The sequence below is a fragment of the Puntigrus tetrazona genome, chromosome 8, assembly GCF_018831695.1.
Source record: "Puntigrus tetrazona isolate hp1 chromosome 8, ASM1883169v1, whole genome shotgun sequence".
NCBI lineage: Eukaryota > Metazoa > Chordata > Actinopteri > Cypriniformes > Cyprinidae > Puntigrus > Puntigrus tetrazona.
Genome location: NC_056706.1, coordinates 21033441 through 21177619, shown reverse-complemented (window position 1 = coordinate 21177619; position 144179 = coordinate 21033441). Strand labels below are relative to the sequence as shown.

General features: G+C 37.7%; 5 protein-coding genes across 11 annotated transcripts in view; 1 reads left to right on the top strand and 4 right to left on the bottom strand.

Moving 5' to 3' along the window:
• Positions 1–2084: 2084 nt before the first annotated feature.
• Positions 2085–18663, bottom strand: npy8br (neuropeptide Y receptor Y8b). Of its 2 annotated transcripts, none has more exons than XM_043246137.1 (2): positions 18579–18663; positions 2085–6968 (listed from the first exon to the last, which is right to left on the bottom strand). In XM_043246137.1, the coding sequence occupies exon 2, from the start codon at positions 6773–6775 to the stop codon at positions 5642–5644; it is 1134 nt and encodes a 377-aa protein (XP_043102072.1). In that variant the 5' UTR covers positions 6776–6968; positions 18579–18663; the 3' UTR covers positions 2085–5641. The 2 variants fall into 2 exon arrangements, with proteins under 2 accessions (XP_043102072.1, XP_043102073.1); XM_043246138.1 differs by lacking the exon at positions 18579–18663 and adding an exon at positions 18426–18562.
• A 29182-nt stretch (positions 18664–47845) lies between these two features.
• On the top strand, positions 47846–70760 carry klhl22 (kelch-like family member 22). 5 transcript variants are annotated; one of them, XM_043246871.1, is made up of 9 exons: positions 47846–48015; positions 48371–48397; positions 48552–48832; positions 49567–50044; positions 51147–51556; positions 54093–54285; positions 54935–55168; positions 56062–56422; positions 70121–70760. In XM_043246871.1, exons 3-8 carry the CDS (start codon positions 48615–48617, stop codon positions 56401–56403), a joined length of 1875 nt encoding a protein of 624 aa, XP_043102806.1. In that variant the 5' UTR covers positions 47846–48015; positions 48371–48397; positions 48552–48614; the 3' UTR covers positions 56404–56422; positions 70121–70760. The 5 variants fall into 5 exon arrangements, with proteins under 5 accessions (XP_043102806.1, XP_043102805.1, XP_043102804.1 ...); XM_043246870.1 differs by lacking the exon at positions 70121–70760 and having other exon boundaries at positions 47847–48015; positions 48555–48832; positions 56062–57031; XM_043246869.1 differs by lacking the exon at positions 70121–70760 and having other exon boundaries at positions 47847–48015; positions 56062–57031.
• Positions 60088–69895, bottom strand: tbx16 (T-box transcription factor 16). Of its 2 annotated transcripts, XM_043246876.1 has the most exons (9): positions 63631–69894; positions 63368–63524; positions 63158–63260; positions 62616–62780; positions 62388–62534; positions 62070–62140; positions 61796–61881; positions 61118–61331; positions 60088–61030 (listed from the first exon to the last, which is right to left on the bottom strand). In XM_043246876.1, exons 1-9 carry the CDS (start codon positions 63644–63646, stop codon positions 60574–60576), a joined length of 1416 nt encoding a protein of 471 aa, XP_043102811.1. In that variant the 5' UTR covers positions 63647–69894; the 3' UTR covers positions 60088–60573. The 2 variants fall into 2 exon arrangements, with proteins under 2 accessions (XP_043102811.1, XP_043102810.1); XM_043246875.1 differs by having other exon boundaries at positions 63368–69895.
• Positions 70761–71677: 917 nt separating the features above from the next.
• On the bottom strand, positions 71678–140805 carry cabin1 (calcineurin binding protein 1). Its single transcript, XM_043246756.1, is given in 39 exon segments — positions 71678–74115; positions 74230–74414; positions 75177–75332; positions 77257–77536; positions 84368–84442; positions 92076–92810; positions 93743–93839; positions 94110–94273; positions 104103–104216; positions 109504–109922; positions 110516–110692; positions 113389–113400; positions 119703–119968; positions 121177–121361; positions 121870–121959; positions 122578–122742; positions 122929–123190; positions 123264–123409; positions 123493–123699; positions 126784–126936; positions 128019–128131; positions 128227–128380; positions 128515–128757; positions 130081–130278; positions 130811–130942; positions 131105–131292; positions 131378–131450; positions 132724–132941; positions 133031–133161; positions 133861–134032; positions 135115–135347; positions 135349–135528; positions 136590–136739; positions 136816–136945; positions 138002–138182; positions 139390–139524; positions 139678–139791; positions 140542–140637; positions 140755–140805. Coding segments are annotated over 39 exon segments (6876 nt in total). The 5' UTR covers positions 140758–140805; the 3' UTR covers positions 71678–73971.
• A 1644-nt stretch (positions 140806–142449) lies between these two features.
• Positions 142450–144179, bottom strand: part of cep78 (centrosomal protein 78) — a 7377-nt gene continuing 5647 nt past the window's right edge. The window contains exons 14-16 of the mRNA XM_043246088.1: positions 144126–144179; positions 143840–143978; positions 142450–143114 (exon numbers count right to left, since the gene is read on the bottom strand). The exon at positions 144126–144179 is cut by the window's right edge and continues 101 nt beyond it. Of these exons, the coding sequence (XP_043102023.1) occupies positions 142731–143114; positions 143840–143978; positions 144126–144179 (577 nt within the window). The 3' untranslated portion in view covers positions 142450–142730. The remainder of the gene's footprint in view (positions 143115–143839; positions 143979–144125) is intronic.

Sequence of the window (144179 nt, the reverse complement as noted above, 5' to 3'; positions counted from 1 at the left end):
GAAAGATATGTGACCCTCTCTGTGAAAGGCCGGCTAAAGTCGCAAATAGAAAAATGGGTCATTTGTGTTTATTGCTGTAAATGATAGATTATGTCAATGCGTTCGAAATACACTTCTCTAATTTCTCTAATTTATAACATGATGAATGCCGAGGTTTGCTTTCTTGAATATGGATTTCAGTGGTCTGTGAGTTTGCCACTCGACCTCATGAATGTGCGTGCAAATAGTATGATAAATAAAAACGAAAACTTGATGTACATTTACAAATTTTTACATATATTGCCGATTTCTTTGTGGATTTCTTTGTGGCATCACTGAAATTTTGGCCTATATTAGGCAGCTATGTTATTGCACATGAGTGCCGTTTTTCTCTAAATATTGACATATTACAAATGCGACAATTTTTTTTTTCACAATAGTTCAATAAAGAAGAATTGAATTAAGAGTTTTTAAAAATCACATTTCGACTACAAAACATTATTCCAAACACAGGCTTGGTTTTACATCTCTTTTCGTTTCATTCCTGAACGAATCGACAGCTCAAATGATTCGGTTCAATCGCAGTGAATCACTTGTTGTTGAAGTCACTTGTTGCAACCTTCTGGCGTTTTAATTTCACATTCAAATAATTTTTTATTATTTTAAACAACTCAGATATAACATTTTATGTTTAATATGTAAAACATGATTAAAGGATTTGCAATTGCAAGATAAACGTATTCACGTCTTAAGTGTGTGTGTATCACATTTTTAGACCTATTCCAAATAAGTAGCCAAAAGACAAAATACAAGAATTTGATTATTTATTTAAATTCTACATTTCATTCTACATATCAATGACATTTCCTACTTTTCCTATTTTATTTTACTAATAACCTTATATAAATAATTTTATTGGATGAGCTTGTAATTACTGCTACACTCAAGTCTCATATTTATTAGTTTTCATATCTAGTACTCATATTTATTAGTTTTAAAACTTAAATGGTTTAAGGCAATCGTTTTCCTCAAACGGTTTGAGTTAACGTAGCTTGTCGGGTTTTACAGTGTAAAGACGCCTATTTCTAGCGATTGTCGTTGATTTGATTACTCAGACTGTCTCTGCATTTAATAAAAGTGTTTAATCATGCCATTATACATATATGCATTCGCATACATTTTGGGGGGGTGGGGGTGGGGGGATAAAATGTTGTATATTATTATATATGAATAAATCCTCTGTAAAAATCCTTTAGGATATAAGTGTGCACTTACTACTGAAGGAGAGATTCATGGCTTAGTGGAGGAGAAAAACTCATTTTGAGAAAATGGCCTTCTAATTTAAATCTATTTATACAAATACAGAAATCACCAAAACACTTAACAGTGTCTTCTGGATGTTTTCTTTCTGCTAGTCTGAATTTTTTTTGTGTGTGAAATTACCATATGCAGATACTTATTGACATAATTGTATATTTTACTTTATAATATACAAGTAAAATTTAAGAACATTCTCACTTATACTCTTCAGCAAGTCAGTGTTCTCTCCATTTAATCAAATTTTTATTAACACCTGCATTATTATTATTATTTTAAAAAACATTAAAAGCCCTTATTCGTCTAGCCTACTGCAGTTGGGTTGATTCAGTCTAATTAAACTATTTCCTCGACTTCAATGAAACCAGTGAATTGAAATGGTGCTACCTGAAAAACATGCCTCAGACCGACAAAACCTTTAACATTGTGCATTCAGTCCCAATGAGAAAGAAGTTCAATACTATCTCTGGACTATAATCTCTGGACTCTGCCCAGAGTTTCAGTCATCCAATTTATTGGGTGTGATAAAAGTAAATTTGGCTTAACATCAGTTAACACGACCTCCGTTAATAACAGCATGGAGGAAAACAAAAAGGATCAAAAGGAAAGTGAGCGTTTGATTCATTCTTTCTCTCAGCTGACTGCAAGTATTCTCCAGTTACCGTAACATTGCACAAAACAACCTTAACTGCACACATTTAAGTTTATTTAGGCATCGTCTATTCCTTAAAACTCTCAGAAGTGTCTCAAAATGAGCAACAAGCACTAAGACAGTGAAGTGCAACAGATGGAGGTTAAAAGTTTTAATATACATGAAAGTACATTCATGAATTGAGGAAAAACATCAACTTAAATTCAATATAAACTTTGGTCCACTTCATATGTACATCATTCTACCAAATATCCAATGACATGATGATTAATGTACAAATGACTGCACTTATTATGGTATTTATGATGGCCATCTGAATTCTTCACCAAAAAAATAAGCATTTAAAGCAGCATTTGAATTCAATTTTATTAGGGTGATATTCATCATTCTTGGTGCTGAGTCTTTCATCGATCCTGGGCAGTGTAGAAACTACTAAGACAAAAAAATCGAATATGTTTAATAGCTCTGAAACATAAATAAATCATGACACTAATTTCTGTATGGCACATTCATTTGTCCAGAACAGCAAAATATAAAGATTTATGTGAATGCTCAATAACATAACAAAAAAAAAAAAAAAAAAAAAAAAACTGGTACAGTTGTACATTTATACAGTGCTGCAGTGTGTCCAGGAGATTTTCAAATACTTCACTGGGTTTGTAAACAGCGGTTTCATGCTGCATATTTCAACCTCATGAATGGAAATTTGCCATATGTGACTTATTTATGGCAGGTCTATTGTAAATGCTTTATTGCGAGCAGTCCAGATATCAGCTTTATGCTAAACAGCCGGCTGACCTCAGGCACACTCGCTGTGGCCACCGAAAGAAAAAGAAAATGAGAAAAAAAAATATTGATTCACATAAATACCTCAGAGCAATTTTCTAAAGGTGTATTGCGGGAATATAGCTTTTCCACATCGCAGGCTGTCCAGTCAATAACCTGGCCTCCAATATGTGAAAAACAGAGAGAGGAAAACTACTGACGCTCCTGAAATACGCTGCATCACACAGTAAATATCTTTGTAAATGGTGTCTGAATGTTTAACTTGTCCAGGTGAATGGCTACAATGTTTTTTATGGCAACGCATTAATGCCTTTCACTCTCAAAGCATTGGGAAACTCAAGCTAGTATAGTTAAAACGTGCATTTCCCCACTCAGTCAGGCCTTAAAACCTCCGTGGACCGTTTTAGCAAAACACAATCAATTCAATCAATAACTATAAACTTACAGCTATTCACTATGTGTCAGAAGTGGACAAACACTATATAGTCAATGTGCTATCAGTGATACGTTTTGATGAGTGCTTTGTTAATAAATCAGAAGAGCCAGCGTGTCTCTTAGGACTCAACTGTAAAAGAACTAAGCGGTGAGGAAAAAAGCAATTAATATCAAGCCATCGGCGAGAACTGAGGCCCTGTTTTAAATGATGCCTGTGATTTCATAGCCTTCACTGTATGGGTTTTTGCCATGGGGTGCTATGTGCGTCATGTATTTTTTGCGTCTTCTGTGTCCCCTTTCCGTAAGCTTCACAGCCAACTACCTATTTGGAGCTTATGTGGCATTATGTCACTAAAATATAGATTACGGGGAGAAATGCAAAAATGAGGTTGTCGGGGTAATAGCAGCATGTTATGATTGGCTGTACATTGCCACGAGAAAAAAAGGTAAGCAAGATATTTATGTGTATAACGATCGACGTCGAAGTATAACCTTGTTAAAAAGAAGTACACTTTAGAATAATATTTTGAAAACAATATACTTTGAATTGAATGTGTAGTGAAATTAACTGCATGGTCATTGCAATTAAATACAAAAATTAATAAAATACGTATTTACGTTTGTATCAAATGCAATTATTTACAAAAGTCATTTTAAGTAGGATTAAAACATCTTTATATGTAATTTCGTACTCCTGTTGTAATTAAAATGTACTGCTAAATTAAACTTTAATGCCACCTCTATTGAAAAATATTTGTAAATATATATTTGTAACGGTGAACTAGCATTTTAGAACTTGAAATATAATAATTAATAACACTACCTTTGAAATTCTAGACAAGTATGTGTTTTATTATGTTAGGGAGCACATTAAAATTAAAATGTTCACTTAAAGCATGGCAAATAAGAACAATAAAACAACATTTAAAAAAAACGAATTAAGTGCGTCCTGAAAGTGAACTCTATGTAAGTACACTTAAGTGGCTTTTTATTTCATCAGTAATATATTATCTGCAGGTACAAAAGCATATTTTGAATACTTCTTTTTCACAAGGGTATACTAAACTAAGTGGCAACATAACCTCTGTACTAAATCAGTGATGGGAATACTAGATCAGAAACTTCAAATAAAGTCGATTGATCATTTCATACAATTAATAAACATTTGCAAATTATTTCAAATTGATGTTATTCTAATAACTATGTTTTGGCCACATAGACATGTGTGTGTATATATATATATTTTACAAATGCTACTTACAACATGCACATAGTTTAGTTTAGATCCACAGCCCAGTGAAAGTGCAAATGAAGAACCGAATCTATAACTCACTTGGATAGCTTTGGCAAATAAAACCATTGGCGAAAGGACGCAGTGCGTTTATATTGACTGACACTTAGATCAGTAAAACAAATGACAACTTTCACACGGAGCAACAAAGTGTGTAAATTATTGAACAAAGCAGTTCGAAATAGCAGACATTCTACTCCTATTTAATGACAGAATGTGCTTATATTGCCCTAACGCTGTATAATAACTAGTACATATAATCGTTACATGTGTTTTTAGATGTACACATTTTACACATATTGCTATTTCTGTAACTTCCCTTTAAAGAAATAGTTAACAGTAATATACTCACCTTCATGTCGTTCCGAATTGGTATGACTTTCTTTTCTTGGTGAAACACAAAAGGATGGTCTTTTCATCAAATAGTAAACGAAGCTTTCGGATGATAAAAACACTACAAGTAGTCCATATGAGTCATGTGCTTTATTTTTATGCTAAGCCATACTGTGTTCATACCAAGTTATTAAAAGCTCACAGCAGGAAGATTTTCGGTTAAATTTCAATTTCATAATTTCAATTGAATGAAGCACACGAGTCATATGCACTAGTTTTTTTGATAACTTATGGCGCTTTCGCGTTCCACAGCAGAAAGAAAGTCACATGAGTGATGATGACAGCTTATTTTTAGGCGAACTACTCCTAAGTAGTCAGTTTCCTTTTTTGTTACCCAGTCACGTATCCCCCCCATAGGCATAACTTAAAGACTATGACAAGAAAAGGCCTCCTCCGCTCAGTATTTCATTATAATGTCTCTCAGAGAGAACCAGGCTCTAATTAGCAAAAATGGCTTTCTGTGGCTTTGAGAACTCACCATATAATGGCCACAAAACTAGCATGTTTAATTGGCCATAGTCATTTCAGCAGTGGTTAAAACAGCAATGCTATTTCTCATTACACAGTTCTCCTCTACAGAGCCCAGCTACGATAAGCATTTCCTTAATATGTTTCAGTCCATTTCTGTGTACAAAGAAGACGAATGGACAACTTTTAGAACGAGAACTGTTGGACAGATTTTCTCCGTCCAAACCTGTCTCGAATCTTGTACAGATTGAGCTGTCAAGCCACCTCTGAATGCTTGAAATGTAGGTAGACGCATTGCTTTATAGTACAACCGGGCACATTTAAATGGTCTCTTTCTGTTCCAAGCTGTGTTTCTTGTGTGGTTGATAGGTGCTAGCAGAGCCGTTGCTCAGGATAGACCCCTTAGTGATGCCTGTACTGACGGTGGACAAAGGAAAGCTCTCGTAACTCTCGGGCGGCCCCCAGCAGCGGCACCTGGAAAGCAACGACTTCAGCTCCTTCTGGAAGTTATTGTTCAGGAAGCCGTAGATCACCGGGTTCACGCAGGTCGACGCCATGGCGGTGAGGTGACAAGCTGAGAAAATGGCGTCGTGCTGGCAGACGGGGATCGCTTCGTGGTTCCAGTCAAAAATGGTGTTGAAAACGTTCAGTGGCAACCAGCAGAGGGCGAACGCCGCTACGATCGAGGCTAGCATGGCGTTGACCCGCTTAGAGCCTTTGGTCTTCTTCTGCCGCCCGCCTCGAGCCCTGTCGACGATGTCTTTACGGCGGCTCAGGCGCAAAAATATGCGGAAATAACAGACGAGAATGAGCGCCAGCGGTAAGCAGTACTGGCACAGCAGCAGCGTTGTGGTGTAAGTTAGCCGATTGCCTTCAGACGGCCACTGTTCGATGCAGATGAAGTGATCGCTGAAGGGGTTGAAGGGAAGGCTGAGGTTGTGAAAGGGCGAGTTTGTGAGGATGTTGAACGAAAGGAAGGGAAGGGAGATAAAACACGCTATGATCCAGATGACCGCCACAGCCAGGTAGGAGTGTCTGACGACCGGTTTCCAGCCGGTGGGATGGATGATGAGCTGGTGCCTTTCCAAGGCGATGAGAACCATGGAGAATATCGAAACCGTTACGGACATACACTGAATGAACGGCGTCACTTTACACAAAGCCTCGCCCAAAATCCATCGATCCATAAGGGTGTAGATAATGGTGACCGGTAAACACACCAAGCAAACCAGGATATCGGAGCACGAGAGGTTGACGATGAAGATGTTGGTCACGTTGCGCATCTCCTTTTGTCGCGTGATGACTAAAACCAGGCAAGTGTTGCCCACCAGGCCCACCGCTAGCATAGTGCTGTACGCTACGATGAGGAAAGTGGTGCTGCTGAGGGAGGTCGGACAGACCGGATCCTCTAATAACCAAGAGCCGGAGCTGTTGTTCAGATGAGGCCGCTCCATTGCCGTCACTCGCTGTGGTATCTCTTGAAATGAACGATGGCCGCTCTTTCTGGCTTATTCTCCCGGGAGGCGAGGAAATGAAGCGGAATTGTCCGGGCGAAAGGCTGCTCCTTCCCAACACCAATTTTCTTTTAGTTCCCAAGTTGTCTCATCTTGTTTTCTTGCATAGCGCAGGACTGTTGATCTGGGAGACCTGAGGACAGAACAATGAAAAATAGCTATCAAGATCAGAAATAGGAACCCCCCCCCACACACACACACACACACAAACACACACACACACACCCCACTCAGAAACATCATGCCCATTCAAACTGGGACACATGCTCCCTCGAGATATTTTGAATGCAGCTTCCACAAAATATAATGATTGTCGCAAGTTAAAAACACACTCGCACATAAATAATGGTAACACTTTACAGTAAGGTTCATTAGTTCACAACATTAGTTAACATGAACTAAGAAAGAACAATAGCATTTATCTATAATTTCAGCATTTAGTAAGCTGTGTGTGTTAGTTAATGCACTGTGAGCTAACAAAGGAGGATTTTATGTTTATGAACTAAAGTTAACAAAGATGAATACATACTTGTTACAAAACGCATAAAGGTGTAATAGTCACTATGTAATGGTGAGCCAAGAAACAAATGAAAGGCGGCGTAAGAATACAAAAACTCATGGAAATTAGTATTTATTCAAACCTGAAAAACACAAATAATCTGACAGTCGCGAATATGACATTAATGAAAGAAATAGACAAGAGAAAGGAAAAAAAATCTCATCCAAAAACATCAAAAATATGTGGAAATGATCTCAAAAAGACAAAAAACAACCAACTCATTAAACAAAGATAGCCGACCAGCACCACTACCCTACAGGGAGGAACAAATACAACGTTTAACTTTTTCACATAAACATCAAACGTAGAAGAAACTTAAGATCATATCATTGAGAATTATCCATCTACTCTCTTATGCAGTAAAAAGAATAATTTACAAAGCAATGAACAGGAAAATACAACAGGAGCAACTCTGCGGCATTAATCTCACTGGTACATTCTCAAAGAATTCCCGCCACAGTTTTTCAGGCTGTGGGACCGACCACACCGCACGAAGAACTTCATACTAAACAAACTGAAACCTCAAACTCTCGTCGACAAATTTTGTAACTATACTATATGGAAGCCAATTTAGACCACTGGAAAAAATGTAGAGGATAATTGCAGCCTTTCATCTTTTTTTCAGAACTTCATGATACAAACTGTCGCAAGCTACAAAATCAAAATGGCTTGATCCATGTCTCACGACTCAATGACATCAAAGCTGTTAGATACAAACTCACAGCCGTAAGAAGAATAGTTTCTATAGTTTATATCTCACATATATGACTTTTGAGAATAAACGAGAATTGTGAGATGTGGCTAAAAATCCGGGTTTGCTTTATTTTAAGTAGTCCTTTCTTTAGAAACAAGAACAAAATGTAGACCTTTTCAAAAGTGATCCACGTTAAATATAAAGAAATCTCGTTGCTCACAAAAACTCCCTTATTAGAAAAACAGCACAGCGACAGACTGAAGCGCCTTGCTCCCTTCTTTAATATGTCTTTTGTTCTGCTCTTTTCGACTTTAGTCATTTCATTACTAGAACACATTTTCTTCATCCCCCTCTTTGTATTCGGCACATCCAACACCAAAGAAGTGTATAATGAAACATTCTGTAATAAATCTCTTTTTTGGACAAGCTAACCAACACCCCAAAAAAGGCAAATACATCACAGAGGCAACAAATGCATCGTACATTTTAAGTCTGATTGCAGCTTGAGTCATTCATTTTTAATGCATCGGCAGTGTATTGTATATTTATCAGAAAAACATTGAAATTGTGATAATAGCAGCGTGCATCTCTAACAGGGTTCAGACGACGCAATTCAAATAACAACATGGTTACGCTCGTACGAGTACGCTTGTGCTAGCAATGCTTGACTTCACAAATGACGTAACCTGCCCACTTAGCTGCCGCTGTTACATGTTTTTGGAAGTATTTACGACAAGATCTCAAGGGGAATGTTACAGTGGACGTGCGACAGTGTTAACGGTAAACATGTTATGGCAGGAATCCAGATGGCACGATGTATTTTTCATTTTCATTTTGCACGACTGCCATCAAGACAGCAGGAGTAAAATGAGCATAGCGTCCATGAATTTTATCTAAAAGACCTATTGGCGATACTAGAAAAAGTCATTTTAGTTATCATTAATGTCTCAGCAGCTTAAATATGTCTAATTAGTTGTAATTTTAGATTTTTTTTAAATTTGCCACTACCCATTTATCATTTTGGCTCATTAAAAGCACAATAAAATGCGATATGCTTTCTTATTATTTTATATATTTTAACATATATATGTATAATCAGAATAAGCACGTTTTTACATAAATATCGTGTTACACTGAACAAAAATGTAACATTATTTTAACCTTAAAAGTAGACACTAAATGTAAAGTGTTGTCTATGGACAGGTAATCACTTTAGTGAATTTGACCCACATATATTCTTATTTGTATGTGTATTCATTTTCTCAAATTATATATATATATATATATTTCTATATAATATATATATATATATTTTTTTTTTTTTTTTTTTTTTATTATTAATCAAAAATAGCCTATTTGCTTCCCAAAGAGGTGAATAATATGTATACAGATAATAGAAATAACCAACTGAATGATTAAAATAACTGTTTTTGTACAAAAGATCTTAACCCAGTAGCTGACACAGAACTGGAGCAGACTCACATGACGTTATACAACGTTGTTATGAAACTGTTATGGACTAAAGGTGCTGGTACCTTTAAGGTTTCTGGTTTGAACCGCACAAAATGGTTTTGCAGCTCAGCAACACACTTGTTGCACCGAAGCCACGAGCACATATATATTTCCAACAGTAGGAAACTCATGCTTGTCTGTAAAACAATTTGAGCACAGAACCTGATAATTAAAGCAGCACTTACTCGCCCTCCTTCTCTCCATCTGTCTCACAGATTTTCTCCATCCACCGATGCTTCTTGATTTCTTAAAGCGCTCTGGCTTTGCAGTAATAGCCACTGAGCCCGCATGTAAGCACGCTGGCAGGTGATGAATAAGGCGGTAAGGTTTAACAACGGGTGAGAATCTAATTACCAGCAGAATCCTTCTGCTTTAAACCAGCCTCCTTTCCTCAAACCCACGTGAGACTTACAGTTAAATACATTCAGACACGACATATAAGGCCGCTTTTACTTAAGAAAATAATGAGCCAATCATAAATACATAGCGGTTATTAATTCCCTAAAGGGTCAGTTCACCCCGAAATGAAAATTCTGTAATTAACCCGTTCATCTTGGGAGCGCAAATTAAGATATTTTTGATGAAATCTGAGCGCCATTAAGCTTTAAGCAATATGAGTAATCGAACCAATTAATGACCTGAAAGTAAAGTGTGCAACTTCAGCGGAAAACGAAAATTGCGGCTCTGTCTCCCGGTCCTCCTCCGAATCTACTCTACGCTGCAAGGGCTGCTGGAAAAAAGGTCACACTCATTAAACAGTCTTTAAAACCTGAAATTACGAATCAGACTCCTCGCTGGAGAAAGTGCCTTAATCAGGAAAACATCCAGGGTGAGCCTCGGCAAACTTTTATTCGGCAGGAAAGGAATGAGGAACGCAGGGTGTAATTCTTCATTTAAGCAGCCAAATGACATTTAACGGCAGACGCCAGATGCAATTATTGCATAAAGCCTGAGAGATTATATAATCATCATGACAATAACGACTGTGATTGCCATTAATGAATAAATCATTAGATTATGTGCATTTAAATTTATTTATGATTGTAAGCTCATTTTGAAAATATTGCGATTTTTTTATCCGTTTAATTTAATCCATTTGAGTAAGATTCCTCTCCCTCTGTCGAGCCGAATTGCCCTCACCAACAGGGTTGCCAGGTTTTCACAGCAAAACCCGCCTAATTGCAGCTAAAACTAGCCCCAAAGTAGCCCAACTGCTTTTCAGGGGGAAAAAAAATGTATTCCAGGGGGTAAAATACACTTTTTTGGAGGGGTCTCATTGGTAAATGACGCATTGCAGAGGCTAAATATCACATTATTAACGTTGCTTAAAAAACATGAAAAACATCCCGCGGAAAGCGTGTTAAAGCAGTCCAATTACAAATACTTGGCAACGCTGCACCGATGCAACTTTTGTTGTGTCCTCTATTCAGTGTCTGATTAGAAATCATGCAAAATCACTTTTTGACATTATATGTCACAAAATAATACACTGGAAGTGGAACTGTAACACTTTATGTTTTGAATTATTAGGTAAGCATTAGTAAATAGTGCAATCTCTATAAAGCATTATCTCAACGTTAATATTCATTAGTAAGCAGTTTATAAATATAAATGCTATTTTTTATATTGTTTATTGTTAGTCTTTACATCTGCTTTATGCTTTATGTATAAATATTCCTCACTGTAAATGAACTCACAAAAAAACAGATGTCTGACTGCTACTAAATGTTTTATAACTACCTGACCTATTGATGAATTACAGCAGGAATAGGAACATTTATAGATATATTTATCTATTTACTAATGCTTAACTAATCACCCACACTGTGCAGTTATTACAAAGTGCTACCATTCGGACATTTCCCTTTCTTTGTGTTTTTAGTCTTTGTTTCCCTTGAAACTAAAAAAAAAATCACTTCAGCACACATTTAAAAAGAGTACTTATAATGGAAATAATATACATTAAAAAGACGAGACTTAAGTGCAGACTGAATGTCATATTTCCGTATATTTGATTAAACGTTATTTAAAATCAAAGTGCATTATGGTTTACATTTAAATTAAATTTAAATGATTATTATCTTAAATAGGATTTAAGTAGCCTGCGGTTTAGGTGTGATTTCATAATTACTTCTATTGGCTTGAAAATATGGTTAAAATCTAAGTTGTATTTACTGCCAGGCATTTATTATAAGTATATAAACTTAAATGTGTAATATAGCATGTAATATAATAAATATCAAATTATAATCAATAATTCCACATGTGCTTTACTATATTATTAAGCTCAGAAGGTCAAAATGTGTACTCCTTTAAAAAATGGCAAAAGCTTATCAAGCATAATGAAAAGCATTTCTTTTGATATTATTATTATTGATATTATTTGACGTATTAATATATTATTCGAACAGCTATGCCTAATATCTGTTTAAGGAGAACTTAAACTAGGCAGAACAATGCACTACGTTTCATTTGTATTGAGAAACTAGCATACATGAAGCAACATAACACAAACGAAATGGGTATACCTTTGTACTAAAACGCAAGAAAACATTGCTATTGTTAATCAGGGAACATGATGGACCTAAAAAGCACCTTTTGAGTTACCAGGAAAATAGGTTTGAAACAACATAAGGGTGAATAAATGGTTAAATTATCATCGTTGCCTTTAAAAAGAACACCATCAGCCCCTTTATGGAGACATTCATCTAAATAGAAATAACTAGCTCAAGTGTAATTAATATAGATCCCGAGGGTTATTGCGGTTAACTTACAAGTGACAGTAAATCAATCACAGAGTCTCAGCCCAGATGTGCCTCACAAACAGCAGATAAGTGATAATAAAGCTCATTATTGCCTTCTAAATCCCACATCTCTGACCGGCCCTCTCTAAAGGACACTGATTGTTTTCAATTAGGAGGCTTGGCTCTGCCAATGAATCTCCTCCTGGGCGAGAGTGCGTTGCAATGGAGCAGAGATGCTCCGTTCAATATCAGAAAACAAAGAGTGCATGATGCACCGCTGGTTGAACACAAAGGTTGCAATCTCAACAACATCTTCCCCGCAGAGCTCTCGGTTCGGCCTCCGTGACTCCTCCATTCTCAAATAGACAACATGGCGGGACAGACGTGCCGATGACTTCGTTCAAGCACCTGTAACATGGAAGTAACGCGAGCATAAAATGTCGGCTTCTAGACCTAGCAGGTTATTTGCTCTAGCTATCGGTTTAGCGCTTGTCAGTAGACGCTGCGACAAAGACCGGAATAATCTGATAATAAAAAGCTAAACAAAAGAAGGAAAAAAAGAGCAATTAATAATCATAAAAGACGCCAAAATAGGACTTGACAAATAAAAAATGGACTTTGTGATTGGACTATGATTTATACTTGGAGTTACAAATAGCCTGAGAGAGGTTTATTTTCAATGTTAGTTTTTTTTTTTATGTCGCACCATACATCAGATCAGATATATATATATATATATATATATATATATATATATATATATATATATATATATATATATATATATATATATATATATATATATGAAAAGATGCATTGCTTTTAAAGCCTACAGTAAATACTTGCTTAAAAAAAAGAAATGCAATGATGCTAAACATAGTTAATCATAAACAGTATAAAAAACTGCTCTTTTGAGTAAATTAATATGAAATGATTGTCAGAGAAAACACAGACATAAAAAGGTAGAAATATTGAAAATTAAAGGTTTGTTCTGACATTATTCCTCAGAATATTTCTTCTTTTGTTCCTGAAAGTGTATGGATGTTAAAGTCTTCTTGCAGACATTCATTTTAAGTCCCTTTTAGTCAACTAGGTGTCTCCTTCGCATGGAAAATATATATAACTGGAAAGTAGTGAGCTGTTTGAAAATAGAAGTGCAAGTCCATTATGGCTTCTGCAAAAATATTAAGCATGACTGTTTAAAATATTGATGATAATAATGATCATTCTTGAGCGGCAGATCAGCATGATTTCTGAAGTATCATGTGACACTGGTGTAATGACGCTGAACGTTCAGCTTTGCCTCACATGAATAAATTATATTAACATATTCAAAAAGAAAACAGTTCATTTAAATTGCAACAACGTTTTAGAATATTGTTGTTTTCTGTATTTTTGATCAAATGAATGTAGCCTCGTGGGGTTTCTGAAAAAGATGGCTTCGATTTCTTCGCTCATACCGTGCCATTGAAATGAATGGGAATGCCAACGGATCTCTCCAGGTATTATAGAGCTGATTGTTAGAAGCTAGCTGCCACGCTCCAAAAATCTTTTTTCCAGCACGGCTCTGAGCTCATTTGGACTTTGCTGGCGCAGTAGCTGAGACCAGCTGAAACTGCAGGTCCCCGTTGACCAAAGGCTCCTGTTTTGCCAGAAGTGCAGGTATGAATTTTTAAGAGGTTCATTGTGAGTTTGCTGTGAAAGCAAAACCAAGTAATGCTGAAACTCAACGTACTTGTAAGTTACCGCGAGCAACTGCTTTTTTTTGGGTAACGTGATAGTATAGTAGCCGGTGTGCGTTTGGAGAGAAAGTGACAGCCTGTTATTTCAGCATTCGAAAACATGCCACAACGTGCAGGATTTGCCATTGCTCTGTGACACTTGAGCTTGGGAAACCTGTGCATTAGCATGCAAAACGCAAAGAGCGCCTATATTTATAACAGAGCTCGCCACGGGGGAACACACCCTGTGATGGCGGGGGGGGGGGTGTTTCAAGACGAGCTTTTGCTTTGATAGCTGTCAGATGTGGCACATCCAGCAGTGCCACGGTCAGACGAAGGCATCCCATAAACATGCATGTTTTATTAAACTTAATGAACAGTGTCGTGGTGTGAAGTGCGGACAGACATTCATTAGCGGTTTCATAATCTAAAGGGGAAGGAAATCACGATTTGCATTCAAATACAGCGCGTTTTAAACGTGTCTCCGTGCCTGCTGAGCATTTATTGAGGAGAAAAACAGCATGAGCTTTGCTAAACAGTGGGGTTCAAAAATCTGACACCGCTTTGAACATCTGGGGATGTTTTGTCCTTTAGATCCGAGGTTTGAGACCAATTCAAAACAAGGAAAAGTTCGAAATGAAGTGTTAAAATGATGATATAATGAAAGGTATAATGAAAATAAAATAATTCCAGTAAATGATGCAATGAATACTTAAAATAATTCAAGTAAAACAAATAACAAATCGATAGAACATAATAAATTATATATATATATATATACATTGCATCATATATATATATATATATATATATATATATATATATATATATATATATATATATATATATATATATATATATATATATATAATAGATAAACTATTAAAGATTCAGCACCACTTACATCACTAGTGTATTAGCATAAACACTAGGCCATTAAATGACCTAGAAATATTTATTATTTCTAGGTCATTTAATCATTCAAACGGTCAACTTTTTAGAGAGTCAGATGAATCGCAACGCACTCACAAATATGACTATCCTAATAATATTGCAAAAATGGGATGTGGCAAAAACTGAGAGATGCTGAAATTTATGTCACTTTTCTAATGCAACCTCTGTTAGTTCACCTGCGATTCTGGTAACATTGTTTGCGACGAAAAGCACTGGATCAAATTAGAAGCAGATAAAGGTTATATAAGTGACACGTCTCAACATCTCACTTCAGTTTCTCCTTAAAGACGCTTGATCTCCCAGAGGAGCTCCATCTGAAAAGTTGATGCTGCACTCCCTCTTCTCAGATCTCGCTTCACCGCTATAGCGAGAGAAACAAACTAGTTTTAGATCAGAGAGGCAGCCATCAACCGAATGTGTCAGAGATGAAAGGTGGCTCATGCCGCACCTGCACTCTATCAGACATCTCGCTTTCAGACATCTACACCATCTTTTACAGGTTTTAACAGAGAGTAGTAGCATGAAGCCTAGGAGTGAAACCATATATGTGACAGCTAATACTGCCTCTCCGCGCGAGCAATACTTATCTTGTCAGTCTTCAAGCAGTTAAGTTCAATTTGAGCGGTATCTCGCCAAGTCAGATTAGCTGTTTGGTAGTAATAAAATCAGGGAACAAAGACTCGAGTTAAAGGCGCTGTATGTAGGTTCTTGACTTTACTAAAGCGTTAAAATACTATAACGTGTTTTCAGATATTTAAGTAACATGCTTAACAAGTTAACACACCTTTTTATCGGAAAAACAATGCTACGGTCAATTATTCACGACACGTTCCGGCCCGGAATGTCAGCCTCTGTTTTGGTTTTTCAACCCCGCCTACTAACAGTTTACCCAATCGTGTTTCAGAGCCCTGGGTTGCCAGTTGCAGATTATATTTCAATCATGGAAGCTGGCGAATGAAAGGGGTCTGAGCAGGAATCTGGCAACCTGCGTGCGCGTCGAGTAGGAGGTGAAAAAAAAACGTCTACCGTCTACTTCAACCAGTCGGGGTACAAGCAACACTCAAATAATCTTTAAATACAGCTTTTTAGATGAGTTACAGAGTCAAAAGGAAAGTCTGGCATCAAACGCAGAAATCGAAAAAGAATAGGGCAAAGTAGGCAATCAAGGACTAATACTAATGCTTATTCTTAAGATGCTAGAAGATCACATAGAATGAGAAAATATATCACAGCATCTGTTTTACTGAAACATCTCGTTTGTGAATGCCTGCAAAATTTTTACCAAAATCCCTAGAAATAAGCTGTTCACTGTCAAACCTTGCAGAAATTGATCTGATCTGCATTTAAAACATCAAAGGACATATATAGCTTACATTTGTTCTTTTTTTTGCGCACTTGTGGTACTCGTGCACTATTTATAATTGCATGCCTCTTATGTAACAGGTATCTTTAGTTTTCATGTCTTAGGCGGGTGATAATGAGTAGAGTTGAGTGAGAAAAAGCAGCACTTGCCCATTTCTCCAACGAGTGTGAAGACAGTGCACGAGAATCAAAGCTTTTGATGCCTCAGTGTTTGTGTCTGTCTTTGATACCTTGGCTTGTTAGGGATTTATGAAGTTAGAAACAGCTCTGAAGGGAAATACAGCCCAAATATAATGAGGACAGAAAACTGGGTATGAATATCTTGCACTCATAATATTCACATGGTGGAAATGACTTTGAGTATTCACTCGTTGAGGTGGGGTTTTTTTTTTCCACAGCAGAGCACTTGTGTTAAGAGGCTGGCTCTTACTGAAAGAGCCATTAGCTTGAGATGAAAAGATATTTACATATTTCCATCGTAATAAACGTGAAAGCATGAATAATGGCGATGTGACTGTTGCTAATCCTGTTGTGCGGAGATTCAAATTTTCTTTGCTGTCTTGAATGAGAATGAGGTGATGTGGTAATTAAGCAAATCATATTTATTTATTCAGCATACTTTGTTTATATCCCTAATAAGCATATCTGAACTGATGAGCAAGCATGCACAGATAAATGTTGTTTATTTCTAATTAAATGTGCCGGTAGCCCTAAAAACAGCTTCATCTGTCTTGCAACGCACTTACACACATTCACTAAGAGATGTCTTTAAGAGGAACAAAACAGAAGAGAAAAACAAAAGAACAAGACGACAACGTAACATACTAGCATTTACCAGCATGGACAAAACGAGAATAAACCAGCACAGAAGAATAGAATAGAATAGAATAGAATAGAATAGAATAGAATAGAATAGAATAGAATAGAATACCAACAGCAAAACATAGCATTATTCAATATTGTAAATAACAGAATAGACCAACACAGAAGAATAGAATAGAATAGAATAAAATACCAACAGCAAAACATAGCATTAGTCAATATAAAAAATAATAGAATAGACCAACACAGAAGAATAGAATAGAATAGAATAAAAGGCCAACAGCATAACATAACATTAGTCAATATAGAATAGACCAACACAGAAGAAAAGAATAGAATAGAATAGAGAAGAATGGCAACAAAAAGAACATGATACCTAATACAACAGCAAAACATAATATGATTTGTCAATATAGAAAATAACAGAATAAACTAACACAGAAGAATAGAATAGAATAGAATAGAATACCAACAGCAAAACATAGCATTAGTCAATATAGAAAATAACAGAATAGACCAACACAGAAGAATAGAATAGAATAGAATAGAATAGAATAGAATAGAAGGCCAACAACATAACATAACATTAGTCAATATAGAATAGACCAACACAGAAGAAAAGAAAAGAATAGAATAAAATAGAATAGAATAGAGAAGAATGGCTACAAAAAGAACATGATACCTAATACAACAGCGAAACATAATAGGATTTGTCAATATAGAAAAGAACAGAATAAACTAACAATGAAGAATAGAATAGAATAGAATAGAATAGAATAGCAAGCCAACAGCATAACATAACATTGATCAATATAGAAAATAACCGAATAAAACAACACAGAATAGAATAGAATAGAATAGAACAGAACAGAATATGTAATATTATATGTAATATGGAAACACAAGAACAGAACAATAGCCTAACATAATAGAATTTGTCTATGTAGAAATGAACAGAATAAGCCAACAGAATAGAATAGAATAGAATGGCAACAAAAGAACATGATACCTAATAGAACAGCATAACATAATAGGATTTGTCAATATAGAAAAGAAATAAATAATTTAACACTTAAGAATAGAATAGAATAGAATAGAATAGAATAGAATAGAATAGAATAGAATAGAATAGAATGCAGCAGCGATTATTTTAACCGTAAGATCACCGACAGGATGATCGTAGTCTCCAGCGTCATATAGGACTTGGAAAAGTACGCATCACCTTTCAGAGTCTCCGCATCCAGGAATGAGCGCGGCTCACTTCATAACGCCAGAATACCAAGATCATTTTTAACATGAAACGAGGACGCTAAATGTTTCGGGAAGTTCCTTTCGTTAACACGCCTCTGTGAAACTCTGCCCCGGCGCATCTTACCGTGTGTGTGACAGGCGCAAACCCCGCGTCCGCGGCTGGAGCTCAGGCGCGCTGTTCTCTCCGTGGACGAGTAACTGGTGGTTTGACGAGCTGAGCTTTATCAACCAAACCTGAGGCGCGAGGAGGAGGAGCGCTCGACGTCTGTTCACTTCCTTAATGTTTGGGCTTCCAGAGAGAGATCTGCTAGAAATAATCATCATCATCATCATTGAAAAATTACCCAATTAAATACCCTTCAATGTCTTATTTTTTAATTAACATTCCTTACATGCTAAAGTGGATATCTATTTTTTATATTTTTTCACAAAATTAAGAAATACTGGGAAACGTGAAAAATGTATAATTTGAATAGTGGTGGTAACCAACCAGTCTGGTTCCCATTCACTTCCACTGTACAAAATAGAAGTCAAAACTGAAGCTGTCGTGGTTTAATATATCTCCAGTTGTGTTCCAGAGATCAAAGACAGTCATGCTGGTTTTGAACAACGTAAGATTGTATAAATCTACATTTTGGGATGAAATATCCTTTCAACGGGGGCTGAGATGTCACTGGATAATAAAAATCCTCACAGCTCAAATTAATGTTGCTTGAAAAAACATATTCCTCTCCAAATGTCTGTGTGTGTATGTATATATGTACACATACAAGTAATATGTTTTGAAATACGGTCAATACTATATATATGTTTTGATAGATGTTGTTTGTGAGGAATAATCAAGCTGACGGTTATGTAACATATCAGTAATAATGGGTTCAGTGAACTGTACACTTTAAAAGCACTCTGTTCAAACATTTTTTTTTTAAAAGGTTGGCTTTAATGGTTGATTTTATGGCAGCTAGTCATTTATACCCAGAATAATGGATGGATTCATAACTGGCAAAGTTACGCATTTTTCCCATCTCCGACTTGGTCTTTTACAAATTAAAAACAACAATCTGAGAGCAGGCGCATAATGTATAGCAGACGCCATTTTGGCAGGTCCTATAAACAACCACATTAAGACACAATTAATCTTTAGGCATCGAGGAAATGAAACGCTTATGGAGCCAGTGGCACACTACCATTAAAGCAGTGTCATTAAACACACACTGTGTCTCCTGGAACAATCCATATGACTCTTATAGAGACTCTTCTTGTTCAAATGTTTAATCTGTTCGGCAGGTTTTATCTGGACTTCCTGGTAATTGACATTTCCCACTGATGTTGTCTTTCCAGACCACTACTCAGAACGCTCTCTTCAAATCTTCTGATGACCGGCCTACAAATGTGAGAGACAGCGACGTCGGTTTCAATGCGTTTGAGGCTGCAGAGTGGATTCATAACTTGTTGTTGTATGTTCATAAGTTGTTACGTGGTGTTAATGTTCCTCTAAACCGCAGGGCTTGGGTTTATTGGTCGATTTTGGTAAGCCTCGGATGCTCAAAATTCTGATATCAGGAATACTCATCAGAAGTTGCTGTCAAATGAACAAAATATAAGACACAGTAGCAATCAATGATGCACAGCTCAAAAACAAGACGGCTTTAAATGGCATTATCTTGTAAAATAAACTCCAATAACCTTCGCTTTATTAACAACATTAATTGCTGACATTTAAGTGTTCACTCAGCAAAAATCGAAGTATTTACATGGGAGCAATTCTCACGTATAAATTGCTAGTAAATTTCACAAATAATTGCCAAGAAATGACAATCAAGACTAAAATAAAAGTACAATTTTAAAAGTAAAAAAACTGAGACCATATTTTCTTGTAAAGCATACTGTTTCATTTATGGTATTGAAAGCATGTTTTACAGTGTATCAAAATGACTTTGAGCATAAAAATGTACCGAACGATGAGTAAATGACTGTGTTTTAAGGCAATGCAAATCAGAAGATCCTATACCATTGTAGAGAAGCTGATAGGTAATCTTCAGAAAGACGTGAATAACCTCATCAGTGTGGAATGAATTCTTTCTGCCGTAATATCAGTCAAGGACACTGCAGCTTGCCGTTCAGAAGGTGAGCAATTAATGAACTATTTCATTATGCACGTTAACCTTGACGCGTGTCACATTTGTCAAAAATAGCTCCTTTAAAGCACTCCATGCAGAAACACTGCAAAATAACTTCCGCGTCTCTTCCTCAGGCTATTTGTTGCTTCCCAAATTGGCCGCTGTGTATGAAGCGAGGCTTATCCAGAGCGGTCCGTGCGGCGCTGTGGGGGAGTCTTCACGTGGTCTCCACATTCATCCCACGGGAACGGGATGTTAAGGTAGTGCAACACCTCTCTGTGAGTCAGGCTGGAGCGATACCAAAAGCTAGAATCTACCTCTCAGTCTAAGGCCAAAACCCCCACAGAGAAGCACACGTCACTCTGTAATTATGACTGACATTTGATTTTTAGTCTCTCTTTATATTATGCAGCCTTGAACACCAAGTAAAATGCACTTACATGTTAATATTGTGTTGCAAAACACTTTTGCTGCTATTGAGGTGGGGTACAGGTTTGGTGGTATGGGTAGGTTTAAGGGTGGGTTAGGTTCAAGTGTGAGGGATGGATCAACAATGGGAATAATTACAAGTGCATTGTATCAGATTCTGATACAGATACTGTATTCAGCTTTAAATGTGGCTGCATGGTAATTAAAGCCATTTAAAGCTAAGCATACTTTTAAAAAGAGTACTTATACTGAAAATGACATACATTTAATGTTTCCATATACACTTACTTAAAGTTATTTACTTTTGACCCAATAAAATAGGACTTAAATCCAACCACATTTAATTACATCAAAAAAAGTGCACTGCCAAACATTTATGGCAAATAAATATACTTCAAAACATAAAAAAACAAAATGTAAATTTATTTAAAATGCAGATGGATCGGTGTACGGCATTGGTTCCTTATGTTTTCAAAATGCTCTCGAGGGACTTTGAATCAAAGCAATACAGCAATGTATCGCAAGGACGCCTCCAGGAAAAATTACATACATGGTCACCCTATTTTAAGTAGTTTGCATCATGTAAGTGTGTTATTTTGCCTTTATTAAAATTAATATTATCTGTAAGGATATGTTTAAACTGACTGCAGTTAGTGCACATTCGATAGAGTTAAGCATGTTTTTTTTCTCAAAGCTATATTGGCCTGCAAACATTTCCATTTGAGAAAATTTGGCCAGAACTCGTTGCCTGTAAAAATAAAATGTCAAGCAACTACTCCGAACATCCTGGCAACCACACAATAATACCCTGGCAACACCATGGCAACAGTTTTTGCACAGGCGCCACTCGCATTTTCCTCCGAAAAGCATCCAGAGGACAACACAGAAGTATAAACTGTGACTGCATTTTTAGTTATATAGTCATATGCATCATTATCTGTCTCTGCTTCTGTCAATTCCAAAGCTGAAATGAGAGTTGTATCGGATTATTGGATGAGTTATGTCACCGTACAGCCATAATTGCAAGCTTCAGTTCAATCTGCTCATTCTGCACATAATCAGACAGAGCGAAATGAGAAGAAGAGAGTGTGAGAATGTGTTTCACAGTATGTGTGTGAGTGTGAGTGTGTCTGTGTGTGTACACACGAGTGCAAGCGTGTGATGCTGCGAGGTTTCTTGAAGGTGAGAGGCGTGATAGACAGTTTTGCGGAGGGTGCTGAGGCTGGATTAGATCTCATCAGAACATCAGAGGAAGGAACAAGTAAAATGTCTTTTCAGTGTGCGTGTATGTGTGTGTGGTTCAGGTAAGTCCTACCTGAACTGATGGGAACAAAATGTCCCCAAAAAGACGGCAATATCCAAAGCCCTTGCCTTAGAGGGGACAGACACAGGGACAACAAAAGGCTAAAAAATAGATTGTTCTAGCAACTAAATAAGAATATCTAGAATATCTAGCAACTAAATACGGTAAACAACTTAGGGCTAACAGTAGCTCCTCATCAATTTAGGAGAAGATCTCAAAAAATAGTCTCTGTTCCTTAATAAACGTTTGTCTTGGCCACTTTTTCCAATAGGTTCAAGAGGAAACTCTTAGATAAAACCTATTACTGCCATTTAAAAAATAGAAAACGTCTTCTAAATAGGTCTTTAACGTAATTAGCTATAAAAGGGATGCCAGAGAGGCAGAGTCTCTAAGAAGTAAAGATGGGCAGAGGCTTTTCAATCTGTGAAAGAGTGTGCAAAAAGATAGTGAAATACTTAAAAAAAATGATGTTCTTCAACGTCAAAATGCAAAGGCTTTGCAAATCTCATCATAGATGTAGCATAACATTATCAAAAGATTCAGAGAAACTGGAGAAATCTCCGTGAGTAAGGGACAAGGCTGAAGACCTTTGTTGACCTGTGATCTTTGTCCCTCTGACGACACTTCATCACTCATCGGCCTGATTCGGTTATTGATATTACTAAATGGGCCCAGGAATATGTCCAGAAACCACTGTCAGGAAACAATCCAGCATCTCTGACGGTATGGGGGTGTAAGAGTGGGCATCTTGAATATTTTGGAAGACAATATGAATGCTGAAAGGTAAACAAAGGTTTTAGAGCAACATATGCTCCCCTCCGGTTGACGTCTATTTCAGGTATGCCTTGTATATCAGAGCAGGATAACGCAAAACCACATACTGCAGATATTACAACAGCATGGCTTTTTAGTAGAAGAGTCTGGTGATAAACTGAACAGTCCAGATCTTTCACCCATGGAGAACATTTGGGGCACCATTAAATACACCAAGGATGACCACAAACTCTTCAGGAGCTTGAAACATATATCAGAGAAGAATGGAACCAAATTCCAACACCAAAACTCCAGAAACTCAAACTATTTTGAAAAGGAGATGCTACAACATGTTTTTTGAGAACTGTAGCAGGCATCAGATTTTAATTGAGCTCATTTTGTGCATAAAATAGTAAATTTTATGTTATCTATCTTCTATTGTAAATAAAATATTGGCTTGTGTGATTTGAAATGATTTTTTTTGGTCTTTTTTTTAAATTAGCAGTTAAGCAGTTAAGTTGAATTAAAGTCAGTTCAAACTGACTAAACCATTGGAGAAGTCTGGCATGCATCATCACAGAGAATAAATTAAATAAATAAAAGTCATGTACTCCTACAATAATTATGAGATATTGTTGCTTTGAGAATGACAGTGGTTTTCAAAAGAAGGTTTTGATATATAAAGTCCTAATTACCGAATTGTATAAATGTGTAACATATACTTAATTTACATATTTATCAAATCCACCTAATTTATTATAAAGTTTATATAGTGGCTGCAAAGTACAGTGAATACAAATTTGTAAACAAGCACTGGATGAATAAACATTTTCGGATAGATCAGAAAGTGTTTCAGCACATAAAGACACTAGGCCTGCATATTTAATCCTATATCACAATATCATAGCTTCTACAGCATTGATCAGCGATGTCATAGACAGATATTAAACCATAAAATGCACAAAGTTAATATCAAACAACAGAATTGAATTCACCTTACTGAACATTCATTAAATGATCTCCTTGTGCTCAACAGATGAACGTAATATAGCTTTGAAATTAAGTATTGGTGAGGTAGCAAACTTCCAAGCAAGATAAAACAACTCAATATTTAAGCAAATTATTGTTCAATCATAGCAGATGCCATTGCTCTCCTGTGTGATGTCCAGCGCTGTACACTCCAGTCCACTAGGAGGCAGAAATGTTCACTTGTTTTTCAATGTATCAACATAAAAGCTTCATTTGCGGCGCTACCATAACGGACTGTGAAGCACTGGATGGCAGCCACCATGGTTTAAAATGGTTTTTAGTTTCAAACAGGAAAAATAGCAACACGAGGGTGAGTAAATAATGGCAGAAATTAATTCATTTTTGAGGGGCGGCTATCCCTTTAAGACATTAAAAATGGGCCTACAAAAGTTGCAAGAGAATTAAGCTTCAAGTGCAACTCATGTCTTTTTTAAATAGGGAAACATCAAATACTTCAAAGCTATTCACTAAGCTTACATTTAAATTTCATATTTCAAATCACCAATGAAATAAGTGTCTCATTAATTTTGTTTCTTATGCTCAAAATAGCATTTAAAGCTTATTTTGAGGGTAGGTGCACATGAAAACTGTTGCTACAGCAACTGGAGCTTCTAACAATTAGCGATTGGCTTATATTTAGAAGGCGGGACTACTTCACTATAGGCCTCTAACTCTAATTTAGCGTTTGATGCAATCGACACTTTTTCACATTTTCTCAGGCAGTCAAAAACAGTAATAGGATATTGGTAAAGATTTGGTCATTTCTACTACTTGCATTTGTGTTTGAGCTCTGGTAAGCATCAAAAGTTTCTATTTTCCATTTTAAACCAATCACAGAAATACCTGTTGATTTTTTTTAATGCATTTGGCCACTTTAAGTTAGAGTCAGAATTTACTCCCCTCTCGCAGCTTCACTGATTATAATGGAAAACTTTTTGATACTGTAATAAAGTGAGCTTTTTAGTGATATGGAAGTACTATTTGTTTGCTTTCTAGGCTACATAATCCACCTCGAATTTGCTAAAAAATTTCTTTGTACAACTAAATTCTTTGTGTTGAAGTGTCGATGTGATTGGTGCAGTTCATTTATAGTATACATTTAACTTATTACTTACTCGTTTATTATCTGCAATAATGTGATGCTTAATTTATGGGCTGGGCAGTACAAAATACATAATCTCAGTAGCTCGATATAGCTAAATAACTAGAAGAATAATGGTAAAACTAGTACTTCAAACCTGTGTTTTTAGTTAAAAGAATTCCAGGTTGCTGTATAGCATAGCAAGTCTAAAATAAAGACAGTAAAAGCCTTCACATTCAGTGCATTGTCGCATCCGCACTTACGTCACAAATGAGGTGGATAAAGCGAAGCATTTTAACAAAGACTTGTTTCGCATCTAACCAGACAACAATCTCTCTAAACCTCTTTTTGGAATTAGGCCATTTAAAAGGGATCTGAACTGAAACTGAGCAAATAGCCAATATAGCGAAATAATTAAAAACTGAAAGAGGGGGCTTCGCGATATGTGACTCAATTCTCTGTATCTTGATTCTACCGAATCAATCCCATCCCTGCAAGTCCAACTCATTGTGGTGGGAATTAGAATGTCACATTGGGTCATGAACCAGAAGAAGAAGCGGCATGTGTGAGAAAGAGTGCAGAAAAAAAGACAAGTGCTAATCCGTTAACCCCACTTTAAACAAGGATCAATACAGGCCGAATAAAAAGCTAAGGAAATAATTTCACACCTACCTTCCACACCCACTTAATGGCACACATTCACCTCGCTCCGTGTTATTAGCAATGCAGCGGTTTTGAAGAAAGCTGATAATCTACAGAGCAATATTCCAGTCAGGCCAAAAAAAAATCAAATGCATAAAAATATATAGAAGGATTGCAAACTGAAGCTTTTTTTCAGTACATGACGGGAATGTCACTTTATGTGTACCCGCGATTAATGAAATTAATATTGTACTTGTAGCAATCCAGTAAGCCTAGTTTAAATCATTATACCTCAAAGACCTCTGATCCCGGCATTCAGACTACTGAACCCGTTCCCTGTCAGCGAATTAATTTTGACAAGAGCAAGCTGGCTAGTTTCAAAGCCTTTAGGTCACGACATTTCGAGATGTCACACAGAACAGAAGGCTTTATTAAGATTTGTCACTGTGCCACAGCAGAGGCGGGTTGGGGTAATAATATGGAAAGTGCAGCAACTAGCTTTCAAACCATGATTTCATGCACATTGATGAGACGTACGTCGCACTTTACAAGAATGATATGCCAGCTTGACGTTGGTGGCACCGACTGCCATAAATTAACACAGCAGCTCTGGTTCAAATCTGCACTATTGCCCACACAGCTACCTTTGATTCTAAGGCAAAAATACTATGGTAATAAATGAAGAGTTCAGAGGCGAAAACCTCTAAAAGCCATCTTGGTCAAAAATAGTATATGTTCCTCAAGTACGTTCAATGCGTTAAATGCCAGCCTAAAGCCACTACGAAGTACCAGTACTTACATAAAAACATATTCAAAGTAGCCAGAAAGAAATGCTAACGCTAAAGAAAGACATCAGACGTACTTAGCGGCTTTAGCATCTGAACATGCTAACTGAAATACCTCTGGTTATACAATAGAACATTATGGCTCACGGTTAAATATGATAGTTTGACATAAGCATGTTGCTAAGCTTAGCACTTAACCCTATACCATGTGTTATTTACAGTTAAATAAAAATGTATATAACTTATTAATGTTTATTTTATATAGCGCCTTATGCTGCAAATTCAAGGTCGCTTTACAATATCACAACAGATAAACATGACAGTAGACAGAAAAGCAATACAGATAAACGTGACATGAGGCAGATCATACAGTCAGAGATCAAAGAAAGGAAAAAATTAAAATGTGTGATTTGAAATCGAGAGAACACAAATGGGTTGGGAAAAGATTTCTAGAAGTGTGGGGGCAGAGAAACTAAATGCCCGTCCACCAAACTGCCATGCCGTGGGATTAACAGCAGACCAGTATCAGAAAATCCTAGTGCGCGAACAGAGAAGTGGGTTTAAATGAGATCAGAAAGGGGTGATAGATCATGAAGTGCTTCTAGGGTGATGTGGAGTATCTTGCATTGAATTTGAAAATGGGTAGCCAATGAAGTCTGTGTAGAATGGGAGAAACGTGAGAATTTCTTTGAAAAAGAGAGAACCTTAGCTGTATAGTTCTGGATACAATGAAGCTTATTTGCTGTTGTGTTTGGTATAGAATAGAGAAACAGTAGTCGAGCAGAGAAGTAATGAAGGCATGTCAGATATGGAGTGTTGTGTTGAGAACGGGTGAAGAGCTGGGTGACATCTGCACAGCAATAAAAAGAGTTGAAGCCATGATGATGGATAATGTGACCTAATGGGAGCATGTTATATGGTGAAGAGTAATAGCCCAAGACCAGAACCCTGAGGAACACCGTGAGAGACAGGGGTAAGAGTGAACGGTCAAATAGGTAGGAAATGAACCAGGATTGGGCAGTTCCTGGAATATCATGAACAGAGCCATGAGATGGGAAGACTGAATATTAAATGTGTTTAACTGAACATATGTGTGCCCGTTTACTCACATATATTTAATTTAACAATTACTACAATTACTAATAATGCACTACTAAATGTACAGACAAGCATTTATAATTACCCCATTTCTCTTACAACTTGTCGTGAGTTTCAGTATATTTGTAATTCATTTGTAATGATAAAGATGATGATAAATGATAAAAATGTTTGCTTACCTTACATCTATACACAGGCTAGGACAATGAGATCAGCAGAAACTGATACTGGCAGTTCATCATTCAGAAAATGTCTAACAGGTGATTCCCAAATTGTTAAATAAGGTGGAAAGGCGTATTATTAAATAAAATATACTTGAAATTCAAGTAATAATACATTTGTATTCCCAACATGCTTATTTGAAATGCACTGAAAATATATCAAGTTGCAATTTAATATACTTCTAAAAAGTATATTAGAAGTATTTTTGTATTAAATATTGCTTAGTTATATTTTTAAAAAATACGCTATGCTTAATTACACTATTAAGGGATATGCTTAACACAAGCATATTTTTAATACATTCCTAAAAAGTATAGTAAAAATACTATGGTAATAAATGAAGGGTTCAGATGCAAAAACCTCTAAAAGCCATCTTGGTCAAAAATAGTATATGTTCATCAAGTACGTTCACTTCAAATGCGTTAAATGCCAGCCTCAAGCCACTAAGAAGTACCAGTACTTACATAAAAACCTATTCAAAGTAGCCAGAAAGAAATGCTAACGCTAAAGAAAGACATCAGACGTACTTAGCGGCTTTAGCATCTGAACTCTTCAAATCTATTCTTAGTTACACTTTTAACAAATATACTAAACTTAAGCATACTTTAGTGACGTTTTAGTGTAATTAAAGAAAACACAGATATGTCACATTTTTTGTTTACTTTGTGTAACAACACCCAAAAAAACAAGTACACTTTCATAATGTAATTAAAGTGCTATATTTCCGCGCACTAATTTTGTACTTAACATACAAAAAATTATTCTTTAGTACTTCTTAATATAAACTAAAGATCATCTAAGTGTACTAAACTGTGCTATTTTGAGACACCATGAATATAAACCAAAATGCACTTTTAACATACTACCTTTGTATTTAAAAATGTATTTAGTTAGCACTTATATTACACTTGAGTGTACTATTGTATAAAAGATGGTTTTAAGTGTGCTACAAGTGGTAACTAAATACATTTTTAAAAACAAAGATAGTATTTTTAAAAGTGCATTTTAGTTCATATTCATGGTGCCTCAAAATAGTACAGTTGAGTACACTTAGATGATACAATAGGGCACTTTAATTACATTATGGAAGTATATTTGTTTTTTATCCTGTGTAGAGCAGAAGCAGAGAAAGGTGTGCGCTTTTTTAGAAAAGTTGGTAAGAGGGTAGCACACTTAAATCTAATCGCTAAATCGCTAGAGGACTCAGTGTGTCTTCCTTCCCTGTATGTGTCTTTGCAGGCAGTTTTCCAGTTTGGATGCAGAGATCATTTCCGAGTGGATTCTGTAGCAGTCGTATTGAGAACATGCTTGTTCTTAAGTTGTAGCCATTGGGAACAGACTTGTTCCCCAACTACCTGGTCGTCATCAAGTACATGTGGGTTGATAACATACTGTTTTGCTGTTGAAGTGCCCCTATTGTGGATTTTGAGGATTGCCTTTCATGCAGTATGTGGCAGCTCAGGCAAGTGGACATTCTGCTGTTTTGAATCTGGGTGCTCTGTCTGGGTTGTTGTCTTTCAGAGAAGAGTGATTCTCCACCACTGGCAAGGGCATCATTCTGTGCTGAAGCTCGTGAAATGCTTTCAGCTTGTGTTGAGGGTGTCAGCATATGGTTTGTTTTGGGGCGGTTATTGCTAAGCTGCATGGATGCGCAGAGAGACCGTGCCCAGAACAGAACCATACCGCCAATCCAAACTGTACGCTAATTGTCATTCATCTTTGACAATAGTGGTCCTGATAGAATTATGTTCATTATAACTCAGAGTGCTGTACAGTAACAACAGTGATGCTCATCGCTGCAGCTGTGCCTGTCTCTCTGGAACCCGTGATGACACTCGCCTCCATCAGTCACCCGTCTGTGCATTCGGATCCATCAGCTCTATCTCCATCTCTTGGCCCCCAGATGTCAGCAGCCACACCATCTACATCTTGGCTCCTCCTCCTCCCTCGAATCTGCCCTGGGTTATCAGTACAGGGATGCTTTGGGTCTATGCCATGTACCAAACACATCTAAGCATCTAAGCCTGCAGGGATGATGTTGCCCATTACCATTTCTATATCAAAAGATACCAAAGTGTGTACTTGTATGTGTATATAATTAAAAAAAAAATCTCTATCTATCTATCTATCTATCTATCTATCTATCTATCTATCTATCTATCTATCTATCTATCTATCTATCTATCTATCTATCTATCTATCTATCTATCTATCTATATACTAGTTGTTTAATGCTAATACAATTGAAATGCATTGGCAGTACATTAAAACAATTTCAGATATACTCTTAATACATCATGAACTACATTTACAGTACATTTTAAAGTACCTATATATAATGAGGTGTGGATCATTGGTGAGAGTTCAACAGAATGAATACTTCTTATTTTAAACCCTATTCAGTGTCCTGAAAACTACACAGTATTCCAGTGTCGCTCGCAGACAAAAGTGATGAACCAGTGAGATAATTACAAGTCTAGCCATGACTCTTAACTATAGCCCAGCTAATGATCCTCTAAGTTTAGTTTTTGTGTTGAGTTAAATAGATAGCATGGTTGACATTGATTTTATTGTGACATAGTTAAAGCCAGAAGCCTAGCAACCATTATTTTAAAAAATGTATTAGCCTACTATTTTAATTCAGTTTGTGCTACAGATATTAAAAAATGCAAGCTTGATCGGAAGATGTGCACAATTATTTTTCTGTGTGATTGGACATTCAGGTTTCTGTCAATGAAAATATTTTTGAAACAATGTCAAAGCAAAAAAAACTGCATAAAAATCTATTGCATATATCGTGGCAGTTTCAAAGCGAAATGCCCAGTGATAAGCACTAAAACTTGTGACCAAAAAACCATGACCAAAGCTTATATTATATTTCTTCAGGCATGTGTTGCAGAGGTTCAAAATTCAAATGGCCAGGGAATGTGGCTAAAAGTAACATTCCTCCTACACCAAACCCAACGCCTAACCGAAAGTGTTAAAGAAAGCTACATTTCTATAAAAAAAATGTATTTACTGATGCTATTTTAACTTCTTTATATGCGGGTTTAGGTTGTTTGGTCAAACCGAAGTTCCACACCAATTTACACCATGCAAACCTCCTGGGTTAACCTCCTGAATATGTGAGGCAAACGTTCAAATGTATCAATATTGTACAAAGAACTGTGCAAAAATTAGATTTTCTTAATCAAACTCTGGTCCTTTTAATACAAAATGTTTGTGAAAAGAAATAAAAGTTGCTGGAGTGTTAATTTCAATTGGAAACTGCAACAGTTCATATATATATATAAGTAGGTTTTTGAAGTTTGCTCAAACATAAGAGGCATGTATTTCCCGAAAGGCCTGAGTAGGAATCTTCTGCTATTTCTAAAGAGTCATGTAACGGTAATTTGTTCCTGAATAAATCAATGTTAAACCAGGTGCACAACTAAATGATTTTGGCCATCTCAGTCCAATTCCGCAAATCCTAAACGACTGTGCCAAAATCTGTAGTCTTTTAATAAACACGCTCATTGACTGCCAATTAATTTGTTTTCCGAAGATGAACAAAAGTCTTAGGGGTTTGGATTTTCATTTTGGGATGAGCTAACCCTCTGACTGTCCTACAGCGAGATCCCACAGTGGCTAATAGCTGAGATCATGTTCATACAGTCAGCAACAAGCACTATTAAACTATTAAATCATACACTGTGGCTGTGCACCCAACTTCATTGAAGTTGAGTGAATGATTCAATAAGTCACTCATAAAATCACCGGCAATTTGGAATACTTTCATTAAAGTAACCCTAACCATAACCCTAATAAAAATTAGTAACATACAATTTTAAAATGAACCAATCCACATCACATCCACAGACAATATGCATTGCAGTCAGGCTTTGCATATTGACAAAGGTTAGCAGCTTTTATGTTCAAAGCCCAAGTTATTCAAATAAATATCCTTTTAAAAAAAAGGAATTTGAACAACACATTTCATGCCATCTTTGCAAAATAATCAGAAATACGGTTGAGCGGCAGACATTCCTATGAGCACAGATAACCCCATTCTGTGAGCTGAGAACAGTCCTGCTAAAATATTTCATGTGAAGGTTGAGATAATAAAAACACGCTGGCTTTTGCAGAGAATCTCACGCTGGTTCACAGTTATCGTTAGATATGCAAAGGAGACTCCTCATACATAAACAACGTTCTGTTCTGTGCGGCGCCGAGACTTGTGTTTGTGGAAATCAAAGGGAATCTCTGGCTCATAACCTGCACGGACCCCTGTACGAGGGCCCCGGGACGCCCATCACTCGCTCTGCCCTCTGGGGAACTGTAAATCAAGTGCTAATGTGAACGTACCGTGTCAGTTTCCACAGAATGTATTTTTCTCCTAACAAGCCCAGCTGGGAAGAATTACACTTCTTTTCCGCTTGTTTTCGTTCCTGCTCTTTCCCTCATTGTTCTTGCATTCTCATCTGACATTTCTTCCGTCCCTAATACTTAAGACTTTTTGGTGTGTTGTTTTTAGTTATGTTTGAAATTGACTTACTGTGAATAATATTTCAGGACGTACAGAGATGGATGGGCTTCTTAATGACACTTATTTTTGACCAAAAAAACCCATAATAATAATTTTAAGACAAAAACAGTCATACAAGGGAAAATAACTGTTTTTGTTATAAAGATATGCCATATTTAATGTTCAATGTTTTCTAAACATAAACCAAAATGTCTGAAGGACCGAAGGAATGTGTCACGTATTCAGACTCCTTTGTTGTTGTTTTCACCTCCCATGTGCTCCGTGTGACCCACTTAGTTAATTGTCTCCATCATGTTCAGGTGTGTCTTGTTAATTTGTCAATTCCTTTGTGTTTAAAAGCCCTGTCTGTTTCAGTTCAGTTTGTCTGGTCTTCGTCCTTAGATGCGTGTGGTTTTTGTTGACCCTCATGCACGTTATTGGTTCTTTGTTGAAGATTAAAAGTTATATATATTATTTTTTTGTCAAGCGCTCGTTTGTCCTAAACCATAGCATGACAGAATGTTGGTGAAGAGCATTTCATTTTATCGTAATTTGTTAATTAAGAGAAAAATACCTACTATTAAGTTAAGCAACGTTCAACTTTTTTACAAAATTCCATATTTCTGAGTCAGTGTAGTGTAAGTTGATGTTTTTAAGCAGCAACTTCAATGCACTTTAAATAAATTGCATGTTTTATATCAATTATTGTTTCAGTGCAGTGACTACCCTGATCATGCAGCAATGACTTAACCTCCTTTCAATCACATATCACTAAGAACTGCTCAGAAAACCTTTTCAACCTCATTTTGGGTGATCTATTTCTTTAAAAAGAAGTTTTTTCATTTTTAGGTAGTCTGTTTTTTTTTTTTATTCCATCTGTAAAGCCTACTTGCAGCATCTGCGCATAATCAATCAAGTCATCAATGAATGCATCATACACAGGTGTTTGAGGTTGTGTGTGTCCTGCACTACTGTTCAGATGAGTGAAAGAGACATGTGCCTGAGTCTGATTGGCGTCTGCCTGGGGCAGCAGATGTTGAGTGGATGCCGATGCAGAAAACTCATTAAACCAGCAGGGAAGGGAGAATATTGTCATTTCCTAACATTCAACCATCTGCATTTGCTTACCACACGACTTGTGAGTTTTCTGACTTTTAAATGACACGCTGTCAAGCCAATGCGTCTTCTCAAATATTGTCATTTTGAGTGGCCAAGCGTAAAGTTCGTGTAATTGCCATCAGTGTTGGGTTTGTATCTGGTTAGAAGTAAGCGGAAAGCCTAATGCAATTTAAATAAGGGCCGTTTCCCAATTAAACACGAACGCCATAAACCAGGCCAGAGCGGTTTCTGTCACGGAAAATCAATGCTCATTCTAATAGCGAGCTACCAGCTGCAGAAAAGGTGAAGTGAGATGAGTACATCTATGCTTGTTTCGGTCGGAATGAGAGGTCAGGACAGAGGTGAACTATTTTCTGTTGTCAGCATCATTCGAGTCTGTTTTTTGGTTTTTAGAAGTCCTCTAATGACTTGAGCATGGAGTGAGGAGAGAACAGGCCTGAATCACTGCAGGACATAAAGGCCATGGCACATTCAGACGTGATGGATTCGCTCTCATCGGAGTGACAAATGATTCCACAGAGAATTACATAAAAAGCAATACTATTTTGTAAGACATACAAAAATATACATGGTCGGGCTTTTTGTTTTCTTTGTCCACTTATCAGCTGCTAAACTACTAACCTAAATGATACAAGGTATATAAAGTCCGTTTTGAAACTAAAAAACAGAAAACTTTTTACGTGCTGAGAGATAAGCAGGCGTATGATAGAAAACATCATATATTAATGTTTTAAAAAATAAATGGTGCAGTGGATGATAAGCTATTCTCTACTATTCTGTTTTCATTTAAGCTCCATTAGATGAGAGGTATGTTTGGAATATTCTCTTGCGTTTTTTTTAGAGTGCATTTTCATTTCAATGCTGTAAAATTAATTTGCCTATTATGCTCATGACACATAACTGTTTAATATTATAAATGTTTCATATTAGCATTGATATTTAATATATAAAATACAACATCTCGTGTGTGTGTGTGTGTGTGTGTGTCATTTTTCAAAGTGTGTACTGACATAACAAGCTACATAAACTTCTGTCCAAAAGCACCATCCTCAGTCCCTCTGCTTCCACTCTGATGAATGGATATGCTTATGATATCAAAAACCACGAGAGCAAGACCTGCACGGGCTAAGAGAGAATAATGCTTTATCAAAATTACATTTCATTAGGATAGTGAAAAGTAAAGGCAACTCAAATGAAAATCCCGTCACTGATTAGCATTAGTCAACCTCATGTTATTACAAACATATACTGGTATTGTATGAAAAAGCAGCGTGAACATTCTGCTAAATTTCTTCTTTTGTGTTCAGCTAAAGAAAAGAAGCCATGCGGTTTTGTGACCGCACGAATGTGAGTAAATGACAGACGGACAGTCTTTTTCTTTGTTCGGCATCTTGCAGACGTATCTGGACTGAGAAGGCGCTCGCTCTGGTAACGACAGGCATGAGAGCACAGATTAGGGTGAATGAGGCCATCGTGAATCACTTAGCTCTTCTGTTATCAGCCCTGCTTTGTGCTTAATATTTATCTCCTGTGGTGTGCGTGTTGTGTGTAATTGATCAATATACTTTGTTACCTAGAAATCGGACTGTGGACCTTTTAAGCAGGCACAACAAAATGTCCAGTATGGATCTTTTTTAAAAAAAAAAGCACAATCATCTCATTAAAGCATACTTTAATAACTGATATCCTCTGGAGTACATTTAAAAGAAATCATTTCGAAATACGTCTCAATATCTTGACAAGTTATTTTGCCCCCAAACTAGTTTAATCAGTAATTTGAAATAAAAAACTAAATGCACTCTATAAAAATATAAAATATTATTACCCTGTAAAATAAAATTGACAGATGCTGTCTAACAGAATGAAAATATAGAACTAAACTCAATAAGAAGCTGACAGACATATATGTATGTGTGTATATATATGTATATATAATATATTTGATTATTTATTATGCAATGTAATTTAATGTCATTTTTTAGAAAATTATGTCATTAAAGGAACTTGCTTCTGTTTTTAAAAGCATATAAAAAAGACCAATAGAACAATTAGCAAAAAGTAAGCTGATAAGTTATTTATCTCTATCTTTAATATGCCTCGGGCCATGGAGCTTTTTGGCTGAAAATTGAGGCTTTTTAATTATGTCGTTTGTTGTTTTTTCCACCAACTGGCAACCCGGGGTGTTGAAATACCGTGTAAACTGGCAAGACCAAAACAGTTATTTTTCAGAGAAACAAGTAAGAAAAAATGTTTGCTAAACATATGCAATTGTATTATGGTATTTACGCTTTAGTACAGTTAAAGAAATGAAATACATCTCCTTTAAGCAACCTATGCCTTAGTGGACCATTAACATCAGAGAAATGTCCACTGAACAGCTAAAACTAAGGTTCAATACGTGAACCCTGGTACATTTTTATTACATTGATATAAGTATGTATTGCAGCAGTTAATGAGAACGCTATATCATGCTGGAAATATGGCCTACACCAAAACCAACCCTAAACCTTCCAGTTAACAAATGCAAAGCTGATTTTTACACAGTTTTGTTGAACCATAGTTACACAGGATCAAACCGGAACTTGTCGCCTTTAAGATGCGTCTCATAGCGTCTATGAAAACCCATAGATATGAAGCTATATGTGTGTGATGCTAACAAGAAAAGATAGCTGATTGACAGGACAGTAGAAGCATCTAACTCTGATCATAAGCCTAAAAATGACATTTCCAGAAAAGTATCCCTCAAATCTGATTGGTTAATTGGAACGTTGTTCCAGGATCAACAAGAATGTCGATCCACGAACATCTTGTTCTTGGTGAAACCGCGTTCACCAATGGACGCATGTGTACAGCATAGTAAGAAAGACCCACAGAATCATTTCAGCTCACCTTCCCATCTCCAATTCAGCTGAGGCAAAGCCATTAGTCCCTGACCTCAGTGTTGAACGGGTCACCCCTGCACTCCATTACCGCTTCACAGAAAGGCCTCCAACAACTCACACAATCACAAAGAGCTCATCAAGGGCATCGGGCGTATGGGAAAAGGACACAACAGCCACAACAAGACGCAGTAAACAAGCAAGAGCAACACTGGCCTGAGAAGCAGCTGAGGCAGCTATTGACCACATCTTTCCACCAACAAAAAAAACATAACTCAAATATTGAACAACTCTTGAGTCTTTAGGAAAAGTCTCTGCTCACGCGCCAGATACACAGTCGAGAAACGGATGCTTTCTTTGCTCTGAGCCAAATTAACAACGACTGGTATTTACCCCTGCCCTTCTGCCTACCCATGTCTTTCCTAATATAGTTTCTGATATGCCCTGGCCTTTCTGGGAAAGGACCACAAAACGTTCCACCTACCCTCAAGTCTAAACTTTCAGCTGGTGTGGGATAGATCGAGAGAGACTGAAAAGACCTTGGGTGACGTGACCTGACCCACAAAACAAAGCCAAAACCGCCAGTGCTGGAAGACTGTGTTGCATAAACATGACAGGTGGATGCTCATGTCTTATTCAGAAGATCCCACATACTCACACTCAATTCACAAAGATAAATTGGATGGTTGAATACAGGTCACATGTACTTTATATTTCAATGTGTCTTTTTATCTACTCCTCTACTACATCATGGTTTGGATGCTGGTGTCCAGGCTACTTATCTAAGTAAACATGAAAATCAAAATGAACTGTAGGCTATATTGATTTTGTTTCATCAGCAAGGTAAGAAGATTAATTTTCTTCTAGACCAGATTTGCATACATTTCAGCACATTTACTGTATGACTATGGTCTTATTAATCTTGTCATATTTTGTCATAATTTTTCGTATTATCAGATGTTTAAAAGTGCTCGTGTATAATTATAAATGGGACATTCTGACAATCATTTGCATGGTAAAAAATGATTTTTTTTAATGCAACAAATATCTAATTTAGTAAGTTTAATATAAATGTATTATATAGTTAATTCATCATATTCTGTACTATTAATGGAATAGTCTGAATTCATAGTTTATTGAATGATTAAAATCCATATATTGACATAAAATATTTGATTTAGTATTTTACATTTACATATTAAAAGCAGTAAAAAGTTACAAATATTACGGCAAAGTCAACCTTCGACAACTCATGACACAGTTCACTTTGTCATGAGTAGTCAAAAAATATCTCTTTATGTCTCTTTAAATACATTGTTTTTCATGACTTGTGTCCTTATTTTAATGTGCCCTACATATGTTACATGTAATTACTATTATACATACGTTACTATAGTACATATAGTATGTACTATAGTACTATAGTACATACGTGTAATTAATTATTATTACTCAGTGCTTAAATTACATTGTAACAAGGACACCTTAAAATAAAGTGTAACCTTAATCATTATATTATGAGCAAGTACAGTTTTTAACACACTTTTAAGTGCACTACAAGTTCACATGCGATACAATTTTTTTTTCACAAGGCCAGTGTCAAACCAAAGGAAGTTCTTGTCCTTTTTGGCATGTCTTGAAGAATGCAGGTTGAGGATCAGGGTCAGATATAGGTTAGCTGTAGAACTGATTAAATCATTTGATAGCGTTGCAAATTTAATCAGGAGATTTTCCCGATGCCCTATCAAACCTCGATCATGAAAGACGAAAAGACTTGGTTCGGATGTAGCTCTTCAAGAGGAGACAAGTGGAAAATGGCAATCCAGCCCTGTAATATACACAGCCAGTGACTTTGACAAAAATAATTTATCACAGCAGTTTTTGTGGTCGGTACAACTGTCTCTTCACGACAGATTCAGAAGGTCGGGGGGGGAGGGAGGAGAAAAGAGCATAACGTCTTCAATTTATTATTGTGAAGGGGCGAGAGTTATGCGTCTCTATGAAAGTGCCCGAGGAGACAGAGCGTTGAGATCTGACAAGCGTCTGAGATCTGTAGCCTTATAGGATTTTTCTCTGTGGCTGAGAATTGATCACGAGGCAGCGCTCGGTGAGAGGCCAACACAAAATTGCTCTTGTCAGGGTCAGCCAGCTGTCAAGACACCATCCAGACCTGATTAATAGAGTCCAGCGCTAAGCCGGCCCGCAGGAGTACTCAGAGAAGCGGGACTGAGCGCTGCGCTGCTACAGCTAAATTCGATAACGTCTGAGCCACAGGTAAATTGGATCTGCCAACATTTCTGAGCAGTTACAACATGCTAAATTAGATGCTTTTCTGTGAGAACACAATCCATAGCTCCCAGTGAAGTATTTGATCAGTCGAGCTACTGTAGGGCACAGGCTAATTCAGTTCAGAGGTGCATACTCCAGCAGATCAATGGAAACGTTAACGATTTTGAACACACTAGCTGAAGATAAGGTTATGATGGCACACTATGACATAATAGCCTCTGGTGGACTAGAAGAGATTGGGGATGTTTAAAAAGCTGAATACTTTATGCTGAAAGGCATGATTTAATAATAATTAAAACATTAAATAGTGGCATTTTCAAACATTTACATTTACAATTGCTAGACAGTAGTGAGAAGCCAATGTGATTGACTGTGATTTAAAATGAAGTGTAAAGTTCACATTTTGATTTCAAGTTTGAAATGGATGGCCGTGTTGCTGTGGTTTCAAATATCTTTAAAGCTTTCTAACAGAATATATGGTGATATGTTTCTGTGCTTGCTTGACGCCTCTTGATTGATGTATAGGAACCAATGAGGTTTTGTTTTTTTTTTTGCTATGAATGTCACACAGATACATCTGAAATGGGCTTTTTGATTAGTTTTATTTCTACCTGGTCTAATGGCATAAACGTACCTGGGGACAATTTTAGACACGAAATATGTACCAATAAGTACATATCGCTGCAGTTTCCAAAAGCAATGAACACTAGAGACAGTAAAACTCGCTTCATTCCTTTTCACAGAGTTTTGATTAATAAAACGTAATATTTGCACAAAGAATGTTATGTTATGACTTATTATATTAATGTGCTGGTAGACTTGAAAACTGATGCTTTTTAAAACTTTAGCTTCACATCTATGGGTTTTCATAGTACAGAGCTATACTTGAGAGGCGACAAGCTCCAGTTCGAATCCTGTGTAACTGCAGTTCAACAAAAGAGTTCAAATCTGTGTAAAAGGAAGTTGAAGTGACAAGGTTGTTGCAACAAATACATATTTATATCAGTTTTGCACTTGTTAGGTTTGGTGTAGGGCATAGGCTATATTCAACACTCTTTCCTAGTTCTCCTCAGCATCATACTCGCACTTCTTCATACAAACAGTACTTTGTAATGCAACAAAATTGGTCAAAATCGCTTAAAAAATGGCTTTTAAGCTTAAGATTAAGATTTGCAGCTGTGTTTTAGGGTGGGTTTGTAGCTTGCAGCGAGCAGAGATAATGTTGTTGAGATGTTGTCATTTTATTGGCATACTTTCTCACATTAATGAAAGATAGGATAGGGCCAAAAACATTTATTAAGGGAGTAGTTCAACCAAAATGAAAAGTGTGATGAACATTACTCACACTCAGGTCATCCAAGATGTATATGAGTTCTCCAGCTGGAGTGCCCATTAACTTCCCTAGAATAAACTCCATCCCATAGCTTTGCCACTCATTCTGGACTCAATTTACCAGATATCCTCTGTCTAGAAACCAATTACCTGCTGTTTCCTATAGCAATTCCTATTATTAGTTCCTGTGTTCTCCAGTGTGTTTCCATGTTTCACTAGTTTTGCCTTACCTGTGTTTTGATCCTTGGATCGTTTACTTGTTTTTGATTGATTGCTGAGTGCCCGGACCATTGCCCGTCTTGTGGATTCCACCAGCATTTGATTAGAACTGTTTTGGACTGTGTTTAAGCAGGAAGCAACGGTTTAAAGTTTAAATTTAGTCATTAATCATTCCTCCCCACGTTGTTCCAAAACCAACACCATGTTGTTCCTTCCATGCAAAAAGTATTCTTATAGCTTATTAATGTTACAGTTGAACCACTGATGGCAGATGGACTATTCTGATGATGGCTATTATACCTTTCAGGACCTGGACAGTGTTATTTATTTAGCTTCCCGGTTTGTATTCAAAATATCTTAAATTGTGTTCTGAGGACGCTTTTATGGGTTTGGAACGACACAGGGGTGATTAAAGTGATTAATGACAAAATGTTGATCTTAGGGGATGGAGTAACCCTTTAATGAATCAGTTTCTTACAAACATGCATCTTCTCACTTTGTCGTGTGGATTACTGTGAGGTTTTTCTCAGCTGTTTGGACCCTCATTCCGATGGCACCCATTCACTGCAGAGGATTTTTTTTTTTTGTGAGCAAATGATGCAATGCCACATTTCTCCAAATCTGTTCCCGAGAAGAAACAAACTCATCTACTCCTTGAATGGCCTGGTTAGTAAATTTTCATCTCAAATTAATTTTTGGATGAACTATTCCTTTAAAGGTGCATTAGGTTTAGTACACGTTTTGACCACTTCACAGCATTTGCGGCATGCTGGTGTTTACCAGAAAAAATCATTTAGATTTCACACTAGACAGGTTACTTAGTGTATTAAGCCATAGTGAAAAAGAAGTGCACCTAATTCTACCAAATGCACTGTTTGCTTTGCTGCTGATTTGTTATTTTGCAACACATACATGAGTTTTAAGTACACACATTTACTGATTCACGCACAAATGAATAATTCAGGAGAGAAAAATGCACAAAAAGTACGTCATCCTATAGCATAACGCACTCTGATATGGGACGGATTAATCAGCGCGGATAGCATGTGAATTAGGATGCAACCAGAGAAAACACATTATCTGATTCCTTCCTGAGTGGAGCTCAGACCGACCTCTACCAGACCAACCAGTCGGCATGGAAACCAACCACCTCAGCTGTGCGCTAATTAGAGTCATCGTGTGCAGATCAGCCACTCCCTTCCACAAGCTTCCGCTCCGGAGAACACTGCATGACACCGCTCACACACCTGCCGCACTTATTAGCAAAAGCACAATATTTACCGAGTGAATATCTCAAACTCATGTTCACAGCAATAAAACGCCAAACACCCCGGAGAGCGAGACCGAGAGACTCGGTGGCTCTGTGAATGCAGCCACTGGATGTGTGCGCAAAGTCAAATAGTTTTTTCTCTCCAGAGCAAAGACCGAGCTTTCCATATATGTCCAATTAAAGAGTCGTTCGAACGCTGTTCCGGGATTTTGGAACAATGCTTTATGTCGTGGACCGGCTCCATCAAAAACAAATTACTCCTCACTATGTGATGTATTACTCTGCCGGGTGGCTCAAGGGACAGAGAGCAATGAACCGCCAACAATCTGGTAAAGACATTTATCACACAATGGGTGACGGGGAACTATTCTTTAGTTGGCTTTTCCAGGGATGCATCCCAAGTCACACACTTCTACAAATTTATAAGCGGTGGTGGGAAAGCACATACTTAAGTTGGCGTCTGTATAGTAGCATTGTTGGGGCATTTATTTCCTATCTGTTGTGGTTTTTGAAATATCACAAACATGTGTTGTGGGTAATATTAAGCATACTATTGCGAAAAAAGTTATAGAGCGTATTTATTATGGAAAAATGTACATTATAGAATATAACGATGCAATGTAACACTTAATTGCATGTAAATTGCATTTAAATGAAAATGTATTGTAGTTTAAATTGATATTAAATGTAATTAGTTGAACCTATTGATTTTTTTATATAATAGAACATCTTTATATTTTTTATATTTAAAAACTCCTGTTTTTGAAATATGATTAGTGTACTGTTGAATGAACTGATAAGCGTTTGTGGTCAACAAAAACACGCTTTAATGTCATTTCTTTTAAACTGGTATATCACGTATTTAAATATATTTATAACCATACATTTGTAATGATGAAGTTGCAATTTAGTACATTTAAATATTGAATAACACACAACAGTGTTTTCATGTCCAGATCAGCACTGATTCAAAATTTAATTAATGCTGAATCGTTGAAATTTTAACCTTGATTTTTCATCATGTTTGCACTCTGAAATGCATTTCAACGATGAAAAGTAAATCAAGATGGACATAAAATGTAACACTTATTTTTCACAAGGAAAGAGGGTCTACACAGATGTCCACTTTCAGAAACAGCACGCCATCTGGCCACTTTTGACTTTTTTTAAAGCGTTACGACATCAACAATTATGTCGATTACCCCAAAGCACAGGATTTTTGACTTCCACGATGAGATTTTATTTTATGTGGGGAAAAATGTGTCCAAATGTAAAGTCTGGCAGGCACACTGATGTATGTAATTGCTGTGAAAATCTATTAGTGCACCTGCCGTTATGTAACATGTTTGTCCCTTAATCACTTCCTATAAAGTGGCCTTGGTTAAATCCTGTGAAAGCCAGAAGCAGGCATGGTGTTAATAGAAATGTCTTGAGCAAATCTGTATCGAGACGACATCGATCCAGTGCCAGTCAGTATAATTGAATATTCCGCTGGAGACGGCCGCCATGGCGCTCATATCAAGTATGTACTACAGCCGCTTTCTGACATGTCCTATAGTTCACGTCACGGCAAGGGGAGAATCGGTTTTGACGTTTGCAACCTCCATGATCTGGCTAAATGAAAACCTATTTATCATTCAGAAAGTAAATTGACAAATTAGATGATTTCAATATCTCAGCTGTTTCCCAGACAGCCATGAGATTAAATACAGAGACCCAATAATTTCATAAAGACGTCAACAACGTCTCAAACCGTCTCAACGTAAATAAACAGCTACCGGATTTCCGCATCTAGTGTTAAAATTCTGAAAAGCATTTTGCATTTAGTACATTTTTGAATGGATAAGCGATGCTCTCTCTTAAGGAACAGCGAAACAGAACTGCATCTCGATCTCTTCCTGCCCTATACCAGACAGTGACGTAACTACATCTTATCTGCATCACTGCCCCGGCCAAGAGGTCCTGAGACACTAACTGAAGGAGACAGGATGCTCCTCCACGCAAGTCTCACTCCACAGAACTGCACGAGTGCACAAACAAGAGACTGAAAAACAGTTGTTCAGCAAAAAAAATGATTTCGATCAGTACTGTGACAGGAATTAGTCAATGCCAGTAAGCATAAAAAACAGCGCAGATTAAATGTCTGGGATATTTCACTGCGAGATACGCTAAATGGCATTTCTGACTTTTAATTAATTTAAAAAGCATGCTTTTTTCAGAAATGATTAACGGGTTTTGGTGAAGAAGGAAAAAGAAGAATTGTGGTGTGAAATCTTAACGAAGAAAACATATTAAAATATATAAATCCTTAACAAAAGATAATACAACCCTGCTTATTAATATTTAATTAGTTTTCTATGCAAAAACAACAACTATATATTTAAACTTTCATGCATTTTAAAACGGTGAACATATTACATTTTTAATTCAAGGGAGCGATCTTGGAGCGCTACTTGCTGAAAGGACCGCTGTTTAATGATCCAGAAGGTGCTCTCTGGTTGGGTTAAAATTATGTAATAGAAAAAAACGAATCCAAGGCACTTCCAGTTCCCAAAAGTTACAAAGCCTTTATTTAAACATAGCTCACTGTAGAAACATTAACAAAATGCGCACTAATGCTTTTCGGCTAGCCTTCCTCAAAGTGTGTCAGATACAAAATGAATCACAGGTGTATATAATCAGCTTCTCAGTAAAAAAGAAGATACTAAAATAATCATTACAGGGGAGCACTAATACTATATATATATATATATATATATATATATATATATATATATATATATATATATATATATATATATATAATTATAACAACAATAATCATCATGATTAATATGGAGTAAAATCTAACCTCATTCAAAGCAGCAAAGATGATGGCTTTTAGATAAAAATATTACATCTTTAATTTAAATAACTATTTACTTTAGACTATATTCTTTTGTCATAGGCCCATTTTTAATGAAATTTAATACAATAAAAACATTTTTTGTTACCTAAAAGAGATTAAGTGTCTCATTTAGTTTAACCTGATGCACTAAAACAAAATCTAAAATTAAAATAAATAAAAACCTATATAGACAAATCTTTACAAAATACAAGAACGGCAAACACACAAAAACAAAAAGACTGAACCTAACACAAAAATAAAAATATGAACTGTCGTATTTTACTAAAAACTAGTCTCTCAATGACACTAAAATTGTCGTCATAACCAGGCTGCATAACGAGTATTACCAATTAAAACTTTCTTAACCAACCAGCTTCGCAAGAGTTCAGTGATAAACAAAATGATATGACGGTCCACCATCTAGGCCCACATAAACAAACCTGGACAATGAAATCAGTCTAAACCGATCAACAGAAAAGTAAAGCGTCTATTTTTATTACCTAAAAGTGCCCAAAAGGACCATTTAAAGATAAACACCACTTTAAAACAAGCATCGTTCATACTAACCGAGCTGATATGAGGGCCAGGAGCGACAAAACAACTTTTGCATATTCAAATCATACGCCGCCGCGATTATCCATGAATAATTAGCATGTGAAAACTGTTTAGCATATTGAACCAGAGTGACATGCTCTACGTGCTCGAGTCTCCTGGTACAGCTGAAGCCGCTCGCAAGATGCATCGTCGTTTGTTTTTATGAACCTCGCTCGTACGGTCTCCACGGGCAAAGCTAATTCAATGAACCAGCAGGTCATTAGCGCAGAGCAGAATAGCACGCTTATCTTAGTAAAAACTCATTACAGAACGCACCATCGTCTCTTTGCAATATGTTGACATCGTTTCCATTTAAAAGGGTAATCTGACAGATAGAGATGTATGAAATGATTGCATCGTGCAGGTGCTTTGCAATTGTTTGCTGTCATTGGTAATGAAAACAATAGTTTCATGCTCCACTTGCTAATCTGTGTCCCCCCGGTAAACGCCTGGTATATTACACCGCACTGATACCGGCGCAGGTTTATGAAATGCAGATAAGCTTTTTGTAAAAGTGGGGATGTTTAACGATGATTAACGGCCTAATTAATCATGTGTGGACAAGACGTCCTACACGCTCGCTCAATATTGTGCCAGTTCAACACTTGCGTTTGACAGGCTAGTGTGAAGGCTCTGAATATTTTAAGGGTTTTTTTTGTATATGAGCACATTGAACAGAAGCCACTTCCAAGATGTGTGTGTGTGTGTGTGTGTGTGTGTGTGTGTGTGTGTGTGATTTTTAGCTCAGAGACCTCCTGAGAATATAAGAAGCTGAATTAAGCTCACACAGGAATAAAAAAAAGAGTCAGATTGTCAGCGTGAACAAATGACACGAATGCGTTCGCGGGCGTAAAGGAAGCTAGAGCGATTACAGATTTCACCGGCCTCGCGTTTGCCCTCCGCGTTTGACTCGTATTGATTTCAGACCCACGACAAGTTGACACATGCCATTACAAATTAGCCGGCTAGGGGTTTGGGTGATATGAGCAACATGCTCCATTAGGAATGACACGGCAAAAGGAGCGAGAGAAAGCAAGTCAGTGAACGATAACATCGGCTGCTTGGAAAGGGTTGTCAAAACGATGCAAAAACACAGTAAAAAAAATGTATAAGTAAAGACGACTGGAGTGTGTTTTACTGTAAATTGCTAGTTCAGGCTTTCCAAAATATTGTATTGGATTCAGCGTTGGATCATTGCTCGTGAAATCCATCAGCGGTTTCTGAAGTAAAGCGGTTTCAAAGAAAATCTCACGTCGTTTTTTTTCTCAGTGTACGATACGAGAAAGCAGAACAAGATTTCACTTGATGACTTCCCTTTTTCTGTTATTTGACCAGACGGCCATTCCAGGAGAACAGAAGCGTCTGAAAAGCCTGCTTGGCTGTTCATTGGAAGGTCAAAATAATTTTTTGTATACAGGATTTGTATATCACTGGCCTTACCTTTTTGAAAGTATTACCTTTTAAGCACAAATTTGTACCGATAATGGGCTAAAATGCTCCATTTTGAGGAGTCCCTTTGGAGGCGCAGCCTTTTTCTGACAGTGTACCTATACAGTGCGTTTAGTATTTCATTAAAATATTGTAATATTAATCTAAAGAGTGGTGAGGGTAGCTTTAGGTTTTCGATTGTTTCTTTATAATCCAATACAACCTCTATAAACCTGAATGCATGTGCTGGTTAGGTATGTTTTGAAGCTGTGATGCTGGTTTGAGCTGGTCATTTGCTGGTTTAAGATTGTCCTCAACTGGTTATGTGCTGGTCCGTGCAAACCTGGTTATGTGCAAACCAGCATCCCAACAAACCAAATCAGCATATGCTGGTTTTTTTTTTCATCAGGGGTAAGTGTGTTTGTTCAATATTATCGATAAGTTAAATGCAGAATATGAGGTTTTCATGTTTAGATGGAGTACTTGCTGCAGCTGGGGTGCAGACATAAGAGGCTAAAAAACATCTTTCTTGTCCTGCCGAGATGAAGAAACAGAGCTCTGGCGTCCTCTGCTGGTCTTGAGAGGTGAAAACACCATTTCTGATAGGATGACCTCTGTGAGAGCTTTTCCGTTTACATTGCAAAACTTCAAATATAACACCATTTTTCATTGGCACAATACGCTATAAGAATAGAATGGCGCAGTAAACATTAAAACTAACTGTGCTATAACTTTAGAATTAGTTTAGAATTAATATGATAATATATAGTATGCTTGTAATCAGAGCTGGCAAATAAATGATTATGCGTGATCTGTATTACATAATCAGATGAAGTACTTTATTTTAGAGTGTATGTGTGTGTGTGTGTGTGTGTGTGTATATATATATATATATATATATATATATATATATATATATATATATATATATATATATATATATATATATATATTCATACATACATAAATTTATATTTTTGTGTGTGTATTTTTTTATGTTCATAATCAGATTATAATTACTTAAATTACATTTACATTTCATTATAGATTACATTTTGCACATTTTTTATTTTAAATTATTCGTAATGTACTGGTTTACCCTCTTTACTTTTTACATTAATACATTATTTTAAATGGTAAATTGAAAACAAGTTCAAAGAAAAATCTAAACGCATTCTAAAAAGTACTTTGAATACGTTACTTAAAATGAGCAACATTACTAATAACAGATTGCATTACTAAATACAATTTTAATCGAAGTAATTTGTAACTAATCTACCTTCTGCCTATAACATAACATAACATAACATAACATATAACAGAACATTCTATAGAGTTTAGCACCGATCATCACGTGACTGTTTGATGGCGAGCCGCAGTGAAGTCGGGCGCTTCTCATTTGACCGCGGCTGCTGATGTCATTTGTTTTGCTCTGCACCGGAAGCGCTGCTGTGACATCACGGGGAAACTCAGCTGGGCGATGAGAAAACAAACATACTAAAACATCTCGCATCCACACGGTCGCCGTCCTTATCGCACGAGTGCCCGTTGTCGTCCGACGGCACCGGGTCATTTCCGGTAAGCGCGGGAGTATCACGCAGCCTCGTGCACAAACTCACAACATCTACTGTAACCTACTGTAAGTTTATATAACCACCCCACGCTGCCGTGAGCGGAAGAAATCACACGAGTGTTTATCGTAGTGTTCATTTGCACTTTTTTTGCTAACATCATTTATTTTTATTGGAGGAATAAACACAGGCCACTACAGCTAAATGTTATTGTGCACAATTGTACAATATACAGTCATGGAGGCAGTCTGTTTACTTTGAGGACAGCTAGCCTTTCACTTAAAAACTGTGTTGTTATATATTTGTTCTCATTTATAGTAATTAACATGTCATTTTGACTTAGTTTTGTTTCTCTGTGACAGACAGGACGCTGTTTCCTGTAAATCAAGGTGAGCCTGTTGTCGTTCTCTGTGGTGTGATCTGTGCTTGTCTTTTACTTTCTGTGATGATTTAATAACAGTTGATGACTCGCTCGGGCCGGGGAAAGCTCTCTGGTTTAGTGTGCACTTACTAATTTCTCTCTCGTTTCTTTCATCGGGCAAGAAGCGTGGAGCTCCCCACAAAAATGTGAGCAGGTCCACTATCTGTTTGCATTTTGAACTCAAGATGGCTGATGATCTGGTCCCCTGCGCGGCTGGAGCCGTCCACTCCGCTCAGCCCTGCGCCAAGCAGAAATACCGCAGCAATGCCCACTCGCAGGGGCTGTTAGACGGGCTCCTGATGCTGAGACAAGGAGGGATTCTGTTTGATGTGGTGCTCCTGGTAGAAGGAAAGGCCATTCAGGCTCACCGCATTCTCCTGGCGGCGTCATGTGACTACTTCAGGTATGTCTGGCACTCCTGAAATGTTTAGGGATGATACGATTTTTTAAAAGTCTCACCGAGGCTGCAAATATTTTTTTGAAAATTAGAACAGTGTGTGTGTGTGTGTGTGTGTGTGTGTGTGTATATATATATATATATATATATATATATATATATATATATATATATATATATATTCATCTGTGTTAACATTATTTAATAAATAATACAATCATTCATTGTTAGTTCATGTTAGTTCACAGTGCATTAACTAATGTTAACAAACACAACTTTGGGTTTTAATAATGCATTAGTAAATTAAGCATTTACTAAGGTTAATAAATTCTGTAGAAGTAACTAATGTTGTTATTATGAAGTGTTATTATGTTATTTAAATATATTTATGTGGGTGTAAATTCACATTTATTATTTATAAGATACATTTTATTTTATTTTTTTATATATATATATATATATATATATATATATATATATATATATATATATATATATATATATATATATACTAAAATGTTTCAGATTTTAAAACAAATCTGTTTGTTATAGAAGAAATGCATTCAAGTCATTGTATGTGTGAATTGCATTTGTGGATAAAATAAATGAATATTTAATGTATCGCCAGTGGTTACTGTGAAGAGTATATTTGTAGAATATTGCAAAACTAAATCTGACGTGGATTTCCAAAGATTGAGCTCCATGACTGATGTTCATGACCTTGTTTTCTCCGTGTTTAGGGGTATGTTTGCCGGCGGTTTGCGGGAGATGCAGCAAACCGAGATCCCCGTCCACGGAGTCACATACACGGCGATGACCAAACTGCTGGACTTCATCTACACCTCAGAGCTGGAGCTGGACCTGGACACGGTGCAGGAAGTGCTGTGCGCGGCCACTCTGCTGCAGGTCCAGGATGTGATCGGCTTCTGCTGCGACTTCCTGTTCTCCTGGCTGGATGACGACAACATCCTGGAGGTGGAAAAGCTAGCCGACATCTACGGCCTCAACCAGCTCGGGGAAAAAATCCGCTCGTATCTGCTCAAGAACATCCAGACCTTCTCGCGTACGCCGGTGTATCGAAAGCTTCCTCCGGAAAAGATCCTGAGTGTCCTTTCCAGCAACGATCTGGAGGTGAACTCCGAGAACGAGGTGTTCGAAGCAGCCCTGCACTACCATTACACTCCTGAACAGGTGGAGAAGGACGATGTGTGCTTACAGGTGATAACCACGAGTTCAACAGTAAAAACCACATTTCACTTTTTCACAAAAAAGAATGAAGATTTTTCTAGTTCTAAATACTACTGTATGTATCATTGTTGAGATACTTTTTTTTTTTTTATTGATATTTTAAATTCAGTTTTTATGTTATTATATCCATATTTAATGTTTTTGTCATTCTTGGCTAAATGCATAGTTTTTAATTTTTGTGTTTTTAATATGTCAAATCAAACTAAATCGAAATAAGAAGCAAGTCAAATTTCTAAACACAAACAGGAGAGATCAATAACCATCATTTGTGACATAATCTATATATTTATTTGTGAGATTTTCAAAATTAAGATTTTTATAATTATGCTACTGTATGTATCATTGAGATACTGTAAAAGTTTTTGATAACACTTTGTAGTAAGGTGTTTTGTTAACATTAGCTAATATGTCAACTAATTAATTTATTTTATTGAATAATTAATCATCATTTTATTTAATTTTAACATTTTTGTTTTTATTTTTGATAGTTGTTTAACATAACAACATATTTTTTGTTTTATTTTTTATTATATCAATTAAAAAAATTAAATTAAACTAAATTAAATGCCTTTTAACTAAATTAAAACCTAATTTCTAAACGTAAACATGAGAGATCAACAACCATAACTTCATTTTTATATATGTATTTATGTGAGTCAATGATACATACAGGTGTCCGTGGTAAAGCAGAATTGTTTTATGAATATTAAGTCAATCCAAAATTAGATTTATATGTGTTGTGGATTTTTGAATTATAGTTTTTTTTACTTTTTTAGTATATCATTGTAAAAGCATGTTAAAATGATCCATTTAATGTCCAGAAAGTTTTTTTTTCTGTCGCGACCACAAATGCAGCAGAAAGCGTCTTGCTTATGTTTGCATTTTTTTTCTCTCACCGCCAGTAACCTTGAAATCAGGATGAGGCATAAAATTATGTCAAACGTGTGAGAATCAGCTGAGAATTGAACATATTGTTGTACCCTCAGAAGAAGATGTAAACCGTGTCTGTGCTCGAGCGAAACGGTGTTGTAAAATAACCGGTGATCTCTCTGCCAAACAACTTGTGGTTCAGGATCCGTTGCGGATGCTGGAGGCGGTGCGGTTCTGTCTGATGGAGAAGCAGGTGTTGCAGCGCTTGCACAGCCGGTTAAAGCAGTGTCCCCTGCGGGACTCGGTGGCCGTGGCTCTGCGCTATCACAGTCAGGAGCTGTGGCAGCCGGTGATGCAGACCCCGCTCACTCAGCCCCGCTGCAGCTCCCAGTGCATTGTGGGGTTCGGCGGCATGTACTCCTCCAGCGCTCTGGTGGACAATGAAGAGCGCTTCCAGGTGTTCCACCCGTCCTGGGGAGAGTGGCGCAGTCTGGCGGCAGATCGCGCTCCTCGCATGTCCAACATGGGCATCGCTGTCCTCAATAACTTTGTGTACTTGATCGGCGGAGACAAAAACACCAGCGGCTTCCGTGCTGAAGCTCGATGCTGGAGGTAAGTGATGCTGAATATTTATTTGCATTATGTTTTTATGAATCTAGAACAATTGCTTGCATAAACATTTTTTTTATACATCTTACATTGTAAAATGTTGGCCTAGCTTTGCTTTTACCAAATTTCTAATCCTACTGAATTATAGTTCCCAGTTTCCAAAATTATTCCATACTTTTATTTTATTGTTAATACATTTAATGAATTTTTCTTTGTTTAATTATAAATTGGTAACACTATTTTAAGATGCCCTTGTTACATGTTACATGTACTTACTATTATAAAAACAATAAATTCTGCATATTAATTGCATGCACGTAAACCTAATCCTAACCATATAGTACGTACATGTAGTTTATTAATATTACTCAGTGCTTTAATGTATAATTATACAGTAACAATGACACCTTAAAATAAAATGTAACCGATAAATTTCCATATATATATATATATATATATATATATATATATATATATATATATATATATATATATTATTTTTTTAAGTAATTTATTTGAACAAATACTATTAAAACAAAATTGTGATAATTTATATAAAAATAATAAATATAATTTTATATCATATTTTAAATTAATATATTTAAAAAAATAATTTATTGCTCATTTACTACATATATATGACTTCTTACATGATCCACTTAAGCGGGAGATTTTACTTTTTATGAGAGCGGAGCCATTACTTGGCCATTTCAGGACTTTACATCCTTCCCATATGGCCTTGTGTTTAGGATTATTGGATTTGCATTATACCCAAATCAATATAATCCAATAAGTGCTGATTGGATTATTGGACTTGTTTATCCAAATCTTAAATCAGTATAATTGCAAGAGCACTCAGAGTTTGAATGCATTTGAAAGTTTGGTAACTAAAATAAAACTCAAATATTTAGCATTCACCAAAACAACAATAAAAAGCTTATGAATCCATTAAAAAAGGAATTAAGATGCACATAACTAATACTACAAATGATGGACTAAAGGCTAAAAAACTATTAAAATTTCTCTTGTTTGCATTTGTATGCTCTTGTTTGCATATGGCATTCTAAACTACATATATATATATATATATATATATATATATATATATATATATATATATATATTAAATGTTTTACTTTAGTCATTTAACAGCTGCTAAAAAGTAGATTTGTCACTCAAGATCAGAAAATAGCCACAGTATTGCAGTTTAAAGATCCAAAATAGTAGATGAAGGAAGTGAAAGAGAGAACAGGAAAATATTTTCTGTATGAAGTCCCTTTGACTGTTGTTGTGGTTTTGTATACATCGTAGTAAGAGCTGCTGACTGAACAGATGTGCTGTACTTTTTTCTCACATTACCACAAAATATTTGCTCATCCCATTCTTTTTGAGTATTTCTATCTCGTCACAGTGGTGCGCAGAGCTCTTGATCAGTGTTGTTACTGCTCACAAACTAACACCAATATAAAGTTGTGTCTGTTACTTGAAAAGCTGAAACAAAATAGGAATATTAAATGAAACACTTACAAAATACAAAAGGTTGCATTAGCGACCAAATTAAATAAAGAAAATTAAGCTGACACAGTACGATTACTGAAACAATACAGTTTTATTACTAAAACTTATCAAAAAAATAATAAAAGGTCAATTGAAATATTAATATATATATTAAAAAGTGTAACAAATATTACTAAAATAACAGTGATCTTGATATTTCTCTCCATCCTCAGCTAGTGAAAGTGATCTTCTCTATGGCTTGCCTAACAAGCAGCGTCTCTGGTTTGGTTTCCGCTTCCTGTTAAACGTGCCAACGGTGCACACTATTGAGTAGTACTGTTAAAGTGGTTCAAGCGGCTGCTTTTATTAGTGTTAAACGTAACAGATTCTCTGTGCTTAGAAATAAATAATTATCCAATGAAATGTTTCAATTATGCATTACAAATATAAATAAAATTGAACTTTTATTAGAATTTTAGACTGTTAAAGTTGCTATCAATATATACATATCAAGTGTATGTACCTATCTATGTATGTATGTATGTATGTATATATATATATATATATTATATATATATATATATATATTAGTATTTCAGTACCTTTTTTAATCTTTACCAGAGCAAAACACTTTAAAATCCTGTTGATGAATATATAAATTAATATATATTGTTGTTTGTGTGGTAAACAATGGTCTGTTCATGACCTGCTGACTGAGTTATGTCAGTTAGGTTGAGACAGAGCAGCATTTCAATAAGCTCTATTGTTTTGAATAGAGAGAATCTTTATATTATCATATTATCCTTCAGTTTGTTCCACATTAATTCAACCCAAACGGCTTGGTAGTGATGCATTTTATACTACTAAACTTAATAGAAGTATATTTGAAAATCAGATAGTATATAATATACAGCAATACCAGTATATAGTTTTCCAAATGTATACGGCAGAAAATACGTATATAAAAGCACGTAACCAATTAATATAATTTTAAACAAAAGATATGCTACTATCTTTTTGATTCCACTGTGTTTTCATCAAGGTACGATCCCCGCCACAACACCTGGTGTACCATCGAGCCTTTGCGGCAGCAGCACGCCGATCATTGCGTCTGTGTGGTCGATAAATACATCTACGCCATTGGAGGACGAGACTACACCAACGAACTGGACTGCGTGGAGCGCTACAACCCACAAAACAACACCTGGGAATATGTGGCGCCGCTGAAACGAGAGGTGGACTGTTATCAGTAAACCGTTCTACTTTTACATGGGGATTGAAATGATGAGCTTATCTTTAGATATTGTGAATATTAGTCTCATATAATCAGAACGTCAGGCAGGTCACATGAGTTAGGGCTGATTCGTGGTGTTTATTTATTCAGTTCAGACACTTCAGATTTCAGAGTTAATGCACAACAATTATCATCAATTTTTTGGAATAGTTCAAACGGTTTATGAACCATTTGAGTCCCCAACAACAGGTTGACATGCAGGCAAGGTCAAAAAACACTTTCATTTGTCTTATAATTATTTTTGCCTTATTTGCGTAACGACTCCAAAACAATTAATTTTTCCAAACCCCTCCTTTTCGTGCTGCAGATCTACACTGATTGGTCGATTCTGTCTCATTTTTATTTTTTCATGATTTTTTCATCAATAGAAGGTTGAAACGAACAGAATTTGGTGTTTTTGGTAACTTTTGATCAATTTAATGCATCTTAAGTCCTAGTGATATTTCACAGTGCTGCTGTTTTTACAGTATTTTTGTTCAAATAAATTTGTTGAGCAGAAGAAATGTAGACATTTCCAAACTTTAGGCCAGCGGTGTAAGCTGGTGACAGGATCTGATGTACTTTGAGTTTAATGTGCTCAACGTCTGCAGGTCTATGCCCACGCCAGTGCAGAGATTGATGGGAAGATCTACATAGCATGTGGCCGGCGGGGAATGGCTTACCTGAAGGAGACCTACTGTTACGATCCCAGCGGCAATCACTGGAGCATGTGCGCCGAGGGTCCGGTGGAGCGGGCCTGGCACGGCATGGCGGCACTTAACGGACGAGCTTACGTCGTCGGAGGCAGCAACGATGGTTGTGGCTATCGGAGAGACGTCCTCAAGGTACTCAACCTCGTAGCATTGGCAAAAATACTTTGTATAGGTCAAAATAATAAGGAAAATCATTAGGATATTAAGTCAAGACATTTTGTAAAAAATTTTTACCATGAATATATCAAAACTTAATTTTTGATTAGTAATGTGCATTGCTAAAGACTTTTGGACTTTAAATGTGCTTTTTTCAGTATTTTTTTTTTTTTGCACCCTCAGATTCTAGATTTTCAAGTAGTTGTATCTTGGCTAAAAGTAAAAATTTACTTTGTTGATTTAAAATACAAAACTTGGTTAAATTATTTGTCTTTCAGTACCTTTTTAAAAATTTCTAGCACATTATCTGATTATTTTTACTTGATGTTACACTATACCACGTGACACCATGAATACAAATAGTACATTTCTAAAAATAAATAAATAATAAAAAGATAATAAAGATCATCAGTAGGGTTATATATATATATATATATATATATATATATATATACACACACAAAGTAAACAGTAGCATGCATATATATATATATATATATATATATATATATATATATATATATATATATATATATATATATTATTTTTATTTTATTTTTTTATATATATATAAATCCCTTATGCTGTTAGTGGTTGCGATTTAATTTATTTTAGCTACATTTAAATAAACAAATTCAGTTGACTAACTGTTTTTTGGTGTAGCAAAATGTATTTTTTTCAATTAGTATCATTTTTTTTCAGTGTCTTACAATCATATGCTTCATGTGAGGTTGGATTGTTCTTTGCGTGGCCCTGTTAAGAGTATTGTCATGAGCTTTCATAACAGACAGCATACTGCCTTTAAAGGTAGCTTTCTATGTAGAGCGTAGACAACAGATTTGATCCAGAGGGTCTGTCCGTCTCCGTAGGTGGCGTGCTATAACCCAATAGCAGATGTGTGGTCTGTGGTGAGCCAGCTGCCTGCTGGACACGGAGAGCCAGGTTTGGCCGTCCTGGATGGGCGCATCTACATCCTGGGAGGAAGATCGCACGATAAAGGCAGTCGAATGAAGTACGTTCACATTTATAACGCGGAGGAGGACCGATGGGAGAACGGGACAGCCCTCGAGGACCGCGTATCTGGCCTTTCAGCATGTGTCCTGCTTCTGCCACGAGCAGCCATGGCTCAGGCGCGCAGCTGGGAGCAAAGGGCTAAGGCGTCGTGGGAAGAGGTGGACTGGGATGACTCGGACAACTCCAGCGAGGACTGAAAGTGTTAGCGCCGCTCAGGTGGGGCTTAAAAAATGCAAAGTGAGGGAATCGTACTTTATTCAATTTGAGCTCTTGTGCGAAATTGCATAATTCTTTACTCGATCAGGTTTTGGGAGCGTCACTTGTTGTGCCTGTCTGTAAGTAACTGAAGGTAAGTCGGAAGTGTTCTGGTTTAGATGATTTCCAATTCACACTCCTTCATGCTTGTGGGGTAATGTTACCCACTCTTTTAGGTTGTCGTGCCATTTTATATTGTTTTACATCCAAAACTTCATTCAGAACTTATGAGAAACTGTTAGAGATGCTAACACTGTACATGCACTTTACAATTAGATTTGGATTTTCTTTATAATGACGGTGCCTTTATTTTACAGATATGTTTTGGTACGTCCAATGCCTTTTTATTAATACATTTGAATTAAGTGCAATAACAATTTTCAAAAGAGTAAAGGAAAGGGTAAAAAGGATGCTTTAGCGCAGGAGTTGGCAACCTGCACTACATGTACTACTTTTTTTTTATATATATCTTGTGATCAAAGCTGAATTTTCAGCATCATTACTTCATTACATTACATAACATTACAATACATGATTCAGAAATCATTCTGATACGCTAAATTGCTGTTCAAGAAACATTTCTTATTATTATCAATGTTAATGTGCTGCTTTATTCAAAAAATGCTAGTTTTAAAGAAAATAATAATGCTTTTATTAATCAGGCACACATTAAATTAAAGTTGACAGTAAAAATTATATTTTAAATAAATACTCGACGAGCAGCGCTATTGTTTGCAGCATTGATAAGAAAAAAGAAGCATTATTAACAGGTGAGCATCAGCAATATCTGACAAGAGGAGAAATCACACGTTTAAACAGAAAGCTAAATAATAAACCATAAGCTTGGTCACAATCGTGTAATTATTTAGTAGCATTTCATCTGTCGTAAGTCTCGTCTACTCAGCATATTAGAATGATTTCTGAAGGATCGCGTTGCAGGATTCAACTGCATTTTTAAATATATTAAAATAGAAAACAATTATTTTCGGTTGTAATTATACTTCGTTAATGTTGTTTTTACTGTGGTTTTGCTCTAACAAATGCATACCAATTTTAAAAAATGATAATAATTTTAAAAATCTTACCCACATAAGTTTTGAAAGCCATTGTTAGCGTATATAGAAATAAAACGAATGAGTCAGTGATTGCTGTTATAAATGAACACTTTGAGCTTCACCTCAGACAGGTTGCCAACTGCTGCTCTAAAGACCGCTGATTCACTCCAAAGATTTTGTTCAAAATAATTCCTTTAAACGTTATGCACTCCTTTTCACTGTTTGCTTTTTCTTTTATTTATTTGCTGTATTCGTTATATCAGACATATCGCCTCTTCGAAACATTTTTGCGACGTTGGGCCCTTTTGAATGTCATAACCACAATCCCCCCCAAAAAATCATATTTTTTATTAAATGATTTGTGGAATATTTGATTTTTTGTATCGGATTTCCATCGTATTTGACACGAAGTGGTCTAAATATGCATTCGCTCTGACTGTAACTGCTGAGGCTAATTGTGTTTCTTCTAACGTTTTGGAAATGCGTTACACGTTATAACAGCACCGTTACCAGCCGCAGTGGACAAATTCATGAATTGCCGCATTTACAATAAAGTCAATGGATTGCACTGTAGTTGTTTGGATGGCTTTAAAGGGTTCGAACGAGGCCGGATTAATACAGCGAGCCTATATAGGAACTGAGGAGAGACTATTGATTTAGTGACAGATGCAGATGCCAGTATCTGTGTTTTTAACTGCCTCCGCAGCATTAACACGTGCTTGTCTGTGAAAGACACCCGGAGGAGCTCTTACAGCTACCCTTCAGAGTTAAATGGCCTTTAAGGGGTTTTTTACACCACAGACGTTTGGGTTCTTTCCTCTCACTCGTGCGTTCACTTCGCTCGCTCATAAAAACCCTTTCAGCATGTTTGATTTCTTTTTCTCTGACAAGAATCTCATGCCTTTCCGGCACACGACAGCTCCTTTTTCAGCTTTCTGCTTCAAACTTTTTATTAGCTGCTAGCATTATCACAGCTTGATAACCTGCCAGTAAAACGTGTTTGATACAGTTGAACTAGAATTGCTTTAAACCTCCGTGTAAGTCATAACGCCACGCATGTTGCATGCGATAAACGGTGAAATTATATTATAAAGCAAATGGTTCTTATGCCAAAAACAATTAAACGTCAATTAAAAAGTCGTAAGAAAGTATGACCAAAAATAAGTTTTATGACATTAACTAAAAACTTCACTGTAGATATAAAAGAATATACTTGCAAAAAGTGCTAATTTAATGTTCTTTACAATTAGGTGAAAATGTTATGATTTTTTTTAAATCAAATAATTATTAAAAAATTATATGTGAAAAATATTACATATTCAACGGGAAATGTTTGAGATAATAAATAAATATAACAAATATGAATGCGTTCTTTAACCCCTTACGTTTATTAGGACAGACACAAATATTATGTGAATGCAAAAGCTTTTTTAAAAAGCATAACTTTCCTTTCTGCTTACATGGTTTAAATGAAAATAACTTTTGTAATATTGTACACTCTTTATATTTTCCGTGCTATTGTGGCCCTTTTATTTTCACACTTATATGCATGTATTTAATATAAGTGAAATGTGTTTACCCAAGACATAATTAATAACAATACAAAGGCAACTCGGTTATTTCAGATATTGTTAATTGTGGAGTTAAATGAGCTGTTGAGCTCTTTCTATTTGTGTCGCAGAAGTAGCTTAGTAAATCTAACCACAATGCTTATCTGTAGTGTGCGTGAGTATCAAATAGCTGCTAAGCTTGTCTAAAAGACGCTAAAGAGCTCAGTAATGAATTGAGCTCGGCTAATTCTCCCTCTCAGGACACACAAACACACAAACACACCTCCCTCCCCCCTTTACGGCAGTCATTAGCGCCTGACATCCGTGACGGCAGCAATCAGCGTCCGTCTGCAGTTTGGAGTGGTGCAAAGAGCCCTGAACCACCCCCCAACCCCCATTTTCACGCCTCTTAAGACTCTTTCATGGGCACACAGGGGCCTATGACATGCTTTGTTATGTAAGGTAGTACCTTAAGTGTCCTGAGGATGCAACATCAAATAATGTGTGTGTAGACAGACAGGGAGGGGCGGGGTTCCAATTAGGGCCGACAAAAGGGGGGAAAGTGGAAAAAAAAACAAAAAGGGCACTGAAAGTTAAAAAAATAAAATGATATAGTCGTTGACACAAATGAACAAAAAGCTAATGTAGTCATTGTACATGTGAAAATGCATACATTTACAAGTGATTTGTTACAAAAAAAACGATCTGGTTGCTATTTATTTTTTTAGAATTTAGTAACATTGCGTGTGCGGTAAAATGTACCTGTAAACTTAATATTAATAATCCATGTAGTTATGCTTCTTTTTATATTAATGTTTGTAAACGTCAATATACATTACAATTAGGTACACCATAATTACAATTAGGATCTCACACAGACTTTCGAAGTGCTCCCGTTAACAGATGTTTCTGTCTACTTCACTTCCCCTCGAACCGATCTTCTTTATGACCCATTTATTCATGCAAGCTTATCAGCCGCTTGCTTCTTCCTTTGAAACAGAAAAAAACCATGACCACGGCGTCTTCGAAGATATTTACTGATCATTCTGAATTTCAGACATACAACATTGTCATTTCCAAACAGCATTTTACACTAAACGATTCAATTTTTTTTTTTTAACAAAAATAATATTAAGTAGCAGCAAACGCAAACACAGAATAAATAGACATTTTAACAACAAAGCCAAGAAAACCGGTCCGTTCTTGGTCCTCGGTACGCAGGCATGAGTTTTCAAGTCAAAGGGTATCAAAAGTCCATTTCCAAATGTGTTTAATGCGGCACTATTGACGAGCACAGAAACCAGAGACACGCAAATCAGCCTTTTTTTTCAGTTAAACCGAAGCAGGTTATTTATTTTCTATTTGCATCCAAGTTGACTCACGAACGACATTCGAGCTAGTGCCACGCGCGTCCTCATTACGTTTTCGCTCAGCGTTCATCTGGCGCTCGCAGGTGTCCGATCCAGACCTCCTCGTGCAAGACTTTAGAAAGCGTCTCGTCTCTCGCTCACCAGCACGAGTAAGAGAACAGCGGGTACTGGCTCCAGTCTCCTACGTTTCCGTGGTGATAGCCGTGATGGACGGCCTGGGTGCTGTATTCGGTGGGCAGGTGGTGATGGGGCGGAGGAGGAGGGGGGTACTGACCGGAGGCCGCCCCGCTCCACTGTCCCAGAGACTGTTCCGTGCTGTAGGCCGTGTAGAGGGGATGGGGGCCCAGCATGCCCGGCTTGGCCTGGGCTATGGCCATGTTCAGCACCCCTGCGTATTCCTGGGGTCCCGCTGGGGATGCGGGGCAGGGAGGCAGGCCGAACTCGGGGGCGGAGGGCTTGCTGGAGGTGTCCTGATCGGGCACGGTGGCAACGTCCGGCACTCGGGACTCGAAGCTGGAGCGGCTTCCACATCCGCTGCTGCTGCTGCCGACGCTGGAGGAGGACGGCGAGGGCGACTTGCCATATTCATGAAATCTGCGGAAAGGTCGAGAATTTAACATTGAGATACTGGACAGGGGGAGAACAGGTTAGCGAGTCCGGTTTGAGGTCTGTGGCCTGTACCTGTAAGGCTGGTACGTGTTCTGTCCCGGTACGAGCTGCTCGGAGCTGTAAATGTCCCGGGGGTCCGAGCCCAGAGGGGACTCCGCACGGAGAGCGTGGCCGTTGTCCCGGTCGCACGCGCCTCCCCATGGGGAGTACCGCTCGGCCTTCACCTCTGAGTCCTTACGGCCCACGTGTTCGTCATCCAGACCCTCGCATGAGGACTGCTGCATATCTGAAGAGATAAATGTCAAGAAGACATTAGTAAATCACAAGAGAATTTTTCAAAAAAAAAAGTTGTCAGACGATTAATCACATTCAAAAAAATTTTCAAACTTTATATCAATTGGCTTTAACTACTACAATGTACTTATTGTGTTTATATTGTATTGCAAAACACTTTTGCTGCTATTGACGTTTAAGGGTGGGTAGAAGTGTATGGAACGGGTCGACATTTGTAAGGTCAATACAGAAATTAATAACAGATATATATATATTTTTTTTATGTAAATGCACATAGTAGGCCACCTAATATAAAGCGGGACCAAAAAATTTTGTTTACATGAAATGTGCGTACTGCGTGTATTTATAATGTATATGTAAATAAACGCACATGCAAATTTTGGTTGCAGGTAATCGCCTGAAAGCACTAATCCTGTATGTACATGGAGATATTCATTTAAATACAAAGACCATTACCTCGTGGACTTCCGTGTTCTGAATCTTTTGACAAGTTCATCTTCTTTGCAACTCTTTCGGGATCAGCCAGACTTCTGTTTGCTCGTCTGTCAAAGGAAAATTGTTAACAATGTAAAACTGTAAACAAATGTATTGAATATATTAAAGTAAACGTTAACAATTGCAAAATATAGAAGTTTTATATTTTACACTAAAACAATCCTTATGATTTATTTTTTTGGGACGGACAAGTCAACGGGACATGAAAATAAAAACAACATTAATTTAATCTTACCTTTTAGAGTTTGTGCCCTCGTCTCTGAATCCTTTGGCAAAGGGGTTGTGGTCGATTTTCAACTTTGTAATCTGTGAGAGAAATAATGTAGGAAATACCATCAATTTGAATTCTAACTAATGCTAATAAAAAAATAACTATTCAACTTCAAAATGTATGCCCAAGAACATATACATGCTTCACATAAAATAGGAATTGATGCTGTAACAAATGATAAGCATAATCATGAGGTCGATCAGGGGGTTGCTGTTTACTACATTGTTATATCTAGCAACAAACTAGTTCATATTTAAGCGATAAAGCATATAAAGCTCTTACCTTCGTGTTCTGGTATGCAGTGACGGCAGTGAAGGACGTCTCGGGGAAGGTAAAGGTTTGGAAGACGCTCCAGCGAACGCTGTACAGATCGTCGGCCTGAACGATGTGGAAACGTGGATGGTAGCGGTGCATGGAGTGAAGGATAATCTGAATCGAAAGGAGAGACGTTGGTTAAAATCAAAGCCTAATTACCATTAAACAAACGTAAGAATCAGAACAGGCGCTTACGTGTCCATGCTGGTCCAGGGCATTGTTGGTAAGCTTGAGCTTGAGGAAGGACACGGACTGCTTCATCCAGTGGCTGCCGGGCGCTGGAGAATCAGGGTGTAGGTATGTCCTGTAGGGCGGCTGAGGCTCGGACTTACCAGCGACCTCCCACTTGTCCTTGTTCCACTAAAGAAGAAGAAGAAGAGTTGGATTAAATAACTGGAGACTGGAGAGTGAGTCGGAGCTGTGACAGGAGGTGCGAGAGTATGTGTGAACGAGAGTGTGTGTCGGGGCAAAACCCCCCAGTGGGCCCTGTAAAAACAGGAAGAGTTGGGGCTCTTTGAAGTTGAGGAGCGCAATCAGTGGTGAGAACGTTCTGGGGAGACACATGCGACAACGTCCCCCAACGCTCCAGCCGTTCACGACTGATTCCCAACTCAACGGCTCTTCATTTCAATAGGACCCTATTGGTCTAGATTAGCCTCAGACCAGAGCATTCAAATGGATAAGACTTTAATGTTTCTTAGAACTGGAGTAAGAGCAGATGAGGTTTTGGTTCTTACCTTGTATCTCAGGCCATCTTCTGGCACCATGTCCACCAGCAAGATGTACTTCGCATAAGGCACCAATCCAGACAAGCTGATTTTGCAGTGTGGAAACATCCTCCTGTAATATAAGCGTATGAAAGCAAGTTAAGTCTCGAACGTGCATTAAGGTGAGTTTATAGAGTTTAGCTTATCCAGAACTTGCTCGTGGTTGGTTCTGAGACAGACCTGCCAGGTTTGGTGATGATCATCTCGGTGCCGATCTCATGGAAGGATCTCCACAGCTCGGGATCCTCCAGAGTCATCCGGATGTTGCCCTGATGATAGGAATCGCCGGCTCCAGCCATGGAAGGCGGAGGAGGGAGACTGAAATTGTGCTTGAGGTCTGAGGAAAGAAGGGATATTTTGAGATTTTCTTGGTTTTTCATCCAGTGCAAAAAGAGCCTGCAAGAGACCTCCAAGTTGCGTTAAGAGTTAAAACAAGCACTCACCTCTGATAGCCTGCATTATTTAGGCTTCTCAAAAGATGTCCTCCAGAAGAGAATGCGACGGACCAAAAACAGCAAATGTGAATGAGCAAAATCTAGATGTTTCAATCAAAAATACAAGCTCTCCATAACGTTAAGTCCAAGGATGAAGGGGTTCAGTGTTGTGTTGTGTCTGTTGCTTCTGCCACAGATGCAGAGGGGGTGTCCCACACCTTTAAGTGGGATCTGAATGTGGGTGGGGCTTGGACCCCCATTGCCAGCCTTTGAAGTGACACGGTGATGAGTCAATGTCATGATCTCATTGGCTGATGGACAGAATCAAAGAGAGTTAGCAGAGCCTTGATAGAGTCCCAACAGGAAGGGGACAAGCAGAGGAAACATGTCTTTATGAACTGCTAAAGGACTTTTAAGCAAATACGCACAGGCCCAGAGCATACAGGACAGCAAATCGAGCACAAAAATTCCCTTCATTAATCCAGCTAATGTGAGGAAGAGCAAAGACTTCACGCAAACATAATCTGACACACTCAGCGCTCGCGTTTGCTAATTCACACACACGTATCCACTAATTCTCACTGATGCTACAGACACCGGGTCTTGATTTTTACAACCAGGTCAGACCATGGCAAATAATTTGAAATGCAATTGAAGTTGTCACTACAGTATGAGGTTCTTCTGAACTTTTTTCTTTTCATATGTTTCAATCTTGGCCTTCACATTGAGTTTAATGTAAATGCTTTCACAACTTTGCTAACATTCCTCTTTAATCATGAAGAAACTACAAAAGACCACACAGAACCATTTTGACCTTCATTACCTTTGGTTTTTGTCAGCAGTTGTTTAACAGCAGTTTTGGGACCAATATTGACATACGGTCTTAAAACTAAAGCTTCTTAACGGTTCTTTGAAGCCCTAAGCAACAGTCTTATCAACAATTAGTATTTGCGGTGACTATATGGTTCTTCTGAGATTCAAATATTCTTGATACTGTATACAGACTTTTGATTCTAGGAATCATCTTTTTTAAAGAGAGAAAATAAAAAGGTTCAAGTACTGATTTTTCTTTTTGAGAATTATAAACCTTTAAACATTTTCTGGCATGCTGCAAAAATCATTTTTGGTGCTTTATTTGAATCTTTGTGTTCAAAGGATCGATTTTACATTCCTTAAAGTAAAGTCTCCAAAAGATTTTGCAGCAGCAATGCCATAGAAAAAACATTTTGGTTCCCCAGAGAGAATTCATTTTTCTTGGTGAGGACCCTTTAATGGAATGGAAAAGTTCCATGGACGTTGAATGTTCTTCTCGAAACCATGGACGCCCACAAAGAACATTTTATAGAGAATGTTTTAAGCTCTTTGTATGTTTTAATGATTCAAAAACAAGCTATTTTGAGAGATTTCCCAAATACATTATGGAATATCAAACGCATGATTCTGACTGAATCGTCTCTTTGAATGTCTCAGTGAAAGTGCGCCACGTAAAGTCATTATAGAGTTATGGCAGAAAGCAATGCCTGGAGCAAATCTACAGGTGAGGTTTACCTGAGGAGGTGTGTGTGTGTGGAGGGAGGGGGTTGTGTATTCAGGGTGTCTAGACATGACCGTTCCTTGATGGTTAATCTCATTAGGAAGAAATGCTCTCTGAAGGCAGCAGGCTTTCTATTCATGCAGAGAGATACAGGCAGAGATACATAAAGAGGGATTGATAGATAGAGAAAAAAAAAGAAAGATGGATCCAAAAGAAATGTGAATGTTTTAGTGGTTCACAGCCAGTAAGCACCACTTACCTGAGTTTTCTTGTCTTTTTTTTTTTTTTTTTTTTTAGAATAGGGAGAGTTTAGTTGTGTGACTATCAGGCATTGTTATGTATTTGTGACTATAGGCTGAAAGAAGTGTTTGACTGACTGTTCACAAATTGATCTGCAAGCAGATGTGTCTTTAAACTGAAGACCGGAAGGCTTGATTTATATATTTTTAAAATATAATTAGAATTGAGAAGGTAGAGAGTACTGGATGCTATGGGGAAGCGTGAACATTAGCTATACAATGGGGTCAAATAGAGAATTCCAAATTAAAAATAAAAATAAAGTTTTATGTTTTTAATTACAGTTACGGCATATAATAAAATTTGTGATAGGTAAAATTTGTAATATAAAAGATTCTAAACCATACCTTGGTATATTTGTGACATTGATCTTGTAAAAGATTGAAAATCATTTCACATTTAAACATATAAAGAAAGATTTTTTAAATTAAAGTTATGACAAACAGAAAACATTTGAATTAATAAAACGTTTTAAATGTATTAAAGATTCTGCAATATTTTTAGGCAAATTAGAGACATTTACCATGTGAATTTGATAGAGGTTTCATTAAATATCCGGGATTATAATTTATAATTTTTAAAATGTAAATGTTTATAACAAATAGCAAATGTAAAAAACTTCTAGGCAAATTTGTGACATTGATCATGTGAGTTCAAGTGCTGCCGCCTTTTTACACAGTTATACAGACAAACCAAATAAAGATATTAGGAATATTAACAACTCAATAAATATTAATACTGGGAGAATTGTTTTCCCTCCTTTAGGTAGGATCTTACATAATTCTTAGGTGATTTCAATCCAAACTGGACCCAGATCGAAACCTTTAGGGTTGATTCCACGTGCACTTGCTTCAGGGTGTTTTTAAAACAGGAATTGAAGGAGACAGAGGCAGAACCGATGATGTTTTAGTCATCAGAAAACACAATCCACAGTTTGTTCTGTTTCTCCACCCTGGCATAGAGCACTGTTAGCACAACTCTTTCTTATGCTAAACTCTAACTCCAGCAAAACAGACTCTTAATCACCACCATTTCCTACATTTGCAAGAACTCTCAAAGGACTGAAGCATTTGAGAACAAATACTGCCGTATACAAAAGACCCCCCCCAAAAAAGACCATTCGCGTGACGACATAATGTTGCATTGCTGATACACTCTGTGAATATGTATAAGCACTGAAAGAGATGGATGTCCATCTCCTTTTTCACGTCTATAAAGTCAAATTAAAATGGCATATGGCAAATAAAGCTAGACGCATGATAATAATGTTTCTTCCTGGTCAAAGAAGCAATCATAAACGGGCTATTAATGTATAATAAATGTGTTATAACAGCACTTCTAACTCAAAGGCGGTCTTGAGTGCATTTTTTCCTATTGATCAACAGCAAATTAACCTAAAGCTCGTTTTGACTGTCGTTGTTTAGTGGCTTGTTCTTAAAGCAGCAGTTAAATCAGAAATGCCTTTTTTACGAGCCCTAAAAGCACTCAAAAGCGTATCGATTGGGGATATTGGCTGAACTACAAGATCTTTGAGCCTTACACTCAAAATCATCTACACAAAGTAAATCCTTCACACCTCAGGGTCGCTCTGGAGAGTAACATCGAGAGGCCTAAACCTGGAGGAATAGGCAGAAGAAAGACATTAGCCCAACACACGTTCAGCTATCTTTCCATCATGAAGGTGCGATGACCAGGTTTCATTGCCTTCAGCTGATACCGGTCAGTATGATTCACACATGGCGTGTGGCTCTCCTCACTCCACTGAGGTTACGCACACATTTCCATCAGACTAATGTGTAGTTTTTCTAAACCTAATCCACCGGTAGCCCACTCGTATTAGAGCTTTTATTACGCATTACCAGAGCGACACATTTCATACATTTTACACTAGAATAGGTTTGTGGTTGGTCTAAATGACTTGAGTGTGACTTCGGCATTTACTACAGTATTCGGTAATTAAAGGGTTGTCATGAATCACTTAACCCCCATGTCGTTACCCAAACCCGTAAAAGCTCCGTTCATCTTCGAAACACAATTTAAGACATTTTGGATGAAAACCGGGAGTGATTAATGACAAAGTGCTCAATTTTGGGTGGAGTTGCCCTTTAAATTCAATCACATGTTTCTGTGAATTTGTTTTATTCAGGTACTACTGAAATTGAATCATGCACTCAGTTTCCTAATGAAAGTGAAATTATTCTTTTAACTTTTATAACCGTTTAGACTTCCAAAGCAAAAAGTCCTTTTTTAATGACCTTTAATGGTTTTAATAGCCATCAACAGCCATTCAACCCGTTTAGATCCAATAGTGATTTGTAAGTGTGAGAACAAGAACAAATCATTGATCTAAAGTAATGCTTTTTAATCATAAACTTAAAATGGACAAACTTGACTCAATGTGAACGTGGCTGACAATCAGTCCACAAACAACTATAGTATATTCAACTGTCAAATGACTGTAAAATCAGCTGCATTTCAGCAGGTTTGTTCCTGTTTAACATCTGGTGTGTCTTGCTAAGAATACCGCCAGGATCCTGACATCCAGAAAAGGCAGAATAGGTATAGTTTTTTTTAAGTTTTTCTAAATGACACAAGACAGACCTCTTACACTGACAAAGTGTGACGTTTATGTGGAAAAATAATGCATAGATGAGGCGGCGAAATGTGGAAGATTAAAAAAAATAAATAAACTATCCATGGGTCTGCCAAAGGGACCTGGGAACAAAATTGGGATCTGCCTATGGTCATCTGCCTCGAAGATCATACGTTTTGTATAAATTATATGATTTCATCCACCTCCTAAAATAGTGCTGTTTTCTCGGGGTGATCAGGTTCAGGAGAAATGAGCTTAGCGTAAGCTAGCGTGTGAAGAGCTAATGCTGTCATTTGAAACAAGTCAGTCGTTGAAACGGACACCAGCCTCCATTTTAAAGCCAGGCATGTGAGACATGAACTCGCTGGCTTATTAACACCTGAGAGGTGCTTACACGCTTGGAAATCAGACACATTAGATGGGTTTAATTACGGTAATCATTCCCCTCAATGCTTACCCTTCGAGTCGCTTTCATATATTTCTTTAGTCCTCCTCTTATAAGGCTGAATATAGCGACCCGGCGAGTCGCAAAAGGTCAAACTTTACCTCGATGACTTTTGCTTAACCCTCCGAATCTGTGAAGGGCGTCATAAAACGATCCATATCCCCTTTGATCAGGTTAAAACATCATTAATGTGTAACTGAAAACACATGGTTGCTCTTTAGAGGAAGCGTATGGTTAGCTGAAGTGTCGTAGCTAAACGTTACAGGAGGTTTCCTACTGTAGACCCCACAGGGATCAAGAGAGCCCCGCTGAGACGCACCGAGCTCACGCTGGGCTCCGGGGGTCTGCTTTGGGACTCCGGCAGCTGATCTCCAACCAGTTTTGCTGCTGGCTTTTAGGACGGGGTGACAGTTTGCGAGAGAGAGAGAGAGAGGACAAACTGGAGGAAGTGGCAATGTCACGGCCAAGACCACAACACACGCTGCTTTCTGGCTCACCAGACCCTTCACATCGTGCTTTGTTATTACGCCAAGCTAATCGCTTTACATCCCAGAGAGGTTTCTTTATCTGAGAGTCGAAGCGTTTCAATCGGAAAGGCATTTAAATACAAGAAACGCTGGGAGAATCAAACGTGGCACGTCGTCGTCTTCTTCTTCTTCTTCTTCCTTCTCCTCCGGCTCAACTCTGCATCCGTTCCGCATCGCAGACGCTCGAGTCTGGAGGTGTTAGCGGCCTCTGCCATTTGCCGCGGCCCCGCGTGGACGTAGCGTCACTCAATAGCTTAACAGCTGCCAATACACAGGCGCTCCGGGCTGGGATCAGACGGCTGTGGGGTCTATAAAGAGCCCCCCCGCTATGGGCCGACGAGAAATCTCACACCTTTCCCTGCATTAGCCATGCAATCTTCTCTTTTGATGCTCTAACTGGCCACTTTGAGTGCTCAGGTACGGCCGTCAGGGGGAACGACGAGGACGTTAAACTGGAGGATTTTTGGATGATAAGTGGGCTTTCAGAAGAGCATGCAATAAGGCTGGAGTGAATGAATGCCACAATCATACTGAACTGGCCCTGGAAGCCAAGCTTTTAGACGATTACCATAGTTTTTCCCCAGTTGTTCATACTCGAAGGTATTTTGGTTTTAAAATCATGGATTGCATTTAAATAACTTTTGAAAGTCCCCTGCTATTTCTAGGGTCTTCGTGATTATGGGAGCACAGTATGAAACAGTGTTATCTACAGTACAGTTTAAAAAAAGTGTAATAAAGCATGAAGCTAGCAGGATCAAGGTCACTGGTTCCGTTCCCAGGGACAATCAGGATCAAATCTACACCTTAAATACAACGCCAATAGCTTTGGATAAAAACATCCAAATGCATACATTTCAATGAAAATCAAGGACATTTTTTTTCTTTATCAAGTTTAATTCACATTATAGAATTATTTAGACATTATTATATAGTATGTATTGTAATATTTAGTACAATATTTAATATATTTTCAGTTTATTTTGAACTTATTTTTGTTTTAAAGTTTTTTTTAATCTCTCTTTCTCTCTCCTCTATATATATATATATATATATATATATATATATATATATATATATATATATATATATATATATATATATAGCCACTTTATTTAGATGCTGTTTTTATTCCAGGCATATTTAGCCTTTGATTAAAATGCCATCAACGTGTCAGGACATGTCAGGACATTTGAGCATTTACTACAAGAAGTAGCCCAAGGCCACTTATGATTGGCTCATTCACCTGAATTAAAGGCCAGTCGTCTTATAGCGCTCCTCCAAACTGCCTCAACCGTTGTCCCAGCATAACCACAGAACTACATATGGGCCTCAATTCAGATCACAGACCAAATATACATTATGACTCATAAGTATTCAGTCAGATGGAGGCCAGCAGACGCACACAGGAGGCAAACAATCACCACCTACCCCCACATCCCCTAAAAAAGATCTGACACACATTTGGTCCCGTATGTAAGAAAACAAACCCAGAGTGTAGTGTGCCTGACAAAGGGACTAAATGACACATTGGCAGCACTTCATAAGAAACCTCTGGGAGCTGCTAATGGGCCTTAATGGCCTTCCTCAAGTCTGAGGGCTTCACACCAGCCTGGACTCGGCCTTTGACATGGCCTGGCTAAAAGACGGGGTGGTCTTCAGCCCACGAGGATTACAGGACGACTTTGAGGAGATGACGTCATCTTTTCTCATAACTCCCTTCATGTAAGGTCAAAAAGTGGAGAGATTTTGTAGAAATAACATGCATATGTATAAACAATCATCTATAAATGAGTGACTTGTGGTAAGACAATGAAAAATGTATATATATAAAAGTATATATATATATATATAAAAAAGTGTATATATATATATATATATATATATATATATATATATATATATATATATATATATATATATATATATATATATATATATATATAAATTTCCCTCTCTCTAACATGACACCCATTTTTGGTTTTGTGGTTTTAGTTGTTCCAACATTTTTATAACTAAATTTAGAATAGGTTATTGTATGAAGATCACTGTTGAATCATGATTATTTATAATACATAATAAAAATACATGTATGCTATTTTATTTCAGTTGTTGACATTAACAGAGAGCATCTGGGGCCAGTTACATAAACACACTGTTAGACTGAACTAGACTGACCAAAGGGTAATAAGCCCTATTTTATGGATTTAAACCAGGCCAATATAGTTTACGTAACTGATTTAAAGTTATTACCAAATCCAGACTAAGTCTAGTCTAGTTTAAGTACTTTTTTGCAACCAGCCACTGATTGGCCAAATATCTGTGTAGTGCAAGATGAGTCATTAAGTCCATTTTAAACGCTTGTATCAGCTAAAGTGAATTCTGACTAGTGTTCAATAGTCACTGTAGTATACGTAGACGTACCACTTACAAAACAGAGCGCAGTTGAAAAGGTTGAAGTTTAAACTGATTGCATGAAATCCTGCATATGTCTTGCCATTTCATCAGAAGATCCCCCTATTTTGATTAAACTGCCTTTTAAAAGAAACGTATACTTGATAGATTGAAATATTTATCATGAATTCACAAAATAGGGCGACGTTTAAGTGTACACTAGCATATAGCTCGAATCTCAAAAAAAAACTAACAAACAAACAACAAAGTCCAGGTAAAAATATTGTAAGTGTATTTTTGGTTTTGTGATATCATCAATGCAGCAAGTCAAGAAATATCAACCTTCTCAGAAAAAAAAGCCTGAGGACAGCAATACCCCATAAATCTCCAAAGAGCACAAAAAAACCCCCATCTCTAAAGACAAGAGGATAAATCCACCTCCGCCGCAGTCTTACATTCTTAACACAAGCATAGAGACAGCATACAAAAGACAACAACAAACAAAATATTATTTTACAAAAAGGAAAAAATAGAAACATCTCTTTATCTGTGTACAGGTAGTTTGGTCACACGTGCCCATTGCATCGAAACATTTCATCCCTTCAAAGTCTTTTCTTCTTGTATTGAAAAAATTCTCCACGCAAAAAAATACTGGTAGCTATTTATCCGTCTACAAGTAGAAAACGTTCAGTAAAAAACATTCCTCCGTCTCAATTTGTCTTTATAACAGAGCTGTAAATGATCTGGTGGGGAAACACGACCAGCACCGCCCGCGATTGACGTCCACGTATACAGACACGTCACGAGAAAATCGTTCGGTTGAAAAGAGAGTCACCGATGTCTGCTCAGACATGCTCTTAATGCTCCAAGAGAAAGCAATGCTACTCCAAAATGAAACAAGTCCCCCCCAAGTCGAGCACACCACCGTGGGAACTTTTCTTCGGTTAAAAGCAAAGTTTACCCGAAAAGCAAGTTTCGTATCATCTTGTAAATATAAACTCCAAAAGGAGATGTTTTGCAGGATGTTCGTGCTGCTCTTTCCCATACAATCAAAGTGAATGGTGACCAAAAGCTCCAAAAAAGTACCAACAACGCAGTCCATTAGGCTTGTGTGCAATATTTCGAGACTTGAAAGGCATTTAATAGTCTTAAATGAAGAACAGTTCAAAATTTGATTTGACGTGCCATATTAGAATATACACAAACGTCGATGAGAATTAAATGACTTAGGATTCGGTCTGTTTCTTACGCAAAAAGTATCAAATGCCTTGGAGTATTATGTGCAAGTTATGCTATTTTTTTTAGTGCTTTTTGTCATTTTTGGACCCCGACACCCTCTGGTCTCTATCCACTTATTTCGGAAAAGAGCAGCATGAACGTTCTATTAAATTCCTCCTTTTATGTTCCACAGAAAAAAAAAAAAAACGAGCATAGTAACATAAGTATAGTAAATGATAAACAAATGTGCCATTTTGGGAGAACTTTCTATTTAACCATTTAAAGATTCTTTTAAAAAGTCAAAAGTAAGGGATCAGCACCATTTTTAGGCCTTTTTATCGTTTAAAAGAATTTGTAATTTTTACATCTTGGCATTATTTTGAAAAAATACAAATACAACATCAAGTCAATTCTTCTGTAGCTAGTTAGATCACATTCATATTTCAGTTGTGATATGAATAATAGCTCTCAGTGCTGGTGACGAGACGGACATGCCGCTGTTGTTTATGATCCTCAAACGGAAATGCATTAAAACTACAAATGAAAAAATGAAATCAGGTCAAAAATGTGAGACGCGTACAGTAACACCTCAACTTGTGGTGGCTTAAATACTCCAAAATGTGATTTTTTTTTTTCGTTATTTTTTTTTAACAACCAATAGATCACCAATACAGTCATCTATAATAATAAAAAATATCTCAATTGAAATCTTGTGGTGCTGTGAAGAATTTGTAGAACTCCACTTTAAAAAAGCCAATAGCCAAAGCATGGACAACTGTTGAACGCTGAGCGTTACAAAAAAGAAAATCGAAGCACAGAAACGAACACACACGTCACGTTTGCATGCTGACGTCCCGAGGGGATATTTCACGTTTGGTTACAATGCCATTGAATCTTGGTAGTGATATGAATCATGTTTTTTTTCCGTTAGTTTGTTTAAACGTCGAGCGCAGGTCACTTCCTCTAAAATCTGTAAACAACGTTGTGATGGATTGAATGCCCAGGACACTCCGAGAGAGTAAACTGCATCACGCAAGCTGTCAGTATTACACAATCCATCCTTTAGGAAATTCCACTTTACGAGCATCGTTTTGAGTAAAAATGGCACTTTGCAGGATCGTACGCGACCAAAAAAAAACAACTAAACGACATAGAAACCCAGTCCATGCTTAGCAGCAGAGGAGCAAAACCAACAGGACACAAGTGCCAGGGTAGGAAAAAGCCCTTTCGCTGAAAAAAACGTGCAAACAGCGGAGAAAAACGCGCTATAGAAAAAACCGTCGGCGATTAGCTGCAGCTACACGATTAAAGAAGCGGCCTTGGCTTCAGAGCTCACTTCGAGAGTTCAGATGTCCATGTAGTCATCCTCCTCATCCGACTCGCTCTCCAGGGACGACTCCTGGCTCGACGTCTCATGCACCTCTAAAGCGGGCTGAGCGAGAGTGTCTTTCTTCACGTTAGCTGCCGACTGAGAGGAAAGGATCACATTCTGACAGGAGAAGCAGACAAAGAGGGAGACAACGTTTCAGAAGGGCATCGGACGAAACGTAAGGCGTTTTGAGACGCCGTGTCTGAAGAATGTGTGAAGGGCGAGAGCACCAACCTTGAGTTTCTGTTTGGTCTCCTCGGAGATGCTGCCCTTCGGAGAGAGCAGGGTGGGCGTGGGGGGGGTGACCGTGATCTCTGGGGGGAATTTAGTGACGGTGGAGGGGATCACCAGTTTGGGCATGTTGGGTGGAATCCTGGACCGGATGCGACTGGCGTCTGCCTGCTTTGACTGCTCGCTTTCTGTAAACGATCGGTGACAATGAAGCATTTCTCTCTTAGATGACGGGATTTTTAAAATTATAGTTTTATAGAATTAACAGTGAAAACAGTAATAATATGAAACATTATGTAGAGCTGCCGCCTAAAAGTCGGCTAACCGAGGCTTGGTCGACCAAAAATCTTATCAGTCGCCAATGAAATGAATAGATTGACGAAGAAGTCACACAAGGAGATCGTTAACCGCTGGTCTATTTGGGGCAATACATCGGGGGCAGGACATCCAAAGTGAGTCAAATGTCTACATCTAAATGAAACCATTCAAATAAAAAACAAATATTATGCAATATGTATGAAATATGCATAAAGGCGCATCACTAATGCAATGAGTCAAAAACAGAAGAAACCAGTTTAGTAAAAAAGAAACCACTAGTTTATCAATAAATGATTGAAATGTTAATGCGGTCTACTTGCTGTTTTTTCCGGACACATTCATAATTATAATATCTACCGGTGAGCTGTGGCAAGCATGAGCGCCTATTAGGCTATTATTATGATTTATATGGTTTATTAATTAACACGCAACTGATAGTCAACAAATCTCTAGTCGAGAGCAGCCCTGATGTTACGACAATTTCAAGTAACTAGTTTTTATGTGAATAGAAATAAATGACATTTTAGCATATTTGATGCAAAGCTGAATTATTGTGGAAATTGTGGCTTTTTATGAATACGTGGTTCAAGAGAACAGCATCCCGTGACCGTATACATGTCTTCATTGCTTACCTGCGCTGGTGTGCGTGGAGCAGGACGGGGGCTCGTGAGCGGCCCACTCCTGTGTGCTGTGCATCTGAGAGACGGTGGTCATCTTCATCTGCTGGCACAGATGGGACTCCTGCTGGCGGTACAGCAGACCCTCGGTAACCGGCTCGTCTCTGTCCTCTGCAGACACCAACACACAGTCGGCACAAGGCACGAGTGAACTGAGCGGCTGCTTACGGCCCCCAGGAGTAGCCTACATGTTTTTAATCCTTTATATACATTATGTGGATGAGCGATGGTAATTATACGAAAGCATGACACATTGTTCTGCGTCTTTTCTTGAAACTTGTCTTTCTCTGGCTCAGCACCTTTGGGTGCTATTATATTCCAACATCATTACGCCTCAATTAGCCGTAGATATAGAGTAGATATAGAGTTTCTATTTTGCCTTTTTTATATCTGTTTAATTTACTATACTTTTTCGCTTAAATTTCATTCATTTATTTTTTAATGTAATTAAACATTTAACCGTTAGCTAATAACTACGTTTTATTCATTTCAGCTTATTTGCTTTAATGTTGGCACCTACTTTTCAGTCTACACCAAAGTGTAAGAACCAAATGTTCCCGAGATAGCGCTGTCGTAGACCGAGGTTACTATGGTTGTGACAACATTCAATGATCTTAATAAGCGCTGCCTGTAAACATCAGACCAGCAATCAATAACACAGCGCCAGATACAGCATGTTTATGATGACTACGCATGTTTACTGCTGACGCTGTCTGACATAAGATCTCACGAGGTAAATGAATTTTCGACGAGGTTTAATACGGTACAAACCGTGACAGCATTTTCAAAGAGCGAGCTGACCGACACAAATGTGATTATGTAGTAGCGCACGCACTTTCATTTGGCCTCAAGGACACACGCGGGCCTTTCTGCTGTATGCATTGCACACTTAACGCAATCAAGTATTTGGGCACTTCATCCTAGTTTCCTTAGCAACTGTGCATGAGACCCAGAACTCCGAGACGCAGCGAACGCACACGTTTAAACGCAGGTCCGTCTTCGGGTGTATCTTACAGGAAGAAGTAACACAGACACGACTTGCTCTATCGGTAATGAGAGTTTCGTTAAAAGTTAGAAGCTGCATGTTGATCCCCAGCCTGCAGGGGTTATAGAAAGTGTAACTCATAAACAGGATGTATAATTTCATGAACAAACACGCCCTCTGCTGGACACACGCGCAAACTACTAATAAAGATGTGTTAAAAAAATAATACTACCATACTGCTATTATATACTACGCAGTGGACTGTGCATAGCAACTTTTCGGTATGCAAACTATACTGAGTATACATGAGTTACTACCTTTGCCATAATGTCTGGTATACAACATCATGCAGTAATATATCCCACAATGCAATGCACTCTACTTCACCTTTCAAGCGTGATTACTGCTTTACTCTTTTATTATTCTCAGTATTTGTTGGGACCGTCCACAAAATTGAAATTGAAATGCAAAATAAGCATATTTACTATTACAAAGTTTGAGATTGGTAAGATTTTAAAAGTGTTTTTGAAACGAATTAAATAAAATCGCACACTCATTAAAGCTGCATTTATTTGATCAGAAATGCAGTAATATTGTATATAATTACAATTTGAAAGAACTGTTTACTATTTGAACATATTTTAAAACATAATTTATTTTTTGTGATCAAAGCTGTATTTTCAGCAACGACACTCCAGGCCTCCTCATTTTTCGTATTTTGGTGAAAACTGGGATATTCTTTTCAAGATTTTTTGATGATTAAAATTTAAAGGAACAGCATTTATTTGAAAAATAATAATCTTGTAACATTGTAAATGTCTTTTACTGTCACGATTTCATGCACCCTTGCTTTCTTTCACTAAAATAATCTTACAGACCCTAAAGGTTTTTAAAGAGTGTACTAATTTAGGTACTAGTGTATACTAGTATGTAGTGTAGTGTGCCACGGTATGCTATGTAGTGTAATACACATTAGTAGTTCATTTAAGTGTGACTTTCAAAACTATTAAATAATTTAAAAGCAAAGAAGAAATCCTACAGATGTTGTACCTGCGTGAGGCAAGAAGGCCATGCTTGCTATTGGCTGGCTAGGCGTCTTCCGCTGTTGTGATTGGTCGAGTTGGCTGGAGGGCGGGCAGTAGATCTGCGTTGGAGTGCTGTGTGTGTGCGGCTGTATGAGAAGAGGTCGAGGGGTCTTGCTCAGCTTGGTCTCCCCGTCCTGCGATGGCGCTGGGTACGTGTGGAGGCACGGCGTGGAGAACGACGCTGGGAAGAAGATGTCTCGCTGGTCTTTACTAAACTTGGGAGTGCTGGGTGCATCACTGGAGCTCTGAGAGAGACAGATGGGACAGAAAAACGGTGCCATGAGTTGACGTCATCCCTTTCGATACTTAAAATGGGAGCCAAAGAAAAAGTAACAGAAATGAAGAAAAACTGGACTGAGTTGGTGATGATGTCCTTCTGCTCTTTTCTCACAGTCAATAAGACACAAACCAAATTAAATAAAATGTAATTTATTCCTGCAATCAGAGCTGAATTTTCCAGTCTACGGTTTTTGCCGCTTAATAGTCTTCTGTAGTTCAACCAAAAAGCATCTATTTCAAATTAAAATGTTTTAAAACATTATAAAAGTCTTCGACGTGACCTTTAAATGAATTCACTGTTGCGCACTACTGCTCTAAATAAACTATTAAACACAGATTAATATGCAACAAGTAGCATTTTAACTCTGTTATACCAGCAACACTGCCACTAAAACAACCAACCGATGAGCAGGAAACACACTTGTTGAGCAAATATCCAATCAAAAGCTCAAGCTACAAACATGAACATCCAATCAGCGGCATCTGTGAGGCCTACCTGTGAACTAGCGTTTCATTTTGCCCCGCCCAGATCAAAGATGATCAACTCTGTAGACGCTCAGCAGAAAAATCAAGCGAACAGGCAAACAGCTCTGGGTCCTGTGTGTGTGTGTGTGTGTGTGTGTGTGTGTGTGTGTCTTGAGAGAAGCACTCAGGGACACGCTCGCAGCTCCACAAACAAACTACACCACAACAGAACCAGCTGTTGCCATAGCAACAAAGCCAAACCGCAGCCAATAGCTGATCAAACGACCACGCACTCTCTCTTTCTGGAGAGCTTCGCTCCGTCTCTCTCAGAAGTGTTGGACCGGTGCGGATCAAATCTTCTTGGTTTTGCGCACTAATGTTCAGTAAAAGCTTTCGGTGGGAAGGATGAAAACTTTCATGAAGCTGCAGCACATGATGAAAGAAAGAACTCAACTTTTCTTCTGAAGAAAATATGAGCGGTGCTCGTATGTGCGAAACTAGAACAAAATCAGGTCGTGAAGGCGATCTGGGTGGTTGCTTGGGGCGCTGTAAGATGTTTGCTTACTGTCTCGAGTAAAAAGACATGACCCCCAAAGTTTCTATGAAAATCTGGATGTCTCTCCTCCTCGTGGCCCTATTACGCCGTTTTCAAGCCTCCAAATATTGTTTTGGGAGTCACCTACAATAGGTTCGCACGCATGCAAAGTAAAAAAGAAAACATTTTCTCAAAATATGTTTAATATGACTAAACCCCCTCCTTTCCGTGAGCCTACTCTGCTCTGATTGGTCATATGGCCAAGTCTACCTGTTTGAGGGCGGGGTCAAGTTACTCGCAGCCAGCCAACTTACAACATTGGCGGGAATTATTCAAATGCGTTACATCGTGACGTGTTGCCTTTACAGAACTGGGATTCAGAATACTATCTGATATACCACACCGGCGAGGTGGATGAAATGTCTCGGCAAAAGAGAACTGCTCACTGACAAAGATTTAGACAGATTTGTGAGTGATATTTGAGAGAAACAGAGCTTTGGTATACACAGAAAAAGTCTTTGAGTTCAGTTAATGAAAAATGGGGGCAAAGACTAAAGTGTTACGTTCATAATTTAGAATAACTCCATTTTTATGGGATGAGTGAGATCGGGGACGCGGCTTTTCCCCACATGACTTATCTGGTCAAGCTCACAACTCTGATATTATAACTTAAAGGTAAAGATTGATCTGTGAGCGTCAAGCATCTGCTCTTAACCTTCAAATGTTGACCACAAGGGGGCCAGATGGTCACACTAAAGCAGAAGCTAAAGGAGAAATGAAGGAATTGGTTTTTTTTTTTATTTAACGGTAGGCTTCGGTTGCACATGTGTAGAGTTTTTCTGCACGGAGCGCAGGAGGTGCGTTGGCACAGTCTGGTTACTATGGAAACGCTCCTGCTAGGTACAGCGTGCTTGAACATACAAGCAGCACAAACCCACGTGTTCAGCCGTGCGCGCGCAGATGCATGCTTAAATATGGATTAACGTACTGTACGCAAAAGGGTATTAGACGACAAAGTGATATGCCAATGAGGATTTGTGTCAGTTTTGATTTTAGTACAGAAATGGGACTGTGACCTGCAATTGGCATAAGAGGCTGATTTTGGTAATCGCAAGTAAACGAACTGTTGGCAAACAGATGATCATCTGATACAGTAATTACGTAATCTTATAAATGCATACAAATGCCCTTAAAATATGTATTTACCATTGGTGTTCAGCGTTCCCTTCGACCTGTAGTTTAAGTAATTATTGTTCCCATAATAAAACCACTGAAACAACTGAAACAAAACAGCAGAATGACTCAGAAAAAAAGTGTCTGATCCCACTACTGTCATGTTTACACTAGTAACAGTAACTGTAGACAGATTTTGTAGAAAATAACAGATTTGTAGAAGTGTTTAGCACAATGCTAGGGTGTAATGGCTGGTCGCCAGAGGAGTGCTATTTCATAGCTAAGGTATTCTCAACGTTCCTGAGCAGATTTCTGTGTGGTTGCTATGATATTCTAGTCTCTAGACAGGACTCAGATGTTCAGCAGTAACAATGCTTTTTTTTATACTATTTTTTTTTTTTTTTAAGCAAATAAAATACATTTTTTTAATGAAAATAATTTCTATATTGGACTATAAAACACACACACACACACACACACACACACATATATATATATATATATATATATATATATATATATATATATATATATATATACATATATATATATATATTTTATTTTAACAGGATAAACGATATATAATTTTATTTAATAGTATAATATTGTTTTAATAGTAACCAATCATTTAAATTTTTGTAAAAAAAAAAAAAAAAAAAAAAAAAAAAAAAAAAAACCTGTTGTGAGACCTTAAAGCGTCTCCTTTGCTGACAACAAAATTGTAGAGGTTGTTTACTCTGAAACATGCAACAGCCAGTTGTCAAGTTTTACACAACAATTTCTGCTCGTATTTGGTTCTTAGACATTAATTTTGGACCCTGGCTGAATTGTAAAGGTGTCCCGAGCACACAGCCGCTAGATGGCGCCGCTTCTGCTGTGCTGTTACAAGCCATGACATCCGCGCATTTTAAAAGTATTCCGTGTTTCATATATCATTGTTTACAGGGAGTGCTCACTTCTCCGCATTCGCCTGCGCGTTATTAAAAAAAAGCACCACGCAGTCGTACGCGCGACAGTGAAATGAATTTGCTCTCTGTGCTTTCTTCTGCACTCTGATGACTCAAATGACAACAAACAAAACCATTCACAACCTCTCAAAACAACAGCAGCTCTTCCTGTAGCGTTAAACGACAACTCTCATTTAACAGCACCTGCAAGACTGGGAGAGAGAGAGAGAGAGAGAGCGAGCGACTCTTTAAGTTCAGTGAGCAGCAGACAGCACAAAGAGACAGCAACCCACTGACGGCAAGTTAATGAACTCCAAACACGCTAATGGACCTTCAGCAATTACAGCAATTGAGGAATTACAGAGGTTTAGACGTGGCTGGATGCTGCACGACCGTCTTCATGATGAGGACCCGTGGTGCCATTGCATTTTTCAGTATCGTCCTTGCGTTAGTCCCCGAAAACGGCCAAGTATACCTTTCCCCCCCTCAAAATGATCAGTTTTTCACAGAATTTATGAGGCAGACTTGCAGCTGTGAATTATAAAGTCAGAACTGCAAGACACTGCTGTAGCGGTGATGCTGAAAATTCAGCTTTGAGTCATTGTTTTTAGTCCTTTCAAATTGTAGTAATATTTCACGATATTGCTGCATTTGCCATCAAATAAATGCAGCCTTGGAGGCTTTGAAAATCATGTTCAATACGCCCGAGTACAGACGACTATTATTTTTGTCGTTTTTGGAGCTCGATTCACTTTCATAGTAGATAAAGATTAAAAAAACACGCGTTTAGGACGACACAAGGGTGAGTAAATGATGACAGAAGCCAGGGGAATATGCATGCGACAAATGTACCGCAAGTCACTAGGATAAAATAGTGAGTGAGATGACTAATGAATAATCAGTAAAGAAAGACGGAGCTTAAACGGCCTCAAATCAGATACCTGAGGTGCGTTATGACTGTGACTGAATTCAGTCAGGTTTGTTAGTGCTCTGCAGTATATCACATTTTTTGTGATGAGCACCCCCCACCCACTCACTCTCTCTCAAACCAATGCAAGAACCCACGCTTCCCACCGACAGGCGCATTTCCTGTTTGACTGCTTGCTTCAGAGCGAGACGACTTCTGAGGTAAACAACAAAGACGGGAGACCTGTTGAATAAACAAACCACCTCGAACGGTCTGAGGAAAGAGGCTGAGCTCAATTTGAGTCAATTTTTTTTGCTAATGCTGCGAGAGCAGGTGTCGGAGCTGTTTTCGAGATTCAGAGAGACGATTCATAATTCATCTAATTGAGACCGATCGGTTCGCTGGCATACGACCGCAGCGTAATTGTGATCTAAAAGAGTTTTTTTTATGATAAATGCTATATGCTGTCTCACAAAATAAAAATGCAATCAAATATTCAAACATATTAAAACAAAAACTTTAGAATAAAAATATTGAATGCTTTTAGGTGGGTGTCAATGTTGGGAAAAATTATTTATAATGTTGCAAAATATGTATATTTTAAATGAATGCTGTTAATTTGAACTTTGTAGTCATCGGTGAGTCTTGAAAAATTATTACAGTTCTCACAAAAAAAAAAAAAAAAATACAACTTTTAAAAACTTTTCAACATTTAAATTCAATTATATATATATATATATATATATATATATATATATATATATATATATATATAAATATTAATATATATATATATATATTCATTTGAATTTAAATGTTGAAAAGTTTTTAAAAGTTGTATTTTTTATATATATATATATATATATATATATATATATATAAATTTTGAGACTATTTTAATAAATAAGTGTTTTGTGTGTAAATTTAGTGCTTTTATATACAATATAAATAAATCTTTAAAAAAACAGCTAAATATATTTATTTGTGCTGTCAATCAAATGATTAGTCGTAATTAATCACATCCACAATAAATGTTTGATTTACATAATGTTTGTTTGTATATATATATATATATATATATATATATATATATATATATATATATATACATACACACATGCATGTATACATATTGAATATTTCCACGTATTTACATGCATATGTATATTCATATAATTTATATTACTTCTAAATATATTTTATACATTTCTTGTGTATTGATATATACACATAATAAATATACACAGCACACAAACATATATTATGTAAACAAAAACCTTCATTTTGACTGCGATTAATCGTTCTCTCAAAATGATGTTTTTCTGCACTGTAGGAAAGACACAGCGCTTTTGTACCTGGCATTCAAATTGGGATAAATAGCCCTGATATCATCTCACAACACCGGCCTAATCATATTGATGCAGATGAAAAACAGCAGCGCTGTACAGCGCATCCCCGGCTGCGGTGGCGTTTTACACGCTAATGGTGGACCAACATGGGCGACCTGTCGGTTATCAGACAGAAAACACTGTAGTAATGGCGCATTAGAGTGAAGTAAGCAGCAGAGGAGATGAGCAGATAGCATGAGTGACAGAGATGTGAAATGAAAGCGGCTGAATCGGAGGAAGAGGTGGAGGGGGGCTGGCTGAGTGGGTGAGAGAAGAGAGAGAGAGAGAGAGAGAGAGAGTTGAGATACACAGCAGGGCCTCTTATATGCTTTGCCCAGGACAGTTACAGCTCACTAATGAATGGCTAATGAAAAGAGAGAAGGCTCGTACAGGAGCGAACGAGAGCTGAACATCAGGCAGATACGTACGAGCGCGTCTCTGAAGAAAACCCAGTCAACATCAATCCTGTCACGCGCTCTGGGGATGTTTGAAATGCCGTACGTGTATGATAACGCTCCCCGATAACCTCAGGCTTCACTGAAACACTGGTGTCACCGCAGTCTGCGCTAATTTCAGAAACCTTTCCGTTTTTTTTAATGCTCACCGAGGACGCATCTATTTGATCAGAAATAAATGGTACAACTGCATTGTGAAACAGTATTACCATTTAAAATAACTGCTTTCTATTTGTGTATTTTGTCAAAGGTAATTTATTCATCCGATACAGTGGCACATGATCTTCGAATATGCTGATTTTCAACTCAAGGAACATTAGCATCAAAAAAAATGGTAATAATAGTTACACTATTTCAGGATTCTTTGATGAATAGAAGTAAAAAAAAAAAAAAAGAAATCTTTAACACTATAAACATCTTTACTGTGACTTTTAAAAAGTTTTAATTTAACCTTTTTCAAATGAATTTTTTAACATTTTTTATTAATAATCTTAGATAATTATGAAACATTTCGTAACATTATATCATTTTTATACACTGCGGTGCAATGACCAAAAATGTAATTTAGCAAACATTTCACATGATCTTTAATGTGATGAAAAAATGGAAAGAAGCAATGGTTACCAATATTTTAACTTTTTTTTTTTGGACATATTAGAAAGTTAACATCATAAGAGACAAAGGATGGATGAGAAGCAACATTTATATAAGATCCAAACATTTTTAAATTATACAAATAGATTAAAAAAATAATTCTAAATGCTACCAGGAGTGAGAGAAAGGGGAAGCCGAATGTAAAAACATCCAGCAGGTCTGCTGTGTTTCCAATGGAGTGAGCAGAGGAGAGAATATTAGATTTGCATTCCAGAGGGAAAAGCAAGCGGTTTTATTTCCTGGTGTGAGACAGAGAGAGTCTGTGCGTCCTACCTGTCTTTGTGCCGACGTTGCCATCTGAATCTGACAGAACTTAACAGCTTGATCCAATGCTACATCCTCATCCACCTACAGAGACAGAAAGCATGAGAAATAACGTTAGTGCACTTATTTATTACAATCAGACACAAAAACAGCCACTAGATCCCACTTGCTTTTTTCGCATGTTTTAATGCGGCCTCGTGTCATTTTAAGCAGCCTTAACAGTTCGAAGTTCATTCGATCTTAGTCAGTGTTGTTAACGTTGTTGTTCATGCCTATGTAAAAGAATTAGTGAATTAATGCACCGATTAAACACTGAAAGCGCACGTGGATACATTTTTTTACGATTATAAACCATGGCGTTTGTGGGACTTGTCACCTCGTAATTCGAATAAAAAACAAGCCACAGAATCTTAGCGTCTTGACGTAGACATGCATCCACAAACCTACACACACGTGCACTTCAACACGTGACTGGCCGTGTTTATATATAAACGTCTATTCAGTAATGCGCCGTTGCGCTTTTGATGTGCGAAGAGGTCAGTGAGTCATACGGCGAGGTCGCTGACGTGTAAAGCACAGGTTCACGTACAATTAAATTACCAGCAATTTAGCGCTAGTAGCTTTCAATTATAAGTCGACAAAAAGAGACCATTATTTTTCAGGATTCTTTGATGAATGGAAAGTTCAAAAGAGCAGCGTTACTCAACTGTGTTTGAAGAGAACGAACCTCGCTGGCTCTCAAATGTCAAGTGTTTCAACGACAAACTGAAGCCTTAAGAGTTTAGTAAAACAAAAATCAGTAAATGATGACAGAATTTAGTCATTTCTGTCACACAAATCTATTACATGGTTTCAAGAGACTTTTCATAGCAAGCACCATCATATAAACCACTTTTTAGGGCCTCTTTGCTTTTTTTTTTATTTATTTTATTTTATTTTTTTTTACCCTTTTTAATTTTTAAAAGAAACTTTGTTTTAACGATTAAATTTGAAAATATGATTAATTAAAAACAAAAAAAAAATGTTACTTTTTATGTTACTTTAAACAATTAAAATGGAATCCAGTCCATTTTAATTGTTTCATTTTATTTTAATAATAAAATAATGAAAATCCTCTTGATATTATCAAAAATTACTAGATTTTTTCCAAAAATACTGTGTTATGTACTTACATTTTTCTGGTAAACAAAATATTTTTTTTAATTTATTCAACCAATCACAGGGGCCTATAAATAGCTTGAAAACGTCAGTTAGCTATCTTATCCAAATATTATATATATTATACATAAGCTGCAAAACTCTAATTTTTGGGTAACGACCACTTGTTTACTCGTTTATCCTGTTAAAACTAGCTAATGCTAATGTTTGGAGCCTAAATCGCTAATAAAGAGCTTGACTTCACAAAGGGCTTCGACTGAATTTTGAAGGCAAACATGAAGTTCGATCCAGATAACGGTCCTATCACTCATTAGCCGGTGCCTGCGTGAAAGCCAAGCAAGCTGCCAGAAAAGCTCTCAGAAATCAGTCGATGATGATTTCTGGAAGAAGAGACCCACGCTAATGAAGGACCATAATCAGATCATCTACAAATATGGAAGGCACATAACACAGGCAGAGGTCCCGAGAGGATGCAGTAGGAACAAAGAACCGCTACCAGCGCTATGATATGCCAAAATGTGCAGATGGCTTTATGGAGTCCTGAAAATGAACAAGCCAAACAAAGTTCTGCCTGTACAAAACAGCAAAAACTTACGCAAACAAATAAAATATGCTAGTTTAAAGCAGTATAAACAAAACCAAGCATGCATCAGATCGCTTCAGAAGTCAAAACTGGTTTTTTTCCTCGCCATTTTGGACCCAGTAGCAGTCATTTTCGCAAAGAACGGCAGCCAAGATCTTTATTTATTTATTGGTTGTTTTTTTATTCAGAATTTCTAATTTTGTCTTTCACTGAGTCACACAAGTTCAGAGCATGAGTAAATGAAGAAGAGCGTTTAACCGTTTCGGGCGAACTATCCCTTTAAAATATGGCTGATTAGACAACTTCTGGAGCTCTTATTGATTCTTTAGATCCTCCCAAATTTGACACACAGAGGCAGACGGGTTAGAGAACAAAATGACCTAAATAGACCTCTACTAGTGCGCTTGTGGTCATGGCAACCGGAGGAGCCGGCTGAAATTGGGCATCCCTGGTGTCTGTTTTATGTCAGATAGTTAGAGTACGGTGCTCTATTTTTTAATAGCGTGTGGGAGAGGAAAAAGACGACGACGTCTTCACTAATACACAATCTACTTTTTAAAACCGAAATCATCCGAATCGCTTTAAATGAAGTTAAGAACACTACACTAAAGCTTCGGTAGCTTGCTCTGGCTGATCCGCCTTCAGTTGTCTCAAACTTAAACTGTGTTGAGTTCACAGATGCGGTTTTTTGTGCGTGTGTGAGTTAAATGTTAGGACTTGTTCCTCCGGTTGGTGTGGTGTGAGATTTCAGACGCATGAGTCAAAACACTGCATAACAACCTCGACGGCGAGCGGCACACCAGCACGCACACACACACACCACTACAGATCTCACAGTGGAACCGTATTAAACAACATTACCAATCAAAATGTAGACTTTTTTTTTTTTTACATAAATAACAATGCTAATGAATTATATGTAAACAAAAAAGTTTGCAAAACTATTTGAAGCTGCTTTGATATAATCAGCATATAAAGTGACTTATTTAAAAACTTCAACGCAAAGAGCTGCAAGGCTTTCAAGCGCAGTTAAAGGGTCTCTTTCTTTTTAAAGAAGACCCTCGGCAGATTACTGCTTAAGTGAAAAAGCTGGAGAAATGTATTGTTATGGAAAATGCACAAAAAAATATGATAAAACTCTATGAAACATGTATTTTGCAAAAAACGTTTCACTCTAAAACTGAAAAAAATAAATGAATAAATAAAATAAAGGCAAAACGTTGTGTCTGAAGTTGAAATTGATGCTGCAAAAAATGAGCTTTCAGTAATATTTGCTTGGGTTCGGTACCAAATGTTTCCACTAGATATTGAATCTCGTTCGTTTAAGTTCTCATTCGAACCGTTTAATCTTTTTGCATTTATTTTTTTATGTATTTTTTTCCATACCATTTCAATGAAACAATACCAAAAAATAGGAAACTGACAGAACACCACCAGAGGCTTAATACCACAGACCTCTTAAGGTACGGTCACATTTATCACCGTCTGGCAAATGTCCCTGAGTGAATTTTCACTAATGTGCCCACACCTAGACTTCCTGTCTGTTTACTGACTCATTACAAGCTTTTTACAACCGTACGGGTCAAAAGAGAACAATCACACACCCTTCCTAAACAAGGGGTTTATGGGGCAAAATTAGTCCAGAATATAAACGGATGCATACTTCTCTAGATTGTGTTGGAATAATACTCATCCACACTGTGACTGCATACTACGCAGTACAGAGCATGCGGCTCAGGATACAGCTGTGATCAGCACAGAATAAGCCCGTACAACAGCTTTATGATGATTGCATCTCTGCAGCCCACATTACCAGAGAACGCAGTGGCAGAGCAGGAGAGATGTTTCATGATGGTTAATCTCAGGGTCTGTAGCTGCTTTAATCCAGGACTTCCCGGAGCTTAAATGGATGCTTGTGATGTGGATTTAGTATGGGAAAAACCTTTAAGGCTCACGATCACATGACATGAATTGACCTCCGAAGTCCTGATATGCTTTCAACGGGACAAATGAATTCAAAAGCGTTCCTCCCGCTGCTGGTTTGCAGTGCATTATGGTGGCTTTGATGTACAATGAAGTCATTTGGTACTGTTTTTGGTACTCATTTTGGTAACACTTAACTAGTGTAATGCACTGCATTACATAATATGCCATAAAGGCTTGATATTCAACCACTGGCCATTGGCAAGTCCCTGTTCTGTTGGATGGAAACAAATCAATTTTTGCATTCCCATATATATATATATATATATATATATATATATATATATATATATATATATATATATATATATATATATATATATATATATATATATATATATATCTCACAGAAAAGTCACATTTTTAATTCATAACCTCATTATATTCGACTATTCAAAACATAATTCATCAAAGAAGAGGTCAGTTCACTGGTATGTCTCTCTTTTGGAATAAATCTGGAACATTTTTTTTTTTGTTCTGATAGTATGCAATATGTAATTGTGCTATTTTATGCATAAAGTACATCTAAATGTTTACCGTGTCAGACCTGAATCATCACTGAAGCTCAATAACTATAATATCACTAATGAGCGCAGCACCATTCATAAATGCTAATTGACTGTTACAGGCCAGTTATAAAAACATCTGTCCACATGATTGCATAAATAAAGTGTGAGAATGCCATTTCCTTTTTAATTACTGCCAAGCTGCAACGAGTTCACTGTTTGCACTGAGCGCTTATAACTGTCCTTATCAATATTGATTATAACTGCTTTATTACAAAACCTAGTGTGTGCTCTATGGAGGCAGAACTTCATCGTACGCCCTCAAAAAGCTTTCGATATGAAACCACTTCAAAATGAAGGCGACTTAATGACGCTGCTTACTAAGATACCGCATTTTAGCCGAATACACATATCTTGCAGGGAATTGAACGTCAAGAACGCACTGCAACAAGTTGAAGGAAAAAAGACTAATCCAATTCAGCGCGTCTTGATAATGCATTATGCATGTAGGCCCCAAATAAAACGTATTGTTAAATTCTTCACGTACAATCTTCCCTCAATCAGCGAGGTAAAGATGGGCCAATTTGGCCACTGAGTCACTGTCCAGGGGCCACATTAAAATCTCTCTCCTTTCCACTGTCATCTCAATCAGAGATTTGCTCTTCAACGGGAGAATTAGACGGTGCTTCATAACAAACAACCGCAGGATACACACACACACACACACACACACACAAACATGCGTAAACACACGCAGAGACAAGCACTACAATTAGACTCAGGTACTGAGAATAACACACACACACACACATACACACACACTCAGAGAGCAGATGCAATTACACAGGCAGGGGAAATGAGAGGTGATACACTGTTAGAGGTAGAGGCTGATAATGGACTAGATGAGTTCTGTGTGTGTGTGTGTGTGTGTGTACTGCCAGCTAGAGCCATTAACCTCTCATACTAATAACATACTTTAATGGCAACTTTGCTAGTTTGTTTTTTACCTTGACATAATTAAATATAGAGCTCAACATTTGATGATGGTATTGGGTAAAAGGCACATAATAACTTGGTTTTTGTCATTCAAAACAAAGATAGGCTTCCCTCTGCTTAAAAACTCTATGAACTTAACTTAGCGAGTGCAGAAGATAGTATGTGGTTCACCAACGGCAAAAAAGTCCATGTAAATTCAATTCAATTCAATTAAAAATTGTATATAATTTAACATTAAACACTTTAAACAGAATTTTTATAACAATGTAAAATGTTGTATATTGCCATGTTATATACATAATTTAACAAATGTTGTGTGTAAATATATTTTAAAGGTTAAATTAAATAATAGCTAATTTCATTTGACAAAACCATTTACAAAAACCATTCACACGAGTATCTGACTCTTTATACGTTTATAAAAATGAGTTATTTCATTATATATTTATTTGTTAAAACACATAGACGCTAACATACACCCACATATATTTAGATAATTTATAACAAGGTTTCCCAAACTGGGGAACCAGGTTTGTGGGTTTAATAAAAAGATAAATAATAATTGAAATTGCAAAAATATAAAATTAAAATAATTTTTAAATAAGTCATATTATGATTAAACAAATGCAGCGATAGCACTTGAAATTGAAAAAAAAAACAATAGCCAAATTATATTTATTTATTGTTATATTAAAAAATAAGAATGAGGGAGCATCTATAAATTCTAAATGATTGCTTTGTGCAAATAATACTTAATAATGCAATCAATAAAAAGTAACTTTTCTGATTATGAGTATTTCTAGATATCTCATTAAATGAATTAAAAGTACTTCAGATTACATGTAACTAGTGAGTACCCAGCACTGTGTACAGCATGCTAATATATTCACAATGTATTCAAGGGCATTTGAGGTTCAGTGTTTAATAAAAAGCCTTTTAGACCTCACTGATTCTTGGCGAATTCTTATACAATAGCGTACTTGACTCAGCACTATGATGACAAATGTTATGGAGCTCGTGTGCTACACTATCATTAGCTACACCAGTAATTTTCCACACTTCCATTTGTATTCAATTGGCTCTCGCTTGCTCTCCCCAGGGATGCCTTAAAGTCAGTATAACACAGTATAGCTCTATAGCACTCTCAGTACCCATCCCACTTCACAGCCCGCTTCGTGACTAAAAGAATTACTTTAACTAGTTTTGCTGCTTTTGATAAGGCGAGCGTTAATATTGTTCCCATTTAGGGTTAGGGACGTGTTGTCCAATATCTCGTACTAAACGACACACACACACACACACACAAAAATACCCAGAAGAGTTTAGCAACCGCGGACTGGAAGAGCACTGGCGATCCTCTTAAAAATGCAGCGGCACGTACGAAAACCACATACTTTTTATATCATAAGTCATTTTCTTTAAGCCTGACAACAAGCGAACACTGCCCGAGATGTTTGAGTGATTTTTCGGACTTCCCCTTATAAAGCTTCTCTGCGTTTTATCTCTGTTTAGTTCAACAAAACTTGTGGGATTTCCCTGTCACAGGGATTGTACGCTTACCTTCTGTCACGTACGTAAGGCCACGTCATGTCTGAATGAGAACTGACAAGACAGCAATCGGTCCCAATAGGGAAGTGCGACGTGCATAATCTGATGATACTGTAACTGTTGTTTTAGAAATGTGGAACATCAGTTAATATGTGATGACACCTTGAGAGTCCATGCATTAGATGCGCGATGTACCCCAAAACACCAAAATTCAACGCATGCATGTTTTTGTCATATTTTGTGGTAGTTAAACGAAATAACAAGCAAGTGTGCCGTTTTCCTGAATATCAGCGCAACTGTAAATGTGATATTGAGGTTACACATTTAAGTAACAGTATAATTTTTAAAAAAGTTGTTATACCAGTTACATAATTATATAGCAGTTCAATAAACAATAAGTAAATATTGTGAGTAATTTGAGTATTTACTTCGATTTTTTTAGATTTCGCAAACAAAAAGAGAACGAATCAACGATTTTGTGATCTACTATTCATATTGAGAGTCACTCACTTTCTTCCTGAATGAATCCACAGTTCGAAGCAAATAAATGAATCATTTAACGACTCACTCATTACAAACAACGACTTACAGCCACCTACTGGTGATGGTTTTAGGTTCATGTGTATAATATCCATTCTTTTGAAAAAATATTCTCTTTTACATTTTTAATATTCAAAATATATTTTTAAAATATTAAATCTTAGTATTATTTATGCAATTCTGATTTCAGTGTAAATGCGGCTTTTGCACCACATCAGCAGTGCAATAATTGATTTTTATGATAATGATTTTATTGTTAACACAGCCTACGGTGTTTTATTATTTCATTTATTAACTCAAGCTATTGATTAAACGTAGGAATTTGGCCCAAAAGTTGAAGCATACATCTAACAAGGCTAGAAAATAGAAAATAAAAGCCCTGGAAACCCCCATCTTTACTCGCCTGTTTTATCAGCATGTAGGTCTCGGACATGATCTTCTCGATGCGCCTCAGGTCGTAGGTCATGCCCTTCTGACCTTGCTGCCACACCCTGTACGCGTCCAAAAGCAGCGTCTTGCCCGACTCCACGTCATCCAGCAGCTTCCTCTTCCTGTTGGGTCTCTGCTGCGGTCCCAGTTCAGGGGTGCTGGGTAGAGGTGTGGGGTTGCTGGCTGTTGGTGGTGTGACCATAGTAAGTGCTCCTTTAGCTGCGTTCACCTGATTCTGTAGCTGCTGCTGTTTTGAGCTGATGCTCAACTCCTCCAGCGATAGCTCGGACGCCCGGCTGCTCTCCGGGACCTTATCGGCTTCCTCTGGTGCCGGTTTAACCACCCCCTGCTCCTGTGGTCTGGTTTCAACAGGCGTTTGAGGGTCTCTGAATTTTGAGGCACCCAGCCACGATGCAGGGCCAAGCTCCATAGGCTCTGCAAGGGCTGAAGTACCTTCTCTGGGGTGAACGGCGGCCTCTGTCGCCTGGTTTAAAGGCTCCAGGGAGAGCTGCAGAGTGGCTGAACATTGCTGAGGCATGCCAGGAGGTCCGTTCTCACTTCCTGTGGCCTTAGGGGTGTCAGGGAGTCCTGCTTTAGGCTGCAAGGGGTGGGAGCATTTGGAGTCCTCCACAGCAGGGGGCCGGTTGGACACATCCGCAGTGGTCATTTCACCCATACAGTTGGTAGACGGTTTAAGGGGATCGCTTACCTGAGAAAGACAATGATACAGATGTGATAAAACATCTTAATGTGACAAAGTAACGCAGAAAGCAAGATGCATGCTACCATATTACGTAAAATACTGTGGAAGTCAATGGCGAGCCAAAACAGCCTGGCTTCAAACCTTCTTTAAAACATCTTCCTTTGTGATCAGCAGAACAAAGAAATTCATACAGGTTTGGAACAACTTGAGGGAGAGTAAATGATGACAGAATTTTAATTTTTGGGTGAACTATTCCTTTACAAAGGCTGTGGAACCAGGAGTGAGGAAGGAACATTTTCGCACTACTGGATCTGGTTTAACTCAATGTGAAATGTCTAGAGAAAGAGGCACAGGAATGAAGTTGAATCGAAGCTCTCACTCTGTTCTTTGAGCAGTCGGGATGGCATTAACTAATGTGTTAGCACAAACATAAGCGCATCCTTGGCTGTCAGATCTGGCTTAAGTCTCGGTTCCAAAAACATGGCAGTGTCTCCATAGGAAACACATGCTAGCAAGGCCACTGTTCGGCTCCTATTTCTAAAACAAAAAACTAAACAAAACAGAAACCGCATGCAAAAAAAAAAACAACAAAAAAAAACTAAACTCTCAAACAAACAAATAAAACAGTAAAATTAAAATGAAACCTTCTAAAACCAAAACAAAGCATAACACAAAAATATTGAAAAGCAATACAGCAACTACATCTTTCTAAAACCAAACATATATAATACACACACACACACACACATACATATACATATATATATATATATACACACATATTATAAATATATATATATATATATATATATATATATATATATATATATATATATATATATATATATATATATATATATATATATATATATATAAATAATTTTTTCATTTTATTTTTTTATAAAAGAAGAACAACAAAAAAAACATAGCTTTCATACCCCTGTGAGTTTATCCAGATTGTCTTCCAGCACTTTTACAGTGAAGAAAAATGCTCGCTTGGCCAAAACCTGTCGGTCCACATCTCTTAAGTACTTCCTAAAAAACACAATATAAAAGATTTGATCTTCCGTTGCAATAAAATGCTTCATGCCATATGCTTCAAACATAACAAAACAGGAAAACAAACATACAAAAAAATGTTATGATAACTGTTTGAAATGATATACATTTTCATATTTTCAAACATTTACAAACATGCAAAGCAATTTTAATTACATTGTTCACAACTACATTTCAAGAGGCTACTTCCGGCTATAAATCTGCACATTTAATGAAATGACAAACAAAATAATCTAATGGTCTTACTTTCCCTGATCAGGGGTTCTCTGAAGCATGAGGGAGATTTTAAATAAAGTGTGGTGATCTTTCAGTTGCGACAGAACATCCAGCAAGAGCACGATGGATCTGTTCATATGAGATGCAAAACTACCAGGACGATCGATCTCATCTACTGGAATACGCCAGATGCCCTGAGGAAGAGAAGGAGAGAGCCATTAGCAGAGAGAAGAGAGCACGTCTGCGTGAACCGAGGCATCAGGACAGCTTTAAGCCCGGCGCTGGCTGTCAGATCTGGCTCCAGTCTGGTTTGCCAAACAAGCCGGCATCTCCACGGGAAAACTGACGCTACCAAAAAATGCATAAGGGCCAATTATAAACGCAATTCAGAGCGTCGCGGGGCATCTCCGATTGTGCAAAACGAGTGCATTAAACGTAAACGTACGAGAAGAAGGTTAAGGTAAAAACGAGAGAGGAGAGAAAATGGAGACATTTTATTGTTGTAAGGCCATCTGCTGTTGGCTCTTGATGTGTTGGTCTCCGGCCATGAAGAAAATCTGCCCACTGATGAGAAATCTGCCTCAACCCACTCTCTCTCTCTCTTTCTCGATCCATCTCTCTAGCCCTCCGCTTCATCTTGAGCTGTTCATCTCTCCCTCCAGTCGTGCCGGTCTAGTGTGTGAAGTCTATCTTAACGGCAGACTAAACGGAGCTGTTGACAATGAGCAGAGAAGGCAAACTAATGAAGACGCCAAGAGAACATACTCTACGCAGACACTTCTAGTTACGCAAGCTCGATTTCACGTGGCATCGCTTTGTGAAAGAACCTGTAGCACAGTACGGTGCATTCTCAGGATGACTGCAAGCGTGCAATAGCAGACATTAGCATAAACCGTCTTCCTTTTCCCGTTTTCTCTTTTAGATCACGGCGGAGCAACAGTCTGAAGACAATCTTGCCGTCTTATTGAAAAATGTGCGCTGTAATATCGCTGTAACACGTTAAAGCTAAAAATATTTAACAAGAAAAGGAGAGAAATTAAACAACTTAAGAAAAATTATTTTTTTGTACACTATTCAAAAGGTTATGATAAAATAAAATAATAAAATAAATTAAATATATGCTCACCGAGGCTTTTATTTATTTAATAACGAGTAAAATAAATAAATGAAAATAATATTACAATTTAGAATAAATTCTTTAAAATGTCATTTATTTTTTTTAAAGGCAAAGCAGATTTGCTGCTCAAATAGTATTCATTGCGATTAATAATAATGATGTTTGCTATTATTATCAATGCTGACATTTTTGCTGCTTAGTATTTTTGTGAAAGCTGCTAAATAAATGAATAAAATTGAGGCTTTTATTTAGAAAAGACACATTAAATGAATAGTAGGACAGAGAATGCGTTTATAATGTTATTGCAAATAAATTCTGTTTTTTTTAAATCTTCATCAAAGAATCCTGACCGGTAGGGTACATTATGATGGAAATATATATATATATAAAAAAAAGTCTTGGGACTACTGTACATGATGAATCATTCACAATAAGAGCAGGAACATGGATTAATGAGGTAAATAGGCTCAATGTTTTATTTATGGGTGAAGAACGTGAAGTGCACGTGCAATACACTGGAAATGCAAACATTTGCATCTGTGCTCTGGTCACGACAGCTTCATCCTTCAGTAGTGCGAGTGTCTCCAGCAATCAGAGAACTTCTCAGTAAACATCAATTAGAGCAAATAGTCTGTTTTCAAACAGAAAGCTCCAGCCACGCGGAGCTGCAAGTCTCTGCAGTCGTGATTCGAAAGAAGAAACCGTGTAGCCCAGTTTTCAGCAGTTTGAATCTTTCAAAATGACCTAAAAAAAAAAAAAAAAAAAAAAGGACACCGCTTTGGTCCGGCCTGGCAGAAACCCGTGTACGGACAATTGGACATTCCAGAAAATGTAGAGAACGGAATCGGAGCACGTGGAAACTGAGGAGGTGGATGTAAGAGAGAGCTAAAAAGAAATATGCAGGAGTTGAGAAAAGAGAGAATGCGGAAAAAGAAGGAAATGCTAATCGGAATGCTGGATGTTTCCGGAAACCTGGATGTTTATTTGCATGCGGAATGATCTGCAGCTGCTAGTCATCAAATTAAGAGCTGAGTGAAAGAAGCCTTCCAGAAGACACACGAGGAAAAGAAAAGCTCCATATTTTAGTAAGGCACTGAAAATCTGCCTACACAACAAACACAAAATGTTTTTTACCTTTTATATTATTATTTGTATGTATTTTTTTGTCATTTTAACAAAATAGCCATTGTTGGCAATAAGATTCAAAACAGTTTACAGATAGATAAACAATACAATTAATATTGTATTTATTTAAGAATATTATTATTATTTGGATTGTAGTACATTTATTAAATCACATCTTTAATAAACTGTACATAAACATAATCGAGGCATGTTTATCAGACTCCTCACTAAAATAGAAAATGTGTTTATCACTTTCATTTATATCTATATGAAACAGCAACATAAAGTGCATATATTTGAACTCAACTAAAGACATATGAAAACATATATTTAAGCCATATGCAAACGCTGTGAATGTTTTTGAGGGTTTGGAGATTAACGAATCTGATTCACTGAACTAATTCACAAATATGAATCAAACGCACTAACACTATTTTGATTAACGAGCGCTTCATGTTAAAAACGCTAATAACCCAGTCATACACTAAATCGTGAAACGAGTCTAATAAACTTGCACTTACCTAATGACCAAATAAAGAGCGCGTCAAAACCCATCTGACGAAACACGTGGCTTAAAATACAGCCTAAATATTCAACATATCAACCGACTCTCGCAGGCCGGCATCAGCGGCTAATACCCCAACACATAGTTTTAGACGTGAAACAGCAGTCAAAAGAGAGAAGCTGCCAAGAATGAGTCAGTGTGTGTGTGAGAAAGTGTTTTGCCCTTTCACTGCAGGGATTACCCAAAGCCCCTCCAGCAGGACACGGTAGACGGATGGATTCAGGAAAGAGCAAGGAGGGAGTGTATCCTGATGGACGGATATGGAAAAGAGGCGTGTCCAGATGGATCAACAGATGGAATGCTATTAGACGGGTCTCTGGCACAGGACCCTCAAACCGCTGCGCTACAGTCCAATAACACGGCTTTACGGTCAGATTACGCGCGCGCGCTCAGTCATTCCTGCACTGCAGCAACTCTACTTCTCATCAGCGTGTTTACAAGATGTGGGTTTGCCTCATAACTGTGTGGTTTGCGAGAATAATACGATTACATCATTTCCAGTCGATGTTTACTTCAATGTTCACGACAAAGATCGTCTACCTGAACAACCATAGCTGTCATATAGATTAAACTAAACTGGATTACAAATCTAATCTCACGATTTCTCTGTAAATTAACTATTTAAATATGCATTTTGCTTAGATATAGAAAAAGTAAACATGCATGCAAGGAAAAAAAAAAGGTCTAATAATATGCATTTATTTTCCCCTTATTTGCTCAGCGACTCCCAAACGATTCTTTTTTCAAACCCCTCCTTTGCGTGACGCTAATTCTGTGTTCGATTTCATTTCAAAGAATAAAAAAAGCATTTTTATACAGATGTGAAAAGACAACAACAAATGGGCGGGTAACATGCTAATGTTTCACAAACTGCTTGGGATTCATTTTAAACAAAGACTCGGTTCAGTGATTCAGAGTCGACTCTTTCATTTGAGAGACAAATAACTCAGTGCACTTTAGCTTCTGTTCAGTTGCGACTATTCTGACCGGCGTTTTAAAAGGCGCATGCATTGACTGTGTAAATGTAATGGAGTTAAATATATAATGTCTTGAAGAAGAAACTTTAGCCTCAACAATACCACCAAAGCTTTTAAATGAATTCTAGATTAATTGCAAAAACGATGCTACTGTTGTGACGGAGTCATTTCATCTACTTGTTTAGAACTTGATAACTACACCGGCATTTGACACCAGTGAGAACTTGCATTGCAGACTGACAAGATTGTTTACAAAAAGAAAAGACACAATGGGAGTGAATGGTATGTCCCTTTCAAAAGGTTAAGCATGACGGGTGCTCTGGAATTTGATACACTAAGAGCCTTGTTTATTCTCCATTTCTTTACTTTTCTGGGAATCCCCGCACCTCCAGAGGTGAGCAAATCCATAATAGCCATATTATACCAAAAAAAGAAGACGTACGACGACACAAACGGTTCTCATAAAAACCATACCAAACCATACAAATGTACTCGTGCAGCCTTTAATAGACTAAAGTCGACCGAGCGGCAAAAGAAGAGCAAGCTGTCATGTCTGTTTCAGGCCTACAGCTACTCCTAATGCCATCAATATAATCTGACAGCGAAATCACTGAATCGAGCCCGGCAGATGCGGGGCTTCCCTCGCCATGTGAGGCCGTTCCTCTGCGCGCGAGCTGCAAAAAGTGCTTAAAACCACTCAAACGTCCTCCAGCAGTTTCAAATAAACAGTTTCTCAAAAAGCCTTCATGTGATCAGCCGGCAGACGTGGAGGCTTCAAGAACGCTGCAAGATGCTTTACGGTTCAGCGCGTTTGACTAATTAAGCGAAAGGAGATTTGTGTGACACTTTGTGAATTTCACCTCAGGGATTCCCCCCCAAACACTCAACCGCGCGTGCTTCAAAAGTGTCAAGGGTTCCAGTATCTTCCAGAGCCGAGGAACGCAGAAGGAAAGCGGGAACGAGGAGGTTCCCTGTCTTCTGACTCATCCGGTGCACTTCATCACTCCATTTCTGGTCATCACCGCCGCTCGTACCGACGAACCGCAGGACTCCGGGCGAGAGCACTAGCTAACTATTATCTGCGTCACACGTGACAGAGTCAATGCTCTCAAACGCTCACTTTCTTTCTCTCCCTCTACTCCTTGAACTCTCGCGCGCTGCTCTCCTCCCTTCCCTTTCCACCCAACCCGAGCGAAACGTTTCCCAAACGCGAGCAAGCGGACACTTTTCCTTTGCGCCTTTCATCCCAGGAGCAAAAACAGCAAGAAAAGGAAGCCAAACAGGAAAAGCAAAAAGGAAGAAACTCACCATCACCGAGGAGAGCTACTCCACGCTCTGCCTGTATGAAGTGTGTGTGAGTAAAAGGGATGTTTTGATTTTTTTTTTTTTTACGTTCCGGCGAGAAGAGGCGAGCTGAAGTCCAGGCTCGAGGGAGTGGGCTGCACGCGTGTGGAGGGAGGAGAAAAGGAGAGATGGTTGAACGAGTGAGCCTCAAACAGACGAGCGCTTGCTCTCCTCTCTTTCCAGTCCTGCCATCGCAAAACAAAACGCCCACGCTTCTCTTTCTCTGCTCTGACCCCAGCGCGCTCGCTCGTGCTCTCTCTCCCTCCTCCCCGTGCTCTCGCTCCTTCTCTGTACACAGAGAGAGACGGCCCCTTCAGAGCGCAGACAGCCAATCAGAGAAGGACTGTTTCTCAGCCCAGCGGTGCACACCCACACAAACACAGAGAGAGAGAAGAGAGAGAGAGAGAGAGAGAGAGAGAGAGAGAGGTGAACGACAGGAGAGACAAAACATGCAACAGGATGTTAGTGTGGGTCAGAGGGAAAAGGGGGTATGTGAATACAAACACAGACTCAAGGAGACGAGGTGAGGGAATTTAATTGACAAGAAAAGATGAGACGAGAACTCAAGAGAATGTGCAAAGAGAGACAAGAACACGAGAAACATGACTAAAAGTCAAAAAGAGCAAAGAACAGAAGAGAGATGAAAAGAGAACGGATAATGATGAGACTGCAATACGAATGATAGAAAAGCACGAAGGAGAAGAGACACGAGAAGACGAGAGAAAAAGAAAAGAAGAGGTGAGACGGCTTAGGAGTGTAGAAGAGAAACAGATCAGAGCAAGAGAGGCGAGATGAGAACAGGAACAAAGTGACAAAGAGAAGAGGAGAAAAATAGACTGATGAGAAGATAATGAGACAAGATGTGAGACGAGAATGAGACCAGGCTGAGGTGGGTTAAAAAGAAGAGGAATAAGAACACAAGCGAACAATGAGGGCAGAACTATGGAGAAAAGAGATGAGAAGACAAGAGACAGCAAAAAAGAGGGAACAATAGGCAAGAACAAGAAAAAAAAAGAAGACATGGGACGGCTTGAGAGTAAAAGAGAGAGGAAGACAAAGAAGAGGAGATGGGACAATCATGGTGAAAAGAGAGAGATGAGAGAAAGAGAAAATAGATGAGAACAGAAACAAAGAGCAAGCGTAAAATAGAAGAGGGGGAAAAAGATAGAGGAGAGGACAACAGAGAAAAGAGAACGAGAGAAGAGACAAGGTGAGATGAGAAGAGGTGAGCCAGGCTGAGAGAAGAAGAAGAAAGTAGAAAGAGAACAGAGACAGGAGAGATGGGAAGAAAGCCAAACGAAAAGAGAGTGGGATGATAAGATGAGCCTAGATGAGACAAGGTGCAACTAGAAAAGAAAAAGATGGAAGAGTTCACGTCGCCATTGAGGCTCTCATTTCCCCTTCTCCCTCTGTTAATGTTTGTGCATTTCCACTGTGACATCTACACACACACACACACACACACACCTGGCATTTCCAACACCCTGCTGCTAACAGGAAAGCCAAGATGCAAATCGTGCAGACCGTATCTCTACATCATCTACCTCAGGTGTTTGCTACGACCGAACTTTCACACAGCAGCACTTCACACAACACACACACACACACACACACAGACGTACATGTCATTCAGCCTGCTGTCGAACACACACTCACTCAAAACGTCTCCTAAACACCTAAAGAAACCTGGACATGAATTATATTAAATAAAAATCAGATAACAAATATAAAAATATATACAATTATAAAAAATATATATATATTTAATGAAATAAAGCCCAATGCAGGCAGCTATTCTGTGGCTCGGGCCAGTGGTCCAGTGAGAGCAGGAGAGTGGGCGGCTGCATATGTGAGCACATATGCCTGAGTGAGAGAGAGAGAAACTGTGTTTGTGTTTTTGTGATGCATTTAAGGCTTAGGCCAACAAATACTGCCAGAGCCCGGGGCAAACTAGAGCAGCCTGACCCATATCGCTCACTCACATACACAAATAAAAGCAAAGATTCCCCCTCCTGTTCTGCAGAAACAGGAAATGACAATGTGATTCATGACACGGCAAAACATACAGCATGTCCTGCGTCTTCTCTCCATTTCACAAGCCTTCCACAACGGTGCAAATAAACGGCTACATGCCACAGACCGCCTCCGAATGAATCTACACCATGCTGGTTCATCTGAAGAGAACCGGAGCCCGACCGAGCCTGGTTTCTCCCAAGGTTTTTTTTTTCCTCCAAGGGGTTTAACCGGCCTTTGGCTTGCTTATTTGGGGAGAGTTAATACTTGGCAATATTATCGACTTGTTAGCACAGACACTACTGGATGAGCACTGAACTGAGCTGGACGATGACATCACTGAATCAACAACGACCTGACTTGACTCAAACACCGACTGAGTTTTGTTTGCATTATTGAAACGTTGCCTTCCCGTATAACACTAGCAATCTCGCATAAAGCGCTTTTTGCATAAAGGGAAAAAAATGATTTCTTTATTTATTAAGTAACGTTTTTGTGTAAACAACATTACATTACATTACAAAAAAAAAACAAAAGCAAGATGTCGGAAACACAGAAGCATTTGATATTGAATCCTTCCGGAAGGTCTTAAAGAAATAGTTTTTGATGTGTCCAGATGTGGCTGTCACAAGCACTTTGACAATTGTGTTGCTAAACGGGTTTTTCAGCGGGACGTAATTTACATTTTACTCGTAGAATTCAAGCATTGCCATTCGCCAGTGCAGCTTGTCATAACAGTGAGCGATTAAATGTCGCTGTTGTCATTAAACTTCAATAGCTTCATAGAGTGTGTGCATAAATGTCAATCAAACGGAGCGGAACCGAGATAATGACAGCAATATTGTTCATTTAAATAATAATGTTCATTTTTTGGACATACGATTAAGATCAACCTAACCTAACTGATTCAACGTATAGAAATACTTAAAGTTACTATTGCAGCTTTATTTCTTGTAACCTTTAACCCTAAATACAGCTTCAATCTTGCAATTGTAAGTTCTTATAAGCTTTATTTTTAGAAATTAAATCCGTTTTTTTATATACTATTACTTTTATTTATTCTCACAGTTTTTTTTTATTAAAAAAAAATATTAGGTTTTAAGTAACAAACTTTCTTAAATGATTACAGTAAAACTTGTAGATCTTTCTGGTGGCAACTGCAGCTTTATTTATTTTTTGATCTGAAACTATAAAATAAAACAATTAGCTTAATCATGCAATTGTAAGATTTTTATAAACTACTTTTATTTTTTAAACCAGCCTAATATCAAGAGAAATCAAATAAAAGGAAAATCTAAATTAGCCAGGGAAACTGGTCACGCCACTCTCTATGAAATGCATACACTTTCTGGTTGTAGGGTTTCACTTTTGGGGGGCAAGGTGCGTGGCATTGCGTATTTGTGGAGCTCATCCGACCGCACCAATCCGCGATTGAGTATACGGAACGTGGAAAGTGAAGTATACCTGGGCCTTGATGCGGTCTCCTCAACCTCGTTCTTTTCATACACTGTTTATCTGACGCACCTAAGCCACTCACCTCTCCGTCTGACTGCGGCACAAGCATTTTAACTTACACACACGTACGGGAAAATCTGGACCACGGCCAATCAGAGAGGGGGGTCCGCCCTTCACTATCTCTGATTGGTTTAGACCACGATAAGTGCCTTATGTTTGCAGTAGTGTTGAACCACAGGGACACTTTCAGGGTCACTATCACTCTAGAGTCCTGTAATGACATTTATAATATGTTATTATAAACTATTATTATTTATCTTTACGCTCACCATTAATAATTGTACACATTTTTTTAAATATCTTAAAATGATTGCAGTTCAAAGTAGATAAAATGTGTTCTAACACAGTACCCTCCTCTTAGCTGTTTTTTTGTACTTTAATATTATTTACACTTTTCTTTTTTACATTAATTACACATTTAAAGAAACAGTCCACCAAAAAACTTAACATTCTGTCGTTATTTACACACACTCAGTTTCTTCTAAACCTGTAGATATTTTAAAAGAACGATATAAATCAAAAACAGTTTACGGTCACTGTTCATATCCAACGGTTACCCCCAACTTTTTGGTTGTTCATCAGTAGACGACTCAACAAAAAGACTGAGGCAACTTGGGATATAATAATAACAATTCTTTTTTTGTGTGAACTACACCTTTAAATCTGGACTATAATCGTTAAACACATCCCCATGAAAACGACTCTAAATTTACCGCCATCATAAAACGCAAAGGCTCTTGAAATTTCCAAGAGCCCTGGACCGGATGCTGCTTGTGTACGTTCGGATTTTCCCATAAGCTGAGAACAGGTGGGCACGAGGTTGGCGTATCCTAGTGGGCAGAGCTCTGAAGCCCAGCGAGACGTGACGCCCGAGTGTTTTTATACCGCCGCGAGCCAAAACTGACAAAGCCACAGGCTGCTTCCTCACAGAGACCGCACCCACGGCCAAAGGTGGACACACTAACATTAACACAACACTCATGTTACGGCCTCTGCTCTGTGAGGACTGTACCAACGTGCCAAAGGGCCACTGGGCAAAACAGCAACAACATGTACACACACACCATAGTGATGCCATCTGTCCGCCTGTAAATCCAGCCAGTTTAGGGCATTTTTAGCGAGGAGTCGTAATCTCTCTGGATTTATAACTGTGTGTGTGTGTGTGTGTTTGTGTGAGAAGGGATTTTACCGCACTGAATCGCAGGAACCCATGATGGCATTTATCACACACACACATGTATGAACAGCAGACTCGCTCTGCCAGATATACACGCACGCATCAGTAATATCTCCAGACTGGCTCACTCCGTAGCTGCGATACGGTGAACTTTGACATATAAGCGCGGCTGCATGCGGATGTGACTTACGTTGAACAGATTGGTCTTATTCCTCTCGCAGAAAAGTCCTTGTGCCGGCATGTGCTTCAGCTGTTGCCATGGGACACTGCTCCCTAGCAACACGTCTCGTGCCCATTGCAGGTTCTGTGAAAACACAAATATATTCAGTCAGCTCTGTATGCAGGAGGGCGAGAGAGCGTGTGATGACTTGAAGCGAGTGAAGTCGGAGGAAAGCTTGACCGCTTCACTCGCGCACAAACTAGAGTCCTGCTTAACTGCGCAGCATATACGAATGAAATAAACAGTAGGCAGTATGTGAAAGAGTACGGTAAGAACAGGTGAGGATAAAGATCTCCATTGTGGTAGACTGTCACATGACTTCATGCAGTTATACTGCCCACTAGTTTCGAAAAACAGCCTGCAGTAGGTAGCGACAAACATTATAAAACTACATTGTCATGTGACTTGAATACAGCATGCGGTGATAATTCCAACCTGGTCTCATAAAAATATGTAGCTCTGCGCACTCTTACTGCACGTTGCGCCGCAGTTTTAAAGAGAAATACCCATCGAGTGATGCTAAAACAAAGGTTCAATATGTGAAACCTGGCGCATTTTATTAGGTTGATTTAGGTATATATTGTGTACCGTGTTTTTATTATGTTAAATATCTGTGGAATGTTGCTAAAAGTTAATGCTCTATCACGTAAGAAATACGCACTGCACTAAATTGAACCCTAAAAATACTCAATAGTGTTAACGAATGCAAAACGGATATAAAAAAACACGTATGAAGCTGGATATGTGTGATGATAACATTCAAAAGCATCGGTTTTCAGATCTCCCGGCATATTAATTTTTTAATCATAGCAAGATATTCTTCAAGTAATTGTGAGGAAAGTTTCGATTAATAAAGCATAATTATTTTGTGTGAAAAGGAGTAAGGGTCAGAGTTTTTGGAAAAATTAATTGTTGAATGAATCATTTGGGAATCACTGAACAAATAAGGTTAAAATAAATGCATGTTATAAGACAATGAAAGTGTTTTTTTGATCTTGCCTGCATGTCAACCTGTTGCTTTGGACTCCAAAAAACTACATATGAACCTTTCATAACCGATAAAAGGGGCACTTTAACACTTCTTTCAAACCGTTTCATATCATATTATGCTTTACAATTGTCAGATAACCTCACAAAATAGGATTATTTTGCTATTTGAGTACAAAATTCTTCTTGTAGTCAGGGTTGCCAGGTCTGTTTAATAAAAGATAGCCCTAAAAACTAGCCCAATCATAGCCAAAACAAGCATTCCAATGACCTTCTGGAATTAATTGTCTTCAAAAATGCATTCTAAGGTTGAGAATTTAAGCATGAAAACCCTCTGGCTAAAAAAGAAAATAAAAAAAAAAAACCTGCAGCAACAGTATGAAAGGAAAGTAGCCCAACTGCACGAGAAGGCTGGGGACTTTGCAACACCTCGTGTTAATTTTTCACACAGGAAATCTGTCAATTGTCAAAGTCAAATTGCACTGCAGAATTGCAAATACAGTACATTTTAATCTAACATAAACATTCAAATGAAGTTATTTACAGAACCCAGGAAAACACAGAAACAACTTTAGCTGGCTAAAGACTGAAAGCTGATCCAAACCCTTGTGACACTCCAAAATAATTACACTGTATCATCCCATCAAATCCATTTCCACGCCGCTAATTCGCCGTTAATGAACACATAACATCAGAGCTCTGCCGTCTGACTTCTTTATTAGGATACAGACACGCAAGTATCTCTCACTGTATGTCTCGCACAGTAGCAACGAGAGCTCAAACGGCGTTTGGAGCCATTCATTAAATCCGAGAGCTAAATTTTCGTGCTTTCGCCTCGGGAACGAGTCGGGTGCGATTAAACGTGTTGTGGCGGTTATGAAATCTCTGGCTTGTCGTGGTGGGGTGATTACATTTCAGAGCTGAACAATCTCTGCTTAAAGATCAGACAGATTTCTCAGTGTGAAGGGATGGAGACGACATATGTGGGTCCGTTTGGTAAGCAAGTGTCTGAAAGGAGCGCAAACACACAGAGAGAGAGAGAGAGAGAGAGAGAGAGAGAGAGAGAGAGAGAGAGAGAGAGAGAGAGAGAGAGAGAGAGAGAGAGAGAGAGACAAACAGAGAAAGAGAGAGAGAGAGAGAGAGAGAGAGAAAGAGAGAGAGAGAGAATATAGACATGATCCAAATCTGACATGTAATAGAAATTTTGGTAACACTTTATTTTATGGTTACACCTATTAGTTGCTTATTGCAATGAATATTACTAGAACATTAGCCATTTAATAGTTAATTAAGCACATAGTAATGCCTTATTCTGACCTTATACTAAAATCCATAATCATAATCAATAGGTAAACTTAACAACTACAGCACTAACTATTAATAATAAGCAGCAAATAAAGAATCTAATGAAAAAAAGTCGCGGTTGAGTTAAGTATTGAATCCTTGCGCATGCAATTATAATTAGGACGAATTCTCGTGTGATCTTTAGTGATTAACATTTTCCACACAAGGCTATAGTGCATCGCTCACTTAAAGTATGAGACTGTTACTGTGCTTTTGTTATTGTAAGTAATTCACTGTTTGTGTTTCAAGGAAGACAGGAAGTTGCGATTCTCATAATGGAGTGAAGCATTCCTTTAGTTATCGTAATTCAAGGTACGACAGTTAGAGAAAGAACAAAATAGAAAGTAGAGAGCAAAAGGCTAGATATGCAAGGTTAGTCATTATCACAGAAAACAGGCTTCACAGGCCTACTGTGAAAGAAACACCAATAATGCTTTGCTTTCTTTTCAAGTGACCCCTTCAATTAAGCAGTCACTGATATTATTACACACGGCAATTAATGCATCAATCTTCTAAAGCTTCTTACAGAAATCGTAAATGGAAAGAATGAGAGATAATCACACATAGAAATGTTGGTTTGGTTTATATTACGAACAAATGCTGCACTGTGCTTCCAGGCAGAGCCAAAAGAAATCACCACGTCACGCTACATGAAATCATTGAGAAAATTTACCAACCACAGATATTTCATACCGGCTATGAAACCGAATCTTGTATTAGTATTATTACTCTTGCTTATTAGTGATAAAGTGCAGGGCGGCGACATACGCAAGATGAGTCAGTCTGAAATGATCCGCCACAAAAACATCAATACAAATCGTGATTTTGTTCTTCTGAATGCATCCGTGTGGCTCAATTTTATTTATTTATTTATTTTTAAATCACCATATGGAGTTCTAGGAAAAAATAAATAAATCGAATACACATTCCAGGTACGCAGCTCGTGGTGAATTCGCCATAAATAAAAAGCTACAGATGACAAGCCACAGCAGATGTTTCCTTTAGTCGGGTGTTTCGATGTAAATCGTTCTCCTCAGTGGGCGTCAGGCTGTTATGCTCACAGGTCAAACACAATTAGCGTCTAGAGATAGATCTATTTTAACGAATCTGTTTGCTCTGAGGGTTTATTTAGTAATCAAATAAATATTAACAATGAATATTAACTTGTTTGCATGTTCTTCGTGCTTATAACCCACAGTTCTAATGGTACTCTATTTTTACCAACGTGGCAAAAACAGTAACACCGTGAAATATATTATTACAATTTATTAAAAAAATTCACTATTTTGTCCTGCTGAATTTTTAGCATCATTACTCGAGTCTTCAGTGACGCACGATCCTTCAGAAATCATTCTAATATTCAGTTTTGCCGATCAAGACACATTTCTGATTAATGTTGTGTTGATCAGTATATGTTTATGCAGAAACATTTAAAATGTAATCATTTGAGAAAAAAATAATTGTGAAAAATAAACTGATACATTGTGAACATTTTTACTGTCAACCTTCAATGAATTTAACATCTTCACAAAAAAAAAAAAAAAAAAAAGCTTTTAAAATGGCGATGCATTTAAAAAGTTTCTATAAACTTGTGCATTTGTTCCATATAAAATCAATACATCTTATGCCAATATTTTTACAATCTTTCAAATTAATAATTACAAAATGGATAGTTATGATGCTGGGAGCTGACTGGTTAAAACAGCCATCCAAAAAACACAATGTGGTAACAGCTACTGCACCACAGACACGTTTTTCACATTCATCTGATGTAGTACTTTTATACAGTACTTGATTTCCTCCTATTCTGCATGAATGATATCACATGTGAAGGGCTTACGTGTATAAACTTCAACCCATTTGAGCAGGAAGTTGATTAATTTAGCGCAGGTTTTTACATGACTTGACCACAGATGTAAAGTAAGGGGGGAATCCCCACTGGCCCCACGTGTGCGCACCTATTGCCTTCACATATCAACCACAAGTCAAAAACAAACTGCAGCGCATACATTAGGCTTCAGGACAGTGTAAGCGGTTTGTTTAGTGGTCAGGGGTGTTACACAACACTCTGGCACGGAGCTAAACTTGGCTCTGCTCTTCTTTTTGCACCCGTGAGGCGAGTGGGCACAGTTTTTAACGCCCAGTCTTAATGTCTGTAGGTAGTGGCATCACTGTGCGTGGGCTTCAAACACACACACACACACACACAATGATATCATCCTCTTGGCTCAGTTAGCATTAGAGATAGGCACATATCTGCTGACGCTGATGTTCTCGTGCAGTAAACGGTTGTTATGAAGCATATATACGGTTTTTTGTGTCAAAGCACTTTCCAGTGTTATGTACAGAGCCAACTATAACTACAAGCGTTTCGCAGTATGATAAATACAGTGGAGATTAAGTCTGAGCTGACACTAACAAGTGTGGGGTGAGATGAACCTTATCAAAGCAGTCGAGAAATGTCACGGCTATACTTCAAATCAATGAGAAATAATCTGCATGAAGAAAACTATTTTAGCATGTTTTTAATGGGTTTTCTTTTGCACCGTCATTTTTATTTTTCCTCTTAACACTCATTGGCCTGTTCAACTTTTATATTGTCTTATGCTTTCATTAAAGTTTTTCAGTAAATTACGTTTTTCAATAATTTCTTATAGTTTGAAGTTTCGCTTTTAGCTTCCGTTTTCGATTCAGTATCATTTATACTTGAACGTAACAAATGCTAAGATGTGTTGCGTTGGCAATTAACGGAAATTAAGCTCACCTAAAATTGTATTTTATTCAGTTTTAGTTAACCACAACTGGTAGGAAGTGCGCAAAGTACAAACCTGCGTACAAAATATGTTTTTAACATGCATAAAGATTATAGCATAATAAAAATAAATACGTTATACTATATATATAATATCACTTATTACTAATAATTGTTGTGTGCCTATATTATGCACCACTTAACTAGTGGTGAACTTATGCAAGTTTGCATTCCTGCATTTCAGTGATTCCTGTGGTGTGTGTATGAAGTGTATGTGTGTTCACGCACCTTGTGTGTCCTGCTGTAGGCGTACAGGTGGGCCAGACGATACAGACTCTTGTAGTGCTGCGGGAAGCGACTCAGACACAGGAAGAGAGACCTCACACACACATCCACTAGTGTTTTCCTCTGCTCTCTCTGTCCCGGCGGCAGACACTTAGGCAGCTCTATGACCTCCAGCGGAGGAGGTGGCTCTGGCCTGCGCTTGCCCTCGCTGGAGGAGCTGGTCTGGGGGTGAGGTCGGTGGGGTTGAGCGGCGTGCAGCGGATGAGGTGGAGCTTGGGTCGGGGTGTCCGTGGTAGGGGTTTTGGGGACGGACGCCTCGGGGGACGTGATGGATAAAGTGGTGTCTGAAGACTCTTGTGTGACTGAAGATTCTTGAGAGAGCGTGATGGAGCTGATGTCCATGTTCTTGTCCTCCAAGGGGCCTGTGGGATTTTTAAAAAGGGCAGAAGTGACCACCAGAGGCAGATATTGGTTGTATAAAAAGCCAGAGAGTAGGATAAGATAACCTACCGTGTTTTAAGAAACTACTAGTGTTGTAATAATGTACTTATTAAAAATAATTGTTCTTTTAAGTATTCAAATGTTTACAGATAATAGTCTTGTTTTTTTTCCCTCCGCACCATTGCTGAGGAGATCATAGACGGTGATAGCTTTAACAGGTTTCATTCAGACTAATGCACAGATCTATTTTAATATAACAGATGTTTTGTCCTGTTCTGAAAACATAATTTTGTGTGTGTGCATAAGTTTCATATTAGAGTATTTGAAAATGTATGTGAATCTGCTGAAAAAAATGCTATTTAAACCTTTATGAATGTCCTTATTGTGACTTTTAATTTATTTAAAATTGTTTCTTCAGAAAAAAAGAACAAAAAGAAAGAATTGTAAAATAATACTGAACACAAGCTTTTGAATGGTAGTGCAGTATTATACAAAAGAACCATGTTACATACTAAAGGTTAAATGTGAATACTAAATTTAATTGAATTAATTTTCCACAATATATGATCAATACCTGCGTCCTCTATTGTGGCGGGTTTCTCTTTTCCAGTTGCATTCGATTCTTCTGGAAAAATACTACACTTCCCAGGATCGACCTTGTGACTGCTGTCCTGAGAGCTGGTGGCCTCCATGAAGACGTCCTGCAAGGAGCTGGAGTCTGACAAGCCAGCAACGCTGTCCTGACTTTGCTCTGATTTAGGGGGAAAAAAATACACCACACAATTACACTCATTCAACAGTACCTTCCTCATCTGTCTTTTGTAAATAATTAAAAAGGCTCTTCATTCGAACTTTGTAAGATTCGCCCAAATTGCACAATAAACAAATCAACAGAGATCCCAAGATGAATTGCATAAAAATCCTCTGATGAACACAAGGCTGAAAACATTTGCTGGATTGACAGATTTACAAATGGTGGCTGTACCTGAAGAGCAGGCAGGCTTATTTTGGGACGAGGTATTGGATTTTTAACAAAAGTGAAATTAGCTTTCTGTACCATTTCTGTATCATTTTATACAAATTAAAGGAATAGTACTTGAGTGCTGCAGGAAAATGTATGGATTTTTGGCTAAATTACTAAAATAAGGTCTGTGTTTAATACAAGTCCAAGATACGTCCATATTTTTCTTGATGGGATTTAAAATATATATATATTAAGTGTCTTGTAGGAGGTAGTTACAAGTGGCTAAATGGGACTACAAAGGATTTCTTTAACAATAAATAAAATATTTATTCACTAGTAAGCTTTGACTGTCGAAGGGATGTTGCTCTGATTTTTGTTCTGAATCTGATCTGGATGTGGCCTTGGACAAAAACATCATTTTCTCAGCTTCATTTTCTTAAGGTAATGCTGGTGGATAGTAGCCATTTTTAGCCAGATCCACAAGTACTGAGACGTAAAACATACATCATACGTCGAATCAGAAGTAAACCAAGAAGCTGGAACTTGTGATAGGGGTCTAGGTTAGTTTTACGACACAGTACTTGCGGATATATCCGATTTACGAAGCTTCAAAACAATGGACGCTATCCACCAGCATTACCAAACTTGGAAGCATTTTTAAAAAAAACTGACTGTGTTCCTTTAAAGTACTTCATAAACTCAGAGCTTACTTTCTGCAATAACCCAAAGCACAATTCCTACAATGAAAAAAATCTTATTTGGCTTTTATGAAGAGAACCAGGGTGACGCTAATATCTGGGTTGGTCTAAAAAAAATGCATTACTGCAGCACTAACATGAAAATACTGTCATTACTTACCTTCACCCTCATCCAAACCCATATACTCTTAACAGAGTACTGCAAAATACAGTATGTTGTTGCAATGTTTTGCTTCTACCTGCTTGAAAGTCAAAAACAGGGGATAAGTGCCTAAGAAACGTAGTCAATTACATATATTCCAAGTCTTCTGATGCAACTATTTTACAGAAAAGACTGTTTATATTTCCTTTCACAGTAATTTTTGCTCATTTAAACAGCTATGTGGGTTTGGGGGGAAATGAAGGTGAGTAATCAATGAAAGAAGTACTATTCCTTTAACAGGTAGTGGTTTTTGATCCAGGTCAGAGGTTAAAGCCAAGCCCACCAGCCTGCTCCTGAGGTAGAGCAAAGCGCTTGAAAATATTGTGCTTCTCAGCAAGCCCAGAAAAGAAAGTTAATGTAATTCCTCTTGTGCTGCCCACAAACAAGCAGAAAAAAAGCCCCTGAGCATGCTGGGAGTGTCAGCATTTGGCACAGAGGGTAGAAATTCATTAGTACACACCATCACCTCCATGACACAACAGAATGCGGTGGCAACCCCGCCCCCTCCACAGAACGCCAACGCACCCGCACGCTCAGCGTGAAGGGGGAAAAATGACGCTGGGTCAGCGCAAAACTACAGCCTCCTGCGGAGCGCATTAGCAGCTTTAGGCCAACACTGCCAGGAGGCCCATTAGCTGCTCTGCTACAGTTTTCAACAGGAGCTCAAGAGCATGTTAAAGACACAATGAAGGTCTAGACGGGACCCGGTTGTGTGCTGGGAAGCACTGGACAGGAAAAAAAAAAAAAAAAAAAAAAAAAAGACAGGCATTTCAGTGCAGAAGAGACTGATTGAGGCGGGAAATCACCAGTAGAGCAAGAGTGCTGTCATATTAATTAAACAGAGGAAAGGGACATTTGTTTTGGAAAGGACAAGTGTTACTGCAAAGTAATCTCTGATGTGACCCACAGGAAATATTAGAATGGTGTTGGGGTCACTTTCCTCAAAAGCAGAGCACACTACCAGACTACAGTTCCAAGGATACACAGTTAAATACTGAGAGAATCAGAAAAACGCTAATAATAGAGCTCAACAGTCACTAAAGAAATATTCATTGATAAAATATTACCATCATACAAAATTCCCATTTGCATGGATTCCTGTAGAAATTACATTTCTTTGAAAAAATGGCTAAATTAGAAAGCTCAGACTTTGGTTCATACCTGAAGTAACCCGCTCTGTCTTGTCTGTCAGCACACTTGAAAAACTTTTTATTTTGAATTACTTAATGTTAACACAATATTACTTAATTCTGATTTAAGTGACAACTAAAACATTTTAGTTAATCATTATTTCAAGTTGAAACTTTTTTTTTTAACAGTGCATGTTGACAACGCATTTTTCACTGCGTGAGACCAATGTGAACGTGAGAGCGGCTGTACTAAGGAGTGTCTTTGTGAAAAGTTAATTGTTAATTAATCAATTCACTGAAATTCCAAAAAAGAAATGGAAACCAAGCCCTCTGTAAAACTTAATACGTCACTGTTGAGCTCTAGGTGCTTGACCGTTGGAGTTTGTTGGGAAACTCAAGCCCTGCTTTTGAGGAATGACAGGCCTATTGGTTGTGCGAAGAAGGGGTCTGTACCATACAAAGATCCTGTCCGAAAAGCAGAGAGACACAGGCAGTAGTCATGGTCATGTGAGAAGTCAGCTGTAGAGGAAATTCAGTTTAGAACACGTTTCATAATATGGAAATTCAATTCAGTTGTATATTTTGGGTACCACTGTAGCGCAATTAGAGGAGATCTTTCATTTTCCAGTGTGATGAGAAATGGGCAGCTTTTTGAGCTTATTAAGAGTGAATCTCACAAAAACCTAATCACGTCTGAGTCCTATTTTGCCATGTTTTAGGGGAAATTGGGCTTAATTGCATGGGGAAATTACTCCTCAAAAGCAAAAAAACAGGCATTATCACCTTCATTTAGAATTTTATTTTTTTTTATTTTGAGGTTAAATAAGACCTGCGTGTGTTTTTGTGACATTCACCCGTAAAGGCCCCGATATACTTCACGCAAGATGCAAGACGTAAGGTAGTGCGGCATTTCATTTTGATTCATTTTGGGAGCTCAGGAGCTCTGCCTTCACTGGCACGCAAATCTCCAGTTACTGTCTATTTTGTTACTGAAAGTAGAACACGCAGCACACATATACATTCATCTAATCTGAAAGACAAAAAAACTTAACTGTGAGTATATCGGGGACTTTAGAATCAACAATTATACAATAAGAGAGCGAATTCATCAAATCTTGTATGCTTGTATCAGCTGATAAAAGCTCATCCACACACCAACATTTGCAGAAAAAAAACAAAAAAAAAACTGTTGAAACTACCCACTGTCTTCACCGAACCACAGAGCAACCCACAAGAAACATCTCCCTTGCACATGTGAGCCACGGCAGACACACTGTTCAGATGTCAGTTTGCACACAGAGCAGTGCGGAGTGCATTGTGGGAAGTCTTTGTTGAATCAGGGTGCTGACCCATCATGCATCCATTAAGAAGCAGCAGGTGGGAAGCAGGTCAGAGGCAGGCAGAGAGGGAGCAGGCAGGAGGCAGCAGGGAGACAGGGAGACTAAAGCAGGCCATGGGAACGACTGAGGAATATGGGCAACATGTCACAATGTTCACCTTAAAAAAAATTAAAAATAGGTAACGCTTTCTATGAAGCCTGTATTTATAACACATTATAAGGGTATTTATTATAAGGGTATTTATAACGGATGCGTAATGCTTTATAGAAAACGTAACATCTCACAAATGATCAAGCAATTACAGTACATTTAACTACTTGCGATTTTAACTTTTAAGAGTATGATTATTTATAACACACAATGAACGTTGTGTGGTTAGGTGCCAAATGTTATTTGAGCGTTTCTCCTGTAAGACTAATGTGAGCTAGGTAACTGAAAAAAATTGCAATGTTTATTATATAATCCTGAGAGCATTAGTAGACTAGGTAGGGTAGGTGGAATGTTCACATATTTTCAAAGTATCCTATACTCAGTATGTCTTTTGAGGAACCATCAAACTGAAGTGTTACTTATTAACAGCTGTCTAAAGGGTACCACTAAAATAATCAAACTAAATATATATATATATATATATATATATATATATATATATATATATATATATATATATATATATATATATATATATATATATATATATTCATTGTATATCAACGTTCATAAGTAAAATAGATATGAGTCTCACAATGCATTATAACTATGAGAAATATAATGAATCGTAGTCAGTGTGTGTTATAGATGATCATACTCTTGAATGCATCATGCATTCATTATAATGCCTTAAGAACACCCTTATAATGTATAAATATGGGCTTCGTAGAAAGTGTTAGGTAATAATTAATAAATTCACACTTCAAATTTGCAGCAAGCTGTTGAGAGGAGGCAATGAGAGGAGGCCAGCCATTAAAAAAATAAATAAATTGGCTAATTAAACAAATGAACATGAAAGCAATCAGAGTTGCACTACTATTAATAGAATTTTATGAGATTTTATTATTCACAGATAACTGGAGAAAATAAAATAATTATCAATGCAGAAAGTGTAAATACCATCCAATAAAAAAAAAAAAAAAAACAGCACAACTGTGTCCACCAAAGGGTTTTTTTTTCCCCAAGGCAGGAGTATTTTATCGTTGTAAATGAGAGTGCGGCTAGCGCTGAGAGTTCGGAGGGTTTTTCTCTCGCCGCCGAGAGGCTAAAACGCTCCGCTCATCACTGTCACTTTCTGGTTAGCCAACCAATCGAAGTGTGTGATGCGCCACAATGCTGAAATCTTGTGGTGTGTGCGTGTTTAAGATAATCTGCAAAGATTCTCTTTATGTGTGTGCTGCGACCAGATTTCATTATCGGTTAGGACTCCTGTAGTGTGAGCCTGGCCCAACTGAAATTCAAAACGTAAAAGAAATGGTCGAATAAACTAAAGAGATGTAATATACACTGCACGTTATTATTTCTTCACTTTGGGCTTTGAACCTCGTCATGCGTAGCACACGGGATGAGCATAAACGCTTAATGCTGGTCTTTATAGGAGCCTTTTATATTATAATACTCTTGTGCAACGAAAGACTATTAATAGCCTTTCTTGTTCATCTGTCATATGTTGCTGCCTCAATGTCTTTTTATTTAATATATACATATTTATATGTTAATATATTACTTGTTATACATTGCTCTTTGTATTGGAATGGAAAAATATTTTACTAGATTTCATTATGTCCTTAACTTATTCATTTATTATTATTATTATTATTTGTTCCCTACTAAATAATGCTTTTTTTAAAACAAAGTCAGAATTTTTTTAAATCAGGTTTTATAAAGCGAATGATAACTTTTCAACAGTTTGTCCACTAACCTTGGTTTTTTATTATAATTATATATTTTTAATTCTTTGTTTTTCCGGGGAAGCAAGTTTTTTTTTGTTGACACACATTTGATAAACAAGGCCCAGTTCGATCTTGTTTGATACTGAAAGATGGAGCGGTCTCAGCTATAAAAGACCCCGGTCATGATTCAGAAATGCAGATGGTAAGTAAAACGGCATCAAATGCCTGCGTTTTGTTGGCAATCGACACAAGTGCTCGTCACTCTTTAGCTCCGCCCACACGGCATGCCTCCAGGAGCTCGGCTTTTTTCGGAAAGAATCGTAAGGTTGTATATTCCTTTTATAAATATGATAAAACTGAAGTCTTTTGCAGTACTGCTCTATAGGTATTCAAGAGTAACATGACATCGGGTGAAACTGTGTGTGTTATGCTCCCTTTATAAAACAGATAATGAAATATTATTTGATTTATATAGCTACATCATATGTCCATTCGGAGCCATTCAAGCCACATGCTATTTAGCAATGAACGCAACGAGAGCTGAGCAGTTTAGCCCTCTTCAATCCACCAAGATCTAATGACTAAATCTAAGAACTGTACTTCAGAAAATGAGCACACCAAGTTGAAATTGACTTTAGCAACTAGGCCAACAACACCATCTGACACAGTTTCAAAAATACTGACTCCATTTCATCAAAACAGGACATAGGCAATATTTAACCAAGAGTCAGATGCAACGCCCCCCTTTCAAACTACTTACAAAAAAACAAACACCTCAAATATTTAAATATACAAACCGTGTGAATTGAGATAATAAGAATTAATTTTCCTATTATTTTGGAATAATAGTTTTGAGATACTGTACCTCTCAAAAGCATGGCTAAACCCAAAAACCGACAGACGTTACCACAGAAAAGAAATGCTAAAAGCTGGCAGAAAGCACCATGACATTTTAAACATCAAAGATCAAATTTGGCTCGTTTAATATTCTGAAAAAAACAAACAAACACTGATTTAAAATTAAAATTGTCTTTGGAAAATGTAACCTTGAATAAAAGCATCTGTTAAATACATAAAAAGAAAAGTAAATGTACTGTCAATATTAACATTCAATAAATGTGTTACGAATTGATCTATGTAGGGTGGTTTAACTGTGGAAAGTTGAGTGTTGAAATAATGAAATATCACATTCAAATATGAAGTGGATATTTGTTTTTCTTTTTTTATTACCTTTATTATTCTTTATTTTTTTATTGCCCTGCCAAATGAATTATAAAAGTCACTATGCTAACTTTGTGTCTTATTTTGAGTATCTTATGTCCTGTCAATTTTTAGTTGACTTACTAAACTGAAACTACAAAATATTACAGATATAGATACAGTAATATCAGATTACTAACCTGCCATTCTCATTTAGCCCTGTATCAATTCTACTTATCCATTTGTCTAAAATCATGTTGAAATAAAACATCAAGTCGACTTACGATACTGCAAAAAGAAAAGTAAAAATAACTAGGAACAAATGTTAACTTTATAACATATAAACTTTATAAAACTACTTTTGCCAAAAAAAAAAACATTAAAATTACAAACCACTAACTCGATCTGAAATTACTAAGATTTATAAATACATAAATATAAAGTCATTTCAGTAAGCTGCCATTAAAACTTGATAAAAAAGTGATCCAAGCCAACTCACTAAGATGAAATAACAAAACGAAATCAAAAATAAGTGTATATACTAAGCTGAAATGTGAAGTTGACTTACAAATAATAATTTTGTTGAAATAAGACACTGTCAGACAGCAATTTACAAAGTCTACAAAAGCTGTATTACGAAGTTTAATGCGATAAAGTCCTCAAATAAAGCATTTAAACAGAGCGCTGTAAAATTTAAGCCATCATGAATGGTCCAAAAAATGTATGTATAGCATACAACTCCCATAGAGCCAAAAAAAACTTGCTCAGAACCACACCACTGCCCACTTCTAACTAGGGGTGTGCCATATATCACACCGTCCACAATAATATCCGTGTAAATTGTTACATCATAAAAAACGTGCTATATCGCAATGTTAATGATATAGTGGCTTGATGACGTATTTTTGTAGAGATGCACCAAATGTTGAGATGAAAATAGCAAAAACGACTGAATAAATTGTACCAAACAATGACCTGATGTGAGAGGCGTGTAGCAAACATGCCAGAGAAAGACGCTAAAATTATTACAAGCACCGACAGACCATTTAGTATCACATCGCATGTCTTCCATGAGAAGAGGAAGGGGTGGTCGCTACTGGTTAATACTGTAGGATGATTGAAATTGTAAAAAGCCAAATGTTATGATTTCTAATAAGCGCAAGAACCTCCTTCACAAACAGTGCTGCACAAGCTTGTGACACAAAGTCCATTTTTATGATTTTTTTGTGTGTGTGTTTTTACATGTGACAATGCGCTACATCCATCCTACCAAAATAGTAATGATAATAATTTATAGAGCTGTTGCTCTCAACAAAACCTCCAGCAGGTTTCCGTCAAAATAAACATTTAGTTGTAGTATGTAGTATTGTTCTGTTAAATAACATTTAAAAAGTAAAACAATATTAATGATAATAATTACAACAGCTCTATTACTATATTTATTATTACGTTCATATAGTGTTCAAATTGGGATCTATAATATTTATAGATTTATATTTATATGTATGCCTATATATAGAAGTAACCTATTACCTTTTTAAAGTAACTTGCCCAACATTTCTGCCACCTTACAATAGACTAACACTACGATGTAAGCAGTCGGTCGTCAATGAGAGTAGCTCACTTGGAAAACGATGGAAATTGGCCTTTATTGTGTTTTCCTGTGTATATCATCATCGTAAATATTTTTAACATATAGTGATATAATTGAGGCTGAATCGCCCTCCCCTACCTCTAACCCCATGGTTTTAAAACGTAACACACGGCCAAACATGATGAAATTTAGGTTGCCTACAGCACCAGTGTTATCTAGCATCTGTTGCCTTAAACTGTTGATACAACCAATCAAATAAAAAAAATAGCTAAAAGCACGATTTACCGGGTGAACAACTGCAAAGCACATTCATAATTCAAGCAGGAATGACAAGCGCAAATACACGACACAAATATACAAACAGCGGAAAACACAAAATGATGGTAATTCGGTGGACCGGGTGCGTAAGCAATTCAGCAGCGCAAACAACAATAAGTGAACGGAACCCATTCGGCCTGAAAATCAGATTTCATTACCTGAAGGCTAGAAAAGACAAAGTGGAACTGAAACGAAGTCAATAAAGAATAAAAAAAACCCACTGAGACACTGTTAGCGATGTTGCCCATTTTCCCATGATCCTCTATGGCCTGGTGCAGATGGTAAGAGGAGGGGTGGGAGGAGATGTTACTGTACACCAGAGCCCGTAATTCAGTTTGATAGTGGTGAATAACCTTCATCATCCTCATTCCCCCGTGCATGAGTGAGTGAGTGAGTGAGTGAGTGAGTGATACTCTGGCCCTTGTACTGTACCGTCCTGCTGCTGCTGCTGCTGCGGCCGCTGCTGGAGCTCCTGCCCCTGCCTGTGCCTCTGCTGCAGGCTTTTACGTTTGATGTAATCGTGGTCGACCGGAGTGACCGTGTACGGGGGAGAACTCGCACCTGCCGCACCGTCGCCAGGCAGAGAAGCTGTTGGAGCCACCACAGATGCGACAGACGAGTTGGCCAGCGCTGCCGGACAGGTACTCACGCCAACCGAGGAGCGCGAGTCCTCGTCGTTAATGGACGGAAGCTTTTCCCTGTTTAGAGTAGTAGAAAAAAAAAATGATTACAAACAAAAACACGCAGACTCTATAAAACATCTTAAAAAACGTTTTTGTACACAGCTTAAGCTTAAAGGCTTAAATCACCCAAAAATATAAATTAGCCTGTGGCTTGCTCACCCTCGAGGCATCCTGGGAGTACATGACTTTCTTCTTTCAGATGAATCCAATTGGAGTTATATTAAAAATTGTCCAGGCGCTTCCAGGCTTTATAATGGCAGTAGATGGGTGTTTTTATCATCAGTCCACAAGACATCAAATAAAGCACAGAGCACTCATAGCTCAGTGGTATAAATAAAGGCCCCCTGGAGCGAATTCATACGTTTTTGTAAGAAAAATATTAAAAATAAAACTTTTATTCCTCTTCCGGTGACTGTCACATGTGGAAGGCGTTGAATGTTTGTTTACAGGAGAAAAGGCAGAAACGTTTCCTGACTTTCGCAAAGGAAAGCCAGTCTCCTCTTTGGTTTATATCGATATCCGACGTTTATTGTTTGCAAATCTTTGGCTTTTGCTTCTGATTCATGACCGCCATTTTTTTGTTCTTTCTCCACACTTGCCACTAATCACGCAACGCAGATGTCCAACGTTATCCACTGGGAACGCTTCCATGTACAACACTTAGATGAAGTGAGTGTTTGTTATGTTTGAAATATGGATATCCTTATTACAAAAACGCATGGATTCGCTACAGGAGGCCTTTATTCACGCCACAGAGCCATGTGAGGGACGTTATATTGTGGATACACACGCTTTATTTCACATCTTGTGGACTGTTGAGATAGAAAGAAAAAACACCACTGCAATGATAACACTTGAAAGAGCAAAGACAATTTTTCATGTAATTTAATATAACGATTGAATTGAACGATTGAAAAAAGGAAAGTCATATGCTAAAATGGTGAGTAAAACATGGGCCAATTAAAATTTGGGGGTGAACTAATCCTTCAAGGCTATGTTTGAACTAGTGCATTTTTGTTTTAGATCAGATACGTTTTGATACAGTTACACATATCATTTACGGCATTTCCAATCCTTGAAAATTGGGACTTTGTAAAACATTTGCTGTGTATCCTTCACGTGACATCCATTTTCAGTTGTGTAGTTTGGATGAAGATTTTTATAAAGCAGTGAAAACGGCTTTAAACCGAAGATGTAAAGAGGACCTAAAAGGTTTGTCATACTTGTCGACGCTGGTTTTGGGTGCGGTCTTTTCCTCTCCACGTGCAAAGGGTCCGACGGCAGCTTCAGCCAGCATGTTGAAGAACAGTTCATAATCTACTAGCTTCATCTGCTGCTCAGATTGTTCACCATCATCTTCCTCATTCTCCAGCAACTTCAGAATAGTGGCGCTCAGGCGGAAAAACAGCTGACAAGTCAGAAGTAAGAGAAGAAATATATTTCAAGAACAACTATAATTGTTTAATTGACATTTTGCAATAGAATGGGAGTATAGGAGTACTAGCAGTGCACTAAATGTTTTGGGAGTTTCTTTTGTTTTGTTTTTTTTCCCCAAGAAAACTTTTTGATCACAATACAGATTTGCGCATTGTTACAAATTTATGTTAAATAAATGCTGTTCTTTAGAAACATGCAAAAATGTTTCTACATAACTACTAAAGCAGCACAATTATTTTCAACATTGTTAATGAACAGAAACATTTAGAGTAAAAGATTGTGCTGAAAATCAAAAGGAATAAATTACAACAGAAAGCATTAATAGAACATTCATATATTTCCAACTGTAATCCTATTTGACAATATTACTTTTGTACTTTATTTTTGATCAAATGAATGCAACTTCAATTAGTAAAAAACATCAAAATTGTACCGACTCCAAAGTTTGAAACGGCAGTGAGCTTCATTTCACTACATACCTCTAAGGCCTCCATAGCGAGGTCAGGCGGGTTGTGGTAGTGGATTTTGCGTGGGTACCTGGCGGCTTCCTCGTGCAGGTAGTGTGCAGACTAGAGAGAGATGACAAGGGCTGTAATGAGATGCGTGTCTGACTGTTGGGCGGACAGCAGCCAGTTTCACACAAAAAAATTATTGTTATATATATTTTTGTGTCTCAACAACAGTTACACAATAGAGCCCATGGAGTTAACATGTCGATTGTGACGGATAACGCTACGACTGAAATCCCAGAACATTATAAACGGATGCACTCTAACCAATGAGACAGCAGTTTTACTCCAGGTTCATTTATGCAACAACAATGGACTAAAAATGGAAAAGTTTTTCTTAGCATTTTTGAGAACATTTGCAAACATGACAACGGTGTCAAAATGTTCCCAATTTACAGGAATACAAGAAAACAGCTAAAACGCTGCATATGTTTGCCAGGCCACAAGTTCGCGGTGTCACCTTGTAAAGACACTCGCACGTACAAACTAAGTTGGGTATCGTTCGAATTTTAGCAAGATTTTTTTGCAGTGGAAGTGTACGAATGGTTGGAGAACGGACACAGGCTGGGACCGTTGTCTCGCATGTGCTATGTTGGTATGTTTTGACCTAAACTGATGCCATGAGTTCTCGATAGCCAATCAGACCATCACTAGGCCAGCTGTAACTTAGCTCATCACCTTTTTGTACAGCTGCAGGTAGTCTTTGGGCGGCAGTTTGCGCTTCTCTGCAATCTTTCCCAGCATGTAGTGAATGAGCCACTCCTCCTCATCACCACCACAGCGTGAAGCACTCTGAAAGCACTGCGACGCCGTCTCCAACATTGAGTCTCTGCGCTCTACCATCTTTAAAAACAAACAAACAGTAACGGAAACAAATCTCGATCTCTTATTTCTAGTTTTTTTAACACACACTCGTTCATTAGCTACGTTTCCATCATTCCAGGTTTGCGCATACGTTTAATTCGAATCTTTAGATGGAAACATAGCTATTGTTAGTACAATAACTCTTCGTTTTACAAACAGAAGTACCTGTTTGATCAAGTCAGGAGGAAGTTCGTGTTTCCACTGTTTGAGCTGTCTGGAAGCGAAAGAGTGCAAGGCGTAAGACATGGTGCCGTACTCGATCCACAGAGAGAGGTTGGAGCCGTCTATCTCCAGAGCCCGTTTGAAACAGGTCAGCACAGCCAGAGAGTTTTTCCAGATGGGCCCGTCACTCCTGAGCTCATTGGAGTTCAGCTTGTCCTGGATGCGGCTGGCGCGTGCCAGTGCCATGCCTGCCCATGAGTCAAACCTTCGTGAGAGACAGAGACGGTCACCTTACAGCTGGGCTAACTACATTCGTGTTGAAAAGTTCAGCCGCAGACCTGTTAGGACACATGCAGATGTCGTGCATGTAGAACTTGATGGCCTTCGACTGCTCTTTGTTTTTGAAGTGGTAGTCCGCCAGCAGGTAGTACAGCTCGTTGACCACAGGGGGCGCCGGGGAAGCTCCTTCTGGAAGAGCTGGCACCTTGGAGAAAGAGAAATACTTTTAAGTGACAGATGAGAAGATAAAAAAGGTCTAGATGAACGCATGAAAGTCGATGAGCTCACCTTGAGAGCACCTCCTTCGATATAAGCGGACACATCGTCAACAGAGATTGTGGGGCCGTCGGTGCGTGGGATTATTCCAGAAAGCCTTTTAAGCAGGTTGGCAAGGTCAGCTGAGACAGTGCTGGTCTTATAGCTGTCAAACTCTGGCAAGGTCTTGGGTTTAAAGTACTCAAACATAAAGACCGCATCATCCCAATGAAGCTCCACCTATATCAGAGGAACAGACAGGAAAAGAGAGAGAGAGAGAGAGAGATGCATCAATACTATGTGATCAGGCTGCAAGACATTATTTTATATATATATATAGTATTTATTAATATTTTGAATTAGCATTTATTTTGAATACATCCAATTTTCATTTTCATTTTAGTTTAAGTTATCTTGTTAAGTGATTCTAATCATTATATTTCTATTTAGCTTTACTTAATTCTTATTTTAATTACATTGCAATATTTAAAATTTTCTTTGAAGCTTTTTTAAGTTAAAAATTCACATCAAATATATACATTTTATTTAATTTCTGATTTATTTCAGTTAACGGAAATCATTTTTAAAAGCTGTCATTTGATGCTATTTTAAAGATCATTATTTGGTGTAACACAATATGTTGGCATGTTTTAATGTTCAAAAATGCATTTATTTTTCAAATACTGTATATTATTGTAGCTCCTCTATGCCCGCCTCTCAAATGCATAATTTACTATAAAGACCCTCCTTTCAACAAGCATAGTATGCTCTGATTGGCCAGCTGACAGGTTCATTGTGATTGGACTTACCCCACAAGAATGCGTCAGAAACGTAAAACCACTTTCCCCAATCGACAATAATGTCATTATTAGTTTTACCATCGGTTGAAGCCCGAAAAAGGAACAGAGACAGCGCTCTTCTTTATTTGCAATACACAAGCCGTGATTGACTCCACTGTGATGTGACCCTGTTTCTCTCTATTACACACACACTGCCCATTTTAAGGCAATTTCAATCTGGGTTGTGCTGTTCTGTTGTAAGCAATCTTAATGATTCCTAACTGCATCTACAAGGCCAAATAAAGCGCTTTTGCACAGAAACACACAGCGTCTCCTGGCAAGGCTGCATCATGCAAATATTCATCATTAATATTCATCTTGATCTACTATCTTGATGTAGCGTTCTGAGGGCGTGTTTAAACGAGGGGTGTGCTCGAGTCTTTACTTTTATTAAGAATATCTCTTTGAGATTGATACTTTAGTCTTTGCAACTTCAGGGATATTATCTATTCACTAACAGCTTGTAACATTTCAAAGCGAAAGGAACACTTGAAATCACATATGACCACTTTACTAGTTTTAGTTTTAGCAATGTCCCTTTAAGACGGAGGTTTTCATTAAAGTTTGAGCTGAACTTTGCAGGAGTCGATTGACATGAGCAGGATTGGGCACCCCTGCTTTAAAGGAGCACGCCATTTTCCGATATCAAACAGCGCCTGAAAACAGTCTTGCTTGCACAGAGAGCATGTCTGGCAAACTGGGGATTATTTTCCCCTGTGTGATATCACTGCACTTGCTGCGGCCGTGTTACGGCAGCAAACGTCCTTGATTATTACGCCGGAATGACAGTATCGGTCTTAATTATATCTGTCTAGGAAATCACAACTTTTTAAGTTCCACCAGTCTTAGTACACAATATAACTACAAGTAAGAGTCAAGTTTTAAACGGGAACAACATCGAAACTCTTTGGTCATTTTTGAAGGCAATGCTACTGGTCTAATTGGATTCAATGATCTATGCTAAGCTATGCTAAAAATGCTATCGCCAGACCCGGAGATCGGCTGAATGGATTCAAAAATGGTAAAACTCAACTTATTAACTCTGGGGGAGTTAGAGAATGAACCTACTTCCAAAAAAGGTGGAGTGTTCTTTTAAGACAGACATATTTAAAACGCCTCTTTGGCATCTCTTTAAATGGGGAAACATCAAACTGGTGGAGCTTCGTTCAATCATAACTCTATGAGTCACATGTCTTGGCTTTAGACAACAATTACAACAATTATGCACTTTTTGCAACCAAATTAACCTGTTCATCTGCCTGTAAATCTTCAAATCAGGATTTTGCTGTACACAAGAGTGGAGAGATTTAACTAGGAATTTCTTTCAATCTGTGAGTTAGAACAGACTCGTCACCCTCAGGAGTAACAGTAATATGAACAGCAGCAGGCTTACAATAATATCATCCGTTTTTTTTCAATACCCTGAACTATTCGACAATAGTCAACAAGTGACAAAAGACAGAATTATCTCTTATTTTTTCAAAAAAAGCAATTTCCACACTGACATTAAGATAATGGAGAGAAATGAGCCTAATGTCAATAACCGGTCCCAAAATTTGTGCTTTTGTAGTTTTGAATTATAACACCAATAGTGCAGATTCGGACAAATGAAAGAAACCTTAAACATGGTTAAAAGAATAAAACCAGTTTATACCATTGCTTAACTCATTCAAAGAGAAGAACAAAAAGTCAGGAGCCAGCAGCAAAACTGTATTATTAAGCTGAGAAGCAAGCAGATTTTAATAACCAAAGCTAAAAACCACAATTACCACAAACACTGACTTTCGTGGTTTGTTTTTTTCCCTTTTCCTTCCTCCTCTTGCAGCTCCTAAGCTCAGTACTCTATTTTCTAGATGCATGCAAAAACACAAGCAGCATCTACGCGGCGCAATCTGTTTCCTCCAGAGGCACAGGAACAGGCGCAGAACACCTCGGTATTGTACTCGGGTGGTGCGTACAGCAGTTCCCGTGTACAGAGCAGCGCTCCATAATGGCTGAGTGGGTGGCTAAATGATCAATGTGACTCCTGCTGCCAAAAGATAATCAATCACTGAATTATTGCTGAATCAGACCGCCGACTCATCCCACCCAACATCCACCTACCTTCATTAGCACAGGGACAGCCGAGTACGCAGGAGACTTCCGAGTCATGTTCGAAACCAAAACCATTGACTTGACATTTTGCGGTAGCATATCGCAGCAAAGCTAAAACATTACAGCTTTATTTTGAGCGATCGCACAAAGCATGCCGAGCGAGAAGAGGCACAAAAAACGACAAGTGAATCATGTCTTCTCTATCAAGCAGAACTAGGAAGTTGATTAATGAACTGAATGCGAAAATAAATGTTTCAAATGCTCAGTGAGATAATGTTTCGATGAATGTCGAGAACATTTATTATCTTGCGTACACTGATGAACTGTGCACATCTGTGGCGCTCAGAAGGTTAAGTGTGCTTATAATGTGCTTATATCATTTCTGCATTACCTGTGGGGCAGAATGCTCCTCTAGGTATCGGGCTTTGCTTTTCTTGCTCGGGTAGGCGTACAGGCAGAAGAAACACTGCTCCAGTGCGGTCTCCAGATCCTCTTTATATGGCAGGTTCTCATGTCCTGAGAGCCTCTCCCGCAAAACCCGCACCTGAAAACAGACACATGATCAAAATGGGGCAAAATGGGGTCCCTAAGATTGTTCTTTTTTTTTTGGTGACAGTAAAGACATTTATAACGCTTATTTATTTTGCTTTGTTTGATTTATTTTAAGGTTTCCTTGCTTTAGTGTAATAGATTTAAGTACTGAATAACATTAAAACAACAAACTGACGATTTGTGTATAATAATGTGTTATTTTATATGCATTGTTGTTATTATGAGTTGTAACGTTAGCAACTATTTTTACAGCTACGTTATTATTCCAGCTCCAGCTAGTCACTAGTCCAGCTAATAACACAACACGCCCTTAACAACAAAAGACAATGCTTTATTGAACCTTTTCTGATAAGAAGTGTTCAAACTCGAACATTTTTGACAGTTGGTTCTGTCCAGTACACTCTTAATAGTTTAACCACAGCTGTCGTTGGTTTTTTTGTCAGGAAGTAACATCGGTTATGCGATCATATTTCTAATTTGAGGCTGTATTATGCAGAATCAGTCTAATTGTAACATCATTACATTTGATAGGCCAGTTTTTTCTGATTGACGCACGAACAGGCCAATCAGAATAGAGGCTCATGAAAAGTAATTAGACAGGCCAAAATCGAGTTTTTGTAACTTATACCACAAATATATATTCTTAAGGACATCAACACCTAAAATAAAACTCCAAAAAGGTGTACAATATGAGACTTTTATTAAAATTACAGTTGAACCACTGATGTCATAGAGACCGTTTTAATGATGTCCTTGCTACTTTTCTGGGCCTTGAACGTGTCAGTTGCATTGCTATCTACGGAGGGTCAGAAAGCTCTTGGATTTCATCAAAAATATCTTAATTGATGTTCTGAAAATGAATGAAGGTCTAACGGATTTGAAATAACATCAGGGTGAGTAAATAATGGAAGAATTTGGGGGTGAACCGTCTCTTTAAATAAGAGCACAATATGGTTAATATACAATATGACTAACGTACAGGAGAAATATTTCATAATACCCATAACAAAAGTGAGGTCCTGATTACAGAAGCACAGTGAAACATGTGTCGGCATGATATTGCATGAGACTCACAAAAAATTTGAGTAGAGTGCCATTAGAGTTGCAGCACCAGGAGCGACGGCCCAGGTATTCGTGTGCCGTGTTCAGAAGCATGAGGGAGGACGGCAGCAACGGAGTATCATCCTCTAAAAAACACACACACACACAGCTGTGTCAACAACACGGACATGTACTAAGATTATCGCTGCACTGAAAGGCTGTTATCTTTCCTTAACCATACCATCATCATCCTCATCTGTGATGTGCTGCCTCAGCATGCAGTCAAAGGCTGCCTCTTCCTGTTTGATGAGCTGGTACAGAAGAATCCACGGCAGCAGCGATGAGAAATGAGCCTCTTTGGGGTCATCGGGCAAGACCATGCTGTTGGATATCAACTAGAGAACGAACACAACAGCTCCAATTAGCGATTACCCCGGCCTTCAGTGCGCCACGATCCTTCAAAAATGCAGATTAGGTGCTCTAGAAACATTTCTAATTATGATACGTGCTCCCGTGGATCCACACGGACCTGTATGAGGTTGTTGGCGAGGCGCGCGAGGTTCGTGGATCGCGGGGTGTGACTGAGCAGCTCAGGCTTATCTGTCATGCAGCTTTCGATGCCCCTCAGCAGGGCCGTGATGGTGGACACCCACTCCTCCTTTGCAGAGGGGCTGCCGGGCAACGCAGAGCTTAAGTGCTGCATGGCCTCATTGAGAGACACTTCGGATGTCTCGAGGCAGGAGCTGTAGTCTTTCAGCCGCAGCAGGGAGCTCTGGGGAGAGAAAAAAAAAAATACGGATGTGGGGTCAAAAGGTTAAGTGTCTGAAGACGCCACACTTTTGTGGAATTGAGGGTTGAGGAAATGTTCAGTCATACGTGTCACATTAAAGACAAATGGGATATCACACGCTTAGAGCAAGGCTAGTCATTATTCCCATAATAACTAGCTTTTAACATGCTGGCTCTATCATTTTGAGCTCTGATATGAATCAAACTGATCCACGGATTCAAGATGTCTGTGAGGAAAATATGATGCCTTTATGAGACAATTTACTTGAAGACTATATACGCTGAAGTACAAAGGTATTCATGATGCCTAATTATATACATTGTGATGGCTCATATTTCCTTTCAAAAGTTTGGAGTTGGTAAAAGTTTGGGGCTTCAGAGTTGATCTCAAAGTTGCATTTATTTGATCAAAAATAAAATAAAAACATATTTTTACAACAAAACATAGCAGTTTTCTATTGGAATATATTTGATAATGTAATTTATTCCTGCGACCGATGCTGAATTTTCAGCCATATTACTTTGATTATGATTACTATTACAGTTATTATAAAACAAACATTTTGTAATCTTTGATTAATACAGTTCAATTGATAAGAAATTATATTTCTTTGTAACATTATCCCCCGGTTTCACAGACAAGGCTTAAGCCTAGCCCTAGACTAAAATGTAAATCTGAGCTGTTTCAACTTGTACTGACTGATCTTAAAACAATGTCTATAAAAATTACTTTTCAGCTCTAATTCCTTCTTAGCAAATCTCTATTTTAATGAAAAAAGGTTGTTTGTGCTAGCCCTAAATATACTAACGTCTTAAAAACCTCATCTGTTTAGTGCCTATTTTCAAAAATAAGTATAAATGCAGATATAATACACAATGCTTTATAAATAAAATTGTTCACACATAAACTTTCAAATGTTGTTTTGATGTTTTGCCTGCATATTTAATTAACGTTCCTTTAAATAACAAGTACTCCTTTTAAAAGAGCACACCAATTAAAAACAAAACGCGAAATAATACGTTTTTTTATTTATTATATCGTGCAGAAGGGATAAAGTACAGTCAGCTGGTCATTAACGCAAAGTAAACCCTGACAGAATGATCAGAACCACAGACGCAAAGTGAAGGACTCTTGAATGATCATGAAGGGCTTTATTTTGCATTAATGACCTACTGAATGTACATTACGCTGCAAAAGCTTAACATAATAAATAAATGAATGTTATGCAATATGAATAATTTACAATGCGTTCATAATAACATGTGATGCATTATAGATACAGTCTTTGCAGGAGGCGAGCTTTACCTGCAGCAGTAAGAGCTGTGCCGGTCTCTCAGGAGCGGAGCTGATGTAATCTAGAGGCTTCATTCGTGCCGAGCCGGGGCCGAAGCTCAGCGTGGGCTGCAGCAGACGGACCACAGACTGGTAGTCTCCCGTGTCAAACAATCTCTGGATCTCCTCTAGAGACTGACATCGCTCTAGAGACTTCAACTTCTTCTCAATCTAAACAGAGCAAAGAGAAGAAAACGATATGGCTATTGAGTAGGTACTTACTCTTAACCTACATGTAAAATAGTATATTTCTCAGGTAAGCGTGCCGTAAAAGCACATATTGTAAAATACGTAAGCAGGGCATTTCATATGTAGTATTCTCAAATGAATCGCTTGCACAAATTGTAGGGTTCAGAAAAGGGATGATTAACAATTACCTTGTATTAATGTATTAATATTTTTTAAACACTCATGCATCTTTTCCTCATTTACAGCTGCTCTCAGATTGGTCCTTAATCACTTTTAAGCTAAGTCTCCTTAAATCAGAATGTATATCATCATAACTTTACCTACTTCTCTGAAAATTAATCATTTAAAGAGCTCAGTCCTTCCTTTTCTCTCCATTAAGCTGTCATCAATAATAGAACCACGAACAATGTATGAGCGTCACATGAACAAACGTGTGGAAATACTACGTCGCGGTTTCTACTGAAAAGGATTTCTAGGAAACGGAGATGAGAGCTCAGCTTGTTTTGCACCGTACCTCCTCTATAGAGATGGCATTGTCCGCGCTGAGGTTGGGCAGGACGATGGTGATTTTTTCCATCTCACTTGTCTGACCTTTCAGCAGACCGACACACATGTCGTAACACTCCAGGGCCTCCTCCATGTCACCCTAAAACAGCAAATTAACATTCAAATATTAATGTCCACAGGGCAAAAACTTCACACGGGTAATTAAGTCTTTAAGTGCAAATGCAATCTATACGCATGTCGGAACTGTTCAAGATCACCAATCGTGTTTTAATGATGCTGCTGGTGATTCCGTGTCCTTTACCTGAAATGCGAGGTATCTTGCTTTGAGCCAGTGAATTCTGACTGCAAAAGACAGCCAGGCACCTTCAAACAGATCTCTCTGAGAGGAGGCCATGGTCAGGAGGAACATGTCTGTCTGAAAGCGGGCCTCCGCACCTTCGGCGTCCCCACAATCCCTTCCTGAACCAGACATGGTCTTCCTCTGAGACGCTGTAAATACAGGCGTATGTGATTTTATGATCCGTGAGTGTCCGATGTCAAACACAGCACAAAGGTCTGAGTGTGATGTTCTTACTGTTCTTGCCCTTCATCATAGACTTCTGCTCCAACTGCAGCTCCAGACAGCAGAGACACATCAGCATCATTTCCTGTGACATAACGGTTTAACGTGTAAGCAGACGTGTTGTAAATGAAAGCACACTGTGATTAGACCAAATGCATGTTTTCAACACTCAAAATAAAAATGAAAAAATGCTTCTTGAGCAAATCATGAGCATGATTTCTAAAGGATTGTGTGACACTGAAGACTAAAGCAATGAATCGATGCTCAAAATTGTTTCCCATCACAGAAATAAATTACGCTTAACAGTACATTTAAAATAAACATTTGAAATGGTAATAATCCTGTTACCTCCAGATAAAAGTTCAGTTTGTGTTTCTTTTCTGGTCTTGTATTTTAATTGTGTAGGTTCATTTACATAACAGAAAGCCCGTGACCTAGTTTTTGCTAAAACACTCATTAAGTTATCCGTCTCTGTCTGTTTTTCAGTAGACCCACTGGGAGAACTACTGCAAGTTCAGGTGGCATGATGAATAGAGTTTTGTTTCCAGGCAGGTGCAAGCAGTATGTGTGCCAAATGTCTTCTGATGAGGAAAAAACTCTTTTAAATGAACATGTGTAGATATGCAGATGAATAAACATGGTTCTGAGTCATTCTTCTGTTTTTAAAACAATCTTCCCTTAGGCTGTCACACTTATCCAGACTAGTGGAATAAAATTGTGTTTCAGCGCTTGGCAAACACACACAAAAATATATGTATTTCAAATTCTTAATTAAAAGGAATAGTAATACAGTATGAAAATTGCGCAATTTTTTACGCACCCCCAACCCATCATGGGTGTATATGACTCTCTTTATTCAGACGAACACAGAACAGACTTTTTTTCTAAATTTATCTTGGCTTTATTACGGTTTAAAGGAACACTCCACTTTTTTGGAAATATGCTTATTCTCCAACTCTCTCAGAGTTAAGTGGAGCTTTACCATTTTTGAAGCCATTCAGCCGATCTCCTGGCCTGGCGATACTATTTTTAGCGTAGCTTAGCATAGATCATTGAATCCAATTAGACCATTAGCATCGCCCATTGTTCAATATTTTTCCTCTTTAAAACTTGACTCTTCTGTAGTTATATCCCAGAGATCAAAAACAGTAAAACTCAACTTATTAACTCTGGGAGAGTTGAAAAATGAGCCTTTTTTCCAAAAAAAGTGAAGTGTTCCTTTAGGCAAAAAAGGCGAGTAAACTAAAAGTTAAGTTTCACTATTCCTTTAATAGAATTTCAAACATAAAAGCAAAATTCCATGTGGAAATCTGCCTCGAACACAACAATCTTTCCATGAACCTCACAAACAGGATCACCTTTATGTGCTGGTTGCTGGAGTCTCTGAGCAGTGGGTTGGGCAGCCCAGTGCTGTGTTTCCTCCAGCAGCTGAAGAGATCCAGCACCACCACGCCGAGGCCCGCCGGCCACTCCTCCAGAAACTTCTGCCCCACCGCCTTCAGATACCTCAGCATCAGCTCCAGGATGCCTCCGTTCCGCATGTTCGCCAGCAGGAACGCATGCACTTCCTTCCGCTCTACGGAACCACAAAGAGAAGAGAGAACAATCAAAGAGATGCAGGAAGAAGTAAATCGCTGACTAATAAGAGCGCCTCAGCTTCCGTACCTGACTCCATCGAGACGATGTACTCAGAGGAGTTGGATCCTCGATTCAACTGGGAATCAGGTTTGCTGTCACACTGCGAGTCCATGTTACTCAGGCTCTCCTCATCTTCATCGTCTTCAAACTTTTTCAGTCTGGAAATAAAGCTAGAGTCAATGTGACGTAAAGGGAGACTTTCTTAGGACATGTTTGTTTTCTAAAATACCACTATGGCCCTATTCGGACGGGACTAGGTTTATTGGTGCACTTAGTGATTTTTATCCTGTCCACCTCTGTGATAATTCACAACCAACGTGTTTTGGCCAAAGTGAATTGGAAATGGATGCTCTTATCTCACAAATACTTAATATATTTGCTTCCTGACAAAATAAATAAAAATATATCAATAAAATCAACAGCCAAATCACAAAAACTGTTAAGACTGGCTATTGTAATAGGATTACTCGCATTAATTTCAGCACTCAATTACACAGTGTTTTAACTGATTCTTCTTTACGAAAATTAAACATGCCCTTACTACAAATAAATAATAGCTTCAACGTGGTATTTGAATAGTAATCAATCCGGATGACTGTGCAATGCAGAAAGGCCCAGATATACAATATAATAAACATGGCGATGTTAGTCCTGTCTGAATTGGTACATGATAATTGCAGACGAATTTCAAAGCAGTCCTGTCCGGATTGTGCTGAAGGATTTCAGTCGAATGCGTTTTCACTGCTGGCATGACAAAAAAAATAGAGAACAACAAAATGTCTTACAGCTAATTGCTAGATATGGTCACATGCAGATTGAAGGCGAACCCCTGAACAGAATAATATTCAAATAAACACCTTGAGGGGAGGAATTTGAGCAGGAGCTCTTGGAAGTCGATCTTCTCTTCTTTCTTGCACTTGGTGTTGCGGACACGGGCCGGGCGTCTCTTCGCCGTCTCCACCGTGTCCTCTACCACACGTTTCCTCTTGGTGCCTTTCTTCGCTTTGTCATTCAAGGCAGCGTCCAGAGCTGTAGAGGTAAAGAGCAACGACGTCGGTGTCACATGCATGAAAGCGAAGGCTGAAATGCTCTCGAACACAAGTTCTTTACAGCTAACGTAATCTGATGTTTCAAAAAGGTCCGTCACTTCCAATGAGCGTGTAAAATAAAGAGGGTGGTTGTCTGTATGAACACTTTCCTCAAATACACTATCGTTCCAAAGTTTGCGGTTTGTGAGCTTTTTTAAATGTTTCTATTAGATTTGATGAAAAATACAATAACATAAGTACTATTGTAAAATGTATTTACAGAATATATTTTACAAAATAACTGTTTTCTATTGCAATCAATTTTAAAATGTAATGCATTCTTGTGATCAAAGCTGAACTTTCTGCATTACTCCAGTCTTCACTGTCACATGATCCTTCAGAAATCATTCATTAGCTGTTTAAGAAACATATTTATTTTTAACGTTGAAAACTGTTAACTGGAAAACTGTTGAGAACTGGATTCTTTAATGAACAGTATTATTTATCTAAAAAAGGTTTTTCAACGTTATAAATGTCTTTAATGTAAACTTTGATCAGTTTAGCGTAAAAAAAATAATTTATTTTTGTTTTTTTTGGGGTTTTTTTAATTTATTGACCCAGTCTTTTGAATAGTGCATATATGATTTGAGAGCAAAAATTTCAAACAGCCGAATTGCTTTTAAAAAGTAAACTGAATATGTTCAGTATCCCAGTCACAAAGAAAGCACCCAAACTAAATCAGAAATGAGTTACTTAATTACTTTTTTAAACATCAGATGATAGGAACATTTATTGTGTGCAATTCCGACTGAAAAATGTGTTGCATTTACAGTATTGTAATAACTGAAATGCATGAAAACACGTATGTAATGGAATTGAAATGTTATTTTTCGTTTTTTTCGCAAAGGTCAACAGACAATCGTTTTGCAATCCAGAATCAAATTGTCAAAACCAAACACTGAAAAATGTCTTAACATAAACACAGTTTAAGTTTGCTTAATTCTCTAAAAGCTCTTTTCAGGCACTTTCTATCTTTTTGTGAAGTGCTCTGTAACAGTGCGGGTGTAGGCATGCATCACTGACCAGCGGTAGTTAGCGTGGGAACAGCTCCGTCCTCAGCTCCGTGGGCCGCAGCGGTGGTGACTGTGGTCGTGGTGGTGATCTCAATCACGTTCTGGCTCTGTGGGACTCCTGCGGCAGGGCTGGGCTGGGTCAGAGGCTGGACAAGGAGCTCGGGGGCAGGGGGCAGACTGGCGCTCGGGCTACTGGGACGCGGCGGAGGGGGAGGCGGGGCCTGAGGTACGCTGACGGGGACGGGGGCTGTGGGGGTCTGAGGCAGCAGCGGCAGGGGCTGGAGCGCTGGTGGGCGTTTGAACGAGGCAGTCTGGGTCGCGGTACATTGACAGGTCGATGCGGCGCCCGAAGTCAGGACGTGGGACCAGACATGCGTTCTGGTGTTTGTACATCGCCAAGAAACTCTCCCCAACACTCTTCCACCTACACCGATTGGAGGCAGCAAAATAATACTTGAATATGATTTGAAATGATAGATTTAGCTTTTTATGCCAAAATAAATTAGCAATGATCATGTTCCATGATGATATTTTGAGCCTTCTGTAAACCTAATTTTTGATTTGCAATATGCATTGCCAAGATCTTAATTTGGACAACTTTAAAAGGTGATTCCTGGTTTTTAAATAGCTGTATCTTAGCCAAACGTTGTCCGATCCTAACAAACCATGTTATCAAAGGAAAGCTTATTTATACTGCTTTCAGATTATCTATAAATTTCAAAATAAATAAAAAGATTTTACTTGCATGACTGGTTTTGTGGTCCAGAATCACTCATATAATAAGTAGACCTTTTAGATTTGAAAAAAAATTATTTGAGCTTTAACTAGAGACGAGCGATATAAACTATCGCTCGAAAATTATTTTTAATTTTAAAATGTGAATATTCTGTTGCAATGTTTCTATTCATAATGATTGTGGGAAAAAAAATAGTTATATTATATCCTGAGAGCGACCCATTCTTTTACATTCTTCGTAAAAACAGTCTGCATGCCTAGTTTTTTATACACCTCTGGCCACGGAAGTGATAGGAACGCCTGATTCCGATCACTGGAATGCATGTAATGAATATGAATGTATAAATGTAAAAACAAATATACGCTGTATGTGTGTGTATATTTATACATGCATTAATATACACATTACACGTACATAATGTAAACAAAAACTTACTTCAGATGCAATTAACCGTGATCATTTGACAGCACTATTTTTTTATGCACTAAGGAACTTACTTTTAACTTACTGACCCTAAACTTTCGGACAGACAGTAAAAATAAGCAGAAATCCATCAACCTGTATAAATATGTGTCGATTGAACAATAATCGATAAAAATATTTTGTTTCATAGCGTTGATGATGAAAAATTAAACTACCTACTGCTTTTTCATTTCTTATTTGTCACAGAAGTAGTCAACAGACATAAATAAACTAAATAATAACCCATGATATTAGCTCTCTGTTGATCAGCGGTGGCATGGACTCACGTGAAGTATTTGATGGGCTGAACCAGCTGCAGGTCAGCTACTGGATGGCGTGTGAGCTTAGCCTGTCTCTGTCTCCTCAGTTCCAGCGCTTCCTCTACGATGCTGTGGGCTTCCTCCTCATCTACATCCACATACTGCACCGATACATGACTGCAGACACAGGGTGATGAACGTTACAAAGCTATTTCTTCACCTAACGCTGGATGCCTCGTTATAAGAAACATACAGTTTGGAGAACATCTTCATAGAGTCTCGTCTGAGGCAGGGCTGCTCTTCAAAGATCTTCTCCTTGAGCACTCGACCCTTACTGTAACCCGTGTCCTTCTCCAGAGCCTTACAGATGTAGTACAGACAACCTGTGGGCAAACAAAAAAACATTAAATGCCTAAAAAGATGACATAAATAAACCACATGCTTGTTCAGTGGCCTTGGCTTCAGAAGTATTTTCCCATTACGTATATTTTAGAACATCTTTAAAAAAAAATTGGGTGTTCACGCTTGGTTGGATTTATCTTTACAAGAAACTTACAAAACTAAAGAAACCTCGAGTTATGATAGACGACGATGTCATTTTTTACCTATTTATTTTGACTGTAAATCAAATATTATTGTTATTATTTCAATTTTTTTATATATCAAATAAAAAGCCTGTGATATTACAAAGTAGCAGAAAGAAGGATAAACAATGGATGAAATAAATAAAAATAAACAAAATAAGAAATATATTATTACTATAATAAATATGTTATAGTACAGTAGAAAAAATACATTAAAAAAGTTAAAATATTAATATGACTGTACAATGATTTTCTATTACAATTGAATAATTACATTAAAATACATTATTGCAGTAATTATGTAATATGTAAAACCGTTAAGCTTTCTTTGGAGGAAAACTACATACATGCTATATATTTAATCAATGAATCCATCCATCCATTCATTACCGGCACATACATTTAGTTTTTGCTGCAAAATATCCAGTAATAAACAGAGATGATATCACTTACTGTAGGGAATTATATACCTTTAAATGCATATGCTTGTAAAATCAAGGTCTTTATTGAAAATAAACTGGATTTTTAATTTCAAAACTGAAATGCTGCATTCTCTACTAAGTATAGGCTACTATTTTTCTTTGTCTACGCATTCTTAGTTACATGAGCAGAAATGTTGTTTTAGAGATCTTTTGATTAAATAATTATAAATCTGTGCGCTTTCTGAGCACTAATGAATCATGCAGTGTAAATTTTGATTTCGTGTCTAAAAGGAACGATGAATATTTCATGAATTAAGCCGATGATAGCTGTGCAATAGCTGTGACCTGATTCTAGAAGATCTGGGTTTCTAAATTCAAAAACATTTTGGTTTCCGCAACTCCAAAAGTTCTAGTCCAGAGGTTTGTGACTCACAGCTGTAGTCACTCAGAGCGTAGAGGACCGTGATGAGACTGTCCAGGCAGGGCCAGTGGTCCGGGTTACAGCGTAAGCCCACCTCAAACGCGTGACGGGCCAAAGGCATGCTGGCCTTCCTTAACGCCAGCTTTCCCATCTTATACCACATATTCACATCTGTGGAGTCCAGCATGACAGCCTGCAAGACACAGTCAGAGACTCATCAGTCTCCAAACTGTCTGGTTTATGGACCTCATGACACTGGAGAGATAGTAATTATAAAAGTTATGACTTGTCCCCACCCCTTTTTTTTAAATTTCATGACACCGCACTGTCCCTACAGGATTCAATGCATACCTCTTTTTTAATGGCTTTTATTGTTTATTTTGTTATAGCGCCGGGACGTGGCATCACACTATGATAAGGGGCGTAACACGCTTGAGGTATTCGGCCAATCACAACGCGCTGAATAGCTGGCCAATCAGAGCACACCTCACTTTTTTTAGAACGACGAGCTTTCCACAAATCAAACCATTTCGGAAGGCAGGCTTAGAAACAATAATGTACAGTGTGTGGAAAATAATGTGAACCGCAAACACACAAAATAATGCCTGCGAAAGGCTCCTATTCTTTGTTACAATATCATAATCTCGCTCAGTTCTGAACTTCATACACTGAACAAAGCGATGGATCAAACGGATGAAACAAAACTAATAAATTAAGAGGCCAGCGGAAGTAAAATATGGCATTACTCTACATACAAAACAGATGATAAAAATGAAGGAGCTGTCCACATGATTCCCATCAAATCCAGGATGCCCATCCTGGTCTTTTCAGAGAATTAGGAGATCGACAGGTTAGTAAAAAAAACCAAAAAAACAAATCAACAAACATTCATAAGATGTGATGCAGTAAACACAAAAGCTCATACACGTGTTTGGACACATAATATTTGGAATATTACTTTGACTGTTAGATTAACACTTTAAAGAAACGTTTGTTATTAATCATTAACAGCATTACAGCACTTATTAATGTAAGTCAATAATTATTTATAAATGATACGTGAAGGCTTTATGCATTAAACACATGCCTAACATTAACCAAGATTAAAATATACTACATATGACGATCATCCACTTTTTTGTTGTTGTTGTTTTTGTTTTTTTTTCAGTTTTCATTTTTTTCTAGCATCAATAATGAGCTATTACAGAATACCTCTATAGCTTCTGACCTTTAACACAATGCTGACGTGATCGAATCACCAGCGCACCGTGAGCACATGTGAGTTATTATATTCCTTTCGGGCCGATATCGATATTTACGTTCAAAGCCATTATCGGCTGATCCGGATATGGGCCCGATAACATCGTGCATCCTCACAACGCCGTGAGTTGTTCATTTACCTGCACGTAGAAGTCCATGGCAGTGTCTAAATCATCTCTGAGCACAGCAAGACTGGCCAGGTTTTTATAGGTGGAGTACTTCAACATCAGCCCAGGATGCTTGAGTCCAACTTTCTCATCTTCAGATGCTACTGCCTGTGCAGTAAAAAAAAAATGCACTCGCATCAATAACTAAAAATCACTAACAATTAATCACACGCCTTCTTCGAAAAATAGAGAGCAACGATAAAGCTAAATATGAAATGATATTCTGGGTTTCACGGTAAGATGTTATGGTCAGAGCTGAACCTCCTTGAGCAGCGGCGTCTTGAGGAGCTCGTGGTAGGCTTTGGCAGACTCGTCAAACTTGTCGTGTTTCTGTAGATCAAGAGCTTTATGATACAGGGCAAACGCTTCCGCCTCCTGCAATACAAATGAGAAGGAAACGATTAAATTGGATTGAACCGTTACATTTTTATTAAACCCTATCAAGTAACAATATTTTAGCATAATTGATTCACGTGTATTTTTGCATTGAAATCTTTGGCTCATTTTTCTATCATTAGGAATATATTCAAGTTTTTTGAATTGTCTTACTTCATTATCCATATTATTATCCTTAATTGCGATGAATTGCATCCAAAATAAACGTGTTTGTTTACATGATGTGTGTTTACTGTGTATATTTATTATGTATATATAAATACAAACACACGCATGTATATATTTAAGAAAATATATTTTAGAAAATTATGTGATTGTGTGTATTTATGAATACATATTAAATACACATTACACATAAAATATGAAGTATGAATGATGTAAACAAAAACTTATTTTGGATGAGTTTAATTGCGATTATTGAGATAATATTTATATGCATTTCAAGTAGTCTACTATACCGTTATGAAGATCGATTTGCAGTGATTAGATTTTTAATTTCATCTTACTCTTCGGTCATATAAATAGCAAACATTTTGCTCTGTATAAAAAATATCCTTTTGATTCAATAAAATATAAGCTACATATATTCTCCTATATTTTATTATATAAGCCATAAAAGCCTGATCTATTCAAAAAACCAATTTTTCCAAAAGGTTCGAAAAAAGGTTCCATAAGGGAAAAAATGAGCTTTACATGGTTAAAAAAATTTTTTATATGAAACTGACTCACCTGGGCTTCCTTCGTTTGACTTGGTTTAGTGCTTCTGAAGGCATCTTCGTGTTCATCTGCAGCCTGAGAAGCTGCATTCAGAGCAGCTATCCGGATCTGTGATTTGTAGAAGATACATGAATACACAGCGAACAAAGGAAACGAACAGGTCAAAGGCTCATGAGAAAATTTAGATTAATAATAACGGAGCATAAAATGCACGGAATGACTTACCATGTTTTTTATTTATTAAGGATCATTTACTCCAATCATCAGCATCTGTTGATGTCAAAAAAATAAATAAACATAAATACAAATAAATACAAATGTGACAAGTGTTAACTGGATCACTATATGACTACCTATAAAAAAAAAAAGGTGCTAGTTTATTTTGTCTTCTCTGAAGAAAAAACTTTGTTTCTTTATTAAAAAAGTTTTAAATAGTACATAAACGTTTATTCTGAAGTGATTAATCACGACTGATCATTTAGCAGCGCTAATTAAATTATTAAACTACATGCTAAACTAAACAAAAACAGGCATATCACATTACTGTATGTTTTTATGTTCTTTTTGATTGTCTCTTGGGCCTAATTTAGATAAGAGACATTTTAGAAGAATTTCAGCAAATGCAAAAAATTGTTCGTGGCATCAACAATGTGTTATTTTTACATGAACGAAAACTGTGTGACTTTGTGATAATGAATGGAATTTGTTCATAAGCAGACTGTACAAAATATAATTTTTGCACTTACACTTTTTTTTGTTGAAAATGTACACAAACAATAAAAAGCAAACAATAACTACCTCTATTTACACTCAACATATTTGTCAGAGCCTACTTTTTTATATATAATGCCCTTCAATGCCTTAATGCAAGGTATTTTTATCCACAAGGATACAAGATTAAGTCAGCTCCCCCAAAATATAGAATGCAATAACAATCTAATTGGTCAGAGCTTCTATTTCCCCACACAGTATGTCGTGTATGCTATGCTCCCAATAACATGGCAATAAAAGCACAGTGTTCTTGAGAAAGCATGTTCCCCAAGACACACATTTATTGTGCACTGATGGGAACCACAGATGGTTTCCCTGTTATCTTCCTTGACCAACACAAAAACGTTTCTCAGATGCTTAGCGACATTAAAAGGACGGTGGTGCTGCACACACTGGCAGTGTTAAGATATCATTGTTAACATCGCTGTAAATAGAAACCCCCATACCATACAATAACAACAACATGCTAACAATGCTAGCAGCACAAGCCCAGCTGACCTTACAGTAAAAACTGCGTTTCTACTCATCGCACAATTCCCTAATATTTTACACACGGAGAGAATACTTTCGCAGTGACTCCAGCTGCAAAACTTATGTTTTGCGTCCTCGTGTACGATGTTTTGATGGAGAGCTGCTACTCACCAGCTGCATGAATGATCTTCAGCTCGGAGGAGAGTCGCTGAAGTCAGTGTCGAGCGCTGTGATTGGACGAGTGAGTGCGCGCGCGCCGGCGAACAGCCAATCACGCGTCAGGTCTCAGTTTTTAACGTTCTTTCTCTCAATTAATCGTTAGAGATTCACCGGCGTCGTACACTTGTAGACGGATACATATTATATGGTTTTTATTTAAAAATACTTCACTTAATAGTAATAATATTACTATTGTTGTTATTAAATCGATTTTATTAAACAATATTATTCACTTAACAGTAATAATAACATTAACAGTAATAACAATACTATTAGTATCAATTTATTCTTCTTATTATTAGTGTTATTACTATAAATTGTGAATAGTATTTTTTAATTAAATAGCAGGCTGCGAAATTTAACAAATGACATTGTTGTAATTGACTTTTAGCACAGGCAAGTGACACGATGTACAAAAACACGTTTACATTTAAATGAAAAATCATTACAGATGGCAAATTTGATTTCACATTTTTTAATCAAATCACAAATCAGTCGATTTAGCAATACAAAAAAAATATCTGTCAAAATCTCTTAAATAATAACCTTAGTGTCACTGAACTACAAACTCATAGCCTATACAACTAAACGGCATTAATATCTGCCACGTAGAACATCAGCCTCTCAAACATACAAACAATAAAAGGGTTCTCTCAGGATGGTTCTCAACACACACTGGACAGATGAAGATGACAGCAGCCACCGATATTCCGGAGAAGCTCTTCAAGATCCCCTCAGCTCTAAAACCCCATCAGTCCCGCAGCGCTTCTCTGGCTTCCTGAAGCGCTCTGTCCGCCTGAAGCCAACCGAGACAGACCAGACGCTCTGGAGTCAAGGGCCGAGCACACGGAGCCGTTGGCTCTGGAGGACCGAGGACTCACACTGCTGACCGAGCCGCCCGAGCGAGAGCCTCCGCCGGCCCTCCGGGGGTTTGAAGAGTAAGAGGACTCTCGGCTGCTCTCGGGGGCCTCAAACTCAAGCCGATCCTGTAACGCTGGGGAGGCTCGACACAAGCCCACTGGACTTAGAGGCACTTCCTGCTGAGATTGAGAGCCGGGGAAGTCTTCCGTGTTAGCAGGAGGTTCTGAGTGAGTCCTGGATTCAGGCTGAGGGATGTCTGCCAGCTGTGTGGCGATGGGAGAAATAAGAATAATATTGTAATGTAAAATAATAAAACACACTGCGATTTTATTAATGTTTTCCCAAAAATGTCTCTTCTGCTAACTAAGGCTGCGGTTATTTGATGAAATTTATTGAAAATCATTTATTCCAGTGATCAAAGTGTGACGTGATCCTTCAGAAATCATTCTCATATGCAGATTTTTGTTACTTATATTTGATTATTTGAAAAAGTTGATGCATTATAAATGTCTTTTGTGTTATCATTTTTATCAATTTGATGCATCCTTGTTGAATGTAAACCGTAATATCTAATATAATTACATATATTAGTGCTGTCAAATGATTTATCACAATTAATCGCATCCAAAATAAAGTGTGTTTACATAAAAATACATATTACGTACAATGTGTTTATACAGTATATATTTATAAATGTATGTGTTAATATAAATGCAATATAAATTAATATATAAATGCAATATAAATGATTAACGATTATTATATATATATATATATATATATATATATATATATATATATGTATATATAGTCATTTATATTGCATTTATATTAACATTAATCCAAATATAATAATAAATCATAAAACACACACAAAAAAAGTTTCTTTATTTTTATTAAATAATAAAAATAAAAATAAAAAACTAAATGTTTCTTTATTTCTATTAAATATTTTGTGATTGGTTTTTTTTCTGTTATTTCTACTCACTGCTAAACTCTGACTCCTCTCCCCATTTCTCTGAAGTTCTTGGTCGGCGTGTGTCCTCTCTGTTGAGGAGAGCTGAGGATGCCCAAGAAGACCAAAGTCTGATTGGTCTATTCCAGCCATAGACGCAAACTGGCCGAGCCTAACACACAGCAAGACATTCCCAATGAAATTCTACAATTCAACATTTTAAAAACAGTGCAGCAACAAGACATTTGATAAAACCAGGCATAAACAGTAAGGCATAAATCATTCAGAAGGTGTCTGTATGATGTGAGGTTGGACGGACCCAGCGTCTTTCAGCAGGTCTAGGAATGCGTGGAATTTCTGGAAGGAGGATTCG

Excerpts from the sequence above, each read along its gene's own strand:
- klhl22 (XM_043246871.1), top strand. The coding sequence starts at position 48,615 with ATGGCTGATGATCTGGTCCCCTGCGCGGCTGGAGCCGTCCACTCCGCT. Across the intron at positions 48,833-49,566 it reads GCGTCATGTGACTACTTCAG|GGGTATGTTTGCCGGCGGTT; the intron begins GTATGTCTGGCA and ends CTCCGTGTTTAG. Across the intron at positions 51,557-54,092 it reads GCTGAAGCTCGATGCTGGAG|GTACGATCCCCGCCACAACA; the intron begins GTAAGTGATGCT and ends GTTTTCATCAAG.
- npy8br (XM_043246137.1), bottom strand. The coding sequence starts at position 6,775 with ATGGAGCGGCCTCATCTGAACAACAGCTCCGGCTCTTGGTTATTAGAG.
- tbx16 (XM_043246875.1), bottom strand. The coding sequence starts at position 63,567 with ATGAAAAACCAAGAAAATCTCAAAATATCCCTTCTTTCCTCAGACCTC. Across the intron at positions 62,781-63,157 it reads AAGATGGCCTGAGATACAAG|TGGAACAAGGACAAGTGGGA; the intron begins GTAAGAACCAAA and ends CTTCTTCTTTAG. Across the intron at positions 62,141-62,387 it reads CTGCATACCAGAACACGAAG|ATTACAAAGTTGAAAATCGA; the intron begins GTAAGAGCTTTA and ends TTTCTCTCACAG.